At 38.9% G+C, this 144,179-nt stretch overlaps 2 protein-coding genes across 4 annotated transcripts; one reads left to right on the plus strand and one right to left on the minus strand.

Annotated features, from left to right (window-relative positions):
* Positions 1–19,867: 19,867 nt before the first annotated feature.
* Positions 19,868–78,290, plus strand: LOC127662187 (transmembrane protein 260-like). 2 transcript variants are annotated; one of them, XM_052153276.1, is made up of 16 exons: positions 19,868–20,372; positions 23,779–23,810; positions 26,849–27,000; positions 55,214–55,391; positions 55,540–55,653; positions 56,754–56,933; positions 57,089–57,129; positions 60,117–60,203; positions 60,519–60,627; positions 60,715–60,887; positions 67,145–67,316; positions 67,773–67,912; positions 70,359–70,535; positions 75,238–75,291; positions 75,423–75,507; positions 76,416–78,290. In XM_052153276.1, exons 1-16 carry the CDS (start codon positions 20,261–20,263, stop codon positions 76,668–76,670), a joined length of 2,061 nt encoding a protein of 686 aa, XP_052009236.1. In that variant the 5' UTR covers positions 19,868–20,260; the 3' UTR covers positions 76,671–78,290. The 2 variants fall into 2 exon arrangements, with proteins under 2 accessions (XP_052009236.1, XP_052009235.1); XM_052153275.1 differs by lacking the exon at positions 19,868–20,372 and having other exon boundaries at positions 23,615–23,810.
* Positions 78,291–117,986: 39,696 nt separating this feature from the next.
* On the minus strand, positions 117,987–123,864 carry LOC127662198 (homeobox protein OTX2-like). Of its 2 annotated transcripts, none has more exons than XM_052153292.1 (4): positions 123,791–123,864; positions 121,275–121,507; positions 120,349–120,500; positions 117,987–120,103 (listed from the first exon to the last, which is right to left on the minus strand). In XM_052153292.1, exons 2-4 carry the CDS (start codon positions 121,369–121,371, stop codon positions 119,483–119,485), a joined length of 870 nt encoding a protein of 289 aa, XP_052009252.1. In that variant the 5' UTR covers positions 121,372–121,507; positions 123,791–123,864; the 3' UTR covers positions 117,987–119,482. The 2 variants fall into 2 exon arrangements, with proteins under 2 accessions (XP_052009252.1, XP_052009253.1); XM_052153293.1 differs by lacking the exon at positions 123,791–123,864 and adding an exon at positions 123,587–123,768.
* Positions 123,865–144,179: the final 20,315 nt, after the last annotated feature.

Below are 144,179 nucleotides of genomic sequence, written 5' to 3' on the forward strand. Positions count from 1 at the left end.
TACTATCACTTTAATTGAAGTTTTCAGAGAGATCTCACCAAAACTGCATTATAATAATGGTTTTAATACAGGTCTACGCAATTGAACACCTGTAGCCTTGCACAATTCCTGTGCACCACTCACTATGTATGTACAAAATTGCACTAAAATCACAGTTCAAAAGGGCGTTGAATAATGGCAACCACATTATCCATCAAACAGTGATGACATATTCGTCCCTTTATACACGCTCTCTCTGCAAATAAGGGCATATAAAAGGATTTCGATTTTGAGCATGCCATTTAACTGCTTTGAAAAGGAAGATCAGTGCAATGCCATGGCTGCTAATTAACATTTCCTCCTGTAGATGCTTGAGAGATGGGATGTGTGTGTCGGTCCCACTCAATGCTGCCTTTCCAAATGACAGTCATCGTAGTAAAGGTGACAGAAAGCTCATTGGGAAATCTCTGCTTGGCTTGCCCTCATTTAAGAGGGTTTATTAAAAATGACATAATGTCTGCATTTGTGATGAAGCTTACGGCTTGTCTTTTGTGGATCCTGTGAAATGTTGCTGAATTTTCAGAGTATGATGTAATATTATATGACTGATATAATATTATACACAATAATTTATAATATCAGACATTACACAGAGGATACCTGTTACAATCAGCCCAAATATAACTGTACACTTTGCTCTGTCATTATTTGAACTATAGTGAGCATAAGGCAATATTAAAGAGATAGTTCATCCAAAAATGAAAATTCAGTTATTATGTACAGTACTTATCCACATGTTCTAAGGGTGAGTAAATTACACTGACATAACAACTACTATGAAATTATGGAACTACTTTTATTGATTTTTTTTGCACAGTGGATTACAAGATACTATCCAATGACGGATGGTATAAAATATGCATACATGCACCTAAACCACTATAGATGTAATATGGAAGGCTTAGAAGTAGCAAAGGCATATCTTATGATGTGTGCTCAGAGTCTTTTATGTAGTGTCTGTTAGCTATTTCCCACAGATTGCCTGCCAGCTCGGAAAGCCAACTCTGAAGGATCAAAGCCTGCAGAAAAGTGAGATATGTCACCTCCGATCAGCAATGTCAAGATATACAGGCTGACATCAAACCTAAATATGAGTACTGAATCTTTAGGCATGCAAGTTTTTTCCACCAGTATTTCAGACAACATTAGGTTTCTTTAATCTAATGTTCAGAACAAACATACACTGCATGCCACTTCAGATGAAAGCTAAAATGTTCCCTGTGAACAGTGAACACCAATCCATTTATTATGCAAAATGGTCACTCTTTACATGACAGTGCTCAAGTTATGGTGTAATAACACAAGTAGGTTAATAGTACCAATAAACAACACGATTTATGTAGGCCTACTTATTTACATATTTCACGTAATACGTGCAACATGGAGACTAATGTGTTACTAAAGCACCTTTTCAGTTATAGACAGTTGGTGAGAGGAGAGATTTAATTGAGAGTTAATTGAGAGTTATAACTGCCCTGTCATGTGTATTTTGTTGGTTCATGGCTTTCATGTCTTTTATTTTGAAATTCTAGTTCCTGTTTCATGTCATGTGGTTCCCTTGTCATGTGATTTCATGTTTCCCTCCATGTTCATGTGTCTTCATTGGTTGATTGTCTTGTTATATTGTTTAGAGTTCTTTGTGTTTATTGGTTATCTTTGTCATGTGTTCTCCCATGTCATGTATTTAAGCCTCATATTTTACTTTGTCCATTGTCAGGTATTGATTGTATGTAACTTTGTTGGAGAGTGAAGTCTATGCAAGCCATGCCAAGTTTATGTTTACTTTATGTTTGTAGTTAGGGTTTATGGAATACATGTTGGAATAAATTTGCACTTGGGTTCTTTACTATATCGTCTTTGTCATTGCCAGCGCCAGTAGCAACACTGTTAATGAACGATACAGAGAGAACGTACAGAATACCTGACCGCAATATGAACCCAGCAATCCAGCTTTTCGACTTCACCAGGGGAATCGTCCCCTGGAGGATTACATGGAAGACCTTTGTTCAGGTGGACTTAAAATACAGTTCAAAGACTTTTTTCATTTTGGACTGAGTCTTGCTGGCGGGCGGTCAGAGTACCCACAGCCTGGCTCAATATATCAACCTCGCCCTGCAGATTATTAGTTCCACGTTCACTGTGGGGGATATGACCGCTGAGCCAGTTCCACGTCATGGATGCCGAGCCAGAGTTCCTTGTGATGGTCACTGAGCTAGTGCCATCTTTTGCCTCGGATCCTCAGCCTGCTCCATGCCACGCCTGAGCCTGCTCCAAACCATATCACAGCCATGCCTGAGCCTGCTCCACCATGTCATAGCCACATCTGAGCTATTAGACCTGGAAATGGTTCCCGCTCTTGCACCCATCCTATAGATGTTTCCTCCGGATCAGACAAGGGGAACTTCCGAACCTCTGAATTCGTCTAGACCCTCTGAGCCCTGGACTGTGCCTTGGTTCTCTGAGCCCTCAATTTCACCTTGGCTCTATGTCCCTTTGGCTCCACCGTGGTCCTTCGGCCAATCAGCTCCACTGGGGTCCCTCCAGTTCTGCCTTAGTCAGTCAGTCACCTGACTCTGCCTGAGCTTTCCTATTCCTCAATCCGAGCCTGCGACTTCACCTGGGACCACTTTCCCCATGGCTCTGCCTTGGTCCTCAGTCCCACCGGCACTGCCTCGGTCCTCCGATCACCCAGCTCCACCTCGGTCCTCTGAGCCTTGGGCGCTACCTCGGTTCTCCGTACCTCCGGCTCCACCATGGTCCTTCGAGTCGTAGGCAACTCTCCGGGCACCAAGTTCCCTTGTATTGCCCCTCAAGCCTCTCAGGGCCCCACTTTCCATTGATTCTGCAGGCCACGCCATGTCTTGCTTAGCCAAGTTTTAAGACACAAGACTCTGAAATATGTTACTGGATAAACTGAATACTTCAGAATTTCACTAAAGTCAGTTAAGATCCTCTTAAAGGAATCTTATTTGATCACATTAGGTTCCAATTCATGATAGAAATTGCAATAGCATTCCTTAAAGATTTTTTTAGTTTGAGGGTATCTTTACAAGGATGTTATCCATAAGACTTCAGTGGTTTAACCAATGTCTACCGAAGCAATCCAGTAAATTTTGGATGAGAAAAGACTAAAATGTAACTACTATTTCACTATAAATTTTGACATCAGCAGTATTTATGGCGAACATGCTTTTCCAAGCTCGATAACATTTCCTAGAACTAGGGATGGGCAGATCGATCCTAAAGTATCGATACTTCCGATACTGATGCGGTATCAAGAGTATCGATCCTCGCATAAAAATATCAATTCTGATGTTTTTTTATTATTATTTAGATAACATGAATATTAATGCATCTCAGAAGCTTTGAAGTGGAAAAAAATTATTATATTAGGGAATTGATTCATGGCACCGGAACCATTTTTTCTTACGCTCATCTTGATGTGCAGAAATGCTAAAATACACCAGCAGTCAGACAGCGCTCACCCTTTCAGTCACAGCGCACGTTCAAAGAGAGAGCAGTGCTTTCCTGTGGAAATGACAGAAAAACAACATCTGGAGTTATTCACACTAAGTAATGACAAACCTAGATGTTGCATGTACAGTGCATCCGGAAAGTATTCACAGCACTTCATTTTTTCCACATTTTGTTATGTTACAGCCTTATTCCAAAATGGATTAAATTCATTATTTCCCTCAAAATTCTACAAACAATACCCCATAATGACAATGTGAAAGACATCTTTGCTAATTTAAAAAAAATAAATGCTACAAGCTTGGCACACCTATTTTTAGGCAGTTTCTCCCATTCTTCTTTGCAGGACCTCTCAAGCTCCATCTGGTTGGATGGGGAGTGTCAGTTCACAGCCATTTTCAGATCTCTCCAGAGATGTTCAATCGAGTTCAAGTCTGGGCTCTGGCTGGGCCACTCAAGGACATTCACAGAGTTGTCCCGTAGCCACTCCTTTGTTATCTTGGCTGTGTGCATACGGTCGTTGTCCTGTTGGAATATGAACCTTCACCGCAGTCTGAGGTCCAGAGCGCTCTGGAGCAGGTTCATTCATCTTTCCCTCAATCCTGACTAGTCTCCCAGTTCCTGCCGCTGAAAAACATCCCCACAGCATGATGCTGCCTCCACCATGCTTCACTGTAGGGATGGTATTGGCCAGGTGATGAGCAGTGCCTGGTTTCCTCCAGACATGATGCTTGCCATTCAGGCCAAAGAGATCAATCTTTGTTTCATCAGACCAGAGAATTTTGTTTCTCATGGTCTGAGAGTCCTTCAGGTGCTTTTTGGCAAACTCCAGGCGGGCTGTCTATGCGCTATTGTTTTATAATAATAGAGTGTATATATTTTCTGTATAACCATTAACCAAGTTACGTTACACTAATGAATGGATCTTTTTGCATGATCTTGTACATTGTCTAGTATTCATTTCATGTATTATTGTAGTTTACCTTGAATAATTACAGATTAACATTGTTTATGACAGTTACTGTGCAGGCAAGATCAAGTTAGCTAAAATTACACAGATCGATCCTTATGGCACTATCCTTCACATGATTTGCAGTTATTCAAGCTTACCTGTCCAATAAGAACATCACCAATTCAGGGTCAGTTTTGATCCCCAAACCGAACGAAGGTCCCTCCAGGAATCAAATGCCCTGCCGACGTTCACTCTAGTTTTCGCTCGATCACGATCACATTCACGATTAGCCAGATGGTATTCAGTAGATCAATTATTATTTAAATTTTTTTACTCTGAGTTTTTGTAGGATTCTGTGTTGTGCTGGGAGCTGGACGTTTGCTGGATTCCATCTCTAAAATAAAGTTACCTAGTGTTGCAGTTTGTTGCTGCTGTTGAATAGCAGAAGAGAAGCTATTACTGTCTGAGGCAAGGCTCTCTGGAGCGCACATAAACGTCACATCCTTTGGATTGTCCCGGCAAAAGCGACCCGCTCCCTTCACATGAAAATCAGTCTACAGTCTTAAAATGGCACTTTTCCACTGCATGTTACAGTTGGACTCAACTCTACTCGCTTTACTTTTCTGAGCTTGCTTTTCCACTGCAGTTTAGTGCCGCCTCAACGTGGGTGGGATTATAGGCTGATCGTCATAGTTGCGCTGCCTCTACTGCTGTGACATCATCTTAAACACAAAACAATAAACAATAACATGACCGCAAGCTGTTAGCTACTATCTCATTGTGCTGCATAAAGCAGTTGTTGCATGGTGATTTTACACAAGAGTAACAGTTAAATTGGCCTGGTTGTTTTAGAAGCTTTCCAGTAGCTGGTCAACTAAATAAAGTGAAGCTTTCAAGCAGAGTATAGAATTAACGTAACAAAACGTACCATCCTCCATCATGCACTCTCCCTCCCATTACTCACCGGTCTCATTGTTCACTGGTCTATATAGCGTCCATTTGGTCCACTTTTCCTTGATAGTTCTGTAGTCACTTAAGTTTTTTTTTTTTTACTTTTCCCAACACTGTTGGTAGGTCCGGTGGTAGCCGTGTGCGGCGAGACATTTCCTGAAAGACTTTCATTTCACGTTGTTCTGTTCGTCGTTAATGACAGGAACGTCTGCACATCGTTTATTGACCACGGCGTGGTTATGCGCACAGCCATTTCTGTTTACAATTCGAAAGTCGCGTGAACAAATGACAATGCATTTGCTGTAGCTAAATTTAAAACTAGCGGGTTGATGTCCCGTGTCGCAAATCCAGTAACACTGGTAGTGACGATTCTCTCTGACCAATATCAGTAACCTGCAGGGTTTTGACGTCACATTTAGTATCGGCTCGCTTGGAACCTAAGTAACGTTAGGTGGCACTAAAAAAAGTACCAGGTACTATCCACAGTTAAAAACCTCCAAAAAGAGAGCAGAGTCGAGTCGAGTCGAGTTGTACCGTGCTGTGGAAAAGCCCCAAAAGGCAACCTAGGAAGTCTGATAAGAGTTTTTATGTTGCATTTCAAGCTGTTCACACATTGGCAAAAAAAAAAAAAAAATAAAAAAGGCAAATATTACATGAAAAATGGTACATAATGCACCTTTAATTTTGTGGTTTTACATGTTGCTTATACTTACTAATTCTTAAAAGGTAAACAAAGCAGCCTAATATTTTTCTGCTTAAGCATTTTATATAGGCTATATATATATATATATATATATATATATATATATATATATATATATATATATATATATATATGTAAAATAATTTAAGTTGCTAATTTTATTGGAGGTATCGGTATTGGCCTAAAAAAGTACTTGGTATTGGATCGAAAAGAAAATAAGTGGTATCGCCCATCCCTACCAAGCGCCATCTAGTGCTGTACGCATGCGTCAAGCTCTAGGAAGTCAAATCAAGCTTGAAATCATGATCCTGCCAATTGACTGCAATTGCAAGATGCACAGTGAAAAATTTGTTACATTTTGATCTGTTTTTGTCTCCGTGGCGAAAAGTTGGCAACCCTATCGAGACACCTGTTCTCAGTTCTATTCGTGGTGCTGCGTCAAGCTTTTATTTAGCGCACGGACGCGTTGTGTGTGATTGCTCCTAACTCCTGCGGGAGAAACATGTCTGAGCACTAAGAAGTCTCTCTGTTTCCTTGTCCAAAGACCCAGTCAACTGGTAAGGCGATATGCCACAGGTGGCTAGAGGCTGGACGCCAAGTTATCAATAGGACACTCTCGTTCGGCGGTATTGGTGCACGTGATATGTACCTCTTTCCCCTGCGTGAAACACCGCGAGATGATATGCAGATCATCGCCTGTAAATAAGAGATAGTAAACACACACACACCAGGACGCGCGTTTGTTTCCCCCGCGTACCTAATTTAGTAAACTTGGCAGTCGTTTTTAATCCCCCGGCAAATTGAAGCGGTAGGGGATCGTGGCAAGTGTTGGATGCATGTTATTAATTCCTCGCTATTTCTGTCTAGCGCAATTAGTCACTGTTTGCCGCTGAAAATGTCCCATGAATTATCTACGGCCTGGAAGTGGAGTTGCTCGTGGCTACTGTCTGAAGATTTTGGTGCGGTGGGGAGAGGTCCACATTCACTGTCCTCAGACATTCACCTCTGAAAATGGGAGACGAGTTTGAAACGTCTCTTTTACGCGTAATCTTTGCCTCGGTATGAATGAACAGCGTGAGTCTGCTCAGTTTGCCTTCTGTTGTCATCGCAGATTGTTTACAAGCACCCGAAGGCCTCAAAGTGGAGGTGCACTGCTGTTTTAATCAAAACCGTTTGATAGCATACATGACGTCAAATGAAACGGATATACACAATAAAAATGTCTGTAGATGACATAAGCTGTAACGTGTGGACAGAAAACTATAATCGCAGGCTATATATGAGACTATATAGTCACACTTTTAACACCAAGATTATTGTTGAATGTGAATTTCCTTAAAGTCTATTTGTTTGTCACAACACATGTGACAACTAGTCCCAATATCAATAGGTAGATTACTTCTGAAACTATAATTGTAATAATTAAAGTGATAGTTCACCCAAAATTAATATTCTCTCATCATTTACTCATCATCATGCCATCCCAGATGTGTGTCTTTATTATTTCTTCTGAACAAAAATACAATTTCTTAGAAGCATATTTCAGCTCTGTTGGTCCACACAATGCAAGTGAATTGTGAGCAAAACTTTGAAGCTCCAAAAGGACATAAAGACAGCATAAAAGCAATCCATACCACTTCAGTGGTTTAATCCATATCTTCAGAAGCAATATGATAGGTGTGGGTGAGAAACAGATCAATATTTAAGCCTTTTATTACTGTAAATTATCCTCCCTGCCCACTAGGTGGCAATAAATAAGTGGAGATTTATAGTAAAAAAAAAAAAAAAAAAAGACAAATATTGATTTGTCCTCACACGCACCTATCATATCGCTTGAGAATATGGATTAAACCACTGGAGTCGTATAGATAAGATTACTTTTATGCTGCCTTATTGGACCCTAAAGTTCTAGCCACCAATGACTTGCATAGAATGAACATATATGAGCAGAGATATTCTTCAAAGCATCTTATCATATACATACATATACAAAGTCATATACATCTGGGATGGCATGAGGGTAAGTACATGCTGAGAGAATTTTCATTTCAGGGGGACCTATTCCTTTAATGAATTTAGTTTTTTGTAATGACACATTTTTATTTTGGGAATCAATAATCTAATTATTTTGGATTAGTTATTGCCTGTTTGAGTGTATTAAAGGAATAGTTCACCCAAAAATGAAAATTTGCTGATAATTTACTCTCAGGCCATCCAAGATGTATATGACCTTCTATCTTCATCAGAACAGGATTTAAGATTTTTAGGAAAGTATCCCATGTTTTTAGAGTATAAATTGGTATTAAAGGAAAAGTTCACCCAAAAATGTACATTTGTTTATAATTTACTCACCTTCACCAAGATGTATATGGCCTTCTAGGTCAGGTTTTTAGCTTCATCCAACGCAAGTGAATGGACACCAATTTTTGATGGTCCAAAAAAGCACACTTAGTCAGCATCAAAGTTATCCACATGGCTCCCGCCGATCAAGTCATTTCTTCTAAAGTGAATTGTTACATTTGTGTGAAAAACTAATTCAAACTTTACTAAAATCGCGTCCTGTAATCACTGAATGCCTCATGACGCTGTCACGTAACGTCGTCATGTTGGCTCATTCATGCAATAATTTAGAAGTTCAGTTGTGTGTTTACTTCTGTACAGAGGAACGTACTTCACGCGAGAGTCAGGGCAATTGAAACTGCTACAGAGAGCTGGCAATATAAAGTTAAAAACATTTTAATTAGTGATTTGTTTTTCATGCAAACGTATCGATTCACTTTAGAAGACATTACTTGATCGACTGGAGTCGTGTGGATTACTTTGATGCTGACTAAGTGTGCTTTTTGGACTGTCAAAAACTGGTGTCCATTGACTTGCATTGGATGAAGCTAAAAACCTGACCTAGAAGGCCATATACATCTTGGTGAAGGTGAGTAAATTATAAACAAATGTACATTTTTGGGTGAACTTTCCCTTTAATACCAATTTACACTCAATTTACACTTCCTTTCATTGAGGATTAGTATCCATTAACACTGAAAGTGATATGTTTATATTGGTATTTTAGTTCAAAGGATAGAATTCACAGAAAAAATACATATTTAAGAGTTTTGAATTAGGTGTTTGAAACCAGCAAACAAAAGCACTGCTTCAGAAAACAATACATTTACAATAACTTTTGAAAAGTTGCAAATATAATTGCAATAGTGCACAATTTTCATTCCAAAATATTAATCAAGTAGCCCAAATTGTTTAACCTGCACTGTAAATTCTTTCCTTTTTGTACAAACACCCCCCATAATCACAACCTCCATTTATTTGTACTCTTCAAACTAGGGCTAATATACAAACACATCACAAGCATCTTCCCCCTCCTCTTTTCCTCTCTCTAATTTGCAGCTCTATGGCAGCAGCGGCACTCTCAGCTCCGCAAGAGGACAAATGACTTTAATTACAGAGTAATTGCCGAGCGTTGTGTTAATTAAATCTTGATCAGTTTAAGTAACTGGATTGCTCCCACATCGAGCCCATGCTGTGGTGTGCTGTCACACTCTCCCTCACACACACACCCATACACACTTCTTGAACCTGGTATGTTTCTGAAACACATAGCTAAAAACATTTTTTTATGTTTTATTCTGTCCTTTCTTTAAGTCGTAACAGCTTAATTTATTTTTTCTCTTTGGGTTCCATTACTTATTAGACTTTTTCACACCCCAAACCACTTGCATTTGTCCAATTTAACCAATTTTATTTACCATATTTACTTTTTAGACTATATTTAATAAGAAACGTTCTCCAATACTATACTTATTCTTCCTGCTGATTCTTTCTGCTTCAAAACCAAAACGTTCTCAACACCAGTTGCAACAAACACGTTAAGTTAAGAAAACTCCTAGGACACGTCCACACTAATATGTTTTCATTTTCCTACGTTTATGCCTCTCATCCATTCTGGAATACATCTTGCTCCACCAAAAACATAGACTTTCAAAAATGCTCTAGTAGCACATAGTTTGGAAAGCAAAGAAAATTGTATGTTTTCCACCTGAAAACATATTAATGTGGCCTTAATTATGATTGTGAGGTTATTATCACGGTAGGGTTTTCTTATCGTTAGGGGTTTAGTTGCAACTGGCTGCAGGTCATTTGTGAAAATGCCATAACAAACATGATAGAAGCAGAATCAAGTGGCATCTACTGCAAATTTAGATACATGCATTATCTTTAGGTTCCTGTTGCTTTGGCTAAATTGAATCCTCTTATTTTAATTGGCCTCCATTAGGTGTTCTGCTCAAGGCAATTCCAAGCAACCCTTGCTTTTGTTGTTTCCTATACCCCAGGCCCCACCGCAAAATATTAATCGCAAATGTCCTAATCTCTGGGATTTTAATTGTAGTGCTTTGTAAACCGCATGGTGGTAAACAGAAGACAAAAGTGGCCTAAATCTACCTTGAATAGTCACTTGATGTGCAAGAGTCGCCTTTATGTTGTGCGTTGGTTGTTAAGAATCTGAGATCCCAATAAACTGTATATCATTACATGCTTGTCTCAGAGATTGTGAAAAGCTTGTCTGATAGAGCTGTATATTAATAAATAGGGTACACTGCTAATACACAGGGTTCACTACATGAGAGAAATATTGCATTTACTCGAGCAATTAATCTGTTTCACACTGAATCCTTTCATTGCTCTGTATATTTGTGTAGCTAACACAGAGGATCATGGGATTTTTCTCTACAGATTTTAAAGGGCTTTATTGAAAATCCACTTGTTTGCTAGGCTCTTGGGTTTAGATTAAAACAGACTGTCAGTGTACAGTAATAAGCAACAGGCTGTTAGCTGAAACATATTGCAATGAGTGGCAGATTTATCTGCGATTTAGGAAAACCTAATCCAGTTTTCAATGATGCATTGAGTGATTGAATTTATGTACAGATGTCAATATGTGATGCATTACTATTTAGCACATTAGATTTACTCTTAAAATGCTATGATTTTCTGGTGTCATCCCTGCACCAGCTGTAGCAGCAGGCACATATCCCTAAAAAAAGTATTGGTTTAAAATACACAATATATACACATACACCTTTGTGGAAACCTACCATTTTCTTAAAGGAATATTTTGGGTTTAATACAAGTTGAGCTCAATCGACATCATTTGTGGAATAATGTTGATTACCAAAATGTTTTTATTTTGATTGTTCCTTCCTTTTCTTTAAATCTTAAAAAAAAAAATCAAAAAAAAATCACGGGTTCTGGTTAGCTCAGCAAGTAAAGATGCTGACTACCACACCTGGAGTTGCAAGTTCGAATCCAGGGGGTGCTGAGTGACTCCAGTCAGGCTTCCTAAGCAACCAATTGGCCTGGTTGCTAGGGTAGAGTCACGTTGGGTTAACCTCTTCGTGGTCCCTATAATGTGGTTCTGGCTCTCGGTGGGGCGTGTGGTGAGTTGTGCGTGGATGCCGTGGAGAATAGCACGGTGCTTGGTCTCCATGGTAACATGCTCAACAAGCCACGTGATAAGATACAATGATTGACGGTGTCCGGCGTGGAGGCAACTGAGATTCGTCCTCCGCCACCCGGATTGAGTCACTACACCACCACGAGGACCTAGAGCAGATTGGGAATTAGGCATGCCATATTGAGGAGAAAAAAGAAAAAAAAAGGAAAAATCTGGGTTACACTGAGACACTCACAATGGAAGTGAATGTGGGCCAATTTTTTAACTTTAAAATACTCACCTTTTAAAAAGATTAACCACAAGACGCAATGATATCTCTGAAAAATTTCAATCTGGTTTTAAGTCTGCTCACAGTACTGAATCTGCTCTGCTGAGAGTGTTAAATGACATCTATCGCTCCACTGACACTGGTGACTCTGTGGCTCTTGTTCTTCTTGATCTGTCGGCAGCTTTTGATACTATCGACCACTCTATCCTGTTATCCAGACTAGAATATGATGTGGGGCTAAAAGGTGTCGTCCTCCAGTGGTTCCAATCTTATCTCTCGGGTCGTACTTTCAGAGTAAAGCTAGGAAATTGCTCTTCGTCTGCTGCGCATCTAACCTGTGGCCTTCCTCAAGGTTCTATTTTAGCGCCTTCTCTCTTTCCCTCTACATCTTACCACTGGGCACCATTCTAAGAAGACATGGGGTATCTTTTCACTGCTATGCAGACGACACCCAATTGTATGTTCCAATCAAGAGAAATGATCCCTCTGCCCTTTCATCATTGTTAGGTTGTCTGGATGAAGTAAAATTTTGGCTGGATAAAAATTTTTTGTTTTTAAATGAAAACAAAACAGAGATCATTGTTTTCGGGTCCACTGATAATCCCCAGGCTGTTACCTTTGACCTAGGCAGACTAGCGGCATTTAGTTCTGCAAGTGTGCTGAACTTGGGCGTTTGTCTGGATGAGTCTTTAAATTTTGAAAAGCAAATCTCTTCTGTAATAAGCTGTAGTTTTTATCACCTGCGGCTGTTGTCAAAAGTTAAACCTTTTCTTAATCACAAAACTCTTGAGATGGCTGTTCATGCTTTTATCACCACACGTGTAGATAACTGCAATTCACTTTACTGCAGTATCTCGAAAACGCAAACAGCTCGTCTTCAACTGGTGCAAAATCCCGCTGCAAGATTCCTCACAAATGGTCGGAAAAGTGACCACATCACCCCAATTCTGAGGTCTCTTCACTGGTTGCCCATTCATTTCAGAACTGAGTTTAAAATCCTGTTATTTGTGTACAAAGCTCTATGCAACCAAGCGCCTAGCTACCTAACTGAACTGCTTCAACCTTACACGCCGTCAAGAAGTCTGAGATCAGGTGAAAAAATCTGTTACAAGTCCCTCAATGCAGACTTAAACGTAGAGGGATCGAGCCTTTTCTGTGGTTGGGCCTCGGTTGTGGAACAATTTGCCCTGCGTTCGGATAGCCCCTTCTGTGATTTCTTTTAAGTCACTTTTAAAAACGCACTTGTTCTCTTTGGCCTACAAATAAGGTGCATATACGTGTATATGTATGTGTATATGTGTACATATATGTGTGTGTATGTATGTGTGTGTATGTATATATATATATATATATCGTATGTGTATGTGTGTGTGTATGGGTGTTTTTATAGATATATTTATACTTATATATTTTTTTCTGTCTATTTTATATTTCTCTCCTTCGAGTATGATACTAGTATTAAACCTGTTACTGTTTTCTCTGTTTTTATTTTCTACTACTGATAGTCTCTGAGACTGCTTGGACGTCTCCCGTTTTAAGGTGTTCTTAACCTTGTTGTACTGTTTTATGATGTGCTACTACACATGGTGTTGGTGTCTTTTAATTTTGTAGTTCTGTAAAGCACTTTGGTCAGTCAGTGGCTGTTATAAAATGTGCTATATAAATAAAATGAACTTGAACTTGAAGACATAAGCAATATGCGTGTGATTTTAGTGTGATAAAATCACTTTTTCATCTTTTTTTTAATTTTTGTTTTTAAGTTATAGCCAATTTTACAACTTATTTGCCATGGGGATGTAGTCAACAAACCCTAAAATTACTGTAAAATTTAAACAACTTTACAGCTCAAATAATACACGAGATTTAACAGAAGAATTAAAGTAAGTGGTTTTTATAAAATTGCAATCTTCACTGTTGTGTTTAAACCCTCCAAAAATGGCCTCCATTCACTTCCATTGTAAGTGCTTCACTGTAACCTCAGGTTTTGCTTTTTTTTAAAGAAAAGGAGGGACGAGTCAAAGTGTGTTTTTGTGGTAATCAACATTATGCCACAAATGCTGTAGATTGAGATTGATTTGAACTGAACCTGGAATATCTCTTTAATTTTACACATCATATCCCTAGTTCCCATGACATTTGACTCCCTAAATCTAGAAATTTCTCCATCCCTGCAACTCAATGGTAAAACAAACCCCAAACTTTCTGAACAGCAGACTAACTTTTCACAGTTTAATGCAGAATTGAGACAAACCAAGATTTACCCAGATTAACCTGTCAAAAGAGAAAAAATTCTAAGCCTGCCCTTTTACGTTTAAACCTAAATGAATAATCTCACATCCTTCAAATCTGCACTGTAATTAACTGTTAGTGTTTAAACTTTAAATATTAAAGTTAATATTTACATTTGAAATCTACATTTAGCACCTCTGCCATTTTAATGCAGTATTAATACTTTATTCTCATTGGCTCTTGAGATTGAGTCTTAATAACTGACTTGTTTCACAGAGAGAGAGAGAGAGAGAGAGAGAGAGATGTGTGTGTGTGTGTATGTGTCAGGTGGGTGGTTTAAACAGTGATTAGACAGTAGGGACGGTAGTATGTGGGGGTGCATGGAGGATTAGTATCTCTTGAGGTGCTGACACATCTCTACCTCTCAGAGCTCTCAATTTACTCAAGGATCAGACTCACTTTAGATAGGGAAGGATTAATGATCAGTCTAGCATGTCATTTTTATGAGAGTAACCCTTCTCCTCATGAACCTTTCCACTCGTCAGGCACTGAAGGGTCTGTGTACTGCATCCACATCTTGCAACTGTCACCTTGTTTCTTCAGTTAGCTAATTGTACTTAATAAAGCTGACATGATGTATTGGTGGTGCTTGTATGTTAAACTACCACATGTCCTGTATACCAATTAGATTTAAAATGTTTCAAATAAATGCTGCAATAAAATCTATTTAAGTTAATTAAAATTGACAGCCTGGATCTTGGTCAAAAGTTCATGTCCAGAGGTACGCTCTTGTTCTGTGTCTTTCAAACATTTATTATTTTCAGGATTATATGTGTGTCCCTGTATACAGAAGATATGTTTATTCAAAATAAACCTTATTTTTTTGTAAATATTTTATGATTTGACTTACCACCCCGTCACACTAACTTGTTTTATCTATAAATAATGTACTGTTGCTTTAAATGACATCACAAAGTGGAAGTGACATCATTTGAGCCTTGTAGCCACCAAGAACAAAAGCAGGCAAGTACTGACATTATTTTACTTTGTTTATTTGTTGCTTTTTCATGTTAGGTAGTGTCCGTCAAGCTCAAACCAACCACCCCGTCATGCAAAATAGATAGGGAAAACTGTTTTTTATTAAAAAAAATTACATTATTAATGCAAAGAAAATTATATTTCAGATTTAATGCATTTATGCTATGTGAGGAACTTGACCACATGTGAGATCTGCAGACATTTTGAGATGAAATTTACCACCCTGTCACATACCACCCCGTCACATGTTTTATTGTGACGTGGTGGTAAGGGATGTGATGGTTCTGCTTCCCTTTTGAATGTGAGGATGTGTGAAATCAAGGAATTCTAATATAGGATAATCAATTTATTTTCTGTTAACTTAACCCTGTTTGGTTCACTCACTCACACACTCACTCATTAATTCACTCACTATCTCTTTCAGTCACTCATCACTCACTCACTCACTATCTCTTTCAGTCACTCATCACTCACTCACTCACTATCTCTTTCAGTCACTCATCACTCACTCACTCACTATCACTTTCAGTCACTCATCACTCACTCACTCACTATCTCTTTCACTCACACACTCACTCATTAATTCACTCACTATCTCTTTCAGTCACTCATCACTCACTCACTCACTATCTCTTTCAGTCACTCATCACTCACTCACTCACTATCTCTTTCAGTCACTCATCATTCACTCACTCACTATCTCTTTCAGTCACTCATCACTCACTCACTCACTATCTCTTTCACTCACACACTCACTCATTAATTCACTCACTATCTCTTTCAGTCACTCATCACTCACTCACTATCACTTTCAGTCACTCATCACTCACTCACTCACTATCTCTTTCAGTCACTCATCACTCACTCACTCACTATCTCTTTCAGTCACTCATCATTCACTCACTCACTATCTCTTTCAGTCACTCATCACTCACTCACTCACTATCTCTTTCACTCACACACTCACTCATTAATTCACTCACTATCTCTTTCAGTCACTCATCACTCACTCACTATCACTTTCAGTCACTCATCACTCACTCACTCACTATCTCTTTCAGTCACTCATCACTCACTCACTCACTATCTCTTTCAGTCACTCATCACTCACTCACTCACTATCACTTTCACTCACACACTCACTCATTAATTCACTCACTATCTCTTTCAGTCACTCATCACTCACTCACTCACTATCACTTTCACTCACACACTCACTCATTAATTCACTCACTATCTCTTTCAGTCACTCATCACTCACTCACTCACTATCTCTTTCAGTCACTCATCACTCACTCACTCACTATCTCTTTCAGTCACTCATCACTCACTCACTCACTATCTCTTTCAGTCACTCATCACTCACTCACTCACTATCTCTTTCACTCACACACTCACTCATTAATTCACTCACTATCTCTTTCAGTCACTCATCACTCACTCACTCACTATCTCTTTCAGTCACTCATCACTCACTCACTCACTATCTCTTTCAGTCACTCATCACTCACTCACTCACTATCTCTTTCAGTCACTTATCACTCATTCACTCACTCACTATCTCTTTCAGTCACTCATCACTCACTCACTCACTATCTCTTTCAGTCACTCATCACTCACTCACTCACTCACTCTCCACTCACTCACTCACTATCTCTTTCAGTCACTCACTCACTCACTCACTATCTCTTTCAGTCACTTATCACTCATTCACTCACTCACTATCTCTTTCAGTCACTCATCACTCACTCACTCACTATCTCTTTCAGTCACTTATCACTCATTCACTCACTCACTATCTCTTTCAGTCACTCACTCACTCACTCACTCACTATCTCTTTCAGTCACTCACTCACTCACTCACTCTCCACTCACTCACTCACTCACTCACTCACTCACTCACTCACTCTGCACTCACTCACTCACTCACTCACTCACTCTCCACTCACTCACTATCTCTTTAACTCACTCTCCACTCACTCACTCACTATCTCTTTCAGTTACTTATCACTCACTCACTCACTCATTCACTCACTCACTATCTCTTTCACTCACTCATCACTCGCTCGCTCACTCACACACTCATCACTCACTCTCTCATTACTCACTCACTCACTCTCCACTCACTCACTCACTATCTCTTTCAGTCACTTATCACTCACTCACTCATTCATTCACTCACTCACTATCTCTTTCACTCACTCACTCACTCACTCACTCACTCACTCATCACTCACTATCTCTTTCAGTCACTCATCACTCACTCTTTCATTACTCACTCACTCTCCACTCACTCACTCACTCACTCACTATCTCTTTCACTCACTCATCACTCACTCGCTCACTCACTCACTCATCACTCACTCTCTCATTACTCACTCACTCACTCTCCACTCACTCACTCACTATCTCTTTCAGTCACTTATCACTCACTCACTCATTCATTCACTCACTCACTATCTCTTTCACTCACTCACTCACTCACTCACTCACTCACTCATCACTCACTATCTCTTTCAGTCACTCATCACTCACTCTTTCATTACTCACTCACTCTCCACTCACTCACTCACTCACCCACTATCTCTTTCACTCACTCATCACTCACTCACTCACTCATCACTCATTATCTCTTTCAGTCACTCATCACTCACTCACTCTCCACTCACTCACTATCTTCTTCAGTCACTCATCATTTATCTTTTGTATTTGCTGTACAACTTCCTTTATACAGTTGAATCCAAAAAGTATTGTGATTAGGGCTGTCAATCAATTAAAATTTCTAATCAAATTAATTACATGGTGTCCCGATTGATTAATCGTGATTAATCGCATATACAAATATTTGCTGAGAAAGCCCCTCATATAACAATAATTCAATATATAAAGATTATACATATTTATATCAATATATAATTATACAGTTATCTTTAAATCTTAAAAAATTATATATATATATATATGTGTGTATAAAATATTCAGATAATTAAAATGCTTTACATTCTTGTGGCAGAAGTGTTCATCATTGATAAGACAATACAAAAAGCGGCTTTAGAACACAATGTATTGTTTACTATCATATTATTGATCATAAGTCAATCATTGGCATACAGTTCACATCAATTCATTTCACAAGTAAGATTTATTATCAATTTACACCTACGTCAGACGTCTTGGGTGTGTTGCGTCATAAACATAAAATGTTTAGGTCACTGTGTTAAGTTAAATATAGTTTAATACTCAATCTTTAAACACATCTTGAGATCCTTAGATCGCATTTGCGCTCCTTCGAGTGTTTTGAACGCAAGAATCACACTGAATTAACGCGTTAAATCGACAGCCCTAATTGTGATGTATATGATCATAGTCTAGAAAATGTTCCTTCATTATTACAAGACAGAAAATGTTCAAAAAGTTTTGTTAATAATTTTATTGTAAAATGTTCAAAATATCTTTGGTTCTAAAGCTTGCATCCCCATTTCTGAATGTAATAGCAATGTTCTCTAATAATGTCTTTGTATCTTTTACCATTAAATGTTCATCCATCCTCTTTGGGTATTCTTTGAGCAGCTTTTTTAAGTAGTTTAGAGGGATGTGACTCTCCCATTCACTGTTATGATGCTCTTTTCAGGTATTCAGAGCATGACCAAAGTTTTCCATTACATCTCCAATTTTAATGTTTCCCCTCCCCCAGTTTTATAAAGGTTAAAAAAAGCAGATCATATAGAGAAACACTTTGTCCATACCACCCCGCCACATCAGTTACCACCCCGTCACAGGGTCATTTTGTTAAAATTTTATGGAAAGGAAATTAAATGTTACATACGTGTATGTTGAATGATGTTGAACAATGTGTGGACTAATCAGATAAATGTAACTTTATTTGTATTTTTTAAGTGAATTTGTTTTTTCAGTACAAACAATGAGGCCATTGAAATGTCAAATTCACATTTCAAGATTAAAAATCTAAGAATAATTTTTTTAATTAAATTACAGACTTTTTATTGATGGTTTTACCTAATTTTACTATTAGGAAAACATTCGATTTTAAAGATCTATTTCTTGTTTCATTATGCCAATGGATTACATATTGTCCGTAAAGGGGTGGTACAAGAAAAGCTCCTTTGCCTGAATAAAAAGTATAATATTAATAAGGATTTTGTGCCTGAGGGGGGAAAAACGTTTTTTTGGAGGATTGACATCTTTCAAGTTGTAAGTTTTTTTTTAAATAAAGTTTGTTCTTAATGAAACATTTTAAAATTGCAAAGTGGAAATGGCACCCGTTTGGTAGAATGATTCAAAATATTCGATGTTTTATACTAAAACTTAAATTACACACAGTCATACCTAAAACGTGAATTTTGAAGCTGTAGGGTTTAAAAAATGTTTGCTAACAAGTTGCTAGATATGGACTACAATTACCACAAGCATGTGAGTGAACGTGTCAGACAAAACGGAAATCCGTTGTAGTTCTTATCTAGCAACTTGTTTGTTAGCAACATCCTTATTAAAGAAACAGGGATTTTGGACTAAAACACCTCAACAGCACAAATAAAAAGATAATGTTTCTGAAAAGGGCATCCACTGTTTACACACTCATACACGCATAGCGACGATATAACAATTTATTATGGTTTACGTAGTTACGGAAACTATGGTTACTATGGTAATCTTTTTGCTAGCGCTCTTACAAACTCCGCCCAACAAGGAAGTCAAATTCAGCACCAGCTTCAAGTCCAGCCGGAAAAAGTTTCATAGGAACAATCCAGATGTAAATACAGTCAATGAAATATTAGCTCAGTTTTTGATAGCACTTCTGCGAAAACTAATAACGTGATCTTTCTAACGGTCAGCAACACGAACGCTGCAGTTATAAGCGCAACATTTGCAATGCGATCTACGTTAACAAATGCTGCTGCAAGGATACCGGGGTGACTTGAACGATACTTCTGTTATTGTATCCATTCGTTTATAGTATATCTCGTTTATTTACGTGCATCCGAGAAACAACATGCATTTATCGACATATTTTAACGACGCGCGCAATGCATGTGTCTCGAGCCACGCTGAATAACACACGAGACGTGCATGAACGTGCAAATAAGAAAAAACAACTTCAGACTTTAGTGGACGTTGTTTAAAATGTCGTCGGAGACGGACAAGTTGACATGGACGCTGACGGGAGCTACAGTCGCTTGTGTTCTTGCGGTGTATGTAGCTTGTGCTCCGCGCACTGTGCCCGGTGGAGACTCAGGTATGGCTACAGTCACATGTGTCTGTGTGTATATCACATGCAGCCTATCACTGGCTGTAATTTCACATACATTCGCCATATTGCAGGAAGAAATATGAACGGCAAGAGACACTTTGAAATCTCATTGAGTCTGAATGCATCATCAGCAGTGGCCCCAAAAAGTATTTGAACACTCAACACCTAAAAATTGAATTATATTGTATTAAATTACAACATATCAAACTAAGAAATAAATATTTTGAGCAAAGAAAGCACACACACATTTTTTATTCACTAAAAGATGTTAAATATGTATACTGTTCAATATGAAGACAAAGTATTTGGGCACTTTCTGGATGTCAAACATTAGTGGAAAATGCCTATAGCCTAAATAATGTGATGAACTACACCTGTGGCTACTCTGCTAGAACACATGTTTGAACTTGAGGGGAACTGACTTCAAACACAAAAAAATGACTCTGGGACCATTTGGTTAAACATTATTCTGCACAAATGGCTTAGAAAAGAGTCAAAGTGCAGATGCCACTTGGTTTGATATTCTTAAATTTTTAATTATCAAAATACATTTTGGTGCCACTTTACATATACGGGTTGGTGCTTTGATGTTTGATTTTCACGTTTGGTTTATATTTGCACCTCTTTTTAAATGACCTATTTTGTAATTACAATGTTTTTTTAGGATTGTCACTGATGTCAATATCAAGGGGGCGCTTATAGGCCCTTAAGCATGGCATTTAGGGACATTGCAGGATGCTGGCATGATAGTGCTAGCTGAATGCTCGGCTGAAATTCTCCAGGTCTCCGTCTCGCAGTCATAATCCCTTTAGGTGTGCTGCGCCCTGGAGAGGCTGAGCGGGCACCCTGCGAGACTGCTGTTGTCTAGGAATGCTACTGCTGATATGATGAGGATTATTTGGAGGGGAGGGGGAGCCCAAATGGTGTGCTATCACAGAAATTCTTGTCTCCTTCCACTGCTGTCCTGCGCTCAACTGTTTTTGCACCCCTTTCTCTGTTTAACCTTCCCTCTGCTGGACTGGAACCTGCATTCAGCTCTAGACACAGCACTGCTATGAATGAAACTGATTTATAACATGAAACATTTTGATTACAGGGGGATCCACATGCTTTGAAATGTGGTCGACGTGGCCTCACCGTGTGTGTGTGTGTGTGTGTGTGTGTGTGTGTGTGTGTGTGTATATATATTCTCTTCTAAATAGGAAAGTAAAGCAAAGAAAAGTCAAGCAATGAAGTGTAAGGGGTCTGCACCTACAGATAAAGGACTTCCAACATGACAACGAAAACAGACGACCGCTAGTGATATGCTGGAAGTGCCAGCTAACGATTAAAACATTTTGTGATGCACTGAACATTTTGTATTGCATCAGAGAGCACAGATTATAGGATTATACAGTGTTTAGGCAAGTATTGCATCAGGCAGCATTGCTTGGATTTTTACAACAGGGCAGAAACATTTGGGATTACTAGGCAAATGACATTTTATCCATTGATCTCTTAACTGCAGTTTAAATACAGACTTTAGTTTGTTGTTCGATTTTTTTTGTATACTTGAATTAATCAATATTCTGTCAATGACACTTGGAATATTTTGTCATCACACACTTGGATAGTCAATTTATGGAAAATATAATATTTTTTTTTTATGTTTTCTTAACTTATATTTTTGCTATAAAATATTCTCTGTAAATGTAATTTTTTTTATTTCTGTGGCTGAACGAGGCATAATACAACCCAGGCAAAACGTTTTCATTGTAATATTTATAAATTGACATTGATAAATCAATAAAAATTTCATTTTTAAGGACAGTTTTGTGTACTTTTGTACAATAAACAATTTTGTACTATGTTGGGACACTTTTTGATGTAAACTTTTTTTTACCAATGTAAAATTTGGGACATCAAGCAAAACCAATTGAAAACCACTTGTCTTAAAGGGATAGTTCACCCAAAAAGTAAAATTCTCTCATCATTAACTCACCCTCATGCCATCCCAGATGTGTTTAACTTTCTTTCTTCTGTAGAACACAAATGAAGGTTTTTAGAAGAATTTCTCAGCTCTTTTGGTCCATAAAATGCAAGTGAATTGATGGCAAAAATGTGAAGATCCAAAAATCCAGTGGTTTAATCAATGTCTTCAGAAGCGATATTATAGGTGTGGGTGAGAAACAGATCAATATTGAAGTCCTTTTTTACAATAAATTCTGCTCCCTGCTCATCAATATCCACTTTAACTTTCACATTCTTCTTCTTGTGTTTTTGGTGATTCAAATTCTTCATGCTACTGGGTAGGGAGAAAAATTTCTAGCAAAAAATGACTTGAATATTGATCTGTTTCTCACCCACACCTATCATATCACTAATGAAAATATGGATTAAAACACTATAATCATATGGATTACTTTTATGCTGCCTTTATGTGCTTTTTGGAGTGTCAACATTTTGGCACCCATTCACTTGCATTTTATGGACCAAAAAAGCTGAAATATTCTTCTAAAAAATATAATTTGTGTTCTGCAAAAAAAGAAAGTCACACATCTGGGATGGCATTAGTAAATGAGAGAATTCAAATTTTTCCTCTGAACTATCACTTTTAATATTTCATTTTTTTTTTGTGATCATGATTTGTGAATGCTCATGTAGGGTAGAATTTGCTCCCAAACTTGTAACATCAGTCTGTTAGTTGAGGATTTTATTGGAGAAATTTACACACTAACAAGTATAATTGTTAATATCTATTAAATAAAAAATAATGGTACTTTTTACTTCCTGTTGGACCTCTAAACATTTGAAACATCCTTATCCAGTAATCATAAACAACTGTAAAGGTCATGGAAAAGTCATGGAAATTCATTGGGTAAAAAGTGTGGGAACCCTGTTTGAGGGATGCATTTTAACGTAACGTGGTACTGGTTATAATGTGCTCTTGTCATGGTTTACAGGCCTTGAGATATGTGTAAGCATTTTGAAATAGGGGGAGGAAACATTGACGTACATCACAGGCACTCGTAGATTTTCAGTGAAAGCTTTTTGTATGCGTGTGGCTCTGCGTTTAGGGACCATGCTGTTTATGCCTGTTTACACTGTATAGTGCCGGATAGGGCGCTATGCGTGCACCAAGAGTCACGGAATATGGAAAGACTGAATAGATTTGCCCATGTGTGTGTGCGTCTGTCTGCTCAGGGATCAGGGGAGTCATGTGCACTGGAAGAGAATGAGCGTGTCGCTTAGGAAATGTCACACTGGGAAGATTTTGCCGGTTTTGATCCGGGCAAATTAATGCAAAACCCAGTGCAAGTATTTGATTTGGGAAAACTTTCAGGAGCGGACTTGTCTCTTAATAATAATTATTGGGTTTACATTAATTTCCCTCTCTGTTTTTCTTCCACAGGAGAGCTGATCACTGCTGCTTGTGAGCTTGGGGTAAGCATTAGCTGCATTGTTTAATCAATCCACTCATTAACTCTTATAAGCATTAAGGAAGTTTAATTAAGTATGGGGGGGAGAAGAAAGATGATTAATTTACTTTTCAGGCCACAGGTTTTTTTTTCCGATGCACTTCTTTTTTTGTGTGACTAAGTTAGGACTAGAGAATGCTATAATTTGCAACCCTGTTCTTCAAATCCAATTAGACTGAATGGTTAGGCAATGGCTTTGTAAGCTTTGCCTTATGTACGGTATAAGGCTTATTATACTCAACCTCTTTCCATTTTGTGCATGCGTGTGTGCACTTGTGTAAGCCGCAAAGAATGAACTAAATTGGGTTAACAGTTATAATAAGTTTATTATTTAATAAAGTTTATTACGCAGCTGCGATCCTTTTAGGGAGGCTGAGGCGGTGTTGCTATGCCAGTAATCCCTCCCTCTGTCCGTGTGGCCTGCCTGTCTGGCTGCTCTCCCCAGGGTCGGAGGGCTCTCTCTGGGCCGCAGGCCACCGGCCCTCCCTTCTTGCTCCCCGGAGCTGTGTATCTATTCTCCTTTAAACTCCTAGTCGCAGGACTGCCACCTACTGCCTTTCAGCTGTGTGTTCAGGCATTTTCCGCCATGCCACACGCACATCCTGAGTCAGCGACACCTCTCCATTCCTTTCCACACTGTCAATCTCATTTGTTGCTATTGGAGGCATCTCTGCCATACACACCTTCGTAGCAATACACTTGCGCTGTCACAAATGCACACACACTAACACAAGCCCCCTTTATTTGCACCTTGCTGGCACTTCCAAATATGCCCTTCCCAACCCCACCATCTGTTTGCCATACTGTGTCTCACTCTTTCTTTTGTCCTCTCTGTCGCCCCTCCCTAGACTCTCTCTCTCTCTGTTTTTCTTTGCCTTGACCTTTCTAGCTTGCCTTTAAGTTGCCTGTTCTTTTCTCATATTGAAGTAGGATATTTATGCTACCCCTCTATTCTCTTTTATAGGAGGTATTTACACTTGGCCACTTCATACGTTTTCACAGTTCGGATAGCTATCCGATCACGAAAAGACCAGGTGTAAATGCCCTCCGAAATGCATTAGAGACAGATTGCAATCCAATCGCTCAAACCACTTCAGGAAGTGGTTTGAGATGCATTCCAGTCGAAACTGTTCAATTGTAAATGCATCTAGCTGTTCAAGATCCATATGTGAATTTTACTCCGCCCAAACAACGCTACGTCAGCATAGGACAAGTGCGAAATATAACAGCTGCTACCGGGTATTTGCATAGGGCTCACATCGTGCAATAAATAACAACAAATTGAGACACGGATGCACATTGTATTAAAGACAGGACTTTTTTTTCTTAATTTATTTGATACAGATCACTGAAGAAACTGAAACTAAACACTGGCAATTAGCTCAGCTGACGTGCATGGGGAAATATATAGAGCACTGTGGCAGGGCAGAGGGCGTGGCCGGGTCGTGATCATACACACCCGGTCCCTTATCAGGCTAATCAAGCCTCCGAGAGGGATAAAGGTCGACTGCGGAGGATTGTGCGGGAGAGAGAGATAGTTTACTGACATGTCCGTCATGTGTGTGTTTGTGTCCTTTGTTTTAAGTTTACCAATTAAAATATTATTTGTATCGTCAAGCCGGTTCTCGCCGCCTCCTTTCCATTGACTGCTTTACACTGGTGCCGAAACCTAGGAAGGTGGAGGGATACGCCATAGTAGAGTTCTCGCCACTACCGTCCACCCCAACGGAGCAGCCGCGGCCATTTGCCGGGGGACAAGGAGCCCAGCCACCTGGAAGCGGACGACGGCTGTCGACCGCGAGGGGAGAAGGGGCTCCTAACCGACTGCCTGGAGCGGTCAGGGCCGCTGCCAGGGGCGGAGGAGTCACCTACCGGCTGCTGAAACCTAAGTTTACCAATTAAAATATCATTTGTATCATCAAGCCAGTTCTCGCCGCCTCCTTTCCATTGACTGCTTTACAAGCACGTACAAACATAAACACATGCGCACTGTTCAAAGTCAGTTGGAATCAAATATTAAATAACATCTTTTGCATTTTCTGCCCGGCATAAGCATAATCAAGTAAGTGAACTCCGTGTTATTTGCATATAACGCAGGAAATAAAGATCGGATTCATATCCGTTTGGTGCAGACACATTGATTTGACCAATTAGCGGATAGCAATCTGATCAATAAAAATGCATGAAGTGACCAAATAGACTTCTATGTTGAGGAAGATACTTTGAAACTGTTGCTTCCAAAGCTACAAACTACTCCTAATCTAAAGTAGATAAACACTACTACAGTCAAGCTGCTCTTTTGAAAATGTAATTAACTATACTACAAGCTAACAGAAAGTTGCTAACAATATTGAAGCTATGTTGGGTTCATCTGTGAGGATGAGAAAACAAGGAGGATCTCAATAAGTGTGCACCATTTGAACAGATAGATTTACACTGACATACATACTGAAAAATGTTAGTCTCTCCCCACCACTGACTTCTGTATTATCACGTTTCTTTATACAAACCTGGTTGGCATGGACTTTAGCATTACACAATTATTTACAGGATTCAGCTGACTGGGACCCTCTTCGCTGCTTTGATCTTGAACTCAAACTGGCTTTTACACACCCACTTGTCCACTGAGTTTCCAATCCACCCCTCAAACAACCTCTTCTCCATCTCTCTCCTACTTTGAGACTTTTCCTTGCTCTTCACTCTAGAGCACAGCATTTCTCAGCCTGCTGTGCCTGTGTGTTATCAGGTCAGTAGAAGTGAGACGGCCTTTAATAGCTCCAGCCCTTATCGCTCCTGAGGGGACTTAGTGCCTAATTGCTGGGAAGGCAAGGAGACAGAAGATCAGGCTTTTGGGGAGGGGGGATGACAGTGTAAAACTGTAACCAGCCAAAGTAAGAGCTGCCTTTGAAAGCTGAACTATAAGGTGATGGTCGGGGTGTAGGAGGTACTAGATTTGTTTCCAGAATGTTTTGGGAGAGAGTTTACAACTGTGTCTCCCCACAGGTGGCCCATCCTCCAGGATACCCTCTCTTCACCATGCTCTCCTCTCTGATGCTTGCGCTGTTGCCGCTCAGCTCTCCGGCTCACAGTATCAATGTCCTGTGTGCTGTCTTTGGGGCCGGGGCCAGCGGGGCCCTCTGCTTCACTGTCTGCAGGTAAGTGTGAGGGAGACATTGATACCAAGTACAAGTAGCAATACTTTCTTATTTGGTACTCACTGATTTTATGCAGTATTTTTAGTAAAGCTGCAATTTCAGGTATGATACAATAAGACCAATTTTGGGTAAATTATGACAGCATTTTCATCTTTGGGTTAACAATTTTCTTTTTCGAAGCATTTGCCCACTTCAATATGGGACAGGGTATTTTATTTCTGCCAAAATACAGGACGTCCTGGCACGGTCTTACCAGTGTTATTATAGTTTTTATTTGGGTTTTATTTCTTTATTTATCTTTATTTAGGTTTTCATTATTTTCATTAAGTTTGTCTGTTAGTTTTAGTTTAGTTGGTTTTTATTTTAGTTTTAGTATTTTTTATGGCTGCCAAATCTGAGCGTTTACTGGTGTAATTAAAAGTCTATCATTTAATTTGTCAGGGTTCTTGTGTTACCTCTATCCTATGGTATTTTCATGTTTAATGTGGATTGTAAATGTTGCAAATTTTATAATATAGGGTGAATATGGGTAAAGTGACAAAGGATATTTAAGCTTGATCCCCACTGTATCCATATGTATTGCCTTAAATGATTATAAATCATTACTAAACTAATCTTTGGGAAATAAACAATTAAAAGGATAGTTCACCCAAAAATGAAAATAATTTCATCATGTACTCACCCTCATGTCATCCCATATGTGTATGACTTACTTTTTTCTGCCGAACAAAAAGGAGGATTTTTTTAATATTTCAGATCTGTAGGTCCATGCAATGCAAGTCAATAGGGACCAATAATTTAAAGCTCCAAAAAGCACATAAACCAGTATTAAAGTAATTTATAAAACTTCAGTGGTTTAATCCATGTCTTCAGAAGCAATATGATAGGTGTGGGTGAGAAACAGATCAATATTCAAGTCCTTTTTTTAGAGTAAATCTCAACATCAGCCGTCTCCATGGCAATCATGATTTCAAGCTTGATTATATTTCCCAGCATCATCTAGCACTCTGCGAACTCGACTAGTAAGTGTAATCGAGCTTTAAATCATGATCTTTCCTGTAGACTGCAATTGCAAGATGTACAGTGAAAAAGGATTTATATTTTGGTCAGTTCTCACCCAAAACAGATCTGATCACTTCAGAAGACATGGATTAAACCACTTATGGGTATCTTTTATGCTGCCTTTGTGTTTTTTGGATCTTCAAAGTTTTGGACCCTGTTGATTTGTATTTTATCGACCTACAGAGTTTAAATATTCGATTAGATTGTGTTCAGCAGGAGAAAGTCGGGATGGCATGATGAGTTTATTTTAGGATGTGTGGCAGAACTCATTTCATTTCACTGGTGGGAAAAGCAATGTAAAGAAAATGACAGAAATTTGAAGTATATCTTGTTAATGTTATAAAAAGTACAAGTTAACTTAATATTCTGATGTGAAGTTAAGAAATATAAAAAATAAATCTGAATAATTTTTCCTCTGTCCCACTTTACCAGTACTGCTTAAAAAAAATCTGGCCTTTGGTCAAAAGAGGGTTTTCAAAGGTTTTACTTCTCAGTATTGAATATTTCCTCATGTTTGCTTTTGACAAAGGTAGAAGACATCCTAATCTATCTTCACAGATATAATGTTAGGTTATGTGGCGTTTAGATCATAATTCAAAGTGTCAAGAAAAGTAACATTTATAAAAGTGTCCCACTTTACCCATATTCACCCTAGTATAACAAAAACAAAAATTAAATGAATCTGAGATCTTGCATAATTTTATTTTAGTTAGTTTTGGAGTTATGAAAAAGTATTCCAATAATTGTATTTAATTTAAATTATTTTTTAGTTAACAAACATATTTTTTGTTAGTTTTCATTTTAGTTTTTGTTAACTACACTCACCTAAAGGATTATTAGGAACACCATACTAATACTGTGTTTGACCCCCTTTCGCCTTCAGAACTGCCTTAATTCTACGTGGCATTGATTCAACAAGGTGCTGAAAGCATTCTTTAGAAATGTTGGCCCATATTGATAGGATAGCATCTTGCAGTTGATGGAGATTTGTGGGATGCACATCCAGGGCACGAAGCTCCCGTTCCACCACATCCCAAAGATGCTCTATTGGGTTGAGATCTGGTGACTGTGGGGGCCATTTTAGTACAGTGAACTCATTGTCATGTTCAAGAAACCAATTTGAAATGATCTGAGCTTTGTGACATGGTGCATTATCCTGCTGGAAGTAGTCATCAGAGGATGGGTACATGGTGGCCATAAAGGGATGGACATGGTCAGAAACAATGCTCAGGTAGGCCGTGGCATTTAAACGATGCCCAATTGGCACTAATGGGCCTAAAGTGTGCCAAGAAAACATCCCCCACACCATTACACCACCACCACCACCAGCCTGCACAGTGGTAACAAGGCATGATGGATCCATGTTCTCATTCTGTTTACGCCAAATTCTGACTCTACCATCTTCATCTCAACAGAAATCGAGACTCATCAGACCAGGCAACATTTTTCCAGTCTTCAACTGTCCAATTTTGGTGAGCTCTTGCAAATTGTAGCCTCTTTTTCCTATTTGTAGTGGAGATGAGTGGTACCCGGTGGGGTCTTCTGCTGTTGTAGCCCATCCGCCTCAAGGTTGTTCGTGTTGTGGCTTCACAAATGCTTTGCTGCATACCTCGGTTGTAACGAGTGGTTATTTCAGGCAAAGTTGCTCTTCTATCAGCTTGAATCAGTCGGCCCATTCTCCTCTGACCTCTAGCATCAACAAGGCATTTTTGCCCACAGGACTGCCGCATACTGGATGTTTTTCCCTTTTCACACCATTCTTTGTAAACCCTAGAAATGGTTGTGCGTGAAAATCCCAGTAACTGAGCAGATTGTGAAATACTCAAACCGGCCCGTCTGGCACCAACAACCATGCCACGCTCAAAATTGCTTAAATCACCTTTCTTTCCCATTCTGGCATTCAGTTTGGAGTTCAGGAGATTTTCTTGACCAGGACCACACCCCTAAATGCATTGAAGCAGCTGCCATGTGATTGGTTGATTAGATAATTGCATTAATGAGAAATTGAACAGGTGTTCCTAATAATCCTTTAGGTGAGTGTATAATAACACTGGGTCTTACAAACAATCGATGTGACAAATGATCACAGTTTACATTAACATGTAGCTAAGCTAATTAACTTGAGGCATAGCTAAGCTATTCAATACCCTAATAACAAATATTGAGTTAAATTATACATTGTTAATTAAATGGATCAATTCATATTTATACCTACTGGATAAAAATACCTTTTGTGATAAATATTTCAGTTATACTTTACAAAAAGTTTTCATTTGTTAACATTAGTTAATGCATTAACTATCATGAACAAACTGTGAACAATATATTTTTTTACAGCATTTAGTCATCTTAAATAATGTTAGTTAATAAAAATACAATTGCCCATTGCTATTTATGTTAGTTCATAGTGCATTAACTAATGCAGTGTTTCCAAACCACTGTGCCGCAGCACACTAGTGTGCCATGAAAAATGGTCATATTCTTATAAATAAATAAATGCAGAAATAGAAAGTTTAAAAAAATAACCTAGGGTCGGTCTCTCGCTTGATTGATTATAGCAGTAATCAATGGTATGCTTGGCAAACACAGTCCTACCAAGGCAGATTGTTTGATTGGTTATAGCTATGGCCAATTGCGTGCTTGGATACAGCAGCAAAACAATGAATCTGTGTCTGACATGAATAGACCTTGAACTCTGAAGAAGAGATACTCATGAAACATCTCATTTGTAAACAGGTGAGTGCACAGGTGGCAAGAGTGCTAGATGGGTAATGAAAAACAACAGATTTGCTTATTTTCTAATTTGTAGGTTTGTTCTTGCAAATTAATACTTGCAATGCCACAGGAAATTACAGAAAAGTAAACTCATGATCCACAGCATTTATTTCCAGGGATATTTTATTAAAGAATAAGCACCAAGTTCAGCGAGTTTAGTGATTTAATATAATTGTGCAGAATTAGCTGCAAAAATAAAGGGTATTTTGGTGTGACTTGCTTGTGTCACAAATTTGTTTCAATTTTATTTACTAATGAGTTCGTTGACCCCTTCTGGAAATATCACTAGGTGGTGACAAATGAGCATCTTATGTGCTATGAGTGAGTCAGTGAATCATTTTGAGTCATTCACGACCAAAATCTACCAAGAGACTTTATAGTGTTAAGCATTAAAAGAACCAAGCAGATAGTCTTCCTTCAGTTTGAGCCTGATTTTTCATCCAAAACGACAACAAATAATGAGTTTCAATAACGTCCTTACCTTCTCCTTTATTAAAACTTGCATGACTACAAATCTACTGACTACAATCAGAAACGGGTGTTAGACATTATCGCGCTCGGGTGTGTGCACCCTTACCAATTTCTCTCTCTCCGGACGAAGGCTCGACCATGCCCCCGCCACCACAATGCATTTTTTATTTTTATTTGACAATCTTACATGGCACACTAGTCAATGTGTAAAAGTAAGTGATGTTTATACATGTTAAGGGGCATTCACATGACTTGCTTCAGTGCTGCCGAATCCAATTAAGTCTATGAAGTGATACCACTTTACACCAAAGTGTTTTCCACACACATTTTTGCTACACAAATAATGTCACTGAGTAAAGCAACAAGAAATATTTAAAACTGTCCAAAAAACTGTTGTGAAGAGATATTGAATATATAATAATTTCTTTTAATTCTATATTACCTTATCGTTTCAGAGAGTCAGAGACCCCATTTTTTTCCCCTCTCTTCCAAATACATGTTTTCAATGTTTATTGTTCACATCTCCCGCTATCTTGCATGGCAAGCTCGCAAATTCGCCCCTTCATGACGCTTTCTGCAACATTTGTGATGTCGAGGGCAATGTGGTGCTTGACGCTGACATTGAATGGAGCATTTAAATGTGCTTTACAATGACGAAAGAACATTATTGAAACTCAAAATTATTATTATTCAGCTATTATTGTCGTCTGTTCTGATAAAAGTCATGCTCAGTAGATTAATCTGTAGGAAAATGATAATTCATAATTTATAATAATTTTTTCTGATTAAATTTTTTTTTATTGATTCATATAGATAACAAAGAAAAGAAAAACAAATATACACAGAATCAACATTTAACTGCCACTATAATCCCTCCCAATCCCCAACCCCACCCTGACCCTCAACAACATCCCTGTGGTCACGCATGATTATAAACACACACACACACACACACACAAAATATAATAATCACATACATTTAAAACTAAACTTCTCTTTCCACTGCCCCTCCCTGAGAGCCCTCCAAAAATGTCAAAAAGCTGCCTCATTTCCCATCAAACGAATCCCAATTCCCCAGCCTCCTACATTATGCATCCTCGAAAGCCACCACCCTCCCATCTCCGTGTACCATTCTTGAAATGAGGGTGCTCGAGCTGACTTCCATCCCCTTAAAACTATTTGTCTGCCAATCATAACACTGGTTAGGATGGTTATTGATGACTGCCCCATCGTCTAAAATACAGAGTCTGGGGCAAAATGAAATTTCAGTGCCCAATAATCACACATAAAACTCTGAACCTTCAATCAAAATTCTTGGATCTTAACACACCATCAAAAAACATGGGTTGTGTCTCCATCCATTGGCATCACCAGCAGGTGGGTGTGTCTTTAAGACCAAGCCTATACAATCTAGAATAGAATCAATGTAAAATCTTGAATTGCATAAGGCATCTCTAGATGCAGACTTGACGTTTTTTAGAATCCTAGCCCATACTCCCTCCTCCAATACCAAGTTTAAAGGGGACTTATTATGCAAAATTGTAAATACCTAAAGAACTGAGATCTCAACACTCCACTCTCATGTAGGTCACAGAGTGTAATAACCTCCCTCACAATCCACTCTGACCAGCTGAAAGGGGACTTATTAATGCAAAATTTTGGGTTCAACCATATGCTCGAGGCAACATTTAAATAAATGTCTGAATTAAACACTCTGGACACTTTTGTCCATACCGAGTGCGGGATGTAACGGGATGTAACTTTATTTTCCGATTAGTTTGATAAAGGCTTTGCAATAGCGAAATAGGGGCAAGAACTTCCCGTTCAATACAAAACCAGGGAGGGGCTCTCTCAGGTGAAAGCGACAAATGAGCCAAATGTCTGTGACTGAACACATAATAATAAAACAAAATCTTGGGTAGCCCTATCCCACCTTTTTCAGTTGGCCTGAAATGTTATTTGGGACATTTACCATTCCAAATGAAGGACTTCGCTATGCTGTCAAATTGTTTGAAATAAGAGAGGGGGACATCTACAGGGATAGACTGTAGCAGGTAGTTGAATTTTGGAATTCAATTCATTTTGATAACATTAACCTTCCCAATCATTGATAAATGTGATGAAGCCCACCTGCCCACATCGCTCGAAAACCTTCTTATTAAAGGGTCAAAATTAACTAAATCACACAAAGTTGCTGGTAATAAAATTCCCAAATACTTAATGCCCTGTTTTTGCCACTGGAAGGTGCCCAGCTGAAAATCTGTTATCGGGCAGCAAGCTGTCTGAGCCAAAGCTTCGGATTTAGACCAATTAACACTGTATCCTGAAAAGTCAGAAAAGTGATCAATAATTCTGTGGAGGCAAGGCATAGACCTAGTAGGGTCGGAGATGAATAATAAAATATCATCTGTGTAAAGAAAAAGCTTATGCACCACACCTTCCGCCACCACCCCTGGAAAATCATCCTCCTTCAACAATAATGGGGAAGGAGTGCAACCCTGCCGGGTGACCCTATTCAGAGTAAAATAATCTGAAATTAATCCATTCATTTGTACCGCTACTACCAGATGTCTATAAAGTAACTTAATCCTACCAATAAAAGTATTCCCGAACCCATACATTTCTAAAATCTTAAAAAGATAATCCCATTCTACCATATCAAAGGCCTTTACCCAAAGGCCTTTTCGGCATCAAATGATATGGCAGCGACCGAAGTCTAATCATTCGCAACTGACCACATGATACTGAGGAAATGCTTATGTTATCAGAAGAGCTATGGCCCTGAATATACCCCACCTATGCAGCCAATTTTGTAGCATAAAATCTAAAAAACTTTCAGCGGCAAAGCCATCTGGCCCCGTAGCCTTGCCTGTAGGCAAGGCCTTATTTACCTCATCAAGCTCCTCCAAGTTTATCTCAGAGTCAAGAGAATTGTTTTGCTCAGCTGGCAGTTTAGGAAGTTCTAATCATTCCACAAAGTTTCTAATATTCTCATCAGACATGGAACTATAGAGATCAAGATAGAATTTCTTTAAAAGCATTATTAATATCAATGGCTGAGGTAAATATTTCACAACCAACAGATTTCTCTAAGTGAATGGTACAAAAAGACTCTCTCTGTTTTATGTATGTAGCCAGAGGTTTTCCTGCTTTTTCCCCCAACTCAAAGAATGACTGTCTTGCCCTGAATAGCCAAAACTCCACCATCCATGACAAAATAGCATTATATCTGTATTTCAAATGGGTCAATTCTCTGAACACTTCAGCTTTGCCTCAGCACTTTTAATAGTCCCTTCCAACTCCACGAATTCTCATGCTTTGGATTATTTGGTGAATGAGGCATACTGTATGATCCGACCCCTAAGAACCGCCTTAAGTGCCTTGTTGGAATTTGTTGGAATTCAGGATTTTGCAAAAGGGATACATTAAAGTAGCAACTATATGATTTATTTTTCTCTGTATGTGGCAACACTTCTAAACTCACCAGGGCGTGATCTGAGACTAAGATGTTTCCAATTGAGCAATCAACAACATATGAAACGAGGGACTTAGATATATAAAAATCTATACTAGAACAAATCTTATGGACTGATGATAAAAATGTATAGTCCCTACCAGGGTTCAAAATTCTCAAAATATCTGTAAGACCAAGATTTGTACACATCCTGTGAAGCGTCAGTGTTGTTCTAGGGGGCTTACATACTTTTACTTCACTATGATCAAGAACTGAGTACATCAATAGATTAAAGTCTCCTCCCAATATTATGAGGGGTGCCAGCAGCTTGCAACATCCTTTCAAGATCTATAAAAAACCCTAATCATCAGCGTTAGGTGCGTAAATATTAGCTAAATTAATTTCTGCTAAAACAATAATGACTCTTCCTAATTAAATGTTAATCTGTTTGAGACATTTGAATTGTAAATGCTTACTTATCAATGTAATGACTCCCCTGCTCTTACTTGAGCCAGCACTAAAGAAAACATGTCAACACCATATCTTCCCAAAATGTTCAGCTTCCTGAGGGGAAAGATGCATTTCTTCAAGACACTATATCATATTTCTTATGTTTAAGAAAATAAATAACCTTCCATCTTTTTATGGGGTAACCCAACCCATTCACATTCCATGTGGAGAGAGACAATCCACTCATATTAACATTTGACATTTTGACATATTAGAATGTGAGAGTGTGTCAAAAATAAAATGATAAAGACCACATTCCAATATTAGTGCAACATTTGAACCCCACACTTCCACCCAAACCAAACAAACAGAAAAAAGAAAAATGTGCAAATTAACCCCGTGCACGACAGCGCCAACTGGTGTCCATCCCTCTAAACTCAAACAGTCCATGTACGCCTACAAGAGCCCCCGAGACAACTTTGCCGTCAGATTGCTCAAGTTTCTATACACATTTTTTATAGAAAGATTATCTATAAAACAAACTCCTGCCAATAGGTGGAATAAACACAAAGAACGTGTAGATTCATCCACATAACTGTCCAGAAGGTGTGTTCCTCCACAAAACAAACTCCAGTTGCTAGTGGACCCAGCACAAACAATAAAGGCACTCCGTTTCCTCAGACTGTCAAGTGAATGTTCAGTGAGTCGGTCCACTTGGCTTCAATGTGATTATCACAAAATAACTTACTAAGTCCATTGACTTTACGAAGGACATCGCATGTGGGTACATGTAAATATTTTATGGCCATCCTTAGCATCTATTCTCAATTTGGCTGGGAACATCAGTGCAAAAGCGTCCTTCCGCTGATGTAAGAGTTTCTTGCATTCCTTGAATCGATCACTCTTCGCACTTGTCTCTGCCTGTCTCCCTCAGCGGATCACCGAGCCGGAACCCTGTTAGCTCACTCGATTTCCAGCTTATGGCTTGTTATGTTGAGCAGATTCGGAAAGAACCAGTCAAGGAATTTCACCGTATCCCGACCTTCTTCGGCCTCTGGAATTCCAACAATATGGACTTTATTCCTTATTCTCCAACTTCTCCCAGATGCACTCCAAATATACCTTGGTCGCTAGTGGATTAGCAGCTGATTCCCTCTCCGATGACTCCAGATATTCGATCCTTTTCTCGACATCCCCCCATTTTGTAACCTCCTCAGTGAATTTTGTCTCCATGGCATTGATCGATCGACATATTACAGCAAGATCCTCCAAGTCAGTAACGACCTTCATCAGCATTGCTGACATGTTCAACAATTCTCACCGAATTTGCCTCACTTCTACGGCCAAACTGGTTCCAGGGCTTGCGGCCTGCTCGGGGACATCAGCTTGAGCACGTAAGTGTCTTTTAATGTCTCCAGAGCCTGAGGATTTAGAATTCTTTGACTTATTGTCTTCCTAGAACAGTTAAGGAACAGGGTGTATGGAATCTCAACAGTTTATGACATAAAAAGTATTAAAACTAGAAAAGTATATATATTATATATATATATATAAATGTATATTTACATTTACATTTATGCATTTGGCAGACGCTTTTATCCAAAGCGACTTACAGTGCAATTATTACAGGGACAATCCCCCTGGAGCAACCTGAAGTTAAGTGCCTTGCTCAAGAACACAATGGTGGTGGCTGTGGGGCTCGAACCAGCGTCCTTCTGATTAACAGATTAATCAGAGGATTTATACCCCCCACAAAGTGATAAATACATGCTCACACACACACACACACACACACACACACACACACACACACACACACACACATGTTGGTCTACCTATCATTATGAGGACTTTCCATAGACATAATGACTTTTATACTGTATAAACTATAGATTCTATCCTCTAAACCTAACACAACCCCTAAACCTAACCCTCACAGAAAACCTTCTGCATTTTTACATTTTCAATAAAACATTGTTTAGTATGATTTTTAAGCGATTTGAATTATGGGGACACTACAAATGTCCTCATAAATCACATTTATAGCATAATAACCTTGTAATTACCAGTTTGTAACTTACAAAATTGTCCTCGTAAATCACAAAAACACGCACACACACACACACACACACACACACACACACACACACACACACACACACACACACACACACACTGGTGGTTTATATGTGTGTATATGTTGCTGGGATAACATAATGGTTAAACATTCCATGCATTTTAATTCGGCTCATTTTTAACATGCTTAGTGATTTAAAACCACTCATCAATGTCGTTTGAAATGACCAATCAAATCAAAGAAGGCAGGACTCGTGAATCGAGAGGAGAAGCGCTCGGCTCAATGCAAAGCAAGATAGTTCAGCAGTCATTGCCATGTAAGTAGTGAAACTATATGGCTTTGTTTCTTTCATCATAGCCTCTTATGTTCATTCATTTTTGTTTTTTTAACCCCCCCAATAATAAAAACGTGTAAGTACAACCCCCCCATTATTTATGCCATGATCATTGGAAACATTTAAATGCTTCACATTGCAACCCCACCAATGTTCAAGCCAAAGCTACACACCCTTGCTTGTCAGGACCAAGTTGTTTGAGGGCAATTTGTCTGAATTTACAATCGAAACTACACGTTACACACACGTTTCTCAATATTGGTCGCCTTGTTCGCAATCTGTAAGACTGCTGGCGCACACTGTTACCTTTGGTTTGATACTTCATTATGGGCAGACTCATTTCTGACCCATTGCATCTCAATGAGGGCTCGTTGCAGTACCATATTTGACCAAAGATTTCTATTTGGGGAGGTTCGGGAGGGCAGCAGTTTCTCTGCCCCACATGCACATATCTCTATCATACAAAGTACAACAGAGTATTCAGATAAATTATTTCAGAATTAAAAAAAAATATTCAAGGCCTGATTTAAATACCTTTTTCAGTATGGTGAACACATAACAGGTTAACAAATGGCATTATTGGAAATTTCTATTATGGATCTATGTTCTTTGATGAGCCGTGCCTTTGTATAGAGTAATAATATCATAGACCCTCTCCTTGATTCACATTCATTGTGCATATTGCCAGAGAATTTATAGTAAAAAATAGATTTAAAAATAATGGTGCACAGTGTCTCCCACATGCAGATTAAATTTTATCTGAGAAAAACAGCTGATTTGCCATTGTGAGCTGTATTCGACCAATCATTATAATTGACACCACAGAAATTTGCAAGTATGAACATTAACCCGGGGTTTACGAATGTACAGTGTGAAACATGAAGCAAGATAAGGATTTCATTTACAAGATATGGATTTCATTTACCCTGGGTTAAACTCTTGTTTTAATGCAGTGTTTGATTGACAGGTGAGGGGTGGTGCTTCGCTGCTCTCCGGGACACATCAGGATGGATCAGCATTTACACCTCAAATGCGATGTGGCCAAATGCATGTTTGACTACCTCTGTATGAGGTTTTTGTGGTCCGATCACAAAAAATGTTGGACCCCATTTACACCTGTATTTAGCGCTGACCACTTGTGATCAAATCCCCTAAAATGCATCTTGATACCCGGTGTAAACTACTATTTGTATTTTGAGTTATAAGTTCCACAATTTTCTCCATAAATTAAAGGGGTTGCTCTCCAAAAATTTAAATTCTCTCATAATTTACTCACCTTCATGCCATCCCAGATGTTTGACTTTTTTTAGCTCTGTTGGTCCATTCAATGCAAGTGAATGGTGACCAAAGCTTTGAAGCTCCTAAATGCACATAAAGGCAGCATAAAAGTTATTCATATGACTACAGTGGTTAAATCCATGTCTTCAGAATCAATATAATATGTGTTGGTGAGAGAGCCATTTTTTTTACTATGAATCTCCACCTTTGACCAGCCCTGACCAGTAGGTGCCGATATGCATGAAAAATTTGAATTGCCAAAAAAAAAAACAGAAGAAGAAGAATATGGAAGTGAACATGAAAGTTGAGATTTATAGTGCATTTTATGGATCTACAGAGCTCAGATAATCTTCTAAGAATGTTCATTTGTGTTCTGCAGAAGTGAGAAAGTCATACACATCTGGGATGGCTTGACGGTTAGTAAATGTTGAGAGAATTTTCATTTTTGGGTGGACTATCCCTTTAAAACAGATTAATGTATGTGTATAATCAATCAACTCGCCTTGAACCAAAATTAAACACATTTGGCTTGGTTTAGTCATCCACCTCTTAAGCAGTTCAACAACAAAACCTTTATTTATGACAGAATATCCTCAGAATGTTTCTCAACAGTAATAAGATCTTACTTTACAATTAGCATAAGGCTGTCTAGTAAAAAACAACAGGTTTTACTTTACAGTACTGCAGAGCAAAGGCAGCCCTTCAAATAGATGCAAATTCAGTTTCCCCAATGAACTAACTCACTTATTTTGTGATTAAGTTAAAATGTCCTCACATTAACTGCCTGCCCAGAATTGGACTTCAGTCAGCAGAAAATTGGTCTAAACAGGCAGTTGCTGCTGCATGTATTTTAATGTGTACATCTGACTCTCACAAATGATGTGAATAATGCATTCCCTTACTCAGAGTTTGCGAGCCAAGCTGACAAGAGATTTGGCTGCAGTTACATGTCCAATGCAACCTCTGCTTTTAAGCCTCAAAGGATTTAGATCCAATTTTGGATTACAGCAAGCAAAAACGTTATTTCCTTTTATTACTGATGCTAGTGAGGATTGCAGTTCATACGCGCACATACACACACACACAAGTAAAACCCTCTTAGCCCTTAAGTTTCTGCATATAATCTATGTTTTCAATTGAAACCATAAGCGTAATAGGTTTTGATGGTTATCTGTCCAAGCTTAGGCTGGGGTTTGGCCCTTATGCTTTTGTGCTAGGCTCAAAGCAGTAGCTGGCAGGCTTGAGATGCCAGAACTGGGAGGAGTTTTTTTTAGGGGTCTCAAAGCTTCCGGCACAGTCTGTAACTCCCCTCTGGGTTGGCACTGGGGTCCTTAGGTGCTCCGCCCGTGCCCAGTGGTAATGCTGAGGTGGCATGCCACTCACAGTCGGGACACTACCGGTCAGGCCTGTCCCCAGGCTGCTACCCTGGCACCCAACACCACTCTGAGACTGACCATATTATTCCCAGGATGTTCTCTGCTATCCTTTGCTTTGAAGAATTTCAGTTCATAAAGGCTTAAATACCTCTTTTGTACTTTTAGCAATATAAATCAAAAGAGCTATCTGCTATCTGTTCCATTCTTCACTGTGCAGTGTTTACAGGCAAGGTCCTAAAACTTTTTGTTGTACTTACAGAATCATGAGCTACATTTATAGTAGCTTGAGCCATCTGTAAAATACCCTGTGACTCTGGAGCTACAGGAAAATTATGCTCTGACAATCCTGATTGGCTAATTGCTAGTCTGTTATAGTCTATAGGAGTCAGTTAAGAGCCCTAAATACTGTGAACTGGTAAAATATTTACTATAATATAATTCAATGTTTGTGATTATGTTGCTTTCAAAGAAATTGACTCCAGTCTGTCAGAATACACGGCTACTTTACAATGCCCGTTTAAATGACTGACGCTGCAAATAATTTTTAAATAAACTTTTTGGATGCATTGTGATGCAAATAAATAAATACTTTGCATTTGCTGTATATTCATCTGTGATTACATAATAGAAGTGGTCACACGGTTACCCAAGGTGACTCCATCCATCCACCCCACCCCCAGTCCCGGGTCCACCGCACCTGTGAGGGTGCACACCAGCCAAGAGCAGACGGGTCCAGTTCTGCATGCACCAGCTCATATCACAGCTGACCGAGTTCCAGTGCCCACCTGTCTTGGTGCGTTTGTGTCCATATAAGGCACCTTGCCATATGGTCATGACTGTGCTTTCCTCAGTGGACCCTCCATTCGCACTTAGTCACCCCACTGCTCTCTATGATGAGCTGGGTTTATAAGCAAGATGCTTGCTTAATGAAAGGAGTATTAGAATGTGAAACTGTTAGGGTGTGTTAAGTGGGGATATAATAAAAAACATGTCTTTTAGATGTGTTTTATTGAAGTGTTAATAATAAATATTCCATTCTGTGGTATGTTTCTACAGTGTAGTTTTCCGAATTTAATGTATATGTTTCTTTGTGGTTTCTACTGTGGTTTCCCACGTCCCTTGGCTGCCCCCTCCCTTATACCTCTGTTGTCAGGTAAATCACTGACCAAGAAGAAACAGCTCCTGGCAGCATAAGCTTATGATTTATGAGCCAGTCTAATCTGTAAAATGCTTTGGTTTCCTGCCATGCAGTTCTTGCTGTCTATATTAAAGGAATGGTTCACCCAAAAATGAAAATTCTCTCATCATTTACACACCCTCATACCATCCCAGGTGTATATGACTTTCTGTCATATGCTGAACACAATCAAAGAGTTTTAGAAGAATATCTCAGCTCTTTAGGTCCTTATAATGCAAGTGAATGAGTTCCAAAATTGTGATGCTCAGAAAAGCACTCAAAGACAGAAAGCAATCCATAAGACTCCAGTGGTTAAATATATGTCTTCAGAAGTGATAGGTGTGGGTGAGATAGTCTTTTTTTTCTATAAATGATCCTCTCTGCCCAGTATGTGGCAATATGCATGAAGTATGCCAATCTCCAAAAACAAAAGAAGAATGTGAAAGTGGAATTATAGATTTATGGTTAAAAATGACTTACATATTGATTTTTGTCCCCCCACACCCACACCCACACCTATCAAATAGCTTCTTAAGATGTAGATTTAATCACTGGAGTCTTTTGAATTACGTTTATGCTGCCTTTATTTGCTTTTGGAGCTTTAAAATGTCACTTTCATTGTATGACCCTACAGAGCTTAAATGTTATACTAAAAATCTTCTGCGATGGTATAAGGGTGAGTAAAGGATGGAAGAATTTTCATTTTTGGGTGAACTACCCCTTTAACCTGAACTGAATTCCTAGCAGTGGTTCCTCCAGAACTCTGGTACCCTCCTTTTGCATTTTATGTCAAAATTGTTTTAGATTTGGGAACTTAAGACATATCCTGTAATATATATACTACGGACATTTCTTAAAAGAGCCCATGAAATGGCCTGATAATTGCAGTTTTCTTTCCTGTGTTGACATATTTTCTTATTGTAACTGGAAGTTGCGGGTCTTCCTTTTTTTAAATAGCTGATATAGTGCAACAGTCTGGTTCTTGACATAAAAATCCCCTTACTCCATAGTGGAATTGATTTGTTGCAATAAATTCTAAACTGTTAAAGGCAGACCTACTGTGCGCTCTAAGATTGTTAATCGATGGTATGTGCTTCTGTTAAATCCATCAGTCCTTCCATTTAAAAAAACAAAACAAAACATTTATAGCGGAATTCCTGGTGAAACCAAACAGAGAATCTTGATAAATAAATAATGCAAAAAGAGCTCTGCATCGACAGGTCACTACTGTGAAGTAATGCAAATGACGCAATTGTGTCGGTCTCCATAACTTTCAAACTACTTATATATTTGTATACAGTATACCTGAATTTACCTGAAACTTAATGTGTTCCCTTTACAAAAAGCTTCACTATGATGCTGCGCTTTGCTAAGCGCTTTTGGGAACAATCGTGCATTGTGACCAGCTGTGAATATGTGTGTAACACATCAATGAACATTGACCGTAATTTATAGCTTCGGCTGGTGAGATCATTAGATGCACCAGCATGTCGTCAGATCCGTTTTCTTCAGAGCAAACTGTGCTGTGTGTCTCACAAGCCTGTCAGAAACTTTCTTTCCTCTGCTAGGATTTAGAATTTGTTAGGCAGTGCGCAGTGAACCTTTTCTCCTTTCCTCTTTCTATATATATATATATATATATATATATATATATATATATATATATATATATATATATATATATAGAAAATAGAAAGAAAAGGTGGAAAAATGTCGGAGAAGCAAAGCAAACGATGCGTGTTTCCCTGTCAACGTTCCATGACTGTCAGGGACACGCATCAATTTTGTTTTGTTTGTTTGGGGGAAGAGCATGCTGCTCTCGCGTTGGGGCAGGGCATGCTGCTCTCCTACTTTGGGGCGAAATGCTTCGCGCTCGCCTTGCTTACTTCTGGGACTCAGCGCCCACTCTTTCATCTTGGGGCTCTCGCATATATCTGGCTGAGGAGCGAGAGACGGGTCCGTACCTATCGCTCACTCTCTCCCCAGATCCAGCTGATCCTTCTCGTAATCTGAAGCACGCCTTGGCGCCTCTTTGTTTCATGAGGGGGCGCTGAACCTCTGTACATTCCACGCATAATAATAAAGTGGCTGAGAAATTACTCGAGGTGGTTACTTGGGCTGTGGCCAGACTACAAGCTAGACTGGCCACGTGAACAAGAGACACCCCCCAAACGCTCCAAACTATAAGACAGATTTCTGTCTGGTGGCCAAAAAATGTAAATAATAATAATAATAATAATAATAATAATAATAAAAATTTAAAAAAAGGAAACGCTATATTAGTCCCTTCCTTTCTTTGATGTCCTCCATGACTAGCTTTCTCACTCATGGAGAAACCATATACTTCCGTGTTCACGTACCCTCGACGTCTTTATACTCGACTACCGTGGGTGCTGAGACGCGAGGGTATTCAATGATGCCGCCGGTCGAAGAGACGCTTGCGGGCTATCTCTCACCAGGTTCGGCATCATCACTCAAGAAACCCGCTCTCCCCACTAAGCCATGCAGGACTACCTCCATGCTAGTGGGGAGGGCTTATCAAGCAGCAGGTCAGGCCGGTGCTGCGCTGCACACCATAGCCATGTTACAGGCATACCAGGCTGACCTACTGAAAGACCTGAGTTGCGGGTGCAATTCCGGGGGCCGTCGGCCACCCAGTCCCGCCCCAACTCAGCTAGGCAGATCGTGGGGGGGGGTTGTGTCCGATTTTAGATCTTTGAGGCTTGAACCACTCGGTCAGGGTGTTCAAGTTCAAGATGCTAAATGTCTAGTCGGTCGTGTCTCAGATCCAAAGTTACGATTGGCTGATCACTATCGATCTCATGGACGCATATTTCCATATTGGAATTCTGCCACAGCACAGGAAGTTCCTGAGGTTCGCTTTCGGGGATGAAGCCTTCCAGTATCGGGTTCTTCAATTCGGCCTAGCCCTATCACACATTCACGAAATGCATGGATGCAACACTGGCTCCTTCGCGACTCCGGGGCATCCGCATTCTGAATTATATAGACGACTGGCTGATCTTAGCGCAGCTCCAAGAACTGGCAGTTCAGCATAGGGATATTGTCTTAGCTCATCTGGTTTCTCCGGGTCTGAGACTCAACGTCAAAGAGCGTTCTCTCTCCCACCCGGGGAATCACCTATCTGGGGGTTATATGGAATTCGATCACGATGCGGGCACAGTTGTCTCCAGCTCATATCACGTCCATTCAGAACACCCTGAGAAAACTCAGGCTAGGTCAAGGTTGCACTGTTCACCAGTATCAACAAATACTAGGTCTCATGGCGTCTGTGTCCACGGTGATCTCTTTGGGCCTGCTCCATATGAGACCGTTTCAGCTGTGGCTAAAAGCCAGGGGATTTCATCCAAGGGCCAGTCCCCTAGGCTAATAAGGGTTACACGCCGCGTGCTTCGTTCCCTTGCTATGTGGTTCAGACCCCGGTTTCTTACCTTGGGTCCCACTGTAGGTGCATCTCGTCGTCGCAGGCTGCTAACGACGGACGCCTCCCTAACGGGCTGGGTAGCGGTATTAAGTGGTCGTCCAGCTCAAGGGGATGGGAGGGTCATCAGCTCGGTTGTCACAGTAACTGTCTCGAGTTGATGCCGGTATTTCTGGCCCTGAAATACTTTCTCCAGAGGCTACCATGTCTTGGTGCGGGTGGGCAATACAGCGGTAGTCTCTTACATAGACCATCAAGGAGGTCCACGTTCACGTCAGCTAAATTTCTAGCACGTCGGATTCTCCTTGGGGTCCAGGGCAAGCCCCTGTCTCTCAGGACAGTTTATATCCCTGGATGCCCATATGTGGGAGCAGATTTACTGTCCAGACAGAAAATACAGATGGGTGAGTGGAAACTCCACCCCTAGGTAGTGGAACAAACCTGGGTGAGATTGTACAGGGTAGAAGAGGACCTCTTTGCCTCTATGAACAGCGCAATGTCTCCTCTTCTTCTCCCTGATTCACCCTGCCCCCCCTGGGTCTAGACGTGATGGTGCATACATGGCCCTGAATCTGTATGCGTTTTCCCCCGGTTTCTCTGCTCCCGGGAGTCTTGGCCAGAGTTCGCCAGCAAGGGTCTTGCCTCTTACTGATAGCGCCGCTCTGGCTGAACAAGGTATGGTTCTTGGAGCTAATATCTCTCCTCGACGGCTCGCCTTGGGCAATTCCGGACAGGAGGGACCTTCTGTCTCAGGATATTTCATCCCCGGCCCGAATTGTGGAAACTTCATGTTTGGCCCCTGAAGGGTACAAACTAAGGGACACAGGTCTGTCACCTGAGGTTATCGAGACCATTCTTAGTGCAAGGGCTCCCTCTACCAGAAGAATCTACACCAATAAATGGGGTGTCTTCGAAAAGTGGTGCAGTTCACATGGTGCAGATCCAGTTAACTGCCAAATTACTTTCTGCAGGAAAAACTGTCAGCAGGCATATGCCCCGCTACTCTCAGGGTTTATGTGGCCGCCATTTCGACTTGCCACGCCTTGATGGACGGGGTGCCTTTGGGGAGGCATCCTCTACTCGCTCGCTTCATTCGTGGAGCCAATGCGACTGAGACCAGAACTCCTTCATGGGACTTATCAATAGTCCTGGAGGGTCTGGTTGAGACCCCCTTTGAACCTCTAGAGTCAGCGTCTGACAGACTTCTGACTCTCAAGATGGTCTTTCTTATGGCGATTACCTCTCTTAAGAGGATTGGGGATCTACAGGCTCTGTCTGTTTTGCCGGCCTGTTTAGAATTTGCCCCAGGTATGGCCAAAGCTATTCTGCATCCTCATCCTGACTACCTTCCTAAGGTGCCTTTTTCGACACTACGTCCTGTCACTCTGGAAGCCTTCTGCTCCCCGCGGTTTTTAACGCCGGAGCAGGAAAGACTTCACAGACTCTGCCCAGTCAGTGCCCTTCAGACTTATGTCCACCGCACTAGCCAGTGGCATAAGTCAGGGCAATTATTTGTCTGCTATGGGGACCACAACAGGGGGGCGGCCGATACCAAGCAGACTATGTCAAATTGGGTGAGGGATGCTATTGCCCTGGCCTATGAGGCACGCGGTCAAGCTTCGCCAGTAGGTGTCAGGGCTCACTCCACCAGAGGGGTCGCCTCTGCAGCAGGTTTGTGATGCGGCAGGCTGGTCCTCTCTGCACACATTCATCAAATTTTATAGTTTGGATGTTCATGCTACTCCGGGCTCTTACGTCCTTGAGTGGACATCTCAAGCTCATGCCTGAACAAGTTTGTGACGCGGCAGGCTGGTCCTCTCCGTGCACATTCATCAGTTTTTATGACAGGCTCATGCCTTAACAAGTTCGTGATGTGGCAGGCTGGTCCTCACCGCACACGTTCATCGAACTTTATGGGTTAGATGTTTTTGCTACTCCGGACTCTTACGTTCTTGTGTCGACATCTCAAGCTCACGTCTGAACAAGTTTGTGATGCGGCAGGCTGGTCCTCTCCGCACACATTTGTCAAATTTTATGGTTTAGATATTTATGCTACTCCGGGCTCTTACGTCCTTGAGTCGACATCTCAAGCTCATGTCTGAGACCTCTCGTGTTCTTGTGAGCACACTTCACAACCGTAGGGGTCCGGACAGCCCCAGTGCGGCGGTGTGGGTATTGCGTTCCCAAAAGCGCTTAGCAAAGCGCAGCATCATAGTGAAGCTTTTTGTAAAGGGAACGTCTCGGATTACATGTGTAACCCTTGTTCCCTGAATGTCCCGGATGTTTCTACAACTTGATTGGAGTCCACCTGTGGTAAATTCTGTTGATTTGACATGATTTGGAAAGGCATACACTTGTCTATATAAGGTCCCACAGTTAACAGTGCATGTCAGAGCACAAACCAAGCCATGAAGTCCAAGGAATTGTCTGTAGACCTCCGAGACAGGATTATATCGAGGCACAGATATGGGGAAGGGTACAGAAAAATATCTGCAGCATTGAAGGTCCCAATGAGCACAGGCCTCCATCATCCATAAATGGAAGAAGTTTGGAACCACCAGGACTCTTCCTAGAGCTGGTCAAGCTGAGAGATCGGGGGAGAAGGGTCTTAGTCAGGGAGGTGAACAAGAACCCAATGGTCACTCTGACAGAGCTTCAGCGTCTCACTGTGGAGAGTCGAGAACCTTCCAGAAGAACAACCATCTCTGCAGCACTCCACCAATCAGGCCTGTATGGCAGAGTGGCCAGACGGAAGCCACTCCTCAGTAAAAGGCACATGAAAGCCCATCTGGAGTTTGCCAAAAGGCACCCAAAGGACTCTCAGACCATGAGAAACAAAATTCTGGTCTGATGAAACAAAGTTTGACCTCTTTGGCCTGAATGGCAAGCGTCATGTCTGGAGGAAACCAGGCACCGCTCATCACCTGGCCAATACCATCCCTACAGTGAAGCATGGTGGTGGGAGAATCATGCTGTGGGGATGTTTTTCAGTGGCAGGAACTGGGAGACTAGTCGGGATAGAGGGAAAGATGAATGCAGCAATGTACAGAGACATCCTTGATGAAAACCTGCTGAAAATGGCTGTGCACTGAACGCCTGCAAAGAAGAATGTGAGAATGTGCCCAAAAATAGGTGTGCCAAGCTTGTAGCATCATACACAAAAAGACTTGAGGCTGTAATAGGTGCCAAAGGTGCTTCAACAAAGTATTGAGCAAATGCTGTGTATACTTAAGTACATGTGATTTATTTATTCAAAAGAAGATTTCAAACAAGCCTTTTTCACGTTGTCATTATGGGGTATTGTTTGTAGAATTGAGGAAAATAATGAATTTAATCCATTTTGGAATAAGGCTGTAACAACAAAATGTGGAAAAAGTGAAGTGCTGTTCAAAAGTATGCACCCCTTGGTTCTTATGTTGCCTTTTTGAGCATCAATAATTGTTTGCAGCTTTTGTAATAGTTGTGTATTAGTCCCTCAATTGTCAAAATCTGGACCTCATAAATAGCCGCTGTTGGGAAGAAGTCAAATGTGCAGAAGACGCAGGAGAAAACAAATAATTTTACTGTAGTTGGGTTTTTTGTGGACACATGAAAAGTGGACATTGTCACTGCTCAGGACAAAGCAGGGATTCATGAACAATTATTATAAAAACAGTCATTAATCATCGAGAAAGCAACACACCATATTAGAAACCAAGGAATGTAAACTCCTTAACAGGATGTGTGTAAATTCAGTTACTATTTTGTCTTGTGGAATATATATGAGGATGTGTTATGTCAAATAGCGTCTTCGGGGCAGTACTAAATAAAAACAAAATGCAATTTTTTTGAATAAATGCATTTAAAAAAATGAGGGATCACTCGGCTGATGAGCTGGTAGTGCATATTTTGGGAGAAGATCAAAATATCATCAAGGTGGACAAATACATACCAATTGACCATGTCACGAAAAAAGCCGGCAACCCGGCCAAGACTGTAAGAGCAGCCGGTTGATCTGGTTCATGTCTTAGAACTTCTTTAATCAATTTCAAGATATATATTTTATATATATAAAATATTATGGGGAAAATGCTTGCATAACCAAGAAGTCTGAAAAAGTGGACAGACACTGTTGCACTCTATTGCATTATGTATTAGGTATCGTGAACTAACAATTAACAATATATATTTTCACAGCATTTGTTAATCTTTGTTAATGTTAGTTAATAAAAATGCAATTGCTCATTGTTAATTCATGTTAGTTTACATTGCATTAACACATGTTAACTAATACGATAGATTTTAAGAATGTACTAGTTGATATTAGTATATTATATGTTGATATTAATATTAACTAAGCTTAATAAATGCTTAATAAGGATTGTTAATTATTAGTTCATGTTAACTAATGTTAACAAATGTAACCTTATTGTAGTGTTACTGTTTTTTAATATTTTCTCAGGTGAATGATCAATGCTAATTCAAACAACAGTAAAAACCTTTAATAGTATTAGGTAAGTCTTTCACTCGCTGCTTCGTTTTCATTCTGTCAAAAATAACATGCCGCTACATTGATTAAAGTCCATTGCTAGTTAGAAGTAGGTGGTATTAGGGAGTGAGGACATTCTCACTCTACAGAGCATTTTATTGGACAAATAATGGAAAAGTCATGATGCATCATCAGTGTTTTTGGTTCATTTTCCTGGAAGAATAAAAACGATTTAAATATGTTTATCAGCTAAAAGATAATTTTATGTCAACTTTTAGGACTACACTAGATGACATCAAAGCTAACAGACATGGTATTGAAGACACAAAACTCCAATTTTAATTTCATGGCTTCATTTAATTTCACTTTAAGTGAATATTCCGGGTTAAACTTTTAGTTTTAAAATGGTGTGATCATACAGAACCAGAAAAAATATAAAAATATATACAATTAATCAAACTTTCAAAATCATTGTCATAACACTTAAATATTTTTCGTGTTAATGAGACTAGTGTCAAACAATTGTTTACTGTCCTTGTCTGAGTAAACGTATATCCAATCTTTCAACTCATGTGATGAATTATTTAACTCACATACCATAAACATAACCCATTAAACACAACCAGTAACATAACCCATTAACATAACATAACATAACAAAGTAGTTCAACATTAAAGTTAACTGTACAACTTTTAAAGGTCAACTAATAAAAAAAAATGTATACAATAATTGACTGGAGTTTGTTAACAAAACTTTATAAGCTTTAAAAGCTTTACTTTATAATCTGAGGGACGAGACAAAATTATTTTCTGTCATTATCAACAGAGCATAAGTTGTATTTAACAAGTTATATTCCTTTCAATATCTCAGTGCACTAGGCTTTGTATTGCAGCTCAGCATGACCAATGGCTCCATTTGAAAGCATGCAGTAATATTTCCTTAACAGATATTTAATGAAGACATCTTAACACTCATTATCCCATTCAGAATGGGGAAAATAGGGCAATTTTACTGTGCTATGCCATCACTTTAATTTGTCCTTGCCTGGGGGTCTAAGATTGTGTCTGTTGTATCAGAAGTCAATATTACTTGAATATTACATTTTCCAAACTGTCTCCACAGGCAGTTTTTAATGGGAGTCATGCAAGGAACCGATCAGCCTGTGCTGAATGCATACATTCCTTTGGGCTGCTTAATACTAGAGTTGACTAATGACTTTATTAATATAATAACAGTAGAAAATAAAATGCCCATTTACTAGACGATATGCACAGGTTCTTTTTTCTTTTATGCTTGAGTTTGTCCACATGACGCATGTCGTTGGGGTATTAGGATGGAATTGGGTGAAATTGTTGTGTATTGTTTGAGGTGGTTTAAGAATGGGTAAGAATGTCTCTGTCCTGTCCAGCAGAACACTGTCTATAGGTACAATGAAATACACAGTACACACTGTAATTCTAGTAGAGATTTTATGACAATAATTCTTTTCACAGCTGCCACCAAGAATTAAATAGTTAGTCTCTAAAATTGCACCATCAATAAATATACCTTATACGCAATGCATAATTTGGCTAGTCTAGCAAGAATCATACATTATTCATAATATTCTCAGTATGTTTCTCAACAACAATAAGACTTTACATTATCATAAACATAAAACCATCTGGCTTGACTTTAAAGTGTACTGTAGCTCAGAAGGGCCATACTTTTTTGAAGCTCCAGTCAAAAGGTAGACGTTTAAAAAAAATAATAATACAAAATTCTCCCCAGTTTGGAATGCCCAATTCACACTTCTTAGTAGGTCCTCGTGGTGGCGTGGTTACTCACCTCAATCCGGGTGGCGGAGGACAAGTCTCAGTTGCCTCCGCTTCTGAGATAGTAAATCGGCTCATCTTATCACGTGACTCGTTGTGCATGACACCGCAGAGACTCACAGCATGTGGAGACTCATGCTACTCTCCGCCATCCACACACAACTTACCATGCGCCCCATTGAAAGCGAGAACCACTAATCGCGACCACGAGGAGGTTACCCCATGTGACTCTACCCTCCCTAGCAATCGGGCCAATTTGGTTGCTTAGGAGACCTGGCTGGAGTCACTCAGCACGCCCTGGATTCAAACTCACGACTCCAGGGATGGTAAAAGGTATACATGTATTAAGAGATAGTTAAAAAAAAATACAAATTATGTCATCAGAATTGAGGAAGAAGGAAGGATGACATACTGCCCATTATTTTCAGTCAAATTTGATTTTAAATATAATTTTGTCTGTTGTTTTTTGTTTTTTAAAAAGGAGTGTTCACAATAAAGCTCCAGTCTATATTTAAGATTTGAATCTTTACTCTGGATTTTAACATTTCAATACTTTTGTAAAATGGCATAACATAGAACACTTAACTTTTACACAGTTTTAGTCATAGTTTTTGGCTTTATTCATTAATGTTAGTCAGTTTTAATCTCACTAAAACGGCTTAAAATTTTACTCAATGAAAATAAAATTTTAGATGATAATACTGTATGCAAAATGACAAAAATGCGAATTGTCAGACTTTAACAGACCAAACTTTACTCAGATATTCAAACATTTAGAGAAATGTAGGCCTATAATTGTTTATTAATAGAAAATAAAACAAAATACAACTGCCTTTGTTGTGAAAACCCGAGCTCTTGAAACAATTGCATAAAATGTATATACAAAATAGTTTTCAAGTTACTGTATTCTGAATTATACATTTTTTAGTTATTAATTTTCTGTGTTTTAGCCAGTTTTCTTTAGCCATTGCATGTAGCGTGTTTTTATGGAAACAGCGTTTTCCCAATGCAAGTTAAACGCAATCTATCTCGTAACTAAGTCGAACTTCACCTGTTCATTCGCTTCATGGTCTGTTCAGAAGGAAGTTGTAATATTACATATATGTTGTGGATATAGCTGGTTAATCTCATGTATAAAAAGGATGCGTTTGAGTGAGGTAATTAACCTGTTTGTCAAGCATTTCATTTAGCTGGTGTTCAACAGCTCAAGAGGGAAAATGCCCAACATACTGGATTATTGGATTAGATTAATCAATTCTTTCTGTTTTTTCTTCTGAAAACAGATGTTTCTCCTTCTGGTTTGTGCACTGTTAACATCTTACAGTATTGTTTTTTCTCATTATATTTTTGTTAATAGTATTTTTGAATAAATATCATTTAATTATCATCATGATGTTTAATTTTTGTCCCGTCTTCATTGTCGTTTACAAAATCAAAAAGCCCTTTCTTCTGTAATTTCATTAACAAGATTAACACTGACAAGGAGTATCATGTTTCGGGAAAACAGATAATAATCAGATTCGATACTTTTAATGAAATTCTGATAATGCCCAATACCATATAGTGACTAATATATCATGCATCATTAATAATACTTAAACTATTGTCCTCCATTTTGAAAATTATGTTTTTAAAATAAAAAAATAACAGCCCTTCAGGTAATTAGCATAATTATATTTCTTTACAGCAGTGTAACTATTACTGATATTATTGGTGAGATGTACAAAGCAAACATGTTTGCACACCCACATCCCTCTGCGTGTTAGTGTTTATTCTTGAGTCGCCTATCTGTTCTGAGCTGAATTACTACAGGGACTCTAACACACTCAGCAGCATCCTGCACAGCAAATACGATAAGAGCAAACAAGCATTTGATGCTGCAATCAAGTGTCACACTTTCTCCCTTATTACAGAGGAAAGCAAGAGCGAGAGAAGGAGACCCAGGTGGTCCTTCATGTGATTTGTCCTTCATTCCAGTACAAACTATCCTTCAACCGCACTGACACTCTTACAGAAGGCTGTGTCAAGCCCCCTCAGTGGAATTAAGTGAGGAGGAGGACAGTGATTGACTGTCAGGCTCTCCCATTGAAGCAAAGATTGGGAGGATTTTATATTTCATATCAAGGACCCCTACCTCTGGAGAGCAACCCTGCTCTAGTTCAACTACAGCCCCCTACCTCCAGCATGTGTTGGAGGTTAATTGGCACTCAGTGGGATAGAATTGAGGGTGCAGGGGGTCCATACCTTCACCGAGACTAGTTTTCTTTACCCCCACCTTAATGTGCAAGAGTAGTTGGGCTAGAGAGAAGCTGATATCACCCCCCCACCTGCCTGCTTTTGACAAGCTATTAGTTCGACTGCACACACGTATGCACACACAGACAGGAAAATAAGAGACAAAAAAGGGAAAAACAGAATAGAGAAGTAGTCAGCAAGTGTGAGTTCAACCAGCAACCCACCCTCAAACCCCCCATCGTATATACACACCATCCTTCCTCCTTTCTTCAATGCGTACTCTTCTCTACGCTCGCCTTTTTTCCTGACTTACTTTGCTTTCCCTGCAAAAGCTCCATTGTTCCCTTTCCCCTAAGTCTCATCAGGCTCTTTTGTGGCCGACTATCACAGCGGCAGGCAGAGGCGCACTGGAAACGTCTAAATGCTATCATGGCTCATGATTAAGCACGCAAGCTTCGGCAGTGCCGGCGCTGCTTATGAGTCAGGTCTGATAAGGCGAGGGCCCTGCTCTCTACTCAATTTCAGATACCGTTAATGGAATCTGTCTTGTGCGATTGTAATGTGAGAGCGCCTAATTTGCCATGGAGCTTGAAGCTGTCAGCGGCGAGGGATTGCGGGGTCAGGAGGGAGCTGGCAGCCGCTTGGCCCACGGCGTGTATCTGTGACGTTGAATAGAGCAGCTCTGCGCCTGTCACTTAGCTGATAGGCTGATGAGGACTCTAAGCCACTCGGCACAATGAGGAGAGGGCCATACTGCCTCACTTCCTCCCCCCACTTCAGCCCCTCCTCTAATTGTCAAGTCTGCTAAAATTTTTCCAAGCCAGTGTGCTGGAGACTGGGCTGAGGGTTTTTATTCTATTGCTGGCTCTCTTTTGCATCTTCTCAACTCTCTTCTCTCCTTGCTTTCCTTCATTTGCTTTGGTCTCATACAGACAAGGTTGAGCTCACTCATGTTTATATATCTTTGGCTATGTGTCCTTTCACCCCACTCTCACTCTGTCTGTTTTTTAATAAGTGGTTGGTCTTCGCATATGACAGCTTATCTTTAAATTTTGCTCAATTACCATTATGGAAATGAAAGGATTTGGGGAGGAGCGAGGGGGCTACTTTTCTTGTGTTGATGCATTATACTTTAAGTCCAGAAGGGGTCAGGTCACTCATGTACTACTTTTTCTGTGATGTTACAATTATTTGACTATGATTGACGTTGTGAATCTTGAAACTTGTAAAGAACATCCTTCTGTCTGTCCATTCATCCATCCATCTGTCCAACTCCAAGAAGAATTTGATCATTGGCATTAGTTTCCTTCTATTAAAGTACAAACTCTAGAATTGCAGAAAATGCCAGAAAACAATTTATCACCAGTGTTAGAAATGAACTTTTTCATTTCTAACACTGATGGCGCTTGTCATTAACTTTGGTAGCAACATGTCAAACATGCCTGTTGATTATGTTGTTTATTTATCTTCTAATGATGGAGCATTAGGGTGCTTACATACTATCCATTGATTTCAGTAGGCGTGGTGCATGGTTGAGGAAAAATGCACAGGTTTGCAAAAGTGATGTTTCATCATGCAACCAAAAGTTCAGAAAATTTTAAACTTTTGCCGCAACGTTCTCTGTCGTAGACATCCGTTGACTTCGTTGACTGATGAGAAATCCGATATGCTTTCTAAATGGATCTAATGCATTACTATCCATCAAACACTCCATCAAAGCTTTCTCTAGTCTGTAAGATCACTATATAAGAATATTTATAAAGGTTATAGTCCAACATTATTGTCATCTCTCTACTCAGGGCGGCAGAACCCGGTCCAGGGGCCATCCTGGCAGGTGGAGTGTTTGCTGTGTCCAGACTGGTATGGCAGTGGTCAGTCGTGGCTGAGGTCTTCTCATTTAACAACCTGTTTGTGGGTGTCCTCTTCTCCCTCTCGGCCAGTTTCCACTGTGCAGAAAGTCTAAGTCAGAAGAAGAAGGTAATACAATCCAAACAACATAATACTCAATGATGGGAAATCAGTAGCTTTTTATTCAAGGAGTTCCAGAGTGATTTTTCATGGTTTGTCAATGAAATGTCTTTGTTGTAAGGTGCAATAATATCTTTACTCTCTTGGCTTTTCCCAGTTTGCTCTGTGGGGGGCGCTGTGCTGTGGTCTGAGTCTTTGTAATCAACACACACTGGTCTTGTATGTTGTCATCATAATACCGTGGGCTCTTCTACACCTCTACACTCATGTTGTACGTATTGACCATCGTGATGCACCTGTTCAATTGATGGATCAGGGTTTAGCAGGCAGGAATATTTAATTTATATGAGAAAGAACACATTAAATTCCATTCTGCACTCATAATATGCCACATTATGTATTTAAATGTAACACCTTTTACAGGTCCAGAGGGGCTGTTAAGATTCCAGCAACAAGCAATCTGTCTATCCACACTGAACACACAACAGCTCTGTGACATGGCTCAAGCACAGCTAGTCAGAAGCGATTTGATGTTATTATACTAGAATGAGAAACTCTAATGAACATGAAAGAGAGACCTTTTTATCACGTGTCACTAGTTCATATCATGTCTGGTTATGACACAGTGTTATACTTAAATTTGAGCAGCCATAAAAAAATAATTAAATACCAGTTAATACTTTGGTTGAGAACATTCAGTACATTGTGATTTCTGATTTTCTGGCTTTGTGGGTTACTGAAATTTGTTTGAAATATCATTTACGGCAATTGTGAGAATTGTGGTTCTGTGTTATGTACAGTACTGTGCAAAAGTCTGCACATAAGATGTTTCACAAAAGCATTGACTTAAGATGGTTCTTTGTATCTTCAACTTTAGTGTGTCAATAGGAAATATACATGTTAGACTCCCAAATATTTATTTTGCAAATTGAATAGAATAGAAGAACAGGGAGCCCTGCAACAGATGTCATGGTCCCCACAAAGCCCCCCACTGAACATCGGGTCAGACTGGGATTAAACGAAGAGACAGAAGCAATTCAGACAGTCTAAACAGATAGAAGAACTGTGGTGAATTCTCTAAGAAGCTTGGGACATCCTATCTACCATCAACCAAGAAAAACTGTGTCCAGGTGTAACTAGGAGAATTGGTGCTGTTTTAAAGGCAAAAGTGGTTACACCATTTTTTTTATGTTTACTGGACTTCGTATGACTTTGATAAATAAAAACTATTTATGGCATTATTTTTGAAGACACCCAAACTATGCAACATTTTTCACAAGTGCCTAAAACTTTTCCACAGTACTGTAAATTTGAACATTTAGCAATGGAAGTTCAAGTCTATCAAGTGCAAGTGACATGTATTACCCTCAGGGATTGTCCTTCTTTGGTCTGGTGTCTCTGGGGACGTGCTTCGTGGCTGGCTTCGTGCCTTACATCTACCTGCCCATTTCCTCTTATATGAACAGAGCTCGCTGGAGCTGGGGAGACCAGACTTCTGTCAGCGGCCTCCTCATACACCTGCTTAGAGCTGAATATGGCACTTTCAGCCTGGTAACATCAGATATATCATTTGATAATTGATTAAAAATATGCCTTCTAGCCTAAATTATAGTGAATACAGGAAACAAATGTATCCAAGATCGATTTATTTTCTCAGTGTTATACAGTAAATATTCTTTTTTTTTTTTTTCATATTCTGATTTCAGGCAAAAACAAAAGAAAACCTGAACCTCATGAAGATGTTACAGTGGGTATTAGAAAATTGCAGTTAAAATGCCTGGATGCCTGTAGCCTTATTAGAGATTTGCTAGTTCAAATCTTAAATTTCAACTTTCTACTATGGTTTATGATTTGAGGAATGAAAGATGCTTAAAGTTTTTTAAGTTTATGCGTATATGACATTTTATAAATCATATAAATCAAAAAATACTTATAAATCATTTTTAAACTATTACTTTATAGTTTATTTATCATTTATAAATTGTTGTCTCTACATAGGGGGTCCCCTTTTTCACCCAATTTGGAATGCCCAATTCCCAATGCTCTGTTTTAAGTCCTCGTAGTGTGTAGTGACTCGCCTCAATCCGGGTGGCGGAGGACGAATCCTAGCTGCCTCCGCATCTGAGACTGTCAATCCGCACATTTTAACACATGGCTTGTTGAGCGCATTGCCACAGAGACCTGTCTGGAGTCACTCAGCACGCCCTGGGATTCGAACTAGCGAACTCCAGAGGTGGTAGCCAGCATCTTTACCACTGAGCTAGCATTAAGAAGTTAATTAATAAATAATTAATAAAAGAATGTTTATGTTTACAGTGAATTGATATACATTTATGCTTAATTTATTTGTTAATTTATTTATTAAACATTTTAGGAACACTTACTATTAATTCAATTAAAGGGGTCATGAATTGAAGAATCAAAATTTCCTCGATATTTAGACATATAAGAGGAAACTGTACGATAAAAACGTACTGTAGTTCAGAACTCAAAACTTTCTTCCTGGTCTAAAAAGAGCATTTATAGTTACCACCCTGCTGAAACATCTCGTTTTGAAATCTTTGTTTGTGATGTCATGAGACATTGCTCATTTGCATTTACATGCGTCATCATCGTGGTGACGATGAGAGAGAGGGAGAGAAAGAGCAGGACAAATAGGACTTGTGTAGTGCGGCCTAAATATTCCCAAATTCCTGAACACCAAAGGGGACCCATCTGGACTATTTTGAATTATTTTTGTATATAAACATGCACTACACACTGCTGTCATTAATCTCATGCTGCTTTTAAAAGACGCATTATCAAGTTACAACTCTGACAAGAAGACCTCATTCAGGATCATTCAGCTACTTTGCCTTTTGCTGTTTTGAGCACAAACACGTTTTCGCTCCTATCTGCGCTATTTATAATTGTTGTACTAGATGGTACTAGATGGATGTCTTAGACTTGCACCGTTTTTATGTGTTTTTTGGTGATGTGTGGGATGCAAGATGATATATGTGTTTGTCTAGTTTCACTGCTTTGGGTTATGTGTGCAGTTTTTTTTGTCAAGTAATACAGAAAACATAGCATACACTTATTTCTGTAATGTATGCTATGTTTTCTGTATCACTTGTGTTGTGTGTTTTGAGCACCAATAAAAAGGGGTATGTGATGGCCAACTTTTAGAGTAATGAATCATTAATACATGTTTCATTGGGAGGTAAATAGTTCTCACTTTATATTAGGTCATGCAAAATACTCAATTGTCATTAATTAAGTGCTTTAAAACTACATTTATTATGCATTAACAGTAAGAGTTCCTAAAATGTTTACAAATACAATAAGCATAAATGTGTATCAATTTACTCTATACATAAACATTTATTTACATTTCTTAATTAACTATTAATTAACAACTTAATGTTCTAATGAACCATTAACAACTCCTTTATTACTGGTTTGAAAAACATCGGTTAGGTATGGTTAACAAAGGATAAAAAAAACATGAATCCTTTAATTATGAGCTAATTAAGCAATGATAATTTGTTAATTGAGATAATATAGTCTATTAATGTATTAACAATGTAGAGACAACAATTTATAAATTATGAATGAACTATAAACTAATAGTTTACAAGTACTTTATTAACATGTACTTATTATAAAGTGTTTAATGATTCATGTAAAAAAGAAACATGGTTGTAACAAATATAACATATGCAATATAATATCATATTTATTGATGGCATACATGATTTTGCTCTTTTCAAAAAAAAATTTAACAAAATTATGAAAACTACTAAAATATGATTAGTAAAATTAATATTCCCAAAATGTATCTTGTTAGAAGGTCCCCTGTATAATTAACAGTATCTGGGAGACAATTTCTTTCATATGTAAGCAAAGTGGACATTATAACTGAAATCTATATTGAATTGAAACTTAATCGAGAGCTTGTGAATCAAAATTGAATCGGGAAATCTGTATCAATATCCAGCCCTGCTTGTTAACATTAAGAATATAGAATTAATTTAATACCCTCCACCACAGATATTCAACCAGACAAAAACTCATTTTATCTTAGCGTTCTTTCACTTCAATTAAATTTCAGCATTAATAAAGTCTTCCCAAAAATTGTCCTACTATGAATAACAAATCTCTGTAGTGTTTTCTTGCACTGGTATTGAAATGTTCAGGGACGTTCATAGCGCCTCTCATGATAACTAGTGTAACATATTCCTCATACATTTTGGGTGTCCCACAGAGAGAGAGCTTATTTTACATTCTGCTTGTACCATTCAGCCGTTTCCCATCACCTCACACTGCTGCCCCATAGAGCGATGGACAGGTGAGAGCAAGAGAGGGGAACACAACAAGCATGTCACAGCATAAACCTGCCATAAGGAGCTCAAACACGCACGCACGCGCACACACACACGCACACTCACTTTCAAACAACGCTTAAATAAGCTGTCAGAGAGAGATGGTATTAACACTCAGGGAGGGTACTATCTCTTTCAGCAGGAAATTGGCCATTGACTGGCTGGGAGACTGATAGAAGGGGAGGCTGTCACAAGACTACACTTAATGATTACAAAAAGACATTTAAACACACACACACACACACACACACACATATGAATGGTTGCGTGCCAGTATTTTCAGTTTGAGTCTCTGTCCATCACAAAAACATGTTCATACAGATGCACACAGTGTGTATTGGTAAGTGTGTGTGTGTCTCTTGTGTTTCAGGGCCCAGTGGACTCACTGTATGAATGATCTGTCTATTCCATTATTAGTGTTGGCAGGTCTAGGCATTCTCTTCTCTCTGTGGAACAGGTAAGAAACATGAATGAATGAATGAAATGAAAATAAGCCAGAAAAGGTGAAGTTTAAATTACAATAAACCTCTTACAGCTGTTTATACCAAAATCTCAAGTATACATCACATTCAAATGTAGTTTCATTTTCTTTTTGACATTGTTATCATAAAAATGCTCCAGGAACCTTGAGCTGTGGAGCCTGTGTGGGAGATGCAGTTTCAAGTCTGGCTCCCGTCATTCTATTTCCCCCTTCCAAACATTTCATGTTATCTATTATTTACTACCGTCGCTATCAATTAAACCACACATTTTTCATGTATCTGACCTCCAGACGGCGCTGTTTTTTTGGCTGGTTGATGATCACCATGGTGAGCATCTACTCTGTGTTCTTTGCTTGGAGAGCAAACCTGGACATTGAGAAGCCACTTCTACTGGGAGTGGTAAGTTAGGGTTAAAGTTTAAATATACCGTCACATTCTCAAATAGTATGCGTTATTTTGAATGTGTTTTTGTGCATGTGTGTGTAGGTGGAGCGGTTCTGGCTGCAGGCTGATGCTGGGGTGTGTGTTGTGGCTGGTCTGGGTCTGAACTGGGCATTGTGTTGGCTAGACAGATGTCTGGGATGGGGGAGAGTGTGGAGCACAGGGGCCTGGATTCTCACTGCAGGCCTCATCTCACACATGATCAGCTTAAATCATAGGTCAGACATTTAAACACAGTCACATAAAGTGCTGGAATGAGTGCAAAATAAAACTTTTACAATGCAATGCAAAATTTTTAACCATAGACATCTAGGCCTTGATCTTGTCTTAAAATAGGTTAGTCAACAGATAGTCTTAGCCGGCACTACCACAGACCACCCACAGTTTGTGCACTAACCGTCTGATTTATATTGCACACAAAACTGGAAAAATGCTTTCTTGATATGTTAATCTGATTGTGCTGATTTGATGTTGTGTTCACAATGTTCCAGGCAGTGTTCGAATTAAGTCAGAGCTCTTGGGGGTCCTCTTATAACGACCCTCCAACGTATACGGGCCCCAAGTCACCTCTTTAATCACAGATTGATAGTATCTTTAAAAAGATACTTGGGTTTTGGGATTCTCTAGCAAAACAACAGGGCATGACATGTTCACCCGACCACAAACATAGTTTAACTGATTCAGCTGAGATTTTGTGCTGGAGATGCCCACTGCTTGAAATAGATTCACTGTTGCCTCGTGTTCTTTCTCAGCTCAGTTCTCTGCTGTAACTCGCTGTGTTGTCTCTGCTCCAGTCAACGTTCATTAAATGCACTACATCTCTGACGTTATCACTGCATAGGCACTCAAGCAACTAATGCATTGATATCATTAATGTGTGGAAAGATCAAGGTATCATGGTGGAGAGAGAGAATAGGTTTAGAAGTGGAACTGAATAATTACATCAGACGAACACACAACTCCCCAAGAATTATATGTGAATCCCTACCAAACATTCACAGAGTAATTCGATATATTGATTTTAATGAGTCATTTTGACTTCTTAGAAAAGAGTAAGATGTTAATAACAGACTTACCTTTTAGAATGTAATAGTGGTCACTGTGGCTGAGATGCATGGAGTATAGTAGAGTTATAAATAGAAGTAGCTCATCTCTACACAAGGGGACCGCTCGTCACAGGTGCAGTATAATAAATAGATACAATTATTTCTCCACATAGCATCCGTGTAATAACTTAACAACGTTTTGATCGTGAGCGAACTTGTTGTTTTTGATAAGTACTGGCAAAAATATTTGCATATTAACAGCATGCATATTAATTAACCTCTAGCGACTGTTTAGTTTTAAGATAAAAGATATATATAACTTATATATATTAGCTTATATAGCTTATAACGAGCGCTTCTGAGGATGAAATAAACAAAGTTTGCCAACATCAAATTATTTTAAGATATTCTGAAATTGAGGCACATGGTAACAAGTAAATTGGAAATCCACTATCTTTATATCTGCTTTGTTTTATTAGCTAGGTCTATGAAGTAGTCTGTATTTAGTTGTTTTGCACTGTACTTGGACTCTACACATTCTCCGCTATTTGTTTTCTGTGCAATCACTCACAGAGACTGCTACGCCATTATATACATCACCATTCATATGTACATATATCAAATGTCTGCCTATGTGAGACTAGTAGGCATAAATTATGTTGCCACTGAAATCAGGGCTCTGCAGTTGGGGCTTACAAACAACTATAAATAACCATTTTCAAACAACCGTAGGTTTCCAAATATTCACAGCCTTTTTGAAATACTAATTTATGTTGCTCTCTAAGTCGAGAATCACTATTACCATTGATCTTGAGTTTTTGCTCCACACCATTTGTGCTATGGAAATAATTTTGCATCTTGTTTAGGAGATGCATGCTATTACTTTTCTAAGGAATTAAACTTGTTTGCCTGCCAAATGATAAAATGGGCAAAAAAAGATTTCTAAAGGAGCCTTCAGAATATTGTGGAATAATAAATAAATAATAATAAAACTCTTTATTTTGGCCAGTAAGCAACCACCTATTAACCACCCATAACACCTTAGCAACCACATAATAACACCCTGGCAACCACTATCAACACATTAGCATTATGGTGCTGAGATTTGCTTGGAGGGATGACATATCTAGGGACCTGAATGCACAACCCTCATATAGTGTTGGGGTCAAATATGACCCCTTTTGAACTTCTAAAAATGGTTTCCTTCATCTCAGTAGCACGAGCTTTGGTGACTTCTACATTTGCAATCTATACACACACAAATAAATGCGATTGTGGTGGTGTGATAAAAATACTCACACTCATTGTGTTCAGGGTCAAATTTGACCCCAGATAGGAAATGAATGGATGAGATGATAAGAGAGCATTTTGTATATAATTTGTCAAATAAAGTCAGCCTCATTACAGAACACATACAAAAATGAAGGGGAGAGACCATAACACATCCACAATGGAGAACACGCACATGTTTGCTCGCACATGAGTTTTTGGTGGCTGTACAATCAAATCCTTGACTTGCAGATTTGGTTGCATACAGAGCATATGAATGTTTGTTTGGAGGGGCAAGTTTAGCTTTGTGCCTATTTTCCTGTCTTTCTTGGAGGCGTTGTTCCTCCATTTTTTAGTACCCTTTGTGCACTTAGATCGCCAGAGCACATGACAGGAGGAGTGCGAGGAATTTAGGTGTGCTACCAAATTTCCGAAGAACCTCTCTGCTGGAAAACTGTAAGGACCAGATGAATTCTTGTTTTAAGGTTTTGATGGCAGCTCTGACTTCACTGAAAGTTGGTGGTTCTTCAAGATGGTTGATTATGGGTCATCCCTGAAATTCCTGTATTACTTCCAATTCCATTTCACTAGGCTGGTTTACAATTGATTGAAGTGTACCTTCCAGTGCTCCACTATTAAAGTCTGGTTTTTAATTAGGTTTTTGCCATCCGTTGACCTAACAGGAGACATTGAGCAATTCTGGGGGCCATAGAATGTCATCACAGAGATTTTGCATGTTGTTTCTATCTGTAAACATTTGAATTTTATGTGGTTTTGCAATCCACCATTCATTTTGCAGGTCTCGAAGGGAAGTTTGTACTTGATTTCTAAGTCCCTGCCACTGCTTTTTCAGTGCTTGTGAGTGTGGATTGTTAACGGCTGCTCTATGAGCTTTATGTTTATTGTTGAGGAGGGAGCTGGTTGTTCTGGAATTCTCATCTAACCAATCTTTATGCTTTTTGGTCTGAAACCCGATAGTATCGGCAGCATCATAGAGAGCTGAGCTAAGTGTGGACCACTTAGATGCCAACCCCTTATGTCGTATTGTCATCTGAAGCGTCCAGTTTTTCTGCTACAGAATGATAGATGTTATTCACGATGTTGATGTTGTCTAGTTTGTGGCAGTTACATTTTTTTATTTTTTGGTCCCTTTGTCCCTTAAAGGGCGCACTTGCAGTCTAACTTTTGCAAACACCAAGCAATGGTCTGTCCAGCATTCTGCTCCCCTTATTGCATGAAAAAGCAAAACATCCTTGCCAGTGTTTGGACCTAGGGTGCATCCATGATGTTTTATTTTTGTTTTTCTGTTGAAAGATGGTATTAGTAATAGTGAGTGTAAAGGGGTTATAAGAGAAAGGAGGCGAGAACCAGATTGACAATATAAATAAAGTTTAATGATAAACGTAATCATTAAACTTGCGCCCCACCTGCTGGCAGGTCATCCCCGCTTCTTCGACCTGTTGTTGGGAAAAACAAAAAACAACAAAAAAAAACAGGCGAGGGAAAGGCAAGAGAGTGAGGAGAGAGAGAAAAAGAAACTCACTTACCGGTTCTCTGAAGTGCTGTCGCTTGGTCCTTGATCCCTCCTCCACCCTCTCAGGCAGATGACAGCTGCTCCTCCTCAGCAAACAAAATGCCCCTCCGTGATTCTGGGGGCCCGTGGGGACACTCCCCCGCCCCTGGCAGCGGCCCTACCGTTCCGACTCCCTCCTCCCCTCATGGACGCCGGTCTTCCCTCGACCCCTCTGTGTTTTCTGGCGACTGGCAGGGCACTCCTCCGCCCCTGGCATCCAGGCGGTCGGGGAGTCCAGTCCAGCCTCAGAATTGACCCCAAACACTAAGAGAATGCACCCATAACTAACAGAGTTCAAGGGTTAAAAGTTTGCATTAGTCCAACTAAAATCATATTGATTTAATTTCTTCAAACAGACCTAAATAATGTGATCGTAGCTTGGCTTCGTCCAGCTTGTATAGACTTTAATCGGACCACAACTGGCCTTGCCATTTTGCACGTGATCTGAAAGACAGAGGTGATGCGCAACGTGTATTGAACACTTGCTCGGTTAACAAACGTCAAATATTGACGATTTATTAATGTCAAGCATTACTGACATTTTTTTCAGTAAATGAAAAAATCTATACTACTAATTAGTTTGCAACGAGCCATTGAATCAGCACCATTGTGTTATTTTGCTACATTACAGAAGTTCTGGCTGAACCTGCTGAGTTTGAGTTGGTAAGATATTTGAGGTTGATCAGTCAGATCATGGCAGTCACTCTCTGAATTCGTAATTTCCTCCATGCTTCAACACACATCAAAGCAAAGGCACTCTTGCACTCTTTTGCCTCTTTGACTCTATGCTTGATTAGCCATCCTGGCCACGCTAGTCATTCAGATTAAAGCAGCCGAGTTCTGTGCTTGATTAGGCATCCTGGCCACGGCAGTCATGTAGATTTAAGCGGCGAGGTTTGGTACATCGCTGCCACAATCCATGCCGCTTTGATCAGTCGCGAGACTGACGTTCTTGTCAGCGCTCATCACACCTGTCTGAGGCTAATTACAGGTGGGAGATGTTCCACCTCATCACTGCTCACCTCAACACTCAGAGAAGCACTGACTGCAGAATAGCTGAAGGAAAGATAATGTCAAGGATCCTCATACTATTTTCTGTTCTTCAAAGTAACTTCTGACGTGGTTCATGAATGAATGTGCACATATTTTAAAACACTCAGCTCAAATTGTGTCATGATATCCTAAAGATATTTGTATAAACAAGCAATATTGGGCAGTTTGAACAGCAGAGGTCGCAGTAACTGCACATTTTGACAAAATTGTGTTATAACTAAAATCGAGTCTCTTAGACTACAATCTGTCCTGTGACTGATGGGTTTGGCCCAACTATGCTTGGATTCAGTGCAAACAAAGTTGCAACCGAGTATTAAGTTGCAGTTACGAGAAAAAATGCACCATGTACATAATAATAATACATTGCATAAGAGACAACAATGTATCAAGACTAGGATACAGCATCAAAGTTTTAATAAGTTGTTAAGAGGGCATTACTGGTGCTAAGGAGTGGCGAGAAACAGATTACATTTATTATTTTATCTATTCCACACCATGGTGATAGTCACTGGCACACAATTAAAGGGATAGTTCACCCAAAATGAAAATTCTCTCATTTATTCACCATCATGCCATTACGGACGTCTATGACTTTCTTTCTTCTGCTGAACCGAAATTATGATTTTTAGCAGAATATCTCAGCTCTGTTGGCCTATTCAATGCAAGTGAATGGTGGCAGAAATTCTAAGCTCCAAAAGCCACATAAAGGCAGCATAAAAGTAATCAAATTAACAAGGTTAAATCCACATCTTCTGAAGCGATATGATAGGTGTGGGTGAGAAACAGATCAATATTTACGTTGTTGTTTATTTTTAACTATAAATCTCTACATTCACTTCAAAACATTTCTTTAGTTTTTTTGGTGATTCGCATTCTTCGTGCATATCGCCAGCTACTGGTCGGGGTAGGTCAAAGTTGGAGATTTATAGTAAAAAAAGGACTTCTCATCCACACATCATATCACTTCTGAAGGAGTTGTTTGGATTACTTTTTGTGCTTTTTGGACCTTCAGAGTTTTGACCATCATTCACTTGCACTGAATGGACCTGCAGAGCTGAAATATTCTTCTAAAAATCTTAGTGTTCTGCAGAAGGAAGAAAGTCTTACACATCTGTGATGGCATGATGGTGAGTAAATTATGAGAGAATTTAAATTTTGGGGTAAACTATACCTTTTAGCACAGTTCATCTGATTATCTATATATTCAAAAAAATCAGTTACTGGCACAACGTCTACCATAATATAATGAAATATTCGTGATTTATATGTTGCTTGCTAACTATTTATTTTGTCAGTATAAACAAATACTTTTAAATGGCCGGCAATGGAGAAAGAGCTTTCTTGCCTCCAGAATGGTGCAGTTATTGCATCTACTAGCAGAGGCTAACTGGCCCATGCTAACCAGCCAAACCTTGATCCCTTGGTGTGGACTGATACTCAAATGGGTTTCAAGCAGCAGTGTATGACCTTTTTTTTCCGTACTAAATTTCTTACTATGTACATTCATAGTAGTTTTGTCTGTGTGTGTTGACAGAGAGTGTGATCAGAGCAGTAATGACATTGTGGACATGTTTGCTCGTGAGGTAGTGTTCTCATTGCCGGAGGGCTCATTGGTGCTGACACGAGGTGATCTCCCTGGCAACACGCTGCGCTACCTGCACTACTGCCAGGGTGTGCGGCCAGACCTCAGCCTTGTCGACCAGGAGGTCAGTCATCTGTGACACCTGCTACTAATTACTATACTGTCATGGAAAATCTGGAAATGTAATTTTCAAAATAGGCATTTCCAGTTCTGTAAATGTTAAGTAAATAAATACAATCTAAAGAAGTCATAGAAATGAATCTAGAGAAGTTATGGAAATTAGCTAAATCTTTAAAGATCATGGACATATCTAAAGTGAATCTAAATTTTATGTATGTCATTTTCTAGAAATAGCTCTTTGTGAATGCAATCCCGATTAAATAATGTATATATATATATATATATATTGATTTATTTTATTTTATTTATTTTTTTAATCCTCATCCAAAGATCTCAAACAACTGGAATAATCTAAGAAATGATTTGGTCAAAAGATGAGGAAACCTTGTCTACTGCAAACATGCTTCTCTGTCACTGTATTTAACTTGTTCTTTAAGAATCTATATGGTATATAATGCAGATGATGACCTATAGCTGGTATGTGGCTAAACTCCAGAAGCATTTTACCGGAGTGAAGTTTCCTGGCCGCTGTTGGGATCCAGTCAACACTGCGGAAAAGAAGACATTCAGTATTGTGCAGTTTCTCAAGCACAATATGCAGTATGTTGAACACACACATGCTCTCCCATGCAGCGTCTCTGTTCATGTTGAAATGCCTCTCTGTATGTATGCTACTACTAATCAGAAGGTTACATTAAAAATATTCAGTGGGTAAACATTACAAATAATCTTGTATTAAAGTTGACACCTTAATTCACTGTGGGAGAGCAAAAGAAATGAAGAATCTATCTCCTGCCACCAGACGGCAGTATTTCCTTGGTAAAGCCCCTAGCCTCTGAGAGGGGGGCAACTTAAAAGTCACAAGCAGTGGAATTCCCTGGGAGGCAGAACAGAGAGAATAGAAACACACAGGGAAAAACAACCAAGACATTTTTTTTCTGTTGTTAAGAGAGACAGTTTTTGAATGTTCCTGTCATGTGAATCCCACGATTCAAAATCTACACTTTGAAGTATCAGATCAGTGCTCTAACATAACAAGGACAGGCAATTAGGACAGACTAAAATGCTTTGACTGAATTCTGCTCTAAAAAAAAAAAAAAAAACAGAACAGAGTCATATGTTTTTGTAACAATAATGTAAGTTATTATTTATTGTGGCTGTTCTCTTAAAAATATATATAATTTTCTCAAATAATTTTTTCTCGTAATATTTTAATATTCCTTTTCAGGATTAAAACTGCAACAAATCACTGTTAACTGTTTTATAAAAACAATCATTAATAAGACATTAATAACATGTAATAACATAATAATAAACATTATTACATTATAGTGGATCAGATGTAATTGTATATCCATTTTTTTTTAATATAAAATATTATTAAAAGTTTCATGACATGTTCATTAATTACACAATAATGTATGATTTTAGTCTCTGTGCTATATAGTTCATATTGAAAAGACTTGCCAGCAACCCCCTTTAGCTGTGGTTATATTCTCATTATAACATGGCCTCATTAGTTATTACTTTTACAAAACAGTTTGTTCATAATAAAAATATTAAGGACACACATTTTTATCAAGCAAAGTTGTTATGTGCCATCCTTCCACCTGGAGATGTACTGTATGCTTGACATGACAAAACATTGCTATGCAACAAAAAGAATGTTCCAGCATGGATTCTGCGCAGTAATATAGTGAACAGGTGTTATGTGTCATACAGTAGCTGTTACTATATTTTGGATTTTAGCACAGCAGGAAAGCTGTATGGACAGTGTCCAGGACAAGAACTATAATTTTTTTATAATGATCAGTTAAGCATTAATATAATACACTGATTCTTGAGATAAGGGACAAAACATGTTTTCATTTTTTAACACTAAATTAATTTGAAATGAATATATTTTTATATGTAGGCCTTATCAAACGAATAATGTAAGGGAAAAGGTTTTTATAAAAGCGTTTTTTTTTTTCTGTCTGAAAATTGACATTTATTCACTTCATAACTTACATCTTACTGTCATTTGTGTCATCTCCATCAGACACAAAAATCATGCTGTTTTCATTTGATCCATCCAACAAGAGTGTAAAGTCTTTAATTATCTAATAATAGCGTTCAGTAAAGAGTTAACTGATCAAATGCATTCTGTACATTTATTTTTCTGTTTTCATTCTATTCTGGAAATTCTGTTGACAAAATTTAATATTGTTCCATCTTAACCATGTGTTGCACTCTGGACTGGAGCCATTTTATTTTTTTCCTATAACGTAAACTAAAATGCCAAAATGTATCCCACAATTCTAATGCTAATTATCATAATGGGAATTATGGAGTTGACACGTGGAAGCTGTGACCGCAGAGATCCACAGATATAACAAATATGAAATTTACCAGACCACGTGTCCTACTGTTGCATCTACCATGAGCAGGAAGTGGGAAAGGGGTACTCCGAGTTACAGCTGATCATGACATTGTCTGATTTATTCAAGATTATAAATAATCTGACATAGCAGACGCAAAGTGAGGACACTGACTTTGATAGGCAGTTTTTTTAATGAAATATATAATTTAAAGTTTACTTTATGTATTGTTTGATATCTTAGAGTTCCCTACCTTTCATTTTATATTCATATGTATGAATGTATGTTTGGCAGTTTAAAATTGTGACCTCTTGCTGAGGATAGGTTAAATTACATGTGCTTCCAAGTATAGTATATATATATATATATTATATAATGAAATTATAAAAAAAATATAAGAAATAAATGCCCTAAGTATACACATTTCCTTTAGATTAAACTTAACAGTATATTTATTATAATGAATTTCTTGATGTTTTCAAGAAAGATGACTTTAGTATGTTTTGTTCCTTATCTCAAGAATCAGTAAATAATGTTTTTTGTTATTATGTTATTATATTTTTATTATTGAAATTTATTGTTAAATTACATTCTACTTAAAAAAAAAAAACATACTGTATGTTTTAACTGACTGATGCTATGGCAGTATGTCTGGCACACAGTTTTCGCTCTGCTTGTGTCTGCAGCAGGCCCGTATTCGTGTGTATCGGCCTAACAGAGGGCGATCCCAGCTGGGAGAAGAGTTACTCTCGCTGGCCCTGGGGCATCTGTGAGCAACTGGTACCAATCAAGACCCCATTTGAACCAGAGAAATGGGCCCAGCGTACACTTCACCTCTACAACTGGAGCCAGCCACATGACAGGTAGTGCATCACTTATGTTAGTTTATAGTTTACTTCTTAAGAAATGGGATTTACAGGATAGGTTTCCTGTTAGGCCAAAACATGTTATGTTTAAGCAATATCACACAAGACAAGATTGCTGTTATTTGGATGTAGGCATGAGGCCACAGGTAATCAAAGCTGTGCTAATATACAGAATAACAGCACGTTGGCAAGTGTGATATTGCTTTTGTGCAACAGTTCAAACAAGACAAAAAATGACCAATTAGTTTGGGAATTTCTTCTCTGCCAATGAAAATAGTTCCAAAAGAAGCCAAAGCATTAAGCCTAGCTCTCTGCACTGCCCTCATACTGAACTAGTGGTGTTTTATTCATAAACGAATCATTGTTTTTGAACGAATCTTCAAAGTGAATGAATCTTGTTCACTTCCATTGTTTCTGTGGTAAAAAATGTAATCAAGTCAATGATTGAATGACTCACTTATAACAAAAATATGCTCATTTGTCGCAACCTACTGGTGTAAATATGCAATATCCAGAAATGGTAACTGCACGAATCGGTTAATTAACTCAAAATAAGTGATGAATCAAAATTTGCAACACTATATTTGGAAAGCTACGAACATGCAGAAGAGGAGTGACACAAAAAGTGAAGCGTGCCAGAGCTGTTGGATTGTATTGACCTGTTTCAGTGACGTCACTTTTTGCCATATCTGTGACCATCAGCGGGGGGAAACAATGGCGGCGAAGGGAAAAACACCTGAAAAACGAAATCAAGATAGACATCAAAAATTGCTCTTGATCCATGCCAAGTCCCAGAAAAAGTTCATACAGGTCTGAAGAGAACACAAATATTTTTTGAACTATTTTTATATATATATTTTTATATTTATATTTTTATTTTTATATTTAGAACTTTTGCAGACATTTAAAGATATTTTATCCACGATTCATCCATGGATGCAGGCGAGTTCACACGCCCACCGGTACATCACCGTAAACATCTCTCATTCAGAAGTTTCAAATGATTTTGTGTTGTTTTCTGGTCTGATTAGGTCACAGTATTAAAAAAACGTCTGCTATGATCTCTTTTAACTCCTGAAGTAACAGCACATTACAATGAAGGTATATGGTAAATGGTCTGCACTTATATAGCACCTTTTTAAGCCTTAACAGTATTCAAAGCGCTTTACACTGTGACTCATTCACCCATTCACACACACATTCATACACCAATGGCAGCAGAGCTGCTATGTAAGGTGCCAGCCTGCTATTGGGAGCAACTTGGGGTTCAGTGTCTTGCCCAAGGACAATTCGGCATGTGGAGTCATGTGGGCCGGTATTCGAACCACCAACCCTTAGTGGCTGACCCGCTCTACCAACTGAGCCACAGCCACCCCGATACTGGTATATATGGAATACTGGTCTCAAACATGGCGGATACAGTGACGTCACATGAAAAAGGTCAAAATCAGCACTCTTGGAACTTCACTTGTCAAATGTTGTATAACAACATTTATATTAATATCGTGATTAAGATTGACTATGTAATATTTTTTGAGCGCAATATGGCAGCGTTGGTAACACTTAATGGTAGTGTACAAAAAGACTCTGGCAATGGCAATACCATGGTAGAGTAATGGCAATACTATATTACTTTGATATATACCATGGAACTGAATGATTCCTATATTCATGAACCATGGAATTTACTTAAAGGTCTTCACTTTAACAAGTACAATGGTACATGTCCAAAATCTCATTGTAATACCATGGTACCACAGTATATTTGTCAGTAATTGAAGTCCAGGTTCCAGTATGTTTAACTGTTTAATTAATTGAATAAGAAAGAATTATGTGTACCTTTTAAAAATTGTGTGTACACTGTCAGGTTGGCTGCATCACTAGTCTGAGCATCTTTACCAGGTGCACCGCACCCTGTTCTTTTACACCTCTTCCAGTTCCATTAAAGTGTTTTCGGTCTTCACCAATATTAAAGTGCACTTAAACACTCCACTGACTCCATGCTGTGCAGACAGCCTCCATTTCCAGCTTCAAAGTCGTTATTAGTCCACTGACCCCACCCTAATGACTTTCTAAACTGTGGTGTGTCAATATCTGTGTATAAAGTGAAATTAGTTCTAGTCTCCAGCACTGAGGCTCTCTGCAGCCGCCTGGTATTCAGCAAGTTAATCGGGGTTGAATGGTGTGACATTACTCTCCTCTCACCCACTACAAGCGTGTCCGTCCCTGCCTGCCAGCCAAATACTAGCGGGGAAGTCACACACTAAAATATTCCTTTGAAGGAGAGGCTGCACGTTTATGAGTGATGTAGTGGAAAGGGAGAAATGCAGAAATGGAGGGGTCGTTCACCAGAGAGAGTTTCCAAAGAGAGGCAAGGTTGAAGAGCAGCTGTTGTATGGTCTGAAGATATGCAGAATATGATCCGCTGCATTACTAGCTGGGTTTAAACATCCATACTGGACTAGACTGCTTTGATGCCATCTGAATGGTGCAATGTATAGAATAAGAGTCACACTAATAAAGCTGTGCTCCTCAACTTGCCCCGCATAAAATATGCCTTCTTCCCTAATATAAAGTAAGCTTGAGGCTGCAACTAATGTGCATCCATTGGACACTTTAATATACCATATGACCATGGGGGCTGAGGAGCCGTTACGTTCAAAATGTAATATATATATTTTTTAAATTGCATAGAAACGTGAATTTGGTGACTCTTTTCAACTGTAAGTGCAATATATACGAAGAAAGTTGTTCTTTGTGTTTAAATTACTTTTTTAACAAAACCAGAGTAAATGATTTTTGCAGTTGTTGTGACTCACATTTGGGTCATGGGGCAATGTCCATGTTCTCAGATGAAGTATCTCTGGGGATGTATTTCTAATACACACATGCATACCTAAAAAACGTACTTTATTAAAGGGTGTAACACAGTTAAAGGATGGGCCAGGAGGAGGCGAGAACTGGCTTGTCAACATAAATTATAATTTAATTAAACTCAAAACACACAAACATCAATACACACACGACGGACATGCCCGTAATTCTCTCTCTCTCGAACCATCGTCACCGGCCACCTTTATCCCTCGCGCGCCTCATCAGGCCGATTGGGGACCGGGCGCGCGATATTCCGACCCGGCCCCACCCCCCTCCGCTCCACACTCCTCCCGGCGTTATCTCAGGCCGGGGTGCCACCGGCATGACGTACACCCCCCGTATCCCTGGGGCAGGGTGTATCTTGAGTCCCGCGTGGTCATCCCCGCCTTCCTCGCCCTGGGAGGAGACAGGAGCGGAAAAAACAACAACAACAATAACAAAATAGGCGAGGGAAAAGGCCAACACGGTGTGAAAAGGAGAGAGAGAGGAGAGAGAGAAAAGCTCACTCACCGGTTCTCTGATGTACCGTCGCGTGGTCCTCGAACACTCCTCCACACTCAGGCGGATAACAGCCGCTCCACCCCCGGGTGAACCGGAGTCAAACCTTCGACCCCCAGTGGGCAAAACGCCCCTCCGCTTCTCTGGCAGCAAATGGGGACACTCCTCCGCCCCTGGCAGCGGCCCTACCGCTCCGGGCAGTCGGAGAGTTTCTTCCCTCCTCCCCTCGTGGACGGCAGTCTCCCTCGACCCCTCCGCGTCTCTGGGGACGGCAGGGCACTCCTCCGCCCCCGGCAGCGGCTCCCTCGCTCCAGGCAGTCGGGCTATCCAGTCCCCACTTGCCGGTCGGGCTACTCCGTCACCCGGCAGATGGCAGCGGCGCTCCCCTGGGTGGACGGCAGTGTCGAGGACTCTGCAACGGGCATCCCTCCTCCCTCCCGGGTTTCGGCACCAATGTAAGGGGGTTAAGATGGGCAAGGAGGAGGCGAGAACCGGCTTGTCAATATAAATAATAATTTAATTAAACTCAAAACAAAAGCACAAACATCAATACACACACATGACGGACATGCCCGTAATTCTCTCTCTCTCGAACCATCGTCACCGGCCGCCTTTATCCCTCCTTGCGCGCCTCATCAGGCCGATTGGGGACCGGGCGCACGATATTCCGACCCGGCCCCACCCCCCTCCGCTCCACAAAAGGATAATGGCATGAGCAATTATATTTTGCTTGATCTTTTCACAGAATTCATTGTACTATAATAACGTACTGTAAGTTTCAGAACTCAAAACTTCCTCCTCACTGCAGAAAGAGCATTTGTTGAAACCAAGCTGGCAAAACAACTTATTCTCTACTTCCTCCACATTGTGATGTCACACTGTGGTAGACATTTGCAAGAGCAGAGAGCTGATCAGAACAGTGGGCATTTACTGTCAAGTCTTAAAGAAGTAGTAGCACCAAATCTGAGCGTTTCTGACAGAGTGTCAAAATGAGGGTGGAAAATGTTTTACAAATATATGACTAAATATATCACTAACATTATAAGTGAACCTCAAGGAACATATTAAAATAATAAACAAAAAGGTTTAAGTAATTTTAGGTTTTTAGTCATTTACATTTTTTTTATCAAATGCAGTACATACTCTGACAGTATGCAAATTCGTATATGACACCGGTTATTTTATGAAAGTTTCAAATACCAAGAGAAATCCTGTTGGCAAAACGGATAATATTAACTACACATTTCAAAGCCATGCCATTTTGCTATTTAAAGGAGATACATTTGAATGGCCCTAAAAGCTTATGTGCATTATTTCACTATGACAGCTTTCACCCTGGTTCCTGGGAGAGAGTTGCCAATGACGAGATGTGGCAGGCCAGGTAATAAATGGACTACTGCTCTCACCATTGTTAGCTTCATTGATTCATTTTGCTTTTTAGTGTCTTATTCTTACCAAACCTCCACATACATTATATTTATACTGAGGTACTTGTATTCCATCACTGTTTAGGATGAAGACAGCTTTCTTCCTCTTTGATCTGGCTGAGAAGATGGAGAGAGAACAGCAGGCTCGTCTCTATGAAATCTCCTTCCATGTAATAATAATATTAGCCTTTTTAAAAATGTCAGTGCTTGTAAGACAGAAGTTTCAATCATTTATCTTCCTCTTTGTGTTATTCTTCTTCTTTGCCTGCATCTTTGTCTTTGACTTAATTTCTGCAATTAATCCAGAATTCATTATTTATAGACTCCATTCATCCTGTTAGTCTGTCTGTTAGTCTGTCTGTCTGTCTGTTCACTACATCTGGCACCAACAATCATGTAATGATCTACATTATTGAGATCACATTTTTTCCCCATTCTGATGGTTGGAGTGTACAGTATTGTAGAGACTGTATGTACAGCATGAGCATACTGGATTGTGATTGATCTTCTATTTTTTGCATCTATTCAACCATTTACTTTGGTTGACCACACTCCACACTGGTGGCGTAGTGGTCTAAAGCACATAACTGGTAATCAAAAGGTCACTGTTTCGATCCCCACAGCCACCACCATTGTGTCCTTGAGCAAGGCACTTAACTCCAGGTTGCTCCGGGGGGATTGTCCCTGTAATAAGGGCTCTGTAAGTCGCTTTGGATAAAAGCGTCTGCCAAATGAATAAATGTAAAATGTAAATGTACTTTGCGTATGCATTGCAACTTAATTTAGGCAGAAACAAGCTGATAAACCTAAAACACTATTGTTTTGCTGCCTTCCAAGCACAGAAAGTGCAAATCAGGTTGAGAAATAGCCTAATCTAGCTAAATGTAGTTCTTGGGTACATGACATTTAGTGATTTAATGTTCTATCAGTTATGCCACCTCTTGGATTAAAGTATTTTGGATTAAGTCACTTTTATAAGGCTATAAATATTATCATTGAATTGCATTTCAAACATTCTCCTTTTCCTTATTGTTATACAAATTTTTTTAACATGTCTGGTCTTTTTTTTTATTGTCAGCTGTATTGTCAAATAGTGGATGCCCAGGTAGACTACCCAGCCAACTGGGATAAGAACCTGGCTCTAGCTGCAGAACGTTTGCTGCTCTCAGGGGGCGGAAGCCACGGTCGAGAAACCCTCCTGAGTCGCAGCATCCGCCACTTCAGCCGCTACCTTCAGAGAGAACCCACCGATCCCCAGAACAAAGCCATTCGCTCAGTCATCACACACCTTAGGAAAGAGAGGGACAAACTCAGAGACAGACAAAAGGGCTGAGACATTGTATAAAACAATGCTGAAAGCCTTTGAAATCCTAAACAACATAGACAATACATACGATAGGTGCCCCCTTTGACAGGGGCACACTACACAACAGAGAAGGTAACACATTAAAAAGACTTCAAGATATGCAGGTAAGACTAAGTTTAATCTGCATTTTACTGAGAGAGAGTTTTGCACAGTAAAAAGTAATGAAAGTGCTAAAATAGACAAATACAGTGGCCTCAAAAAGTGTTTAGACACCTAAGCAAGTGGCATTTATTTTAAAGAAAGATAGCATAAGCACATCCACAAAAACTTTGCTTAAAAAAATTAATCTATATTAGTTTTTTACCTTTGAACTTATAAAATAATAGATGTGTTCAAAATGAAGACAAGGTATTTGAACACTTTCTGGTTACCAAACCTTAAAAGAAGATGGCCATAGTTAATGTGATGATCTACACAGGTGGTTACTGTGCCAGGACACCTGTATGAACTTGAGGGACAGTGACACCTAAAAATTGATAACAGTTGGTTAAAAGCCATTGCAAAAAGGCTTTTTTTGAGAAAAGATCTAGCATCATTTGTTTGCTGATGCCACTTTATTTTGTTATCAAATACAATACCATTCAACCATTTTTAAGTGTGGCCTTAATGTCCAAATACTTTTTGGAGCCTCTATATATCAGAACACAAGAGTTTTGCATAGGCCACTGATCCACAACCTCATTATTGCAGAATGAGCCATCCATTTAGTTTGATCTGATCTAATGTCAGTTATACATAAATTATGGTTTAAATAGACTGTATGGCCTTGTGGACACTCCCTTATCATTAACAGGTTTGGCTATTGTATTATTCCATTGAATAAAATCTTACTTCCAACAAAAATAAAAATGGTTTACTGATGAATTAAGAGGAACTGGAATGCCAACAGCAAACCAGACCCCATCCATCTTCTATCAGTACCTGACCTCATTAATGCTCTTATCTCTTGTTGAATGTTTAATTTCAAACGCATGGGCATTAATCCTTCCCTTTGCTGCTTTCATAGCTTTCACTCTTCTGGGAAGGCTTTCCATTAGATGTTGTAACATGGCTGCAGGGATTTGCTCTCATTCAGACACGAGAGCATCAGTGAGGTCAGACACGGATGGTGGGTGATGGGACCTGTCTCACAGTAGGCATTCCAAATCATCCCAAAGGTTTTCACTGGGGTTCAGGTCTGGGCTTTGTGCAGGCCAGTCAAGTTCATCCATACCAGAGTCATTTATTTATGGAGCTCACTTTGTGCAAAGCGACAATTTCATGTTGGAAGAGAAAAGGGGCCTCGCTAAACTAAACTAGTGTAAAAATTGAAAGCAATTCTCTTGATGTCATTGTATACCGTAGCATTAAGATTTGTCCTCACAGAAATGACTTGTGTAGAAGTGTCTACATATTTTACCATATAGTGTACTGTAAACATGAAGTTGTAATTTCTATGTTTTTTTTCCAATTTGTTGATGTCCTTCATGTTACTAGAGAATTTGTACACGGTAGGTAAGGGACATACTCTTGTAAACTCAATCACAAGTGAAACTCTAAAAGACTTAACAATGTTTGTCTGTTTGTTTCTGTTGTAATAAAATTTTCAAAGGCACCCTGATCCACCGATCCCCCTCTGTCTCTCTCCATCTCTCTCTTCCTCTCTCTTTTTTGAATAATTATCCTTCAGCCCCCTGCTGTCATGCGTGTCTCTCTCTCTCTCACGTTAGGATCACAAAGGTCTCAGATTGAGATTGGTGGGGGGTGCGCCCAATTTGGGCTAAACCATGAGAGATTAAGAATGACCCATTAATCTGGGACTGATTTTTTAAATACCCCATCCTGTTCCCTGTTTCTGCTTTTTGCATTGCCTGCCCCTATCATCTCAAGTAGGTACAGCTGCAGCCTGGAGATCTCCAAACAGGGATGGAAACACTAAAAGAGGGAAGAGTAACTCTGGAAATGGGCAGGGTTACTCCAGAAGGGGGTTGGGCTAACTCCAAAAGGGGCGACACTTCCACACATGGTTTATGATAAGGGTTAGGTTATTGACTCTGTATGTCTTTGCTGGTAGCTTGGAGCTCCTGCCCCTTTTTGGAGCTCAACATGCAGTTACTGTATATCATTCAATATCATTGCCCAATACAGCTCTGAATTTATTTTTAAAAAGTAGTTCACCCAAAAAGTTGAAGATGAATCTGCATGTTCTTTTTGCTTATGCCTTCTATTGGTTGGAGTTTGTTTTGTGGAGTATTTTTTTCAGTAAATTGGAAATGTTAGGTAATTTTCTGTGTTCATGAACAGCCAGTTCACTGAACATTAGTTTCACTGTCCGAGGAAACTGAATGGCCTTTTTTTTCTTTTCTTCTTTGTGTGCTGGTTCCGCTAGTGGCTGGAGTTTTTTTTGTCGAGGAACACACCTTCGATACAGTTTTGTGAATTAATCTACACCTTCATTGCATTTATTCTGCCTATTGGCTGGAATTTGTTTTATAGATTATAGATTTTCTGTTATGTAATTCTGTCTCACAAAATTTGTACTGAAGCACCGGACTCGAGCAATCCGACGGCAAAGTTGTCATGGGGCTCTTGTAGGTGTACATGGACTGTTTGAGTTTAGAGGGATGAACACCTTCTAATGGTTGAACCCACCATGAGTTGGTGCTGTCGTGCGTGGTGCGTGGGAATCTTTTTTCTGTTTGTTTGGTTTGGGAAGAAGTTCATGGTTTGATTGTTGCATTAATGTTGGAATGTGGTCTTTATCATTTTATTTTTGACACACAATCTATTTTTTGTCTCTCTCCACGTGGAATGTGAATGGTTGAGGCACCCCATAAAAAGAAGGAAGGTTATTTATTTTTTTAAATGTTATAAATATGATATTGTGTTCTATAAGAAATGCATCTTTCCCCGTAGGATGCTGAAAAATTTTGGAAGATTATGGGGTGGGTATGTTTTCTTTCGTGCTGACTCAAGTAAGAGCAGGAGAGTCATTACATTGATAATTAAACATCTACAATTCAAATGTCTTAAACAGAGTAAAGATAAATTAGGGAGAATCATTATTGTTTTAGAAGAAACTTAGGGGCAAATGTTGATTTTGGATAATATTTACACATCTAACGCTGATGATCAGGGCTTTTTTATAGATTAAAGGTTTTATAGATTTAAGGGCTGTTACAAGCCGTTGACACCCCTCATGATAATATAATATTGGGAGGAGACTTTAATCTTTGATGGATTCAGTCCTTGATCATAATGACGCAAAAGTATGGAAGCCCCCTATGTAAGTAACACTGACACTTTACAGGATGTGTAAAAATGTTGGTCTTACAGATATTTGGAGACTTTTAAACCCATTTGGGAGGGACTATACATTTTTTTTCATCAGTCCATAAGATTTAATCTAGAATAGATTATTTTTTTTTTATGTCTAAGTCCCTCATTTCATCTGTTGTTGATTGTTCAATTGGAAACATCTTAGTCTCAGATCACGCCATGGTGAGTTTAGAGGTGTTGCCACATATGGAGAAATATAAATCCTATAGTTGGCACTTTAATGTATCCCTTTTGCAAAATCCTGATTTCCAACAAATGTTAAAGGCTGAAATCAATGTTTATATGGAGACCAACTGGTCCTCAGTATCCTCTTTGGGCGTGGCTTGGGAGGCACTTAAGGTGGTTCTTAGGGGTCGGATCATACAGTATGCCTCATTCATCCAAAAATCCAAAAGCACGAGAACTTGTGGAATTGGAAGGGAATATTAAAAGTGCAGAGGCAGAGCTGAAGCACAGATTGTCATCTGATGGCCTCAGAGAATTGACCCGATTGAACGATCATTGGTTCTCTTGCGATTGACTGGTCAATCGCGATCGACGTAATGAGCACCCCTATCTTAGTCACATGGCCAAACACGCACACTTACATCGCCATGAGGGCTAAATTCAAAATAAAGACCTGAATTCAGCTTATCTGCTCCTTTCGGCAGATAAACATTTAAAAGATTCTAGAATATGGGTTAAATGATTGCAAAAAGGTCTGAACAGAGGGTGATAATCTACTGTATTGAACGACAACAAGTAACAACCAGCACTCAGATGGTTTTGTGTTCATGTTTTCATCCTGAGTTGTCAACTACACCTTATCACATGCCTCTAAACTCCAGATGGATACTAAATAATGTCTACCATACACATGTACATTCACCTCCTTCTCTTCTTCCACTGAACTGCTCTCACTCTATCCATCCCTCCCTGTCCCTCTTTTTGCCTCTCTCTCATCTGAGGGATTGTGTGAACCCATGGAATCGCCGTGACTGTGGATGCAGGCAGGGAGCCACGGCAACACTGGAATGTGGGGTGCCTGAGCAGATAAGAGCTGAGAACCCAGCCAGAGAGAGAGAGAGACACTACTGAGCAAGCATGAAGTATTAAGTACATAGGATGGTGCATAAGGCATGATTGGACAGCGTAAGACAGGAAGTGCTAGAAAGAGGTGAATGGATGCTGACAGACAAAAATTAAATAGCACAGGGACATGGAGCCAAAAGAGAGAAGGGAGGACCACGAATTGGAAAATCATGAGCAAAGAGCCAAAGAGAGCAGCACAGTCATACACACACACACGTAAGATGGGATGCCAGCCTTATTCCTCTTTGCATTTAATTTACATCCCTGGCTGTATCAACCAATCGGATTGAGAGTAAAGCCTGAGGCTTAGGAGAGGAATAAAAGGACAAAAATGCCTTCGCTGCTCTCATCCCTCTCTGATAATACCCCCTCAGTTTCTATTTTCTCCTCCGCACCCAGAGAGAAGTAGATACTGTCTGAAATGCCATAGCAGAAGTGACCTCCGCTTCTTGCGCCTTGCTGATAGACCTCGCTAGCCGGGGGCCTGAAAGGGGGCTTTGGCTGCAGGGTCAATCTCCTCTCCTTCCTTTACTCCTGTTGGGAGGGTGGAGGGATGGATCGAAGACAGTGGATGAGGGTGTAAAGGGATGGAGATACAAAATGTGAAATTGGCTTTAATTTGCATCTCACATTACTGACTGGATGAAACAAAACTTGTCCAGTGTGGCAGATTCCTCTCAATTTATACAGAGAAACATGCTTTCTGAGGCTATGTCCGAATCTGAAGGCAACTGCCTTGCTGCCTCACAACCCAGTCAGCCAATGACTAAACAGGCTGTTTTTGTATGAAGGTATCTCCCATGGTTTCACTAAAAGTCACTTGGCCCGGGAACACGTTTTTATAAATGGCCCCCCTCATCAAGGCCATTTATTAGGCTACAGCATAGAGAACCATAGTGGGACTCTCTTATCACAGGGCCTGGGACAACTTTCCCGATTGTCTCACAAAATCTAGATGAATGCATTGTTATTGACAGGATTTTGTTGGCAGCATGCATTGACACCATTCTACATATTTTTCAAGTTTCAGGTATATCTATAATGTAGGTTTGTACATTATTAAGACCATTTGGTGACGATCCATGAAAGAAGGACCAAAGGTACTTTACAGTATCTCTTTCTCTTAGAAGAGTCTCCCTCTTACAGTTCCAGATTTGTTCTCACATCTCATTACACCCAAACGTCACGCATCCATTCTTGACCCCATAATCACACCCTTGAACCCCCGACACCTGCTGTCTACAACACCACCTCACCACCACTTCACCTTCTTATGTTCTCCTTTTCGTCTTCTCATCCTTCCCTTTAATAAACCTCTGAACAATAGAAAGATAAATGAGAGGGATTAGGCAGAGCAGGGATTGGGTCCATCTCCATTTCCCCGGATTGATTCTTGAACCTGTGTTAAATACCTGGCCCTAGACTTACATAGCTTTGGTTTGATGCCTGGGCTGGGTGGCTGGAAGCTGGTGGAGGGGTGAGGGGATGAATACTATAGGCTGATGTGCTGGGGTAGGGGGACAATGCGGCTCATGCCTGTGGTGGTTCTACTGGCTTTGGGAAGTCCTGATTGGAATGAGGCCATGCCAGGACAGAGGGGCAAATAGGGAAATAGATGAATGGTATCCACTGACTAGAAGCCATTCTGACAGTAGGTCTGGGTTTCTTTGATGATTTGATGAATAGGTATGTGTGTGTTTGAGTCCGTATGGCCACATACACATTGCAGCTAAATACAGTTGTCACTCCTCTGATTGCTTAATCCAGTTCTGTACACATACTCTTTGGTTATTTTACAAGTGCATTCTACAAGTGTCAACTGAATTCTACAGCCAAATTTACCCACAAAAAGGTAGTGACAACCAATTTTACATTAAATTTATGTTATGGAGAACAAAACCAAAACATGTTGTTTAATTCAGAGATGGCACACATTTAGACACCGTTTTTCTGAGGTGCAGTACTAGAAAACCATTTGCAAATTTTGATTCCTGTCTGTTTCCATTGTAGTTTCTCCCACCAGCCTTGCAGACTAGTGGCAACCAAACAACATGATGACAGGAAGTTGCTTCTGAAACTTCATGTACAGTGAAATCAACCGTATTCAGCTGAAATACACCTCAGACCAGCCCAGCTTCCCTGAGCTGCGGCATGTGAGGGGAATGGCCGCCCGGCATCCTGGCCCAATGGCCTCAATGTGTGCTCCAGTCCCTGGTATTGCATCTAATTCACCAGGGGTCCAGGACGCAGGTCCGGCGATGCATCTAATTCACGCTGGACCCTTCCCGCTCCTAGACCTACAAAGACACCAGTGGGTAGAGAATGGTCTCCTGAGTAGAGGCACACTCATTTCTTAAAGGCAGCGGTGCCTACTCTCATCAGGAGCTTAAGAAGGGTGGCTGATCAAAAGGACAGGTGTCGCTGACGTCAGGGGAGGAGGGCATCATGTCATACTGTGCATTCTAGAGGTAATATGTGAGTTTGAACCATTTTTGAAATTGCACATCGAAAAATATGACAACGCATGATCATGAAACCCCTCTTATCTTTCCACTAGGATATGTGAGGAATTTGTTGAACTCATGGTTGATCGAGTTTTGTCAGAGATTGTCAGTGAGTTCAAAATGACAGTGTAATGTTGATTCAGGCCCTGATGTATCTCACACAGAGCAGTTAACCTTTATTTTACATTATGTGTTAGAGCAGTTCATATGCTTTCTGCCTTATGTGTGTGTACTTTGAATTTTAGGAGCAATGGATGTTGACATTGTCAACTGCAGGGGGCAGTTCTCTGATAATGCTGTAAATATGTACAGGGCGTACAAAGGTTTACAGGCTCGCCTCAAAGAATTTAATCCACTAATTGAGTGGGGTTTGTGTACTGTACAGCAGACACATTAAGTCTGATTGGAGTGAATTGTGTCAGTTGTTGATTTGAGACAGCAGATTTTTTCAGCTTTTGGCAAACACTGTTCAATCTGGGTTCCAAGTCAACAGTTAGGTAGAAGGTGATTGCTGCTATGTATAATACAAGATGGGCTGCGCATGCAGAAGCCACACAGGCATTGTGCAAAAACTATGCTAATATCCAAGAGTCTTTGAAGTGAATTTCTGTGCAAAATGTGGCATTGTATTCTCCAGCGTTTTCAACAAACAAGTGTTGCAAGTGTTGTAGAGCTACACTTTTTTTAATGCTGTGGATCTGGTGAGATCACTACAGCAGTAAAGGCAAGCTCATAGCAAGATCAGTTTGATACATTCGAGGCCAGAGCTAAAACTATATTTCCAACAGTCTCACAGGTCTACAAAGAAATCACACAGAGTCAAAATTCTCAACTGGTGTTTTTTTAGTGGTGGTGGATAGATTGCTGGCAGAAATTGAATGCAGGTATGAATCATATGGATCAATCTTAGCAACACATTTGGCATCTTAAACAAAATCCCTGCCCGCTCTCTGCAAGAGCTGTGCAACAAAGCTGCTGATATGCAGTGTAGATACTCAGTTGATCTATCCATAATGGGACAAGACAGGCTGAATGATCTGACTCTGATTTCTCTTGAGAGTGAACTGGTGAGAAAGATAGATTTTTCTGATCTTATCAAGGACTTTGCTGCAAAGAAATCACACACACACATAAAAAACTAGACTGACTTGCTGTTAATTCCCTTCTAGTGTCTCTGGAATCAGAGCTTTAGAGAAAAGGCACCACTTTTGACTGCATTGATGGTTAGTGTTTAAATATTATTTTGTTTTTGTTTTGTTTAGTACGCCTATGGCATGTTCTGTTTTATATTCTCAAATGGTGTTTCTTTTTCCCATGAGCTACATCTTAAGGCCTGATTAGAAAAACTAAACTTTGAGTTGCTGTTAATTCCCATCTGTGTATCTGAGTGACTGGAAATGGCACCGCTTTTAACTTATTTGATGGCTGTTAATGATTAAATAATCTTTTGTCTAGTTGGCCTAAAACTTGTTCTGTCTCTTTATTTCAAAATATGCATATTTCTTTCCATGAGCTACATCTTAAGGCCTGATATGGTGTAGGAGCCTACCATTGTGTGTCATGTGTCACTGGGGCAGATTCACTAAACAGTTGCGGCACTTTTGCGCATGGTATTTCAGCGCCAAAACCTGCATCTTATTCACTAACCACCCGCAATCTATTTTAGCAGGCACAGTATTTCAATTAATTTAGGATATAAAATGATGTCATTGTCATTCCTTTCCATGCAAACATGCCTCCATTCTATGTAAATTACGCTCATTGTAGATTGCACTTCAATCACAAAAGTTGCCTGGCACAATTTAGATCGTGCTATTACAGCCAAATGAAAGTAGGTGGTAAAATCTATTTTATTCTAAAGAGACATTTGTGAACATTTTCAACCGATCACATCAGCAGTAAATAATCAAATATTCATCAAATGATGGAGAATAGTATTTTCCAGATGCACAGTGTCATCAAGTGCACATTCTGCCTGTTTAAGAGATGATCCAGACATCTGGATCAAAGTGATGTTGTACAGTCCCGGGAGATACGGTGGTAAATGGTCTGCACTTATATAGCGCTTTTTTTTTTTAACCTTAGAGGTTACCAAAGCACTTTACACTGTGTCCCAATCACCCATTCACACAAACACTCATACATCAATGGCTAGCCTGCCATTGGGAGCAACTTGGGGTTCAGTGTCTTGCCCAAGGACACTTCGGCATGTGGAGTTGTGTGGACCGACCCTGCGATTGGCAGCCGACCTACTCTACCACCTGAGCCACAGAAGATCAAGATCAGATTTGTGTGTGCAAATTTCACTCAGCAGCAATTTTTAGCCGTCTTCGCCATAATTTCTTTAGTGAATCGGGAGATAAACAAGCGAAAAGAGCGCGTGCAAAACAGCCCTTCCCCTTTGTTTGAAGCTAGAGTCTGAAGCATTCAGTGCTACATTCCTATAGTTTTCTGAGAAATTCCTTGAATTGTCTTTCTGAAATGGTAAACTAATATTTTATGGTGTAGGTTGGGCCCCAACAATGAGTCCAGCCCAGGGGCCCCAACACCCTAAGTCTGGCCCTGGCAATCCCTTTCAAACATTTTTGCATTAATTCAAATGTTATTATATATCTCTATATCGTGTTGCGAGAAAAACCTCCAAGACACAGATTCTGGTCGCACAGGAACCAGGATGCAATTGAGTTCACATAAACATTGATGAGCATGATTTGGAGGTTGCATTTTTGCTCTGTAATTGCATTTTTACTCCACTGACAGTTGGGGTTTGAGGTAGGGGGTAGAGTTAATAAAATATGCATTCTTGTTGACTGTTTTGAACCATTTTCAACTAAAAATATAACTTGCATTTGGTGCCATTATGTGAAAATTTCCTGTAGAAACTGGAGCTCACACATGCCCATACATTCAACAACACTTCCAGCTTCAGCCACTGGGGGCAGTGATTTGAATATCAGTAAGCACTCACCAATTTCAGCAGTAAAACTTTCAACCTACTTTTGCCGAATTCACCATTTTATCAGTCTGAACCCACACAGCACCTCTGTCAATGTAGTTTTACTAAAAATTTTGAATTATAAAACATCTCTGGTTGCTATATCGTTTGTCAAAAAAATTGCAAAACAGGTTGAACAGTTTCTGTTTTTTCCCATTCTTGTTTTTGTTAAAAGCCATGAGATGCCAAATCGTCAACTATCACAAGTTCAAAAGTGACTCCTGTATTCCATACACACAGAAAGTATCATTTTAATATGGTTCCAAAAAGGACTCCTAAAATCCACATGTAAAATCTGCATTTATTTATTTGAGGAATAGGCCTCTGTGATAAGACCATGTGACACTGTGTCACTATGACTGAGCGTCCACAGCCATTTCATAAAAGATCCTTTTGCTTTGCAGCTTAATGCAGAACAGTCTCATTTTCTGATCCATGTATAGAACTATTTAAATAATGGAGAGGTAAACTCACAAATTAAACACCTTTATGAATGTTGGCAAGCTTTGAAACAGCATAATGTCTCATTGTATAGAAGAAAATGTCAGAAGGGATGAGATGATATCTTTAGCTTTCATATGATGTTGCTATAAGTGAGTGTGTATGTGTGTTTGTGTGTGTGTATTGGCCCAGAGCAGTGTTTACAATTAAACGGACCTGTATTTCTACTCCCTCCGGTTTTAATTTTGTGCCACATTAAGGAAGTGCGATGCCATTGAGGACACAGAGCCACATTTTCATAATTTGCTGCCGCAATGTGCTTGCATCTGTGGCTGTGTCTGAATGCATGCCTGAGGAAGAGGAACAGCCACCATCCACCGAGAGAGAGAAACTTCATATCAATATTCACACTTAGATGAAATATCAAGTGCGTTTTCTTCAATTTGTTGCTCTGTTATGGATTTAAAGTAGTTTCTAGTCGTGTTGCAGCACCTTTCTAGCACTTACCAAAACATTGTATCTTAAAGAAACATCCAAAAATATAAATTCTGTCATCATGTTCCAAAAAGAAAAGACAGTTATCTAATATAAGTCTTTTAAATTCATACGATGGGTTTGCGTGAGCAATGGACTGAAATTTAAGTCGTTATTTACTTAAATTATTCCCCTCTGTCGTAGCTCTCAAATCTCATTTGTGTTTGCATATGTTGAAATATTCTGCACGAAGATGCGTCACACCAGGTTTAAAGTCAATGATGCTTAACGTTACTGGTTCTTGCATGACACGTCAAGTTTAAATATGTGGAAGTACATTTGAGATTAGAGAGCTAGCGCAGTGGGGAAGATCATCGTCGAATAGTGACTTATATTTTGCTCTGTTTCTCACACAAAGCTAATTTATAGCTTCACAAGACATGGAATATTGTGTTTGAGCTATATAGACTATTTTTATGGTTCTCTTTTGTCCTTCTTGGGGCTTGAACGCCCCTTGCAAACTATTCCTTTGATCTCTCGGAATATCAAAACATGTTTGAACAAAATACCAACAGCAGCTTGGTTATTTCAGTATCGCTGATGGTGAGTCAATGGATACAGTGTCAATACAGTGTCAACGGTGAGTCAACGGACTACAGTTTCATTTGTTTACGATTCATATTGCAACAAACATTCAATCAGGGAAGGCTTGATTAACACTTTTTCATAATTTCTTGTGGAAAATATTTGTGAAGAGCTTAAAGGGATAAATCATGTTCTGAAAAGTTTACATTTCCACCCTGACAGACAGGAGCTAATCGTAGCATTGGGGGAACATTGGAAGAATGTTTCATAATGGGCAGACACCGGCTAATCTAAAAAGCTCCCCATTTACAAATGAAAATCCCAGGATCCAATTGGGCTAATGAAGAGAGTTGAGCGGGATAATACGATGTGCTGTAATGCTGTGTAAGAGGCCTGTAATGTTGTGTTGGTGGTGAAGCCTGTGTGCTGTGAGTTGTGTGACTGACTGGAGAGACTTCCAGGGCCCGAAGGCCTGGCTGCCGCTCTCAGTGCCTGCCTCGAGAGACCTCTTCCCTGGTAAGATCTGTCTTTCTGGCCCTTCTGGATGAGGAGTGCATTCGGCATGCTAAAGTGGTGCAGAATGGACTCTCCTCTGATCTCTTGCCCCGTCCGTTCCTACTGTTCTCCATCTGTTTTTCAGTTTCAGACAGGTTTGAATGGAAAATGTACTGAATGAGTCCGTTCCGGACATTTTCTACCTGTGTCACTGTTGCATGTGGTAAAGGACATACATATTTGCATTCTTGCCCTTTGTCTTCTGTTTTTGCCCATATTGTACATTTATATATCTCCGATGCATGAATTATTATTATCAGGAACACTCAGGATTGTGTTTATGTTGCGCTGACTCCAAGTATCATAGGGGCAGCATCAAGCAAAACAGAAGTTCTCAGTGACAAACGTCATTATGGAAATGCCCTATTGGCAGTCAGCTATGATTCATTCATGAAAGCGTCAAATGGCAGGGAATTATTGCGGTAGAGTAATATTTAGCTGGTCATATGATCTAAAAATGGCGGTATTAAGCTTACAAAGCTTCTTTATTCTCTAAGACTGATATGACTAGAGTCTTTATCTCATGTGAGAGTAGATCATTTAAAACATATTTTCCAAAAATACTTTTCTACTGTCTTTTTGTTTAAAAGTTTAGCAATTAGCAAAAGCATTATAATGAAAAATACTGAGTGTTCCTTTAAAGGGATAGTTCACCCCAAAATGAAGATTATCTCCACATTTACTCACCTTCCTGCCATCACAGATGTGTATGACTTTCTTTTTTCAGCAGAACACAAAAGAAGATTTTAGAAAAATATCTTAGCTCTGTAGGCCCATACAATGAATGTGAATGTTATCAGACATTTGTAGCCCCAAAAATCACATAAAGGAAACCTAGAATGAATCCATAGGAATCCTTTGGTTAAACCCATATCTTTAGAAGTGATATAATAGGTGTGGGTGAGAAACAGAACAAAATTCATGTCATTTTTTAATCTAAATCTCCACTTTAACTTTCACTTTTGTGACTTTCAGACATAAAAGTGGAGATTTAGTGTAACATTTTTGATATTACATTTTGATCTGTTTCTCATCCATTCCTATTATATTGCTGCAGAATATATAGATTTAACTACTGGAGTCATATGGATTACTTCTGGTTACTTTATGTGATTTTTGCAGCTGCCAAGGTCTGATCACCGTTCACTTTCACTGTATGGACCTACAGAGCTGAGATATTCTTCTGAAAATCTTAATTTGTGTTCTGGAGAAGAAAGAAAGTCATACAAATTTGGAGGGCATGAGGGTGAGTAAATATGAGAGAATTTTCATTTTTGAGAAACTATTCCTTTAAGCTATTACTCTTTTTTTCTCTCTCTCTCTCCGTCTCTCTCTCTCTCTCTCTCTCTCTCTCTCTCTCTCAAAATGATTTGTTTTGAGAGAGTTACACCTCTGTCCACAACAATAGAAGACATTGGAAAATACCCCAGAAACACTTGGACCGCTTTTGTCAGCCATATTATGAGTTAGGGTCCAAAGTAATCACCCATGCTGTTTTGGATGTAACATCACACCTTGAATGATTTAAATATTTTTAAAGATCTGTCTACTATTGTGGCCACCATGCATCAAAGGGATAAAGGTTATAGTAGTGAATGACAACCATATTCATGCATACTCATGTATTCGCACCATATTTATGGTACTCCGAGGTACTTCAAAGTATATCATGGTATTACCGTGGTACATGTCCAAAAACATATGGCATTACCATTCTGTCAATCTCAACACAACATGATGACACCGTGGTACTTTTCAGTACTTTTATGTTATTGTGCCCACTCTTTTATTACCTGTTTCCTTTCTCATCCTTGTTTTCGCTCATTTTCACCAACAACGGACCCTCCCCCTCTTTCGTGCAGTCGCTCTCGCAGATGTGCACAAACAAGAAGAGATTAAAGCAAAACGAATCTAAACAGACAAACGGAATTAGACTGACGGGTGTTGGTGGCCTGGGTTGGAGTGATAAACACAGTAATGCAGAGTGTGTGTCTGTGTGTTTGTGCATGTGTGTGCTTTCTAGTGTCTAGAGGATTATAACAGTGGTTAGGTGTGTATGCTGGGTTGATTGCTTTTGGGTTCTGCGAAGTGTTTGTTTTATGCGTTCTGTTTTTGTAATTGTTTCTTTTTCATTTCTAAGTGACATCAGCATGAACTGAATGTTTTCACTGACAAACACATATATAAAAACTTAAAAAATGGCCTTGTGGGACTAAATACGACATAATGAAAAGCCATATTGAAGACATAGGACACAGAGATGACATGAAGACATGTTAGCATGTACCGCAGAGTAGTAGCAGATCCTTGACTCAACTCTTCAAAGTGTCTTGTTGTGTGTGCACAGTCAGCAGACTGACGTGTGTGTGAAGGTGAGAGTGTGTCAATGGCCACTAATGGGTTGTTTTGATCACCTGTCTGTGTCTGATTTCAAAGCTGCAGGCTACAATTCCATAGTGTGTGTGTGTGTGTGTGTGTGTGTGTGTGTGTGTGTGTGTGTGTGTGTGCGTGTGTGTGTGTGTGCGTGTGTGTGTGCGTGCGTGCATGTGTGAGCGTGTATTTATCACTTTGTGGGGACCAAATGTCCCCATAAGGATAGTAAAACCCGAAATGTTTGACCTTGTGGGGACATTTTGTCAGTCCCCATGAGGAAAACAGCTTATAAATCATACTAAATTATGTTTTTTGAAAATGTAAAAATGCAGAAAGTTTTCTGTGAGGGTTAGGTTTAGGGGTAGAGTTAGGTTTAGGGGATAGAATATAAAGTTTGTACAGTATAAAAACCATTATGTCTATGGAAAGTCCCCATAAAACATGGAAACACAACATGTGTGTGTGTGTGTGTGTGTGTGTGTGTGTGTGTGTGTGTATATGTGTGTGTGTGTGAGAGAGAGAGTGATCGAGAAATGAGAGTTTGTGGACAAAGTGTCTGGCAGACACATTTTAGATCAGATGTGTGGATGACCACCTGCCAACACATTTCAAAATGAACCAAATGTAATTGCAAAAATACTGATGGTTTCCAAACAGATTTCTCAAAAAATCTATTTTTAATTTTTACGATTTTTGGGACATCTGGCAACTAGTACGACACTTTTTTTTCACAACAATTGTCATTTTGTAGAAACGTGAACATATAAGCATGATTGTACATTCAATAAAAGATACTAAAATCTAATTTAAGTTCAAAAAATTCATTAAAATAACCTTTTACATTTAAAAGAAATAACAATACAATGAATGAATAAGAATGTTTGATGAATTGTGTTTCTAATAGAAATATAGAATTTTTATGTTTTAATTTTAAAACATAATTTTTTTTAAACTTGTAAATGTTGATTTAATTAATCTCTTAGAATATCTGAAGGCAAGCAAAACCAGATTTTTCCTTCTGGCCCAACAGTCAGAGAGCATGTGAATAGAACAGATTATAAACGGATGGAAAACTGATCTGAATCTTCATATGAATCTATAACATTTCTGTCAAATTGTACCAGTTATTACAGTTGGTGATGCTTCTCCATTAAAGGCACACATTTTGTTTTCAAATTATTTTCTCTTGCTCTGCACAATCAAGAGAAGCCTGATTTACGTCGATTAGCTCAAGGATGCATGTGAGTCGCGCCGTACTGTGCAAATGACAAGCTCACACCGGTTTCACACATCCTCTGTGAGCGGCGTGTGAGCGGGGTGGTCGCGTTGAACATTCACATTGGCTGCGTCTCTTTTGCGAGAAACAGCAGCGCCTCTGTGCAGAAAATAAAGTTATCTATGGGGTCCTATGTAAATGTTTTCTTTGATAAAGCTCATAATAAAATGAGATTATTGCTGCTTCTTGGACAACAGCGGGCAGTCACGTGCACATCATCTTTATCAGCACTTGTTGTGATTGGTTAATCTTGTGTCTATACTGTTCAGAATGGCAAAGGTTCAGAAAGAGTCGGGCAGTTTATTCATTCTTTCCTTTATTTAGTTATTTTATTGTGTTTACTTGCATGCAGACATATAAAGTGTAGTGTACTATAGGTTCGGTTTGAATAATTTTGATTTACTTTTGTGTCATTCCTATAATTTCCTGATTATTGTAGTGCTGTACTGCACCCAGAGCTGCTGAGTTCAGCGTGAGCCGCGCGGCAAAAATAGGCTCAATGCCGAAACTGTCCGCTCACTGCCACGTCTGGGAAGCTTCTGCGACGCGTCACCTCACGACTCACGCTTGTAGTGTGAATGATGTAATCTGTTAATATGGGCACCGAAACAAAAACGCCCTGTTCACGCCTCGCTCACAGAGGGTTTGTGAACCCGGTGTTAAAAATCGCTTTTGGGAGAAACCACTGAATGTCTCAAGGGGGATCCAACACACTAGATCATTTTTTATTATGAAGTAAGAGTAATCTTCATTTAAGCTTACCAGTGCAAAGGGGCCATTCTTCACAAAATCATGCTGGAAAAGACTTAGGGGTTAGATGCATCCTGTCTTTCCAAGGCCCAACAATCCAATCCAACATTTGCTGTGCTTTTTAAATTGGGTCTGAATCCCATAATGCAAATGGTGATGTACATGATTGACAGTGTATGAAATGTAAAAGAACTGCTTGCCAGCGCAGAATATTCTGTGGCTCAGAGATCATCATATCATTTCTGAAGATATTGATTTAACAAATGGATAACTTTTATGCTGACTTAATTGATTTTTGGAACTTAAAGATTTTGGCACCCATTCACTTGCATTGTATGGACCAAAAGAGCTGAGAAATTCTTCTAAAAATCTTAATTTGTGTTCAGCAGATGAAAGAAAGTCATTCACATCTGGGATGGCATAAGGGTGAGTAAATTATGAGAGAATTTGCTTTTTTGGGTGAACTTTTTTTTTAAATAATTCAAAATTAACACAGAAACAAACATCGGTATGTTTATAAATGTTTTATTTGACTACTGCCATTAATGTCTCAGCACATAGCAAGTCCTCTGTAATCCTCTGCAAACTTCAACAGTTAGTGGGGTGGGCTCATTCTGTTCTTTCTGAGTCGGATAGTTGGATGTGTTGTATAGCCAGTACAAGTACTTCAGCTGTGCATCTTGCGTCATTAACCCGGAACTAAAGTTCGATTCAGTTCAATTTTGTGAACCAGCTCGACCGGTTACTTGCTGAGAATCAGCTCAAAAGAATGATTCATCATCGGTCATCACTTGTATCTTCAGCAGCTTTGAGAGCAATACTGCAAACAATAGTCCATGTTTTCCTTCTTTTGATAAGCTCAAACTGCCATTGGTCTCTAAGGTGTTTTTTTTGCATGTTTCTATGTGGTTGCTAGAATGTTATTGATGGTTGCTAGGGCATTGCTTTCTTACCCAAATCAAAAGAACCCACCTCAAGTCTTTATGATATTCTGGTCTTTGGATGTGGCTCAAGTCCCTCCTTCAATGTACTGTACTGTGCTACTGTGCAAGGAGATAATCTAACATGGTGTGAGCTGCGAGGTGATCGTATGTGTTCCGCAACTACTATTGGGTCCTTGAATCACGTATAATGTGCGAGGAAGGGCAGCCGGTGGAGTTTCTGGTGCCCCCCCTAGGGTACGATGGTATCCCCCTAGGGAGTTGGTGCCCTATGCAGATTGCGTATTATCCGTATAAGGAAAAGCCTTAGCAAGCATTAATAATTCTTTATAATACACTTAACAATAACAGAATGCAACAGGCCTCTGTCCCACCTGGGACCTCCACCTCCACTCCCAACACTCCACAAAATCTCCTCAAATACCAGAAAACAGATTACATGAGAGTGTACAGACAAATGAAAGATTACAGACTGAAAACGTCTTCAACCAAATGCATTTTAACCATCTGCTGAAGTACAATACAGTCTTACTCCATCTCGTCCCCGCAGCAAAACTTTTAACCCCCTTCCTCCCATGTGCAGCCTGTTGGTCTATTGTGGTTGATGGATTGTTTTTGCTGTGACACGTACTGGAAAAGGTATCCTCCTAATGACTGTTTCACACCAATGCCCTATCTGCTCAACCGGCATTAGTTAGGCTTTGGGGTTCAAGTGACTACGGGGTTTAGAGATGGATTTAAAAGGAGAAGAGGGAAGAAAGAGAGAGAGAGTCTCTGTGTTGTTCTTGAAAAGCTGTATTTATCCAGGATTAGAGACACCAACATGTTAATAATTGTTTCTCAGAGAACTGCGAAAAGCACTTCCACTGTAATCCCCTAATCAGACATTACACCTCTGAGCATGCCTGCGACAGAGGCATACCAACCGCTCACGCTCACTCACTTTCCCAGCATCCCACACTTCTGTGGTGTTAGTGACGCACAACAGAACGTAATAATGATGTAGTGACACTGAAACAGGTCTAGCAGAATCATTCGTCTTAAACTCAATGCAAAGGGAATGACAATCTACCAATGGGAGGAATCAAAAGCCTAGTTAATCTGGGCAATATGATCCCATTCCTAGAAGCATGCCAATTGGATTCTTCATTGGATAGTTATCAAAATATCAATCCAAGTGGCATCTGCAAACAAATGATCTAGACCTGGCACCCAAGGCCATTTTAAGGATGTATGAAGTTAGTTCTCTTCAGATTAACACCGTTGTCCTGGCGCAGTAACCAGAGGTGTAGTTCATTAACTATGTACATGTTTCACTAACGTTTGCCAACCAGAGTTGTCCAAATGCTTTCCGTCTTGAACAATATTTCTTTCCTTTTAGCATTTAAAACCTTATAAAATGTTTTGCTAAAGTGTGCTTGCAGTCTCTTTCTTTAAATACAAAGCCAATTGGTTTGATATTTTCTGTAATGCATTGACATTCATACATTTTAACGTGTGGCTTAGAGGGATTTTTAAATGAAATTTTTAAATAAAAATCATGATTAAAATTGCTGATTATGACTTTATAAACACACATTTCTTTATTCTGGTACTCACACACTTATTTCAACATGATTAGATTTTGTAGTAGCTCACCTCATAGACTGTTAGACTTTGAACTCGGAAGTTCTGCGGTTCGAGCCCAGCCAAGTACGCAAGTTGACACGTGAGATGAAAGTTTCATAGAAGCGACACAAAATGACGTGGTTGCTTCAGAAATTGTGCTTTTCATGTCGCATTTCATTTGATGACACTATCGATTAAGTTTAGATGTTGGTTTAGGGTTAGGATGTCACGTCACAGTTGCTTTTACAACAATATTGGTTAGATTTTTAGGGTAGGGATGTATACTTTACTCATCAAAGCCACCATCGAATAGTCACCTTAAAAACCTTGTCTGATTACGACACCATTCCACTCGCTTTTGGCACCCCCTCTGGACATTTCAGTGGGAAACTGCAGCTAAAGTGTTCTGAAGCACGCAATTTCATTTTGCAATAATGTTGCCACAGTGACGTATTATTCATGATCAAACTGATTTATTAGTTGTACTCATTTTGGGCACTGTTCAAATGTATGTACCAATCCAGTGAACTGGTTTTGACAAAGGCTATGTAATAAAGTAAGGGGATCATGTATATATCATTTAAAAGGTCAAACGGGTCATCAAAACACCATTCCTCATTGTCTGGGCGGTCTGGATGCCACGAAGGGCAATGAACCTTTGTGAGTTCATTAGCAGTGCATGCTGGGAGAATGACAGACTGACAGCCTCTCTATCTGGGCTGAGTTGAGGGTCTGAGACCCCCGACTGTGCTGGAGGTCAAACGTTAGTGTTGTTGAGAATGAGCCATTCTTTATAGTCCCTTTCATGAGATGTCAAGACGGTGAAGTTCAAAATTCAAAACTGAGATATTTTAATTATCAGTAATTATGCTCAGTAGGAGTGCCAAAAGCCTATTAAATAAATAAATAATTAAGGAGGTAATATTTGCCCCTTGAATTGATTTTCAGAGGCATTTAAAAAACAATCTACGGCATTTTAGTTATAATAGAACTAAAAAGAAATACACAGTATGATGCCAAATTACATCAAATACATCAGTGGAAACAATTATTTGAAAATACATTACTTTCAAAATCAAAACTACATCAAATACAAAAGGTACTGCAAATTATTCACAAGATCAGTAGCCGGTGCAAGAAGACCCTGACACTTCCAACTATAATTTAGGATTTTCATAAATTAAAGGGTTTAATCCAGGCCTTGTCTTAGAATAGAATTATAAAATGTCATATTTTATTTCAAAATGTAAATAAAATTTGGCACTTTTGGAGTAATTTTCTTTCAGAGCTCTGGTTAATTTCCAACCCTTATAATTTTTTATTAGACAGGATGCATACAGTGCTAAAATAAAATACCATAATGCTGAATCCAGTTTTTTTTGGAAGCGGGCATCACACTGGAAAACAAAAACTACCTTCAGTGAATGTCTCTAACTGTTAAATGCATAAAACAATAGTACACTTGTTTATGGCAGCAGGTGTATGCTATTGTTGTGTTATTATTATTTTTTATCATCTGCCTTGAGTTTGTTTTTCACGTTCCCTTTTCATAACAATGGCATCTCATCCCAATGGCCCATTGTTTACTTCATTTCACCCCTGTATTTCCTTTGTTTTTTCAGTGTTTTACTATTTTATATTGCCATTGTTAATGATGAATGTTGATTGTTTGTCATCCGCTTCTCTCCACGGCCCCCCGCCCCCCTAGTTTGGGACGGAGAGTGAGTAGCGGGGACTCAGAGGGATTAACCTGGCAGAATTTAATTAGTGGGGCTGTTGTCTCTGCCCTTAACCATCCAATCTCCTACAGCAACAGCTTGGCCTGTGATGGACAGGCCCTGTGTTGGGGTTGGGGTTGGGAGGGGGGCTGGGGCAGTGTGTGTAAATTTGCTTGTTATTCTATTAAAAAGAACAGCAGATAATATTTTCTGGATGTTTATTACATGTGTTTTATAATTAGTTAGTAGTTGTATGGTTTAATAAACAATTTAATGGATGGACAGATGCATTTAATGGCAAGGACATTTCATGGCATCTCCCCCGCAGTATTATACACAGAACAACATGTAGCCTTTAGTATTATGCTTTTTACTCTCGTCCTCTGACCCCTCCGTCTGTCCCCCGGCAGGTCATATTGAACGTGTGGTCCAGCGCGTGGGCTTGGGTCAATCATTGGCAGCTCTGAAGCTGAAACTGTTGCATTGTAATCTTGATGCTAAGCTTCCCATTAACCCATCTGGGGTCCAACGCCCGGCATAACCTCTCCAAACACACGCACACACACTTTTGATGCTGGTCATGTGCAGGAAGTGTGTCTGTACACATAAAACACCTGCTGAGCATTAAGGAACAGTTAATACCCGCATATTCCATAAAACAGGAACAAATGCCCCCAAAAATTAATCTGGGGATGCTAAAGTACAATGGATGGAAACCCATTGACACTGTCACAGATAACAACAATCATTGTTATCTTTCTGTAAGAACATATGACATGTTAAACATACATATAGACAATAGGAGTGGTGTGTTTATATCTTTAAGCATCGTTGCATTGAGATCAACACTCAGAATTATATTTTGATCCTATTTTTATGATTTATGCATTCCAATTTCATTGAGTAATCTTTAACAAAATTCAAGTTCATTAACCTTAAATATACTGACATTTCATTTCATTTTGTTAACAATTAATCAAATTTAAAATTATTTTATGGAATTTTGTTATGAAATTAAAATGTGTAAATCTTAAAAAGAGGCTAAAATATTTTTTGAGTGAGCGCAGATCAGATATCAATCATAATGAACTTTAAATGGGCAGAAATGTGTTACTTGTGTAACAAAATGAGAATTATGTTTTAACTGTATTTATTATATGTATGATTTATTACTGTTTAATATAGTAGGTGTTTTATTCTTTCAGTATATGTAAGAAAATGGAACATGGATTTAACCTAACACATAAAATAAATGAAATCTTCCACAATTTAACAATACAATAATATAATAATAATGAACTAATAATAATAATACACAGTCGAAGTATTTTCTTTCACTAAGAAAAAGGATAGATTCAGAAACTAAGCTTCTTTAAACCCCTTCAACTGTCCGATATACAAACACACCCACCCACACACACACCCCACCCTCTAAACCACTAATTAGGGGCTCATTAGGAAACTATAGAGTTTCACTGTCCTAACAAGAGGGGAGTTACAGCTCAGCAGCTTACTCAAGCTGACACCTGCTAAATTGCTTTCGTATCTAAAGTCAACAAGCATTCTAATCTACTTAAAACTCTAGATGATGTGTATTTTCCTTATGTAGGTTTATATTGCTTGTTTAGCCTGATACTTTTGATAGTTATTCTATTCTGTGTAACATGGAAAAAACTCATAAATGACTTAAAGTTCTACTATTAATATGTTTTGCAAATGTGCTGTATATACACACAGACATATGGCACGTATAGAGAGAAACTTCTGTGACTGTTTTTTGGGGAATTATTTTTATCCGCAATTATTATTAAACCCATTGTTATTGCAAAGTGTTGTTTGGCTGTTTTCCACCAAAAGCCAAACTGCTATTCAGTCCCAACAATAACATGCTTATTGCTGCTGTTCCATATATGCATGTTTTCTTTATTAACATGAAAATGAAAGCTAGAAAACAGAGTAAATAGATGCGTTGTTTGTAAGAAACTAGGCCAAATGGCTGCTGGCAAACAGACGGGCCTTCATGGGTCACAGTCTCGACACAGCAGCATCAAAGCCGCGACTAAAGGAAACAATAAACAAAAACAACTCTCACTAACTCGCAAATTTGTGACGTAGTACAGTCTAGACACTGTCATAATGGGACCTCACTATGTCTCCTTAATATCAATTGTCAAGGGCTGCATCATTAAAATAAAACAATTTGTACCATAGATTTCTGTGATATATTTTTAGACTTTGTATTAATAAATTATACAAAAATGACTTTTTAAGATAATCGGATTTAGAGTTTGTAGCTTAATTTTTGTTCGGGTTGCAAAAGCATTATGGAAAAAGTGATTCATGCATTTCATCCAGTAATCATATTAACATTATTTTTTTTAAATGTTCTTGAAATGAAACCTACAAATTTTGCCATGTTGCATTTGGAAATATGCATAATACAGAACATTGACCTACAACGTGAGATGTGCCATTGAGAGGTTAAAGTGACTACCGTCCATAGGGACTCCAGCGTGACCTCTATGATCCTCAGCTGCTTGTCCCATGGGAGTGAGAAGTCAATAAAAACTCTATTGTGACTACAGAGGTGTAGTCAAGTGACCAATCAACTTCATCCATGTATATTTACACTGGACCACTTCTCTTTACACATTGATTTGTAAAAAGATATTTTATAATCTTTTGACGGGATGTTTTAGGAGACACATAGAGTTAAGATTATAAAATAGAAGGACCCATTTGACCGTGATTCAAGCTCTAAGCAAGACATGACTAAAATCCCACTCTGTGTATGTGGTAAATCAGTTCTTAAAGGAACAGCTAACCTAAAAGTGAAAACTCAGTCATGATTTACTCACCTTAATCTTGTACCAAATGAAGTTTTTCTTCATTGGAAAACAAATGTTTGGCCGAATCCACCCCATGATCACAGGGGAACTCGGCATGTTGTTTCAGAGAGTACCCGTACCCTAGGGTCAGACACATTATACGAGTCGCCGACAAGCGCTCTGACAATCTCCCATCAGACATTTTTGCATCGGCTCAGGCATGTTTACATGCACTTGTGGTGCTAACGGAAGCTCATTGTGTCAATAGCATGGGACACCCGGGTTCGAATCCCGCGTTTAAACCAAGAAGTAACTGTGTTCACATAATCAGAAGGAGTGTGATTCAGAGGTTGCATTTTTTCCTCTAACATAAAATTTTTACTCCACAAAACTGATGGTTAGGTTTAGGTTTTGGGTTTACTGGTGGGTAGAGTTTATAAAACATTCTTTTACACTGAATTACTGCCTGTACAGCTGAAAACAACTCATTTCACAACTCGGTTTTGACGTCCACTGGCCACTGGGGGCAGTGTTTCGCATTTCGTTAAGCACAGACTGAGTTTAGCTAAAGAAAAGTCAGCCTACTGTTTCTGAATTCACTGTGAGATCAGTCTGGAGTCCACAGGACTTACTGCCTCAGTCACTATTCAGTTTCATTGAATGGAGAAAAGATGCAATGTAAGTGCATGGTGACTTCGGCTAACTTTCTGTCTAACACCTCATTTTGTGTTCTGAACTATCCCTTTAGATAAAGACTTAGTTCCACTTTTCCCATCTAAGCACAGGGCTTATTTCTGTATACACAGAAACCTTAGAAAACACACATACACTCAGACTCATATCCCACAAATTAACAAGTACAAACAGCTGCCTCCAATACACGCAGCTCACCTAATGGCCCAGCCAGGCTTTCTAAAACCCCACCAGCTTTGCTCCATAATGCCCACTCCCTCCCACCACTCAAGATCCACATTCTGACCTTGGCAGCTTAAATAGCCCTTTTGTATGACTGGGACAAAAAAACAGTGGCTGAGTGGCTGGTACGGCACGTGCTTTCTTCTGTGCACTAAACAGGTGGGTTTAGACATTAAATAATGTAGGTGAAGACGGAAAAAAACAAAGGGAGGAGAAAGAGTGGAAGCTGCCAATCACCCTGGTTACTCAGCAGTTCTTTGTGATTACATATAGTGGCCACAAAATGAATTTGGTCACATATAAAAATCCATTAATGTAATTTCATTCAATAAGAAAATATCAAATCAAATGTTGTTTATTTTAAAGGTACACTCCAGAAAATATTTTTCAAGGCAGGTTTATTTTTGAAAGTCAATTTCTGTATAGCCATAGACCATGAAGTCTTGGCTACAAAAAAGTTATGAACATTTTCACCCATATTCCCCATGAAAAAAAAGATACAGTTCATTGAACACAAATTGACCTTCCTTGAAAACATGCCCTAATAGCAGAGCATGTCGTCGCACTATATGGGGCAAGTTGTCACTATAGAACTTGCCTCTAAACCAGTTGTGCAGGTTTCATATGAACATTGCGGGGTTACAGGGGAAATGTGTTCCTTAACACCATCACAACTATAAAAAACAAAATCTATGACTCCCCTTAAAGGTGCTGTAAGCAATTTCTGCCGTTCTGGAACTTCCACCAGACTAGCCGTTGAATTAGCCACACCTCTCTGTCCAAAACCCTGCACTCAAAAGGTTTGTGCACACACACAAACATTAGAGACCGTTGTACTGGAGGGAGAAGGTCCCCATGACCATTTCGCCATCAGACCATGAGCATTGTGTGAGAGCTGGACACCGTACTAGTACTTATGAGCATGTATGTGATGCCTTGTGAAGGCTCACAATTATCGACTGTCAGAAATCTTCTGATTGGCTAAATTAACGATCTCACCGCACCCCGCTGACATCGTCAACCTACAGCTGTTACAGAGACAGGTGTGATATTTCATGGCACCTATTTCAATGATACACAGACTGCATCTGAAAACATAGGCAGCTTACTTGATGCCTAATTAGTTAATGGCTTAACTGACAGCTGTTTTCAATGAATGAATCTCTTAAAGTCGGAATGAAATGAAAATTGACCCGATTTATTTTATTAATGCATGTTACAGGTCTTATTGTGAATGATTCATCCATGTATATTTTATATTTAATTTTTTGGACTTACTAATCTTTAATCAAAATGTCATAAGTTGGTCTCCTGGTGAAATGACTGACTCCTCTCTGCTGACCTATGCAAGTCTACTGAGTCTGCAGCTATTGGTCAACAGCCAAAATTTTTCTTCATGTATACGGACCCGGCATCAAAGCAGCTATGCTGAGATGAAAAGGTGTATTTTCAGATGTTTCTGTTTCAGCTGAAAAAATGCTTGTTGCCTCTCTCCCATTTTGAAAACATAGATCCATTCTACAAACTGCCAAAAATCTCATTTGTTTACCTGTACATGTGTTCAAAATGCTGACATATTTATTTAAAAGTACCCCTAGAATAAACTGCACATTTTTGAAAGTCATAATGTAGCTGAAACCTCCATTACACAGTTTTGTTTATGTAGATATACATGCATGTGGGACAGAGAATCCGCTGCCCTCCAAAACTCTACAGCGCCCCTCAGTTTTTCCTAATATAAATTGTTGGTCAAATATGGTACTGCACCGAGCCCTCATTTAGCTCTTTTCCAATGACATGGTTCACGGGCTGTTCTGTTCTGCACATTTCCACTGCAGAAAAGGCTGTTCCGGGGCCAAAACCTGGTTTGACACCGCCCCCAAATGCTTGCTGGTCTCCACGCAGGAGCCGATTATGTCAGGGGGCAGAAGGCAGGATAATGTTTCATCCCAAATTGTTCCTAAACAACAACAGATACCGTCTGCAGCCAAGAGCACTTTATGATATATACACTATAAAAACAATACAAATATTATCAGACATCAAAACTGTTCAGGACGAAATGAGCATTCTACTTGCGATATCGTCTTTCGGAGATCCGAGATGAACTAGAGAGATCCCAAAGTGGGACAAAATCATCTACGAGAAGAACCAGCATGAAATGATGTGCGCCGGCTTCAATCAGACAATTGACCAAATCAGAAACAAATTGAAAAACATTTCAAGGAGTGCAGGGACTGTAAGAAGGACCTAACAAAAGTAACAGTGGACGGAAAAATATACATAAGTAATATTTACATTATATTCATGATGTTAGCCAGAGGGGAACTGGCCCCGACAGTGAGTCTGGATTCTCCCAAGATTATTTTTCTCCATTAACCAACATCTTATGAAGTTTTGTGTGACACAGTCGCCTTCAGCTTGCTCACTGGGGTTATAAAAACTATTATTATTTAATTACTTATTTTTAAACACGATTCACAATCGTATTTTATCAAACTACACAATGAATCCAAGACTTTATAGATATTACAGTTTTATCTTCTGTTAATGCATGATTATTTGTAAAGCTGCTTTGAAACGATGTGTGTTGTGAAAAGTGCTACACAAATAAAACTGACTTGACTTGTTTTGTTCTGTAAGGGCATTTTTGAACAGCTACTCACTAACATCGGAAGATTGCGGCTGTCTGTTTAGTAAACGTAGGGATTCTCATTCAAGACGTAAACATAATATTATATGCTATGGCAAAACTCAAAATATAACCATCTGCTACAGAAATGTTAATAATTATTCCCTTGTTGAAGTTAACAGAATTGAGCAAGTTAAGCCATAGTTCAAACAAAATGATATAATTACATTTGCTGCCGTCTTTAGCGTAGATGACAATCTTGAGGAACAATGTAATAATGTTGGATTGCAATACTCGGTATGTTTAAAAATGTCCACAAAACCAGAGTAAAGGGCTGTATACAAACACTGTGACATGCCATGTTTATTTGTGGGCAGGTGACACGTGAAACTATCACATAGCCCGTTACATCATCGTTCAGTTCTCAAGTCAGTGGAAAAGGACAGCCGGTTTATGAAAGGCTCCAGACTGCACCGGCCGTGAACCAGCGGAGCACAGACTCATTTGGGCCATTTGCCCTGCCTATTGCGATTGTGAGCATTTCTACATATGCAAGGTTGGTGCATGCACAGCGTTCGACAGGTGCGGACGGCTTTGTCTTATGGACAACAAGCTTCCAAACACAGAGAAAAGTTGCATCTTGCCCTTATACAGAACGAATTATCCAAATTCTTTCGACACTGATAATGCTTGACCGTCACTAACGCAGGACATAAAAAGCTGTGAAATAACAATTGAAGGCATAAATAAAGCATGATCTTGCTTCAGTGTATAATTAAACATTATATATTACTTGGGACTGTGTGAAATGCTTCATGTTTTTCACTAGCTACTAGTAAAAGGTTTTCAAACTTCTCATCTAAGTGTCAGATTCATCCAAATTTGAGAAGCATGATAGTTCAGCCTTTAATCAATATCATCATTTCCCTGCCCTCGTGTTCTTCCAACCCCATGAAACTTTCTGTATTTTGTGGAACCCAAAAGATGTTAGACAGAATGTTAGGGATTGACAGTCTCAGTCACCATTCCCTTTCAAAATATGGAGAGTGAAAAAACATGCTGTGAAAGTAAATGATGATTAAGGTTAGCATTCTGTCAAAGATCTCCTTATATATATAATTTTTTCCAAAATTGAAAATTCTTGCATCATTTACTCACCCTCATGCCATCCCAGATGTGTGTTTTTTCTTCTTCTGCTGAGCACAAAGATTTTTAGAAGAATATCTCCGCTCTGTTGTTTCATAGAATGCAAGTGAATGGGTACCAAAACTTTGAAGCTCAGACAGCACGTATAGACAGCATTAAAGGAATTAAAATGACACTGGTTCAATCCATGTCTTCAGAAGGGATCTGAGATATGTGGTTGAGAAACAGATCAATATTTAAATAATGTTTTACTAATAAATCTCCACTTTGACATTCTTCTTCTTGTGTTTTTGGTGATTAAATTCTTTGTGCATATCGCCACCTACTGGGCAGGGAGGAGAATTAATAGTAAAAATTTACTTCTATAATGTAAAGTTATAGATATTTACCTATTCTCACCCACACCATCATATAGTTTCTGAAAAACACTGGAGTCATATTAATTACTTTTATGCTGCTTCTATGTGCTTTTTGGAGCTTCAAAGTTCTAGTCACCATTCACTTGCATTTTATACACCTATAGAGCTGTGATATTCTTCTAAAAATCATAATTTGTGTTCTGCTGAAAAAAGAAAGTCACACATGAAATGTACATTTTTGGTGAACTATCCCTTTAATTTGATGCGTGGAAGAAAGAAGTCACATGGGTTTGGAACAACATGGTGGTGAATGATGGCAATTTCCATTATTTACAATAATATTAATAGTATTATTATTATTAATCATTCTGTAATGCATGTTAAATATGTATCATGTACTGGAATATAGGAGAGTGATCATCCATTATGTTATATGTGAAAGTAACTAGTTACTCACTACTTGAGAATTGTTTTTTTTGGATATTTTCTTACTCTTCCTCGAGTAATTTTTAACATTATTACTTTTACTTCTACTTGGGTAATTATTAAGGTAACTGTACTTTTACTTGAGTAAAGTTTTTGGCTACCCACCTCTGACATAGAGCCAAACCAAAGGTAACTTTAGTATTAGTGCGCGACACCAGCAGTGTGACAGATTGCGAACATGGCGAGCGCTGCCAATGAATGTGTGTGTAACAGCGTGTCATTTCTATTGCACATTCAAGACAAATTGGCCATCAGACAACTTAAACCTGACAAACCAAATTTTCTGTTTCCCATATTTACTTTTTCGGTCTTATTTTGCAAGGGGATAGGGTGGTGTGTATACAGGAGCATATGCGGTGTGTAATATTTCTACCGTGATCCTATATTCTACTTAAAACTTACTGTGATTGAAAATGTGTAACTGGCATGTAGACAGTTCTGTTATATTATTCATTATTTTATAATGAGTTGAAATCATTGACTAGGAGCTGCCTAACCTATTCCTGTGGTCACAAGCCACTACTAAAACAAAGCAATCATGGCTTACTGCATGTGAATAGTACATTTCTTCAATGGCATTGGTAACCTAAATCTATTGGTTTTACACGTTGCATCCACACCCCTAGGTGTCAGTATAAGTTCAAGATACCTGCCAGCATAACATCAACAAAACACCTTCAATAAGGTTCTGCATCCAAATATCCATGCATCCAAATACATTTGTTGTAAATGCAATCATTTAAACTTTTGACTTTTCAAATCTCATAACTGTTAATCAGAAGGTCACTGGTTCGATCCCCACAGCCACCACCATTGTGTCCTTGAGCAAGGCTCTTAACTCCAGGTTGCTCTGGGGGGATTGTCCCTGTAATAAGGGCACTGTAAGTCACTTTGGATAAAACCGTCTGCCAAATGCATAAATGTAAATGTAATATATAAGTATTTGTATACTTTCTGGTTGTCAAACTCTGTGGAGCATTTGACCATGATGATGAACTATGTACACCTGTGTTTACTCTGCTACGACACCTGTGTGAATGTGAGGAGAACTGACTTCAAACATCCACAGGACCAATCGGTTAAGGGTAATTGCAAAAAAAAAAAATATTTCAGAGAAAAGGCCTAGCATTTTTTTGCCTGCAGATGCCACTTTGTTATCTTACACAATGACATTCAGCTGTTAAGTGACCAAATACATATTGGGACCTTTATATATCACAATATAAAGGAGTATAAAAAAGGAATGTTTATATTGTATGGACTACTGATTCACCACCTCATTATTGGAGTAGTATTCATTTATTTCATTTAACATATAGACTATGTTTAGTGGTGTATGTGTCAGTTATACTGAAATAAGGGCTTAAATGTGTTTCCTTAACATGCTGAATATAAACATCCAAGACAACATCAGTGTGAACTGAAGATTAACTGACTTAAAACTGTATATCCAGAAAAAATACAATGGGAGCAGCTGGTTAAATGTAATTGCAAAAATGGCGAAGAGAAGTGTACTTTAACATCATTTGGACCCCACTCACCCAGCCCATTACCTTTTAAACTGCTGCCTTCTGGCCAGCGCTGCAGAGCTCTGAGCATTAGAACCGTCAGACACAAGAACAGTTTTTCCCCCTCAGGCTATCCATCTCATGAACCGTTAAAACTGCACCATTGAGCAATAATTACATGCAATACACAGCTTATTCAGTTACATTTATCCAACATACCGTACCTCTTCTGCATTACATTCCCTTGCTTCTGTATATAACAGATTTGTATTTGTATATTGTACATACATATCTACACTGGTGGCCAAAAGTTTGGAAAAATGAACAGATTTTGCTGTTTCAGAAGGAAATTGGTACTTTTAATTCACCGAAGTGGCATTCAACTGATCACAAAGTATAGTCTGGACATTACTGATGTAAAAAAACAGCACCATCACTATTTGAAAAATGTCATTTTTGATCAAATCTAGACAGGATCCATTTCCAGCAGCCATCACTCAATTTGGTGCTAGAAAATCACTTGCTATTATATCAAACACAGTTGAAAGCTATTTGGGTCATTAAACAAAGCACAAATTGTCTTTGTGTTTGTTGAGTTGCCACAGTATGCAATAGACTGACATATCTTAAGATAAATATTAGGTCAAAAACTCGTCATTCAATCATTGTTTTGAGGAATGAAGGCTATACAATGCTTGAAATTGCCAAAAAACTGAATATTTCATACAAAGTTGTACACTACAGTCTTCAAAGGACAACTGGCTCTAACAAGGACAGAAAGAGATGTGGAAGACCAGATGTACAACTAAACAAGAGGATAAGTACATCAGAATCTCTAGTTTGAGAAATAGATGCCTCACATGTCCTCAGCTGACAGCTTCATTGAATTCTACCTGCTCAACACCAGTTTCATGAACAACAGTAAAGAGAAGACTCAGGGGTGCAGGCCTTATGGGAAGAATTACAAAGAAAAAGCCACTTTTGAAACAGAAAAACAAAAAGAAAAGGTTAGAGTGGGCAAAGAAACAGACATTGGACAACAGATAATTGGAAAAGAGTATTATGGATCTTAAAGACTATAGTTAGACTATAACGTGTGTGAGAAGTGCCTGACAAGACAGCCACATCTATGGCAAGTGTTACAGGAAGTGTGGGGTGAAATGTCACCTGAGTATCTGGACAAACTGACAGCTGGAAAGTCAAGGATCTGCAAAGCTGTCATTGCTGCACGTGGAGGATTTTTTTTAATGAGAACTCTTTGAAGTAGTTTAAGAAGTTCTGAAAAACAAAATTCAAATTGTAATGGTCATTTTTCATAATGATCAGTTGAATGCCGCTTTGATGAATAAAAGTACCAATTGCTTTCCATAAGAGCAAAATCTGTTCATTATTCCAAATTATTGGCCGCCTGTGTATATATATATATATATATTGTCTTATTTTGTATTTCTATATATACTTATATTTTCTATACACTTTTTTATTTTTATTCTACTTTTTTATTATTATTTCTGTCTTCTTATTTTATTGTATGTGCACTTGAAGCTTCGGTCACCAAGACAAATTCCTTGTATGTGTAAGCATACTTGGCAATAAAGCTGATTTTGATTCTGATTCTGAGATATTGTATGCTCTCTTTTCCTGTTTCTACAGGCATCACCAAGGGTACATGTTCTGTGGGGAGGACCATGCTGTTTTTTTTTGCAGATTAACCTAGAACCCATGGGCACCTCATTTCCATGGGAACTGCTGAAGTGATCAAGAGGAGGTTACCCATGGTTGGCTCATTTGGAAATAAGGCTGGTCTCATTGGGATTTGTACCTACTACGTTCCAACAATGGGACAAAGTGCATTAGTACAGCCACATTAGTCTCACAAAGAGAAACACAATGTCCCCAACAAGTATTATGGATACTTCAGCCACACTTAAAAATGTGTTAGAAAACTAAATATCTAACCTAGTGCCATTTTTGTTAGAGGGATAATTCTCCCACAAACAAAGATTTTTAGAATATCTCAGCTCAGAACCAGAACTCAGAAGGTCCAAAAAGCACATTAAGGCAGAATAAAAGTAATATGACTCTAGTGGTTTTCGTCTGTCTTAAGTAATGAGAGTGCACGAGAGAGCAACAGTTCTGAGTACTTTGGTTCATACAAATACATTTTTCAGTGAACTATCCCTTTAAGTAAATTTATTTGAAGTTTTTAAAGAAATTGTTCATCCCAAAATAAAAAATTGTCATCATTTACTCACCCTAATGTCGTCCAAACCCCTGTAACTTTCATCACGCAGAACACAAAGGATATATTCATTCCATTTGTTTATTTCAATACAATTGCAGTAAGTGACTCACTTCAAAAGCACCTAAAAGTGTCGTAAAAGTAGTTCATGAACCTCATGCATAATACAAGTCTTCTGAAGACATACGATCTCATTGTATGATGAACAAACCAACATTTAAATTATTCACTTTCAAATCAAATCAAATTAAGGTGACACATCAATAACATCAAACCTCATTGGTTCCTGCGCATCTCGTGACTGAACGTCTTGATAAAAGAACCAATGAGGTTTGATGTTATTGATGTGTCAAACACAAGTTGATCAATGATTTTATTTGATGTGAGAGCGAATAACAGCATTTTTAAAACCATTTTGTTTTCTGTTTGGAACAGCCTTTCAGATATCTCATTTTCTGTTTTGCAGAAAGAAAATCATATTGTTGTGGAATGACATGAGTGTTAGGTAATAATGACAGAATTTTCATTTAAGAATTTCAATATTAATGGTACTTAGACTCATAGGGTGTAAAGTCATTTCACTATGGTCAAAATGCTAAACACAGGTAGCAGTCACATAAACTCTTGTATCTGAATACCCAATTCAATAATGGAGACACTAGGTCTGTTTAAGGCTGAGTGCCACGGAGGTCAATGGTGCCATCACTCACAAAGAGCGGTTACCGAACTCTCACAAGCACAATCAAGTGCTCAGATTTCTCCAACCTTTGATTAGGATAATGAAGTATTCCAGAGAGCAATCACCTCTTTATCCCCAAACAATTAGGAGTCTTAAGAGGACTAATTACCCTGCTTAGGAAAAGGACCTGTAAGATGAGGGAGAGGGGGAAAAAAGGACTGTTGGATGCAGTCTAGTCTCATTTAAAGTTAATAATAATTCCAGTGCATTGAAACAGCAATAATAGCACTCTTGCAATCTTCTTTTTTTGGTTGAATTTTTCCAAACCTCATTATGAAAATATTTGAACGATTAAGCAAAAATAATTATAATAGAGAATATAGATACAATAGATATGCAATTTATCATTAGCATGAAGAGTTCATTAATTCACAACATTTTTTAATAACTATATGGACTCTGTGAATAGACAGGGACTGGCAGACTAATGAAACCTGATTACCTTCTCCTGTCTTTTTTCCACTAATATACAGGCTTAGCAATAACCAGAGTCCACCAGAGTCTCAGAGCAATAATCCCATGTTTTCGGCTAATTAACTTGTAGTCTCTATTCCTCTTTCTAACAAGTGCACCTTGTTTGTGAGAGATTAGGAGTGAGTGAGAGATCATTGGAAAGGTATAAAAGATTTGTAAGACCACCTCTATGCACCTGCTTAATTGGGCTAATGATGAACCTCATAGGGTTCGCGGCGGAGGGGGCTACAATGTGTTTCATCAGGTCGGCTTCTGTCTAAGGCGTCTAGTTAAATCAAAAAGACAACCATAAATAATGATAACGAATGACCACACAACAGTTTAGCGGTAGAAACCACATGCACTACATAATATACACATAATGGACGTATGTAGCCTACGTAACATAGGACAGTTTAGATGAATAGTGAATTCCTGTTGACGTTTCTCTGTCAAGTTCTGGGAATGCTTGTCCGTGTTTGGGATTATCATTTTGCTTTTACCATGTCTGTTCATGTAGGATATTTAAAAACATTGCCATTAGAGTCCAGTAATCTGCTGTGAAAGTATTTCCATTTGTTCCTTTAAGGAGATTTTCCAGTAATGGCTACAGGCCTACCAGTGGAAACAGGCTGGATGCTGGGTAGCTGTGCCATACAGTATAATCCACAACTTTATTCTCATGGGGGGGCCTAAATGGACTCTGACTGCAGACCTTGGGTGTGCATTAGCTAAATAGGTATTAACTGGACCTGTAGACACTGCTATGACACACAGTTTCAGCACAGCATATGTTGAGACTTCATAATCAGCTTATACTTTTTAGTTTTAGTTCTTGCTCCTCCGCCACCAGTTCAAATGACCAAATATTGCTCTGTTTAATCTTGTTTGTTCACTTGCACTGTGGTGGTAGTTAATACAGGATCAAAGACCAAATAGGAAACCAAGGCTTGGAGTGACAATGCCTGAGGTTCTTGCCACTGAGCTTAGATTGTAGAGTAAGAACACTTTCTGTATGCTTTACTGAAAGTTTCCACCTTCTGGATTCTGATCCAGAGCCCAAAATTAATATTTTGAATCATTATTAACATTATTAATTAAAGGAGAATGGACGGAAGCCAGAAGAATGTGTGTTTTGTGTGCATGTGTTTGTTTGGCCTGTACATTAACAGACATCTAAAGATGTCACGCTGTTAGTACTATTATCAGTTTCAGATATCCACAAATCCACAGATTTATGTGAGCAGTCTGAGAAATTAAAATCACATGCTTTTTAGTGCTCTTAAACCAATCCCTTTATAGAATTCATTTTAAATATCTAAATCTGTTTTTACATGCACAAAACCCTTTTAATTTAATCTTTGACAAGATTATCAGATTCATTGATGATGTCACAAACTTAAATAGTGCTAAAAGCATAGTCAGCTTAGACTGGATAAGCAGGAGAAAACAGATAACCCGGGGCTTGATTGATTAGCCTTGATGGCCTGATTATCATCATCATCATCATTTATTAAAGCAAGTGATTTAAGGGTGGATGTAGATCTTAAAAATGTAACTCTTATAGTTCATTTGAAAGGTGAATGTCTGAATGCTCTATTTCTTTAAAGCCTACTACAACAAACAGTTCAAAATCTGGTTAAAACAACAAACCCCAAACTCTGTTGGTTATTTAACAAGCTTTTGTGTATAAGGCAGACTGGTTAACTCTAGTTAACTCTAACGGTTCCCCCCAGAGAAAAAAGATTATATATACATATTATTATAGGCCTGTTATAGGCTTTTTCTATCAGGAAGACTCTCAGACTTGAGTGAAATTGAAGATGACATTTATTTGATGGATATAAAACAGAAAAGTAATGTTTCTCTTTGGCGTAGGCCCCGTCTGGCAGTCCGAAGTTGTAGTACTCTGAACCATCCTATCCTGCTGGAGATAGGAGGCAGGGGCGAGGAGCCTACTCCCGTGCAGGACGGGGCTCAACTGGTGGTGGTGGGGTGGTGGAGGTTGCCGCGTTAGCACACTGAAACAGCAATGTGATAGATTGTAAGCAGACTTATAAAGCAACAGCTTACACGTGATTGGCTGGGAACTACCCAGCTAATGGTGCGATGATGTACAGCTGCTAGTCTTCCCGCTAGAACTACGCTGCGCATACATTTAATGGCTTTTGGCAAAATTTAAAAAGTAAAGAAAAAATGAAGCACAAAATAATTCATGAAAAAGCAAAAATGTAATGCTTAACTAAGGTGGCCTAGTGGTGCACAACACAACAAAATTAGCAAAGTAAATAAAAGCTGAAAATACAACAAAATAAAGCTACAACCCAATGAAATAAAGCCACAACCCAACAAAATTATCAGAAAAGACTATGCTTAATTTCAGTAAGTTTGTGTTGTGGCTTAATATTGTGTTGTGGTTAATTTTAATGTCCTGTGGCTTTTTTATTGTGTTGTGCCTTAAATGGATAGTTCACCCAAAATAAAAAATAAAACTATTTTTTAGAAACATATCTGCTCCGCGCTGTAGGTCCATATAATGCAAGTGAATGGTGATCAGACCTTTGCAGCTTCAAAAATCACACAAAGGAAACATAAAAGTGACCCATAAGACTTCAGTGGTTAAATCTGTGTCTTCTGAAGTAATATAATAGGTGTGGGTCAGAAACAGATCAATATTTAAGTCCTTTTTTATTCTAAATCTCAAATCTGAAAGTGAAACTAAACAGGCACCACATGTGACTTTCAGATGTAAAAGTGAAAGTAGAGATTTACACTACTGAAGACATGGATTTAACCACTGGAGTCTTATGGATTGCTTTTATGTTTTCTTTATGTGATTTTTGGAGCTACAAAGGTCTGATCACCATTCACTTGCATTGTATGGACTACAAAGCTGAGATATTCTTTTAAAAATCTTTGTTTGTGTTCTGCTGAAGAATACATCTGGGATGGCTTGAGGGTGAGTAAATGATGAGAGAATTTTCATTTTTGGGTGAAATATTCCTTTAATTTTTATTGTTGTGGCTTTGTCTGTTGTGTTGACCCTTAACTTTAATGTGCTGTGACTTTGTTGTCATGCTGTGGCTTTTCCACTGTGTTGTGGCTTTTCCACTGTGTTGTGGCTTTTCCACTGTGTTGTGGCTTTTCCATGGTGTTGTGGTTCAATGTTTTTGTGTTGTGCCTTAATGTCTTGGTGCTGTGGTTTATTTCCATTATGTTTTCAGATTTTATTTGCTTGGCTAATTTTGTTGTGCTATGCACTTGTGGGCTCACCGTAGTTAACAGACAAATATCAAACAATTGTTTTTGCATACAGATATTGAAAACAATTAATTAAATAATTATCATAGAAGACAGTTTGATGAGAACACACTTTCATTATAAAGGTGACCCTTATTGCCTTATTATATGCCAGGGTTTTATGTATTTGTTATGTTATTTATTTAGGATGCATTTATACTGTATCGATGTATTCATTTTAACCAGATATTACAAAAATATAATGAGACTGGAACTTAAATTTGGTGGAATGCATTTCAGTTTTGAACTAGATGTTTGAAATCAAATATAAACCCACTGCTAGAGTGATGAGATGCATTTGTGCATTTGGACATTTAACTGAAACTTACTGAGATAAAGGCGCATAGTGTGTGTGAGCTCTGTGACAACTTCCCCTTGTGAAAAATAGCTCAGCTCTGTCCTTTGCACTTTTTTTTATTTAGTTTTTATGAGTAGGCCTACATGACAGTCTAAAATGGTAATTCTTTGGTTTTTGTAACTACTATTGCCTGGGCTGAACAGGGGCTTTGTGTGCGTCAAAACAAGCATCTTACGCACGCACAGGCTGCTATGGCGCTGAGAGTAGCCCTCGACAGACCTTCAGACCAGCACACTTCCGTGGCTGTCTCTTGCTGTCCCAAACACCGAGGTAACCTGTGCGCATAAGAAGCCTCTAGCTCGTGAATGGTTAAAGAGAGCCCATTGTTTAGCCTAACATCGACCAACGCGGGGTGCGGATTAGAACGGCGTCTGCCCGTCCCATATGTTACTCGAGGGCTGCGTTGCCCGTAATTAAAAAAGAAACATGCGCTCTGCAGGAATGGGGGCTCTTGGTTTAGCTATGAACGTCAAGGCGTCCGATCTTTCAGTGACTTGTGCACTATTATTAAAGCAAGCCCAAATTCAAAGTTTCAACCCCTGTGAGCATCCTATTGTGCCAGAACATGCCTGAACACACACGAAACAGACTGGAACAGCTTTGTTAAAAAGTTAGTACCGTGTGCGCTGTAGTAGGGCCTACTTTTCGGTATATAAAGTGTGGGACGGAAGAGGTGTATAGCCCTATAACTGTAGCCAGTAAAAAAGTTTGGTTCTTAAATGTTCTTCTTTAAAAAAAAAAAACTTAAGAAAGAGATGTGCACATTTCAGATCACTCAGAAATCAATGTGTTCATATATTCATATATAATGTATGCCTGTAAAAGCCTGTTTTATTGCTATTTGTTGGTGACAAAGTTATCTGCATGTGAATTGTGCAAAAATATGGCAGAAAACGTTTTCCACTTATATATGCTTATATCCATATGATAACTAATTTACATATTGTGCATTCGAAAGTCTTGCATTGCATACAAACAAACAAACAAACAAACAAATGTTTTAAAGTGCATGAGCTAAAGTGGTAAACTATTTGCACTATTAAACTATTGCGCAATTTCGCATGCATCTGTTTGACCTGTTATAAGATATTTCTGGGTGACCCTCTGAGTGTTGGGGTGGGTGGCGATGGCGCAGTTTCGCTTTACTGTAGATCAAAATTCAATTAACTGTCGTTGCAACTGGCACGTCTGTCTCGCCACAATGGTAGTAGTAACTGTCGTAATGACCTACTTAACCCAAGTGGTTACAGGCACAGTGTATGACTGTTTTAATAGTGATGAGAACTATGACATGATGTGGATTATTGTAATAACCCGTAGCTGATTGTATTAAAAAGTGTGCGGTTAAATTATGTGCGGGTTTGCCACCTGACATTGTGCACTGAATGACGAGATCATATCATCGGGGTACACAGAAAATTCATTTGGATTTTCATCCAGTTTTCGTGCTTTTTTTTCTGTCAGCCTGAATGTCGCCGAAATAATTCAAGATATCAGCAACTTTTAAGCGATGATTTGATAGGCCAATACAACAACTCCTGAAACCCTGTTTTAGATCCGAGAGGCATGTCTCTCCATGATGTAGTCTTTATCTTATTTTTGTTACACATGTATTCTGCTGTTTAAACAGGTTGGTCACTGAGCAGTTGAAATATATGAAGGCTTGTGTTGATTTCTGTTGTGCTAGTGTGGTGGGCTTTTAATAATGTGTTGTTGTGTTACATTTTGAATATTGTATGGTTATTTTTTTAATGTCTACAATGAGTTCAGAATGACAACCTGGAGAACATCAGTTGTTGCAGTCTGTTATTGTTGTAGTAACAGAACAATTCTTTTGTTCTTAATCATTAATTGGCGAATATGAGTAAAACATTTGAAATCGAACCTAGAAATTGGATGTAAATAGAGGTACATCTGTTTCTTGTCAGATATGTTCTTTTCGTTGAAAATCGACTCAGTTCCTTTAAATCTGTTTATACATTAAAATATGTACAAAAGATCATGGCTTAAATATTATTATATTATATTATACTATATCATAATACTAAGTACAAAATATGATTTCACTAAAAAAATCATTGAAATACACATGTCCTTTTTCACAATGAGGAGTTTACAGGATCGGTCATATATTTTTCGGAATATAGGGCCTAATATAATTGAATATCAGGTGAGGCTGTCTCATAAAGCCATTTCACGTGTATTTTACTCAATGATTAAATTTGCAGTTATCCTTCAGTTTATTGTTTTACTTTCATTTTAATTTTATCGATCATTGTAAACTTCTAGGTCGATTTGATTGTATACTTCTACTGTAAATAGGCTACAAAGACTGCCCTTAAATTATATATATATATATTTTATGATTTACGCATTTCAATTTTATAACAAAATTCATGAAATGTAATTATGCAATCTTTAATTAAAAAAAAATACATATTTTAAGTTTGATTGATTTAATTTTGTCAAACATTGCACAGTACAATTTGATAGAAATTTGTTATGAAATTAAAATGGTAAACCTTCAAAATGGGCTACAATATATATTTGTAATATATTATTACATCTTAATACAATGTTGCGTGCGGTGCAACAACGCCTAAAGTACATTTTTATATTTAGCAATAATTTATATTCATTATTAATGTATTCATAATTCAAAATGTATATTTTACGTTTTATTCATGAGTTTAGCATCCTTTTTAAGAGTATACAGAATTAAGGGAGATTTCGTGGGAAACAGATCAGATTGGGAATGAGAACGTTTCGAACATACAGCATCAATTTAGTAAGCTTCATTTCGTTACAACGACATGCGCATTTTCGATTTAGAGATCCCTATCAGCTGTCTTAACGATGCTTGTGTCTTTTAGTGACGATGTGAATGAACAGAAGATTATTTGGCAATGTCATGGACGATAATTGAATGTTCCTCTGCTCGCAATTATGACGGAGGAGCATAAAGAAACTTTAAAGATTCGATTCTGACTCGCAGTAAACTAGTGCAATGATGTGCTGATGCTCATGATCAGATCCTTACAACAGAATTTCCCCTGCAGACGACGGTAACCGTAAAGTCATCAACTCGGTCTCCACCCTTTCCTTTACCGACGGGACTTCTTGTGAAAGTTTTCCATTCAGTATAGAGGACTCTATGAGTTAGCGCATCTAACTATAGCATATATATGTATATGTATATAGTAATATATATATGTATAATTTTTTTCCTTTTTTTAAATTGAACCTTTTAATGTTGGTTTAATGAAATTAGGTTTGTTTAGAATTCGTGTCATTGGACCTCTATACAACAATATTGTTCTAAAATTTGTGGAATTAAAGCATATTTTTCCCATTGTAAAATGCTATCCGTGTAGTGGCGACACGGACCACATCGATGCGCGCAAAAAAAGGGTCTTTAAAGAAGGCTTAGAGTTGAGTTTGAATTGCCCTCTGCCCTAAAGAAACCCCGCCAGTGAAATATTGGGATTAGCTGGTTTTTGAGGAGCGGATTAGCGCGACTTTCTCGAACTGCGCATTCCTGGTGCCATTTCTCTAAAAACGAAAGAGCCGGAAACTCGGCGGGGAAAATGAAAAATAATTAAAATTTGAAAACGTCTCGCAGTTACAGAGATACATTTAACCTACTCTCAATGTAAGTTCTTTAATGACCATATTACAAGACACAGAGTACAAGACTTGCTTCTCAAGTTTTAGCTTTATTAGGATTCTGATTGGCTATACGTTATCAAGGCCCAACCTTTAATAAAACACTTGTTGACACCGATTTTATCAAAAATGTACTGGAATACATTGTTCAATGCGGACAATTTCTTTTAAACAAATAAACAAGGAGAAAACTATTTGTATTTAATTTTGAAATGCATGAAATTTCCTCTTCGTTTATCAAAGGGAAATGGAAACCAATAATTCAGCTTTTAGTGTTGTTTTAATGTATTACCATCAACATGTTAAATAAATAAGTTAAATAATATTAAATTAGTTGGCATAGGTTTGAAGTTGGCTGATGTAGCGTAAGACAATTTATTAAAAATGTGTTGGTTGAATTATTGTTATTATTATTATATATATAAGTTGGGCCTCTCCATTCTAATCAACTAGGCTATATAATCTTTTAACTTTCAAGCTACAAAACACAAGAAAACACATACAATTTATTGTCAATTTTAAGAACTCGTCCAGACTTTAAATGTGGTGTCAGATTTGAAATTGTTTATTAATATTTCTCTGGTGGGACCACATCAGCACTCCAGACAAGTGTAAGATCCCCGTGGGTGGCATGTTATCAATTATGACCAATAGAGATCAATGAATGGCGACAAGTCCCTGTATTCTTGAGATGGGTAAAAATCCAATAGTAATCATGTGACTATTATTTACCATGTTGGAAAAAAAAAAATCTATTAAAATCACAGCCGAGTCTTCGCAGATGCGACGGAACTCACAAATTGCATACAGTTACAACAAATCACAGTTTCGAAGGCTAGCACAGATAAAATAAAATAAAAACACACACACACACAAATGTACCATTTATATAAGACACACACTGATTGTCTTTTAAAAACTACATATTGATTCCTTATAAACACCTTTTCTTAAATAAAGTAGTGCATCCAGGTCGCCATGGGGGCGTTCAGCACACACACACACACACACACACACACACACACACACACACACACACACACACACACACACACACACACCCTCCTTATGGAAGTGTCTCTGGTCTTGCCAACATTGAAATAGGTCGGCGTGCTGTAAGAGGCTTAGAGAAAGCCTGCCCATTCCAAGCACTTAACCAAAAGATTGGCTCCTTTTATTGTGTAGTTTTTCTCTCTCTCCTCTTCTGTAAGGATTTGCTCCGTGGCTTTGACCTAACTTATTTTCAAATTCACTTTGATTCCCTCTACCTTAACAGGTTGTGGTCAAATGTCCAGTTTATGCGAACTCGTGACCCTTCCAATACTTTGCACGCCATGAAGGGTTCGTGGAACTCAAATAGAAATGTTATGAAAAATACGAACTTCGAAAGCGCTGTCAGGCACAGTGCAACCCATCCACATCGGACAGTTCACGCTTCACAGAACACTTCTGTTTTTGAAAGGATGGCAGGTCTACAAAGTTTATTTTATAGTCTTTTCGTGTGTTGATTGGACAAAATGTCAGACGTTTTGTTAGTTTCACAACACCTGGAATTTCCAGGAGGAAGTCTGATCTTTGTAATCCAAGCAATCAGCGTTGAAGTTCAGTTTCCATGAGGACGCTTGGTCCTTATAATCCAAGCAATCCGCAGTGGAATTGAAGCTGAGCCCCGAGGCACCGTAACCCTGTGTGGGGAGGGAGGCTGGAGACTGGTTCAGGTGACTGGTAACAGCGTTGCTGCTCATGGGGCTCAAAGTTGATCCTGGCCCTGTCAGTTGATGGTGCATGGGCGTCAAGTAAGAACCGCAGTCCATGCCCCCAAAGTAGGATGTGGAACCCGCATACCCCTGGCTATATCCGGACGCTTGAGTATAGGTCATTGGGTAGGATCGCTGCATGCAGGAGGAGGAGGTTGAGAGTGGGTCTGACAGCGGCGAGATGGAGGCCGGGCTCCAAATGGACACCGGCGCCGTTGTGGTGGAGATAGCCGGGACTGAAGTGCTAGAGGGCGGGGTGAACTGGCCACTCGCCCCGCTCTCAGAACTGGCCTCCCGCGCCGGAGAGCTCTTCTTTTTGGCAGGTCGCACCTTGTTCTGGCCTCCGTTTTGTTGTTGCTGCTGCTGCTGGCGACACTTGGCCCTTCGGTTTTTGAACCAAACCTGACGTGGAAAAATAGGGGTTATTAACTAACTCTCACTTTAATTGTGGGGCAACATCACCTCCGAATTATTCACATTAGCCTACTTATTATTTATATTAACTATGTTCTCTAGAAGTAAACCTGAAGAAAAATAGCATCATACATTTTCTAGCCTCAATCCATTCATTTCTTTATAGCCTATACCACATTCCACCTGCTTGGATCCTTAAAACAAAACATGCATGCATTGAAAAGGATACGCACCTGTACACGGGACTCTGGGAGATTGATTTTTAAGGCCACCTCCTCACGCATGAAAATATCCGGGTAGCGCGTTTTGGCGAATAAAGACTCCAGCACATCTAGTTGAGCTCGAGTGAATGTTGTCCTCTCCCGCCTTTGCTTTCGAGGAGTCGCTGTTAGAAATAAACAGATGCTTTACATGGATGTCCATCCGAAAAGCGATCATACATAGATTATACTGGTAAAAAGTGAATAGGCTAGCTAAAAATGTGACGTAGGCCGACATCGATTAACTATTAAATAGTCTGCACCAAATATTCAAAACTTTTGACGTGGGCCTAATCTGCAATGTTAAAATAAATAAAAAGAAATCCTATATTGTCATTTTTAAGATTTTTTTTCTTCCCGAAAGTTATAATTAATGCTTGTTTTTTATTATTATTTTTTTTTTTAACAACTGTATTCAAGCCTACACCAGCTTAATAAATACATTTTATTTTAATACAGCAATATCTTGTTTCTTTGCTGAGGATCCGCAAGTTTTTAATTCTTAAAACTCCCATTTCGTTATAAATTGTCCTTTTTAAAATTGGATTTGAAAACGGGTTTCAACTTGAATGAAAGAATGGTTCAAAAATTGACTGTTTAAGAGATTAGCAATAGCAAATGTATGCAATATGTGCTTTTAATGCAATAGCTAAAAAACTATCGAATAATAACTTATTACATAGGCCTATGCCTTGCATATGAAAGTATAATTATTGCATACAACCTACAATCAAATAGCCAAGGAGGATACGATTTATTCACTATTCCGATTGCCGGAAAGCCACGAAAAATTGTCAAAAAAAAAGTGTAACTAATCTTGAAATCAACTTTATAGCGTTGTGTGCACGAGACTTCCAAACTCCGTGTGCAAAAATGCGTAATTAGGAAACGCGTCTCACCTGGATATCCAACGGACGGATGCAGAAGGTCCATACCGGAGGTAGTTAAACTTAGCCCGTTGACCGTGTAAGGTGGTTGCTTAAGATACGACATCATGTTAAAGGTGATTGTGGGGGGTAAAGTTGGTGAAAATGTGGAAAGCTGGACACGAAGACTGAGGCCGCCCTTCAGTCTCTTTTTCTTCTGCTTCTGGCTTGTTTTCGCCTTCAGCCGTAGCGGTGAAACCAATGCCCTGTTTTTAAAAAAGAATCACAAAAATAAAGAGAGACGTTCTCTATTAATGAAGCGTCTGTTATATGATAAACACAAGGTTCCTCTAGCTGCAAGGACTATGGGCGACTCAACCACGTCCACACAGCAACGTGCTCTTAAAGCCGCACCAGACCTCCAGCTGTCCTCGTGAGATGAACGAAGCACATCTTGACAAACGCCCCCCGTCCCTCCCCTTCCTCCCCCCCAGCCCCGAACAGTAACATCTATTAGTTGCAACAAGTCTTCACAAAGACAAAACTCAGTCGTTCAAATGTGCACACAAGCCAGAAACACAATTTGCATAGGAACCCGGCTAATTGTCTCAAGCATTAAGGCCACTGATTGGGAGCTATTGGAGGAAACAAAGGCCATTGTTAGCCTGATAACTAATGCTGATAACAAAAGCTCCATTGGCGAGAGACAAAAGTAGTTACCTCCTCCAGTCTTCTCTCATATCAGTCCGCACAAAATCATACAATCATAATTACTTGTATTAGTATTTCCCAGAATGGATCTGGTGAAGGGAATCTAACAAAAAAGCTCAAGTCTGAACTTTTCGTGTTCCATTAAAATAATGTTTGCCTCGAGTTGAACTGCTGTCTTATTAACTTAAATCTGGTTGAATCTAATCTTTGACTAAACTATCAAAAGTTTTCAGGCCTAACTGAAACGTTAAAAAGAATTGACTTATATCTAATAAAGGGCCGTTATCAAGTAAAATAAAACATGTACTTGAACATTTCGTGCAAGCATCATTCATTTTGAATGTATAATCATTCATTACATTTTGAATGTAAAATTATTAATAAAAAACACAAACTTTAGCCGTATTATCCAACATTTATGAGGATTTTTTGTTGCAAAATCCAACGGTTTTGCCCCTCAATCTGTCACTTAAAACAGTCCTCGTCCAGCACAGCCGCTCAATAGTAATTACCTCATCCAATAATTAATTATGATAAATGTTGTTTTTGATAAATTAACGAGATAATCCGGGTGGCACGCGCTCCCTAATTACTGGACGCTACCTCTTCAAGCTGAACTTTTGGCCTCATTGATTCTGTGCATGACTATAATAAAAATCACACACACACACACACACACACACACACACACACACACACACACACACACACACACACACACACACACACACACACACACACACGACACACACACATTGGTGCAGCTATCCTTGTGAGGACTCTCCATAGACACAATTATTTTTTAGGCTACTGTACAAACTATAGATTCTATCACCTAAACCTCACAAAAATATATAATTATGTGTGTTTTTTAAGCTATTTGAATAACGGGGACACTAGAAATGTCCTCATAAACCACATTTATAGCACAATACCCTTGTAATTACCAGTTTGTATCCTAAAAAATGCACCCCCACACACACACACACACGCGCGCGCGCTTTTTTGAATTTCAAAAATTAGTTTCGCATTAAAGCATCATCATATTGGTAGGCTACCTGCATAGGTAATAAGAAAATAAATTACACGTGGGCCTCATTTTTTTGTGCCCATATTCATTCGCATCAGAAAGAGGTTAAAAGTGTGCCGATCAGACTTGTTTTGCTGTTCTGTAATTATCGCTTTGTGTCGTAATTATCGCTAATTAATAATTATCGCTATTTCTACGCAAAGGCGCTCTAAGAAAAGGAGCTTGATACTTGCAGTACAATTTGCTTTTTGAATACTGACAGTGTCAAACTGCGTACTACTAGTCTACTGGCACGTCAAAATAGGCAGCAGATAAATACAATTACGACCTTTTTTATTTTTTATGTTAGGATCGCTTTAAAGATATGCTAATTGGATATTTGGTGATCTTAAAATGCAAGTCACACAATAGTTTCAATATTAGACATAAAACGACTGATAGGCTACACAGATTAATTTACGTTGTAATAGACAACTAGGCCTATTACAACTGCATAATAATAGCCTACTAATTATACAAATAATAAAAAAAATAAAAATAAAAATAATAATAAACCGGTAATGCAGAAATAAATGCACACATAGGCGACAAACAGGATACTTACTGAATTAAGTGATTCAGTTCGAAGCACGTCAAAGTTTGATGTCCGATAGCGAATATACGCCTCGATCGTTACAAAAATACTCAAGACATCAAGATAAAATCCCTTTCAGTTTGATGAAACCGTGAAACAAATGAGTTATGAGGAACCCTTTACAGCTAAAAACGGACAGCGAGAGAAATGGTTTCAAGAGATTAAAATACATACGGTTATGATTCGCTGCTCTTCTGGTCTGAAGTTATTGGAGTGACCAATGACGAGCACAGGACTGGAGTCTGTTCCTCTCGCAGGGCCCTTTGCAGGGAAACAATGCCGACAGCTACTTTTTGATCCAAACTCTCCAGCCAATGAGAGCGAGGCGCTGCAGCACATTCTCATCTCTGAGTCAAAGCGATGTCATTTTACCTTATAACATGAACTACTGTATTATGAATGTAGTGGAAGGAAATGCATTTCTAAGTTGTTCCACTCCTGTCTGTAAAAACAATGACAAATCTTTTTACAATGACCTTATATTTGAGCTACGGTGGCCCTGAGTTAATCTGGCTGGAAGTTGCAGAAGAATCAAAAGTGAGCGTAATTTGCGCAATCTCAGGCATGATTATCAGTCGTGAGAGAAAACAGCAGACTTAGCCCTTTTTATTCTTGAGACTGTGTTCAATAGTTATAGGGGTTAAGGGGGTTAGCAATGATGAATACGGACGCTCAAATACACGCAGTCCTCCTGCATTTCTGTCGCGTAGCTGGAGGGATTTACGGCGACTTAATTCCTTAAAACTGTCCTCTCGTCCACATGACGCTCAAACCGCAAGTGCTCTAGCTGATATACCCAAACGTATCAAGAGATGAGTGCATCGCATTGCCATGGGGCTAGATTAAGGCCTTTTATAAGACATGTAGACTACACGTGAAAGCAGTGTGCTGTGGTGCAGTGAGGACGTGAATAGAAGTAGCATACCTTTAAAATGCTTAAAACACGTCGCCAATATCCACTTCGAGAAATGTTTATCTGGATCCTTCTGTGTGGGAGGAAAGCCTGTTTCATATCAGTTTTTAGTCTATCCATTTGAAGATATCCCGGGAAGGAAGAGAGGACCGCATCGGGTGACTCGAGACACATGTACAGATGAAAGACGGTGAGCTACATTCTTATTTAATATATATATGTGTTCGTTTCATTGAATGCAGGTCACTTATGTTAAAGAAATTAACGCATTTTGTTACATTAATACCACCAATCCTACTGCTACTATTTAATTTTATTTGTACTGATCTATTATTATTATTATTATTATTGATGTTGTTGTTATATATCACATTTGTCATATTTCATATATGACATTGGGAGAGAAATCAGTAGCCTCTATTCCTTTTTTTTTTTTTTTTTTTACATCAAAATAACTTTGATATATTTCTAATTATATGCATTCAAGTACTATTTTGTTTGATATTGTTGATATAGGCTAACCTATAGTATATGTTGGTATACTACAGGTTACCTAAAGAATCTTTATGAACAGAAGGTTGAACTTATTTCCTGATTACTGCCATACTATTAGAAACTGGAAACTACAACCACTACAGTAATAATAATAATTATTTGTAATAACGTGATCAAATAAAAGTGGATCATTGATATTTGAGATGGTCTTATGATGCCGTTATCAGAGGTTCAATAAAGAGCATCCTATAAACCTTAGATCTACTGGGACTCTGTAATTGAACAGGCCTAACAGGTCAACTGATGTTATAGATTTTATAATGAATAAACTATGGCATTGCATTAATCGATTGTGATCTTTCATTGCGTTACAGATGCGGGGGGAAACTTTTTAGCGCGTGATTTACCTTGAAGACCTGACGGAGGGCTTCAGTTGCGCACCTGCTCTTGTGGAGTGCTCCGGAGAGGCTGACAGCAACATTATCCCAGTGATTTCTCTGTTAATATTTAATACAACATCCACTTATCTGTCACGACTACTGATTTGACATTGCATGATATATATAAACACTGAGCTTCACGCCAAGCGCTTATGCACTTTTTTATTTTTTACTCAGAAACTCTTTTCTCTCTCTCTAAACTCGTCCTCCCGAGCACAGTATTAAATGATGGAAAACTGCAGGTCGCTCCATGTCAAAGATTAACAAAGTCGATAATTCTTCATGTAGGGCTATGAGAATTTCTAAATATCCTCAAAATCCTGAGCAAACGCTTCTTTATTTATGATACAAATTATAGGAGATTATTATTATTATTATTAAAAGTATAAAAGATTCTTCATTTGCGCATTTGCCGTGGAAAGGCGCGCTATTAAAACGAGCGGCTCGTTGGGCAATACTGGAGCTTGTATATATGAACGCGCACTGTGTCATTTATTTAGTAACACGCAACTCGCAGCTCTGTTTCATCCAACACTAAAAGCTCTCGCGTGTGCCTTTATCACTGGGATCTCGCCCAGCGTTGCCTCTCGCTGTTTAAATTGCTAAATTATTTATCAAATTCTAAACGCCCCGCGTCCGGAGGGAATTCTCATCTTTAAAGGAATTGTGGTTTGTCAAAGTGAAAAAGAGCAATGCGTGCTCGCGCCTGTGGCCACAGCAGCGCAATACCAGTAAATGACAGTCTTTCCCTTTAATCTCCACTTTGGTTGAGTGGCGACTTTCATACCTTTATTTATATTACAATGCAGCAGTCTCTTGTAACTTATTACCGCGTTCTTTTTGAACAAAAACAGACAGTGAAAAAATACTAATGATAATAATTGCGTTTTCAATCACATTTATTGAATAATACATATTTATTAAATATTTATAATAATAAAACGTTTTTTATTACTACTAATATTAATAAGCCTAATTATCTTATTGTTGTTATTATTATTACTTCTATTACTACTACTACAAAAATTGTTATCATAGGTTTGTCAGTCTTCAATAATTAAAAACACATCAACACTTCAGTCTCCCCTGCAGGTGCAAATGTTTTACAAGCACTGGTGGACAAAAAGAAAAGTGGACGTCATATGATCTTATATTATGTGAATGTTTGGAGGAGCACAGTAGGAGGGAAAGAAAATTAAAAAAATCTGTGGTGCCTTTTCAATGATCAAATTATCATGTTACACTTAGTTAAGACTGTTTTATTTTTTTATTCATAAAAAATGAGACTTGTCTTTGTATTCCAGTGTTAAAATAACACTGATTTTAATCTGAGTTTATAAAAAAAAAAATAACAAAGACACAGATTGAATGGACATAATTTAGGATGGTATTACGACTAGACCCACAATAATATTCCCCCAAATGCTTCTCTGATTTGACATAATTGTTACAGTGTTAAAATGCGATAACGGAGTCATTTTTGATGAGAGGAACACTTGAACGAAGGTATATTTGCACAAAGTAATTACTATGAATAAAAGAGGTTGTTTGATCTTTATTGACTTTCATAATTTCCTGTGTGCCATGTCTTCTCGTAAGGTACTGGGAATGTAAATGGGGTTAAATATTACGCGTCACAGCCCAAGAAAATAAGGATGTCAGATTGCAAGGGTTAGGAAAGAGGAGGATGATTGCACAGTACATTTCAGGAGATCACAGAGGTTACCACAATCTACATATAGAAACAGATTGAAAGAGGAAGAGAGAAAGCATATTAAAATGCACCAGTACATTTACTTACACTGCAATTATGTACCGTTGTAGTTGCATCACATAATTCAATACATTTATGGATAATAATGTGACAAATAAATTGTGTAGAAACATTATTTTACCAATTTGTTTTACATGTGTCTTTTATTCCTAATCAAGTTTTCAGCGTTAGTTGTACACAAACTACAATTTCCACCAAGGATCCATGCATGTGTGCTGCATTTAGTATCTTCTGGAAATATTTAAGGCTTATTAATCACTACTGTAATTGTTTGTCTACTGTTTGCACAGGGGCCAAGCAACAAACAAATGGATTCAATTAAAACTGATTCTTCCCTTCAAGTCATCAATATGATGAGACAAAGTAAGCCCTCCACCATACTGACAAGGACAAACAAGGGGACACAAAGCGTTCTTCAGTCATGCATAAACATGCTTTTCTCTCTCCACTTTTGCGCTCTCACTTTTTCACACACACACACACACACACACACACACACACACACACACACACACACACACACACACACACACACACACACACACACACACACACACACATATGTTGGTCTACCTATCATTATGAGGACTTTCCATAGACATAATGACTTTTATACTGTACAAACTATAGATTCTATCCTCTAAACCCAACACAACCCCTAAACCTAATCATCACAGAAAACGTTCTGCATTTTTACATTTTCAATAAAACATAGTTTAGTATGATTTTTAAGCGATTTGAATTATGGGGACACTAGAAATGTCCTCATAAATCACATTTATAGCATAATACCCTTGTAATTACTAATTTGTAACTTACAAAATTGTCCTCGAAATCAAAAAACATCACACACACACACACACACACACGCATACGCACACACACACACACACACACACACACACACACACACACACACACACACACACACACACACACACACAGCAAAGGCCCTCAAGGTGAATTCAGAGGAAGATCTACGGAGATTTTCACAGATCTTTAAAGAATTGGAAGCAATGCAATTGTTTAATTTCAAAAATTATTATTACAACAAAATATATAACCATTATTATAAGTTACCGTAACAATATCTAGTCTATTAAACCAGCATCCGATTTTCTGTGGTGTGTTAGGTCTGTAGTATATGGGAGAACCTGCCCTGCAGTGTGGACTTCTCTTCCCCTCCTATTCCCTCTCAGAGCTCAAAGTCACGGAAACAGAGTGGGTCGAATTTATTTATGCATTATGTAGTAAAGACTTGGATGCCTTGTAGTCTGCAAGGCTCTGAGATCACATTTTGGAAATGTTCTATTGTGTTGCCTGTGAAATCCCCATAAAAAACAAGCAATGGCTGTTTATGATTGTGGTACATTTTTCCATTTTATTTGACCTTCCAGGTAAAGGTGTGTCTGTTTATGCATTGCTTTAAGACTTGCATTTTACAACAAACATGAGCATCAAAGACATGAAAGTAAAAATAATCATAGGATATACCTTGAAACATCATTTATATAGTCTCTTATTGCATCATGATGGTTGAATGTAAACTTTGGCTAATGACATGTTGTGAACACCGTCTAATTTTTTATTTCTAAGCCTCCAAATAAGATATGAGGTGATATAACAATTATTTGGGTTATTTTGTCCCAGTGCCAAACTTTGAACACTCAGCCACAAAGAGGTTTGTGCTATTGTGTTGAGTCTTTAATTATGTGACATAATTAACCCTGCACCAAGTTTGAAAGGCATGCGAGTTGAGGACGAGCCCCCATATGGGGTGAGCATTCCTTGCTTGTGCCCCATCCAAACCCCACTTTGTTTTGAGTGACATTCTGGCACTCATGTTCATACTCCAATACTCAGCCTCCAAATTGTAATGTCTTGCTGTCTTATAAACTGCCAGTTCACACGCATCTCACTCCATCTCTCTCTTCATTTCACTCGCTCGCTTGCAAAAACATCAGTACTTTGAAAATCTCACAAGTAACATTTTTTTCTTTCTTTCTTATTTACACTACAATTGCCAGTTCCTCAACCATTTATATCTCTTATGGGACAGTGTAGGCTGTTGGGACTCCTCATGATTCTGTCAGTTGGATGTTTCCATTACGTTCCTGCCATGTTCTTGTCTCGGCTCCAGTCTGTAGTCAGCTACCCTTCCAACCACAGGCTGGCAGCTGTTTTTCACAATTGTGTATCTCTAAGGGCTTGTCTGTCAACTGGAACCCTCCCCTCCAATTAGGAGAGTAAACACCAGACCTGTTTGTATGTGTGTGAGTGCTTGTGTGTATGTGCTCACAAGAAGTTCACAAACTGTCCCCTAAATCTTAGTAAGCCATTCAGCTGATAAAACAACCTCCAAACTCTGATCGGTATGATCTCACTATCTCTCTTTTTGAATGTCACCCTCTCCAAACCGAGTGAGTCCAGCATCTGAAATATATGTGTCCTAAAAGAATGAACCGGGAACTCCCTACACATCAAAATGTTAAGGTTGACGGATTGGTCATTTATTTAGCCCCACTTGAATAGTTTAAGTATATATATATATACACTGTATATATGAACTTATCACCCCATATCCCCCTTATTTTGATTTAAAATAATAATGAACCAAAGATAAAAAAAAGCATGCAAAATGTGCTCCAATGAGCCTCATTTAAGATTTGCCTCAGTGTTGCTGATGTCATCATGGTCATAAATAATTATTGACAGTTTTATAGCATATAGACAAATAGTTGTTGAACAACAAAATATGTTGAACACTAAAAACAAATGTCTTTTAAAGTAGGTTTATGGCCTAAGCTTTAACTAGCTAAATTTGCTTCTGTAGATTTGAGAGGAAAAATTAGTTAATTTTACTACGTTGTTATAGTTTCTTTAGACATAGATACTACCAGGCTTCTCTATGGATGTATCTGGTACATTGCTGTCAGTATACAGTAGTTAAATTTAACTGGATAATTATCAGTAAAAATGCATAAATGCATGTGTTTGTTTCTCGACATTAATGGAACACAGAAATAAGGTACTGTTTAAGGTTAAACAGTGTTCTAGGCTGGTATCCTTGTTTTAGTTACATATTAATACCATTAAGGAGAACATGTGCCACTGTGAAAAAGCTTTTATCATGCACTCATAAACGTGCTATGGACATCAAGATTTTCACTGCAAAATTACTAAAATTTAGGGTAATCATATGCCTTCAGAATACTTGGAAAATGACACAAAATTCACATGAACTACTTTTAAGATACTTTTGGGTTATTTTAAAAGCTTTAAGGTGCATCCCTGCCAACTGCCATTGTATTGAAAAGACTCCTTTGACTCCTTTTTTGTTCTGCTGAAACTCATACAGGTTTGTCACAAAATGAGTTTGACTAAATGATTACATATTTTATATTTTTGGGTTAACTATTCCTTTAATATGACAGGTCACCACTCATTAATCTCCTGGTTACCACAGGGAACCAAATACTGCTGAAAAGAATGTAGAGTCAGCCAGAGTTGCAGACTGGGACAGGACATGCAATGTGTGTGTGTGCGCATTTGACTGTGTGTGTGCTGGGGGTGGGAACACTCAGAAACACCAGTGGTTACCGCCTTGCGGCTGGCAATAGGGATGCAGGAATTTCACTAGACCTACTGCCCGGAAAATGCCAGGTGGGAGACGAGGAGAGGACAGAGGGTGTGGAGGACTCACATTAATTGCTGGCAGGGGAGGTGATAGATAGGTAGGATCAGGAACAGAAAGAAGCTGAATAGACAATAGAGTGGTCAAATAAATTGCAGCTCGAAGAATGAGAACTGGAGTACAATATCCCTTCTTCATGCTGATTATAAGAAAATTATTAGAATATTAACACGTTACATTGATTTATGAAATTATATCAGTCTTATGGTCACTGATATTGCAATTATCTCCAGTTAATGTGCATTCCTTTTGCCCAAAATCTTTGAAAAGGTCAATTTCTTATTTTATATATTGTTTAAGTGTGTATTAATTGAGAAAAAATCTTGCCCTTATACATATTGTGATTAAATGCAAATCTCTGTCAAATATTTATGAGTGTTTGCTTTTCCATTTCCAGTTTTCATAAACTGCTTTGGTTTTTGCTTAATAAACATTTAGAAAAGACCTTGTGGGTATAAATCTCTTAATGAAATAGGATATTTTTCTCAAACCTTAATGCAAATCTAGAGGCTAACATAAACATAACATATCTTCACAAACATAAAATGACATGTCAAATTGGACAAACTGTTGAGTTGCTCTGAAATTATTGTGGTCTCTGCTGTGGAGCTTCTGGGGCACAGTTCAATAAAGCAGCAGCATAATGGTCAGCACCATGGTGGAGCCATCGAGTCATGGAGCAACATCATGCTCCGCAGCAGGGGAAGACATCGGGCAGATGGGTCCAGTGTAGCGGTACAACTCCATCCCTCCTCCTCTCCCCTCTATACTTCTCTCTTTCTATCTCTCTACCCCACAGTGCAACTGGTCAGAGTCTGATGAATCAGGCAAAATCATACAGATCGAGAAGGTTCTTGGGCAGGAAAAGATGAATAAAGCACAGTAGAAAGTATTAATGTGGTGTGTGTGATCTGTCAGTGATTGGCGACTCAATTACAAGGTACATGGAAGTGCACAGTAATTTTAAATGACTGAGATCACTTAGGAGAATAAGGAGAGATATTCAAGAGTGGTAGGAAGAGTATAAGCGAACAAGGAAGTCACAAAGCGAGAGAGAGAGAGAGAGAGAGAGAAAGAGAGAAAGAAAGAGCAAGGGCAAAAGTGTGATTGAAAGAGAGAGGGCAGGCCCATCCCTTTGAAATGCCCACTCAGGGGTAGGAGCCTGGAGGAGCAGGATGGAGTGGCCCAGCGCCTGGACAGACAGGCAGTCACCACTCTGGGCCAGAGTCCAGCACCCCTCCGCCATTCCCACCAGCCTCTCCTCCTCGCCCAGGCCAGACTGGCTATGTCCCCCCCTCTGCCCATCAGTCAGCCAGCCTCCAGTGGACCAACTGGAGCCTCACAATCTCACCTTGCCAACAAACCCCCCCCCCCTCTAACACCCACCTCCCACCCTCACCCAACTGGATGGCTCAGGCCAACATTGATCCACCCCATCAGAGCCACCTCTGTAGAGTGAGGGACTGATCACTCCATAAGCTCAGCATATTGTGCTGTTTAGTGTGGAAAATTTGGCAGGATATGGTATACTGCTGTAAAATCAGACCACTGTGCCATTCAATTTGACATTAGATGAAACACTGGAAACGACCCACCAGTGTCAGAAATTAACTAAGTTACTAAGATGGGACTATATTTAGGGGCACTTTCATACCTGTACAATAACATATTTTTTTTGCTACTACTTTTTTACTCAACTAATAACTATAAGATTATGCCTAAAATTGAATCTTAAGAAAATAGTGTTGGGAACCAGGAAATGGTAATTTTCTTTAATCAATGCTGGAAGCGTATGATTTTCATGACTTTCATTTCATTAACAGTGCTTAAACTAACATTTTCCCGCCAATGCGGATGGAACATCGTACTAAAATACTCTGACCTGCTTTGCTATTCAGCACCTGTGCTGCCCCCCTAATGAATCTACAACAGGAAACACACATCATGATTCCTGAAAAAATGACTCCAATGAGCTGGTTCTTTTGAATCTACAGCGCAAAGCATACAACGCGTCTGGTGTAATGTGATTCCCGAACTAATGAATCTTTTGAGCCGGTTCTTTTGAATCTACAGTACGAAACGTACAGCACAACCAATGTAGTCAGATTCCTAACAAGCAGTGCAGTTTGTGCGGCTCCTGAACAAATTACTCTTATGAGCCATTGTTTTTGTGTGTGTGAATCTGACTTGCATCGTGTCAAGCTTGAAATAAACTTTTACATTGTTATGTAATGCTTAAGACTCCTGACTCTTAAATTAGGCAGAATTGTATTTTAAAAACTATAATAATGAATGAAATATGCGTTAGACAATTTTGTTTAAACAGTTTTTGTTTGTTTAGAATGTTATAGTATACATAGTTACAGTAGGACCAATTATTTGATTGCATTTATGCCTCTAAAAAGTGTTTAAAAAGTCATTAAAACGTCTGTAAACATGTCTTTTGCATAAATGGTATTACATCTTTTTTATCTGCTTTTTTGAAATGTGAAGTGATCTCATAATTTGACAAACTGTTGACGGCAGTAAATGCAACAAAAATTTTCAAAAACGTCTTCCTCAAAAGTAAGAATCCTTAATTTAACCATTAATCAACTGGAATCTTTAAGAGGAATTGGAAACATTAAATTCTTTACAATTCCCATCCCTATATGAAATGTTTAAAATAATAGTTCTTAAAAACAGGGGTATTTCTGACTCCATATTTTATATATGTGGGACATTTAGATCATCTAAATATCATAATAATAATTTTGTTTGCAAGTATTTAATGTTTATCCTTGTTTGTGCCATTGTCCATTTGCCAGTCTAGTTTCTGATTTTGGCTTGCCAAGTGAACACCCTCTTTCCAGACCTCCTCTACCATCATTCCTCCATTATTTCTTTCTTGGAGATATCATCTGATGCATCATCCTGTCATTATTATCCATTCTGCATACTGTCAGGGATGACAACCTCAATTTCTCCACCACCCCAAGGTCTGAGACAAGGTTACCATGTCCCCATAGCAACAGCAGTAGGCCCACATGATTCGGCACAATGTGAGTTGGCATCTTGCCAAAGACTGGGAATTTGGGTGAGATGTGGATAACAGGTTCAGCCCCAGTGGAAGCACATGGGTCACATGAGGACTGACTCTTGTTACAGTGTGTTAGATTACAATGTACAAATGTTACTTCTGTCAAGCGCTTGACATGTCACTCAGGCAAAGTTTGGAATAGCATATTACAACATAATCTCATGACAACTCGTAATAATTGGTTGGCTCGTTTTTTCCCCCATAGATACCAACCAATCAACAAACAGAATTTAAAATCAATACAATACAGGCACTAGCTAACCTCTTATTCAATATTTTATTTCAAGAAAGGAAACATCTGTGAACATATTTGCTTACTAATTACATGTATTTATGCAATACAAATAACTGATGTGTGTTAAGGACCAGCTGATATGCTTTCAGTATTGTTCCAAACCCTGATGCTTTTTTCCTTCTGTGGTACACAGAAGTTATTTTCCTATTAAGTTTAGGGTTTGGGGGTTAGACTTTATGGCTAGGTTTAGGTTTGGGGTTAAACTTAGGAAAAATTGCAATAACAATTTTTTTCTCTAAAGGACTAAAACATTTTGGCAAAAGCCAATATGTACGACTTCTTACGATTTCATCATCTCGATATGCAGTATATAGTTTGTGTCCTGCACGCTGCACATAATTACAGCTGCCATTAATAACCAAAGCAATCTGTTTTTTAAATAATTATTTCCTCATTAATACATTTTTGCACATTCAGAATTAAACAATAATTTTAAATATACATATATTGAAGATAAAAAAAAATATTTCCAAGGACGCTATATCCATGTATCATGATAACATGAAACATACCATGTAATATATATATATATATATATATATATATATATATATATATATATATATATATATATATACAAGTAGTACATAGCCCCAGTATCTTTAACCCAACGCAGTAATACTGGGAACTGGAAAATCATCATCATCATTATATTATTATTTATCAAGCCGTGGCCAGTTGCTGTGAAATATCTTTCTCACTCTATCTATGTCACTCACTCACTTCACACCACTAGTTTGACTGTGTGTACTGGTGCGATCTATCCAATATTTATTTTATTGTTCTCGTTACAGACCATAAACACCACTTACACCCCTGTTTGGAGTTGGAGTTGAGTGTGTGTGAGCCATGTGCTATATTTGCTGATAACAGGATTTGCTTGTGTTACAAATCACCAAACGAGAAAGGTTAATTGTCAATGCAAGCTCCAAAATGGCTACACACATATCATTAGTGTGGTGCCGCTTTATTATTTATCTCCAGTAATTAGACATAGGCAAGCTTTACCCCTTTTTACACAGAACTTCAGTGGTGTGTCAGATTGCATTTTTGTTTCTTAACTCAAACAGGGTTGTGTTTATAATGCTACAATTTAAAATTGTAATGTGCAGCCTAATGTAAGTAATACAACTATACTGAAGCTTGGAGTTCATTGTTTTAAGCTACTTAGAAACAAAACAACTATCAAAATGTAGAGTTAATTCTACCAAAAGTTATTGTAAGTTAAGGGGTTCACTGGTTGCCAAGCATGGGCATTGGCTGGGATAAATTCATGCTAAAGATACTGTATGCTATGCTAAGAGATGTACTGTAGGTATGGAGAGAATAAAGTGATGAGGGGGTGGTCGTGTTTTCCACTGGCACGTCGTTAACCTCCCGGGTCTGTGGGGAGAATCGGAGCTGCTGTGGGAGCTTAGAGCATGGAGCATTTGTTTGTGGGACCCCTGGGGGGAGGCAGACCCCATGCCTGAAAATGGGCTTCAAAACAGCAGTGGGTTGACGAGAGGGGAGGGACTGGATGAGAAGAGGGAGGAGGAGAGGGGGAGACTTAAACAAAAAAAAACAGAGGGCCAGGGGTCCCCCTTGGGCAGAGGCCTACAACTGTGTCCCCAAAAGAGTGATCCAGAGGTGCTGAAACAAGTGTTGTTTTTTTATTGATATCCATTGTTAGCCTAAATGGTTAGTGCATCAACACTATAGATGTACATATTAATGAGACTTTACATTAAAATAAGAACTGGATTACTCCTGTAATCTAATACAAGTAATCTGACTTAAAATAGTTGGATTAATCTGGTTATCTAAGCATAAATTTTTTATTGAGTTTTGTATAACAGTAAATATCTCTGAACAACTTCATAACAATGCTCAACAGTTCATTATTGTTGTCCAATAAATTAGGTGCTTTTAGCCAAATCCTCACAACTCTTTGTAACAACCAAATTAAATTGGTGCCTCACCAATTCCATTGCCTATGTTGAATGTTTATACACGGTATATATAAAATTATATATTAAAAGGAAAGTTATGTAGAATTATGGATAAGGGTCAAAAGTAATCACTCATGGTGATTTGTAAGTAACATTGAGCCCTGAATGGTTAAAAATGGCTTATAAAGCTCAGTCCACTGTGGAAACCAAGCAACCATTAAAATCCTACGTTTTTCTATCGGCGGGCTTCAAAATCTATTCCAGTGGAAATGTCCATTACACTGAAGACATTTACCGTTTCATCCAAATTTTCGAGGCAATTTCCACATATCAACGTTCAGGCAAGAGTAAAATATGGCTATGATGGGACATTACACATTTCATCAGTTTTCTCTTAAAGTGTTGTGGTTTAAGCAGACTAGTACGTTGAGTGCCTTGGTTTGAAACTGTATTGACCCCCGCTGCTCTTTTTAGTGAAAGAGGGAAAGCTGGTACAATGATGACGGCCTAATACTGGCTACAAGACATTGAATCCGCCCTATACCATATACTGCTGAGCTGGTAAATACTCTTACAATCAGTGTATTTCCAACCAACCTTTCACCCCCTTCTCTTTCTTTTCCACCCAACAGTGCCCTTCTATTTTCCTACCTCTTTATCCCTTTTAATTAGAAGGCAAATTCAGCTGGAGAGATCTAATCCTCCACCACCCAACAATGCACAGAGTTTGCTTTGAACAACCGACCTGCGGCCCTTAGACGTTAAACCCCCGCCTCATAGCTGGCCCCTCCTTACTAATACCTGGCCCACTCAACAACTGACCTGGGAACAGTGGCATTGATGTCATCAAAATGGTCAAATACAAGGATTTGAGAGAAGAAGGCTAAATCCAGGTCACCTCCTAAGGTCAGGTTGTGGCATGCAAAATGACACACAGAAGGCTTGACTTCTTTTAAACAGTAATAGTTCTATTGAAAGCAACTTTCTTTTATGGCGTCGTCTAGAAGGAAACTTGCCACAATTCTTAGCTTGATTACCCATCCAAATGTACTTATTCTCTCCGTGCCAAAGAGTCACATGTATAAAAATTGATTTGTTTTGCGCTCCAGTGTCGTTATAAGTTTAATTTATCAACGACATGGTAAGCATTATGGATGAACCAATGCTAAAGGCACGGTTTCAAACCAACTACGAAAGAGAGTGAGGGAGCGCTATAGCAATGACAGCCTGTTCCTCTGCTAATTTACATATATATTAATGCTCTTCATTGTACATAGAAGATCTCATTAGTGTATGTGATTTTCAGTCAAGATGCAGTTGGTGGATATTTATAAAACTCATAATTGCATATACATACACACATACTGTATATGTGTTTGTGTGTGCGGTTGCACATTTGCATTTGTTGTTTGTGACTGACATTAGTTGATATGAAAGTCTCCCAACACACAGATAGTTTCAAAAAACAAAGATAAGGTTATGCAAAAAAATACATTTACACATACAAAATTATAATGAGTCACAGCACCATTCAATTACATGACATACATTCGCCATATTTCACCAAGCGAACCAAAATAAAATTTAATTAGCAGTAATGTAGAGACACATTTACATGAAAACATATGTTTTTTATTTTCACAGAATGACATTTAAAAACATTTAAAAAAAAATGTTTCCCTGTTAAAAGTTTTCCATTTGCTTCATGTTGAATTCAAGCATATTGGCATGTCAAGCACATCTTCTGTATCTATAAGTCGCTATGATTTCTCTTTAATATCGGCCAGCCTACACTCAGTCCATTCAATTAGCTGACCTTTCTCCATGTTTCGTACTTTGGACTGCTCAATTACACTGGCTGAAGTGATCATTTTAAAGAGCATAAAATGGAAATTATATTCACGCTGTTCTCAAAGCAGTCCGCTTCTCCAGTGTCTTGACACCTGTGTGATGAGGTTATCAGATACAGCCACAATACGCTTGAATGAAAAAGCATTTACTGTATATAGGATTATTATGATGGTTCTGCTGATCCTTACTAGGAGACAGGTACATTTAGCATTTACTGTTTAGCTTTAGTTTATGTTAAGTTTTCTTATGTTTTAAAGGTTTGGGAGTATTTTAAGGTTTGCAGTCGAATTCTAAAAGAGTCAGAAACATGGCCTAGTGGTTAGTGTACAGACATGTTCGGATATGCTGCATGGTGGTGCTCATGTGGGAAATGTGATTTGAGTCTAGTCATTTACTGGTTTAGTTTATCCACTTCTTAGAACAATTGTTTCATGTCTCCTCTCTTACTGTATGTCAATAAAATTGAATATTTTAGGCCACATACACACTAATCCATGTCTTTGAAAACTCTGTATTCTGTTTCCTAAAGTCACTGTTGTCTGAAGTATGTGGTACTAAAGAGCATTTTCGAAAGTTTCCATTTTCAGTGGTGGAAAATGTCAATCCAGTGAGGCTAAGTGCTGTAAATGTAGCAAAATCATTTGTGTAGACTGATCAATGCATTTCAAATGATGATATATTTTGTAATTTTAACCAATCATAACACTTACACTTTCTCCAATGGAACTTTTTAGATATGAACAGCCTGGGAAATTCAATGTTTTCTGTTTCATGTTCACAATGAAGTATGTTTCCAAAACTAACTGACCAACATTGCAGAAACAGTCAAATAAATAGTAGATTTATACTTAGAATATGCAGCACCAGGCAGTGAGTAGGCCACGTAATCCATTTTATATATGTATATAATATAAAACGTTAATCCTCTGCTAACATTTTCTGCTTTCAAAACAAACTTGCATGTTATTGAGTTGTTTACAAAAGAACCAAATTAGGCTAGATGCAAACCAGTAAAAACAATGAATAATGCAGTACTCTCTGACTGCTAATATTTGTGTATATTAAGCCTTGCCATTACATAATTATTACTTTGATCTAATGTTAATGTACACTGATCGTAAGTCTCTGCCTCAGGGGAGTGTGCAGTGTGTATAGGTGATATTTCCCTGTGTATAACACAGATGGGGGGCCACAGGGGAGGACAGTCTGGGGCCTCTACAGAATTGTATGAATGATTGTGCACCAACATGCTTCCCCTTGTACAGTTTTGTAGCCTAAATATTTTACAAACTTAATTGGCATTCTCGAGGGAGTGCTGCCAGCTGCCTGCCTGATGGCATGGATGCTTAATTACCAGGCAGGCACGGGCAGGCAGACGGGTGAGCTGTCAGTAGAGACAGAGAGGCGGTAACAGAAAGGCTATGGAGCATATACAGTATGAGGAACTAAAACCCTCCCGTTCACACCACCAGCGATACAAAGCCACAGTATCTCATTCATTTTCAATGAGAGCAGAGCGACTTCCGGCAACACAAGTAACAGAGACCATAGGCGAAAAAGCTGAGAAAAGTTAAACTTTATGCAAATGATAAGTGGCATTTAGGAGCAACTACCAATGGGAGAGAACACAATGGAGCTCATGTCATCTGTCTTCTTTGATATACTGGAGTCAGGTGCAGGCAGACAGAGGAGAAGTTCTAATGTTGTGAGGGATTTCACTGTTCAGTATCATTTATCTGTAACCATATGCATGTACAGTATATAATAAAACAATGATGCGCTGTAAACCGTGTCAAAAACTGAGTTTGATTCAACCATTTATAGGTTGTTCATCTTGTTAATGATATGATGAAATGTGCATGCTGCAGTTTATATTAAGCGCTCTCACTTGCAGAATATTGCAGTCGGCAACCCATTTGAGTTAAATTCATACATTGATAGATCATTAATTAAAAGATAATGTTGCTGCCGGTGTGAACAGGGCTTTACCGTGCTCTGGTTAATGGTCAATGGCTGTGCTGACATGCAAATGTATGATATTTTCTGACATATCAGTCCACTTGAGAAAATGTTTCTACTTTGCATTTTTCTAATTGAATCATTTATATTTCATTAGAAATGACAGGGGCGCTTTTAGGGTTTCGATCTTAGTGGGGCCCCCCATGACACTGAAAGTCATTAGGAGATCAGCAGTTACAGAAATACTCAAACCAGCTCATCTAGCACCAACAATCATCCATGCGATTATCTAATCAGCCAATTGTGTGTCAGCAGTGCAGAGCATAAAATCAGGCAGATACGGGTCAGGAGGTTCAGTTATTGTTCACATCAACCATCAGAATGGGGAAAAAATGTGATCTCAGTGATTTGGACCATGGTATAATTGTTGGTGCCAGACGGGCTGGTTTGAGTAACTGTAACTGCTGAGCTCCTGGGATTTTCACATGCAACAGTCTCTAGAATTTACTCAGAATGGTGCTAAAAACAAAACAAAAAATAAGTGAGTGGCAGTTCTGTGGACTGAAATGCCTTGTTGATGAGAGAGGCCAACAGAGAATGGCCAGATTGGTTCGAACTGACAAAGTCTACGGTAACTCAGATAACCGCTCTGTATAATTGTGGTGAGAAGAATATAATCTCAGAATGCTTTACTGAGATGCAGGTTGGCGCTGTATTGGGGGCACGAGGGAGATCTACAAAATATTAGACAGGTGGTTTTAATGTTGTGGCTGATCGATGGATACAGTATTCACTTCGATTAGTGACCATTATTGTAAATCACACTTTTACAAGGGGGCCTGGGTAGCTCAGCGAGTATTGATGCTAACTACCACCCCTGGAGTTGCATGTTCAAAGCCAGGGGATGCTGAGTGACTCCAGCCAGGTCTCCTAAGCAACTAAATTGGCCCGGTTGCTAGGGAGGGTAGAGTCACATGGTTAACCTTCTCATGGTCGCTATAATGTGGTTCTCGCTCTCAGTGGGGCATGTGGTAAATTGTGCGTGGATGCCGCGGAGAATAGCGTTCCTCCACACGCGCTACGTCTCTGCGGTAATGCGCTCAACAAGCCACGTGATGAGATGTGTGGATTGACGGTCTCAGACGCGGAGGCAACTGAGATTCATCCTCATCATCCACCTGGATTGAGGCGAGTCACTACACCACTTAGAGCGCATTGGGAATTGGGTATTCCAAATTGGGGAGAAAAAACAACAACAACAACATAATTCACACTTTTACACCAGTAAGTGGGAACAAATTAACATCTTTTGTGATTTTGGGTCATTGAAATATTGATAAAGCACAGAAATGTTCAAATGTTCACAGATAGAAGTCTAAATATACTTTATTAAATCCGCATTTCTACTAATAGACTTTCTCAGTGTTTAAATATAATAAGCATTTTCCCCACAAATGACAACAAAGCATATCATTTTGTGAACTGCTGTGCATGACCATCAAGGTATACAAAAAGGACAACATAGCCTGTAAGTAATTACAGGTTAAATTACATCCTGATGTCATTGTAATGTCATTATTCACTTTAACTCTTAATTAATTCAGCCCCTTTATCTTGTTGAAAAAGAGATCCAAACAAAATGAGCAACATACCTCCTCTCCTTCAATCGGTCAAAAGATGCTGATCCTCGCTCATTCATGAATTTAATGATTAAATTGGGTGTATTCGTTCAGTTGGTCAAACCAATGATTCCCTCGTTCACAGCCCACACTCCAATGCTATTGGCTCTCGCTTAAGTCAATATTTACAGGTTAGATAAGCCACCAAAGCACCTTGCGCTTCAAAGAAGTGCAGCGTTGTGGCTGCAACTGTTTAAAACACTTATGTGTTGATTATGACTGAGATGACTTTTAGGGGGGCTGAAGCCTATGACAAATGACATAATCAGCATAACAGTTTATGAAAATGTTGTGCAAAACCCTGTGTAACAAATAATTTGTTTTTGTTCCTGGGTAATAAGTGTTATTTCCTAATTGCTTATGCCTCAAATGTAAAGAAAATGGCTACTTTTCCCCACAAACTTTGCTTTTGTGACCAGGACAGTGATATTTTGAAATGTACCTATTTTCCAGAGCATTCCAGATAGATTCAGTGCTGAGTAAACTTTGAGTAACTTCTAGAACTTCCCAGTAATATAAATAGTAGTATAAATACAGGGGCCATAAGCCCACCAGTTCAGTTAGTTCCAGCTGCCTAAGTGGATACATATCTGCATTTTTCTAAGATGGCATCAAGAGGCTGCAAGCAACTGGCAGACACATTTTGCTAAGTCTGTTGTCAATTTATCAAGACAAGAGCGAAAAGGTACTCATTGGAAGCATCTGCTAAGATGTGTGAGGCCACAAGGCATATTTCGTCATGCCTGTCGGGGATCAAGACAAACCCTGGGCACCTCGTTTCACCTGTGAGCACTGCAAAAAATCTCTGAAATGTACATAAGATGGACAATTGTTGCTTGGAATTTTATGTTATAAAATGTGTACATTTTAAAATTTTTAAAAGTTTTTAATTTTATAATGTTTTACAATTTTCAATGTTATTGAAACAATATTTCATATATGAAAAATGTTGCGAGAATCTCTTACACATTAGTCATGGGTGAAATAAATGTATTTTTGTGGGATGGTACAGAGGGGAAAAGAAAGCCAGGAAGTTCGCTATCCCAAGAATTTTGCGGGAACTCACCGACCACTCAAGCAACTGCTACTTCTGCATGGTGGACCCTTCCAAATGTCGGATAGGCAAGAATGCACCTGCTATCCCGTATCCGGACATTCCTTCATCCATCACCCCGCCTTTATCCATTGCCACACTACCATGAGCTCCCCGTACCCATTCCTCCGGAGAGAAAGCAGCCGTCTTTAGAAGAGAGCAGCAAGTCAGAGAGTGAGGAAGACATTGTAGATCCAGATGACAATTTCAGAGGTGGAGCTGAGGAGAGAAATCATACTAACCCAACCAAAAAGACCTCAACAACTTGACTAGAGATCTTGGTCTCACCAAGTCCAATGCCGAGCTTTTGACATCTTGGCTCAAGCAGTAGAACTTGTTGGATGAAAGTGTGCAAGTCGCAGATAAAAGGAAGTGTCACCAACCTTATTCCAGCTTCTCCACCCGTCAAGATGGTCTCTGCTTCTGCCACAATGTGACCAGTCTGTTCGAGGCAATCGGAATCGCCTTCAACCAGAATTAGTGGCGCCTCTTCATTGACAGCTCATCCAAGAGCCTCAAAGCCATGCTGCTCCATAATGGTAACAAGTACTCTTCCCCTGGCTCACTCGGTGCACCTCAAAGATTATTACAACAGCATCAAGACCTTACTGGATGCCTTGAAGAATGATGAGTATGGCTGGGAGGTCATAGGGAGGTCTTCAAAATGGTGGCATACCTGATGGGTCTCAAATGCGGTTTTACCAAGTTTCCCTTCTATCATTGTCTTTGGGACATCAAGAACACCAAGGCGCACTACCACAGGCGGGACTGGCCACAGCGGACCGAGTTCTCTGTGGGGAGGAACAACATCATGTGGGAGCAACTGATGGACCCCCGGAAGGTGCTGATGCCACCACTGCACATCAATTTGGCCCTTATGAAACAATTTGTCAGAGCTCTAGATAAAGTGTCGGCGATGTATGTGCCACAATTTTTTTTTTCTCCCCTTGTCCCCTCCCTCATCCAGGTAGATGGGGATGACCTGCTGGCAGACAGTGCAGAAGGCATGCCCCTCCCCATGGAAAGGGAGGGGGGGAGGTGTCCGTCATGCCAGGGGCTTCTCGGCCTGAGAGAACAAGGGAGGAATGTGGCAGGGTGGAGGGCGGGGTGTGATTCCGCACACCCGGCCCCTAATCAGCCTAATCAAGCCTCAGAGAGGGATAAAGGCCAACTGGAAGCTGCAGTGCGACAGAGAGAGAGATTTACGGACAGCTGTCCAACATCTTTGTGTGTTTGTCTTTTTGTTTAAGTTGCTTATTAAACTATTATTTATATTGTCAAGCCAGTTCTCGCCTCCTCCTTTCCATTAATCCCTTTACAACTACTCACTTCTAAATCTAAAGTCATTTTTGTATTCCTT

The sequence above is a fragment of the Xyrauchen texanus genome, chromosome 22 (assembly GCF_025860055.1).
Source record: "Xyrauchen texanus isolate HMW12.3.18 chromosome 22, RBS_HiC_50CHRs, whole genome shotgun sequence".
In the NCBI taxonomy this organism is placed as follows: Eukaryota; Metazoa; Chordata; class Actinopteri; order Cypriniformes; family Catostomidae; genus Xyrauchen; species Xyrauchen texanus.

What these genes read in the sequence shown, in the direction of transcription:
- LOC127662187 (XM_052153275.1), top strand. Translation starts at nt 23,622, where the DNA reads ATGTCACACTGGGAAGATTTTGCCGGTTTTGATCCGGGCAAATTAATG. An exon ending in CTGCTGCTTGTGAGCTTGGG is followed by an intron (nt 23,811 to 26,848) that starts GTAAGCATTAGC and finishes GTCTCCCCACAG; the next exon opens with GTGGCCCATCCTCCAGGATA. An exon ending in TCTATGAAATCTCCTTCCAT is followed by an intron (nt 75,508 to 76,415) that starts GTAATAATAATA and finishes TTTTATTGTCAG; the next exon opens with CTGTATTGTCAAATAGTGGA.
- LOC127662198 (XM_052153292.1), bottom strand. Translation starts at nt 121,371, where the DNA reads ATGATGTCGTATCTTAAGCAACCACCTTACACGGTCAACGGGCTAAGT. An exon ending in TCCGTCCGTTGGATATCCAG is followed by an intron (nt 120,501 to 121,274) that starts GTGAGACGCGTT and finishes TATTTCTAACAG; the next exon opens with CGACTCCTCGAAAGCAAAGG. An exon ending in TCCCAGAGTCCCGTGTACAG is followed by an intron (nt 120,104 to 120,348) that starts GTGCGTATCCTT and finishes TTTCCACGTCAG; the next exon opens with GTTTGGTTCAAAAACCGAAG.